The sequence below is a fragment of the Nyctereutes procyonoides genome, unplaced genomic scaffold, assembly GCF_905146905.1.
Source record: "Nyctereutes procyonoides isolate TBG_1078 unplaced genomic scaffold, NYPRO_anot_genome, whole genome shotgun sequence".
Lineage (NCBI taxonomy): Eukaryota > Metazoa > Chordata > Mammalia > Carnivora > Canidae > Nyctereutes > Nyctereutes procyonoides.
The window spans coordinates 49,134,197-49,256,092 of NW_026575140.1; the positions used below are offsets into that span (position 1 = coordinate 49,134,197).

Here is a 121,896-nt window from a genome sequence, read left to right on the forward strand (position 1 = left end):
GGTCCCACCCCCTTCCCCTCACTAGAGGGAACTAAGCACAAGGAACAGCTTAAGGGCTTTTATTTGGGGTTGTATTTAGGGTTTGGGGGAGGAGCATAAATAAGATGTGAGATACTACAGACTAGGAATAGATTCAGGATGGAGGAGAAGGCGGGTAATGACATGAGTCAAGGTCAGAAGAAGGCCAGGTTGAGAGAGGCAGGGGTCCCGGGCCCAGCGGGGGCCTGGCCTTTGTTGGAAGCAGGGACACCTGAGAACATCCTCCCCAGACACTGTCCTAGCGCCTCAGGTCTCTAAGTCCAGACTCCTGGGCCTGGATGCCACCTGACCCAGAGTGATCAGGCACTGTGGGTCCGAGGGGGCTGACCTGGCTTCCTGGCCTTCTGCCCAGGGGCTGCCCTTGGAAGTCACCAGGGGGGTTCGCATTGACGACTGCACTGTCTCACCACGGGATCCCTGACCTAGGTGTCAAACCTAATTTGCAAGGAGCACACTGAGCCGTTTGCTATCGAGATGGCCTCCCGATGGTCACCCCTTTCCTGGGTACACTCCACAGACGGAGCTGACTCCCACAGTCTAGATGCAAGATAAGTGTCTCCTACTCACCAGTGCCCCAGGGGCCAATGGGGAACTTTGGGGAGACCTTCACTGTGAATCAGGATAAGAACTGGCTGGGGTGGGGGTGTGGATGGGACTGGAGAGGATGGGGGGGTTCTGCAAAGGAAGCATGCACACGCACACATCTGTCCGGCTGATGAACTTTTATTGGTCTCTTCTATGTCCAGCAAAGGGGCGGGGACTTGGGGAAGTGAAGCCCAGGGCCCAGATGGGAGTGGGGGCATGCGCTGATCCACAGAGGAGCAAAGGGGGGGCCCAGGAACAATCCTCCTAGGGCCGGACAGAGGCAGGGGTGTAGCGCGGAGAGGCCAGGTGCATCTCAGTGACGGGTCATCTGTGAAGAGGACACAAGGGGGAGGAAGGCCCTGGTCCTGCGTGGCCCAGGGGCTCCCAGCAGCCTAGCCTCCCGGACAGCCTCCACCCCGCCTCTCACCTTGGCCAGGCTCGGGGGGTATCTGGCTTTGAGAGACTCGTCATTCAGCAGAGGCCTCACCAGGCAGGAGCGGCGGTGGGAGAAGGTCTCAAAGCTTTTCTTGCCGTGGTAGGATCCCATGCCGCTGTTGCCTGCAGGGAGGAGCCAGCTCAGCCCCGGGTGCCCGGAGACCCCCCAGCCCCTGCCTCAGCTCCCCAGGGGTGGCCAGTCCCTGGAGCATCCCCCAGGGAGTCCACCCTGGGGACATAGAGAGTGCTCAGGAGAGTTCAGTGTCAGCTATGCCACCCGATGGCCATGCGACCTCTGGCCTGTGTCCCCTCTCTCGGGGCCTCTGAGAAGCAGGCCTGGTGCACCAGGGGACCTTTCATGGCCGCTGAGGTCTTGAGGTCAAACACAGCTCCTGAATATGCTGACAGGAGCCAGACGCCCACACAGGAGAGGTTAGTGGGGGTCTGAGGCCCAGGGCTGCTCCAGCCGCTCCTGAACTCCCAAAGTAGGGGTGGGGAGGGGGGACATTTCTAGGGAGGCCGGCGGGCAGTGAGCTCAGCCCCAGACTCACCCACACCCCCGTAAGGCAGGGAGTGCACAGAAATGTGGACGATGACGTCATTGGCTGTCACCCCACCGCTGGATGTCTCTGCAATCATCTTCTTAATCATCTGCAATGGCACCCAGCCTCTGCCTCAGTCTCCTTCCCAGGACACCTCAGGCCCCTTCGCACCCTGTCTGGGTGCATCCCAGAGCCTCAAGGGCCAAGCTGGTAGAGGCAGAGCTGCACCACAGTCTGAACCCCAGTCAGGGTCTCCCATTCTCCCCACAAGTCAAGTACTTTGTGGGAAACAACTGGTTTTGGAGCTCAGGAGAAAGGGGCCAGAAAGGTTAAGTTACTTGCCCAAGATCACACAGCAGTGAGCACTGAAGCCTATGGCCCCCTGGATCTTGTTCACATAATGCTGTGTCAGGGACCCCAAGACCTGGGGAGAGCGGATCCTGGGCCCACCTTGTCGTTTAGAGAGAACACGTAGAGAGCCAGGGGCTTCTCGCGTTGGTTGATGAACTGGATGGCCTCCTCCAGGCTGCGCACGCACACGATGGGCATCACGGGCCCGAAGATCTCCTCCTGCATCACCTGGGACTGGGTATCCACGTCTATGAGGATGGTGGGGGCTGAGGCAGGAAACAGGCCAGAGTCAGCAGATGTCAAGGGCCCCGCCTGCCCGGCCAGTGCAGGCATCTAACTTTGTCCTTCAATCCCCGTACAGGTGAGGCCGTGGAGGCTCAGGTGGGGCTTGGATGAGCCCTCCACCTGCTGGGCTCCATCCTGCAGACTGTGGGGAGAACTATGTATAACCTATATGGGGCTGGGGGACACAGGGTCCACATCACAAGGGGGCAGGCACTGTGCCCTGCCTGCCACCTGAGCCCCTGCCAGAGCTCTTCACTCCCCGCCTAACTGGGGGCAAGGTGGGGATGCATCTGGTGACCTTCAAGCCTAGGCACTGGGGCCCCTCCAGCCGGCCACTTGCCGTTCTTGTGGTCTTGCTCCTCATACCCCTTGCTGATGCCGCAGGAATGGGGAGGAGATGAAGTTGTCCCCCCGGCCTTGTGGGCAGAAGGCTTCTAGGCCGGGGATGGGCTTTGCAGGAGTCACTCCCAGCCCCTGCCTGCCTGCAGCCCCAGAGCCCACCCCAGGCCCACTCTCCAAGGATCAGTGCCCACCTGCCACCAGTTTGCAGGGACCTCTGGCCACCCCCAGGGATGGGGTGGGGTGGGCAGTGCTCTTACCAAGGGTGAGCACACATACCTATGTATCGGGTGGCCGCGTCCCCAGTGCCTCCATAGGCGACCTTCTGGCCCTCCATCAGACCCATCACCCTCTGGAAGTGCCGGGAATTGATGATCCTTCCGTAGTCACGGGACTTCTTGGCATCCTCCCCATAGAACTCCTGTAGGGAAGAGGCAGGCTTCAGGTGAGGATGCGGACCCTCATCAGGGCCAGCAGCTGAGGGGTGTCCTTGGCCTGGGGGCACAGGGGCACCACCCAGCTGATGCACAGCGACACTGGGGGCTGCCGAGGTGCTGTGACATCTGGGCCACTCCAAACTTTCGTGGTAGATGGAGAGCTGTGAGACAGCAGTATTTGAAAGGAATATATCCACCGTTGTGTGGACATCGGGATAGGATCAAATATGTGTCATCACAGAGAGGACGGGGAGGGATCATACCAACAAGGTAGCAGTCATTGTCTTGAGGTGGTGGGTTTCTGGGTAGAGCTTTTGTTTTTCTTTTTTAAAGATTATTTATTTATTTATTCATGAAAGAGGCAGAGAACAGCAGAGGGAGAAGCAGGCTCCCTGTGGGGAGCCTGATGTGGGACTCCATCTAGGACCCTGGGATCATGACTTGAGCCAAAGGCAGATGCTCAACCACTGAACCACTCAGGCATGCCCCCCCCCTTTTTTTGCTTTATGCTTTATTGTTTTATAATCTTTTCCAAATTATCTACAGAGAGTACAGATTGTTTTTAGGATCAGGAAAAAAAAATCCAGTGTTCTCTAAAGACAAGGCCCACCTCACTGCCTCGCAGCCTCCCACTCAGCTCCAGGGGCCCACACTCACTTTCAGCGCCTTTTTGAGCTTCTCCACAATTTGGTTCTGGATGGAGGGGTCACAGAGGATGTAGTCAGGGGCCACACAGGTTTGGCCGCTGTTCATGAATTTCCCCCAGGCAATGCGTCTGTGAAAAGTTGCAGATTAGATTGCATTCTGCAAGGCACAGGAGGCTCCTGGAGACAAGCATCTTACTCTGCTAGCTCTGGATCAAGGCACCAGGAGCTGAGCTCTGGGGGGGGGGGAGCTCTGGGGGGAGCTCTCGGGTGGCAGAAGCCAAAGGCTGTGAGCTTCCCACCAGCGGAAGCATCCCACAGGCTTCTAGGCATGGCCAGGTGTCATTTCTGCTTGGGGTCCCCGCCGCCTGGAAGGCTGCACACATGGGATATGAAAGAATTCTGGCCAGACTAGAATTCTGGAAGAATCTTCCCCTGTGGGAGCCTTCCCAGCCTGCCCGGACCCAGAGCTGAAAGGCAGCAGGACGGCCGCTTCGGTGCAGACAGGTGCCGCACCCCTCACCTGCAGGCAATGTCCAGATCACAGTCTTTGTCCACGTAGCAGGGGTTCTTTCCCCCCAGCTCCAGCGTGACGGGTGTCAGGTGCTTGGCTGCAGCCATCATGATGACCTTCCCCACGGCGGTGTTCCCCGTGTACAGGATGTGGTCAAACCTCTCCTTGAGCAGCTCTGTGGTCTCAGGGATGCCCCCACTGATCACCGGGTACAGGTCCTTTCATGCAAGGAGGAGCCATGGCTCAGGAAAGACCACAAGCCCTCCTCACCCTGCCCAGCCAGCCACCATCAAAGAGACCCCTTCTCCTGACCCCGGGACTCATTCACCCCTATGGGAGAGGCTGGCTGCCCTCGCCCCACCCCAAGGTTTAGCCACTTGCTGCACAGATTCACTATTTCTCAACCCCCCAAAGACTTGGAGAGCACCTCACCCTGTCCAGGTACTGAGGGATGATGGTGGCCAGCAGGTTTGCCATGTTCTCACTCAGCTCCGAGGGCTTGATGACCACTGCATTCCCTGTGGGGCGCACAGAGTCAGGGCCCTGCCCTGTCAGTGACCAAGCCTGGAGCCCCATCCATTCTCTGTGTCCTTGAAGGAGTGGACAGAGGAGCCAAGGGCACATACCCACCCGCAGGAGCTGCCCCCCACCTCCCTGCAGCTGCCTCCAAGTGGGAGAAGAGGGACGAGAAGTCTCTGCCGTGGATTGGCGAGACCGGTGAGCTCAGATGTCTCTAAGCCGAGAGCAGCCCGGCCCGGCACACACTGCAAGTGGGGAGGCGCAGGCTGCAGGGGCATCTGAGCCCAACTGGCCCTTGGGCACCAGGGGGTCTGGCTACATAGTTTGGTCCCTACAGCCTCTGGTGGAAGAAAGATCCATCAGACCACGATCTGACTCCAGGCCCCATCTTCTCCCCATCTTCGCTGAGCTCTGCCCCGCCCCCCATATCTGGCCACACTCAGCAGGGCTGGGACCTTGATCCTCGGTGACTCCCTCCTGAAACGGAGCTCACATACCTGCAGCAATGGCACCCACCATGGGCTGGATGGTGACAGTGAAGGGGTAGTTCCAGGTGCCGATGATGAGGACCACACCCAGGGGCTCCGAGTGGATGTAACACTCGTCCTGCTGGGTCTGGGGAGTCTTCTCCACGGGCTCATCTGCAGCCCACTCAGGGAGTTTCTTGATCATGTACTCGATCTCCTCCAGGACATACACCACCTCCTCGTAGTAGGCGTTCCACTCATTCTGTGGTGGCAACAAGGCTCCGTGTGAGCTCGCTGCTGGGAGATCCAGGGCCAGCCGTGCAGCTGGAGCTCTGATCAGGGAGTCACCAGGGCCGGCTGTCCTGGCTCACTGTTCCCAAATTTGTGACCTTGAATGAGCTGCCTACCCTCTCCTAACCTCAGCTTCCCTTCCTGATCTAAATAATCGGGGCATGATCTGGACCTTGCAGGACTGCCGGGTGGGCATGTTGGCCACAGCCCAGCATGTTCAGCTGCCAGGATGATGGGAGAGTGTTCAATGGGGGCTCCCCGGGGCCTGAGTTAGAGAAGTCACGTGGTGGGGGTGCTGGCGGAGCTGAGGCTTTGCCGCTGGGGTGGTAGGTCTGTGAGGGTCCCTCTCTGACAGTGTTGGAGGACCAGGGAGGTTTGGAAAGGTCAAGTTCATGCTGCCTGAGGAGACCTCAGACCTGGGCAGTGATCTGTAGGTCATTCAAGGGGAGAACAGAGCAGAGGTGTGTCCAGGAATGCATACAGATTAAAATAAGATTTGAACCCAGGATGGAGCCCTAAGAAGGCCCCTTTGAGGAGGTACAGGAAAATGACTGCCAAAGAGAAGACAAAATCCAGGAGAACCTCAGCTGGAGAGGGAGGGCGTGGGCAGAGGGCTCAAGGGATCCTCCTGGAGTGGGTGGGGAGGAAGCCATTGTGCAGGGGTGAGGAGAAAGGAGGAGCAGGCCGTGGAATACACCACTCTTCCAGGAACTCTGGCTGTGAAGAGCACAACAGAACTTGTGAAGTTGTTGTTTGGATTTAGCCTGGAAACAGGAGGAGGATGAGCTCCAAAGCCCCTCTGCTCTTCTCCAGGGCAAAACCCAACAGGGGAAGCAAGGCTGGGGGATTTGAGGGCAGCAAAGTGAAGGATTTGAGAATTGGGAGGGGTCTGATTTTGCTCAGGGTAAAGGATGGATGGGGAGGGAGGGAGGATACCATGCAGAGCGGGGACCCCTTTGGGATGCCAAGCTGTGATGTTCTCTGGTGGGGCCAGAGGAGGGGGGGCGGGAATCAGGTGGCCTGCATGGGGCTGAGGCCTGGGGGAACGAGCAGATCAGAAGTCCAGGGTGTTGGGTCCGCGGCACATGGCTAAAACGGGTGGCCTTTTAGCCACCTGCATGGAGAAGGAAGTGAAGCCAGGAGGGCATGGCAGGCACATGGGGGAAAGGAGCTGCCGGGCCCTGCGCTGGGCTGCGGGGGAACGTGGGGCTCGGAATGGGTTGGGAGGAGTGGCCTGAGCGCCGCATCGCAGCGTCTGATGGCTTGAGCTCCACTTTTCCTCCTCTAGAAAGGGTCCTGCCACTGGCACAGTGCTTCGAGGACTAGCTGCGCTTCCATGCAAAGAGCCGGGCACTGAGCGCAGGCGCGCAGCGGATGTCCCACAGGCGAGCAGCGACCCTTCCTGTTGCCCCTCGCCTCCGGGGGGGGGAGCGGGGGGATGGGGACTGTGGGGGGCGCACCTTGTGTAGGTCCGCGGTCAGCGCGCCCGCCAGGTCCTTCTCGTGCTCCTTGATCATGCGCCGCAGCGCCTCCAGCTGCTGGATCCGGAACTGCAGCGGGCGAGTCTTGCCCGAGTTGAAGGCGGCCCTGGCCCGCTGCACGACCTCGCTGATTTTGCTCATGGTGCCTGGGGGGAGACAGCACCTTGGAGCAGGGGAGGACGACCTGGGCGCTGCAGGGGCAGCACCCTCACTGCTCCTCCACCGCGTTAATTTTATAGGAAGAGGAAGATGTCTCCAGGAGCACAGGGAAATAGCATTCTTTTGCCTTCTCGGTTCCCTAACCCAGATGCCTGGACCCTCAGACCCTCTGAATACCCCCTGAGCTGATGATAAACTCAACCTTCAGGAGCATAGAGAAATTACAGTGTTCCTAAACATTCGTAGCTAAGAAAGTTTATTGAGGTTGTATATAACACAGAAATACTGGAAACATCCTAAATGTCCTATCAGCAATCAAAATGAAGAATATAGCACTTATGCAGTGAATGATTGTGCAGGATTTAGGAGGGAGGTAGAGCTCCCTTGCTTTCTGTGCCAGATGTGTCCCAGGCACAAGGCATAAGCATGACACATAAGAAAGAAAAGAGGTTACAGAACAGCAGGAACACTAGGCATGCACCTGGAGGTGTGTGCATGTGCGTGTGTGTGTGCTCTCTTACACACTGCCAGAAAAGACCAGAAGGATAACCCCCAACATGGTGACAACGGGCAGGGGTGGAATTAGTAGTGATCTTTGCTTTCGTCTTCTGTGATGTTTGACTTCTTTTGCAACAGAGCTTGCATTTTTAAAAAATGTTTTGTAACTTTTTGAATAGGTAACACACGCTCATGATAGAAGTAAAAGAGACAAAAGGGGCACAGGGAAAAGTCTCCCTTCTCCCTTTTCCCTCAGGAATTCCTTACTGTCCCTCCCAGAGATATCCTACCACTTTCAGACACTGCAGAACTTCTAATATCAGAAAAAAAAACCAATAAGGCTATTTCTACCTTGCAAAAAATTGTATATACTGTATATACTATATGTATAGACATATATATACATAAATTTATGTATATATGATGTGTGTGTATATATATATATATATTTTTTTTGCAAAATGGAAATAGGTCTGTGCGCGCGCGTGTGTGTGTAATCCTTTTCAAATTCCAGCGAGTGGTTTCTGAGACCTTCCATTGCCTACCCTGTCCTCGGTGCTGACCCCCATCTCAGGCCTTCTGCACAGACAGGAGAGGCGCTACGCTGCTGGCATCCAGGGCACCCCAGCTGGCCACAACCCCAGCCATACAGCTCTACTGGAAGGTTCTGCTTCCCTCCCCAGATCTGGGTGGTCAACCCAGGGCCGCAGCCTCTGGCCAGTGGCCACCAAGGCTGGGCAGCTCAGGGTGGAAGAGTCTGGTGTGACCCCAGGTCCAGCACTCAGAACCATGTGGTATCTGGGAAGGAGCCCCGTCTATGGACGGCATTAATAATGGCATCGCCTCTCAGTTATCACAGACATTAATGGAGCTGGAAAGCATCTAACATTGCACCTGGCACCCCAAGGGGAGCGAGCCGATGAAATTCCTTTCCCGGGACTGGTCCGCCTTTCCACACCTCTGCATCCCACCCGCTTCACCTGTGCCGACTTTGCCCCCAGGTGTCCCCGTGGACAACTCCCCCTCCATCATTCCCTTGGATCCTCACAAAAACTCCATGGCAGTGCCCACGAAGAAGGAACTGTTAGGAGTCCATTTTACAGATGAGCAAGGTGAGGCCAAAAGATGCTCGATATTCCCACCTAGGAAAAAAAAAAAAAGAATGGGGTCGGGGGTATATGGAGGGATGGGGGGAGAGGATTACCTTTGACACAGTCTTTCTCAGCAGCTTGAACTTCTGGAATGAGCAGCCTAGAGGGGATACATTTAAGGACCCTTCTTCCCGCCCACTTGGCCTGGGAGTCCCTGCCCAGGAAGTTCGTGTAACAAGAACAAAACAGTGTTCAAATATGGGTTCTAGCTAACGGACCTCTACTTCCTCTGAGCCCCAGCTTTGGGGATTAGGCCTTGGGTTGTTTATTTTTTTTCTTATTCTGAAATGCAAGAATGCGTCTGTGAAGGCTTGGGTGGGGCTCCCAGCCAATCTTCAAAAGGAGCCTCTGTGTTTGGGCTGGGCAAGGGGGCCCTGATTGATTCAGCCTGGCGTGTAACTCTTCCAGATTTCCGAAGTTCAATCACCCGAGGCTGTTCTCCCAATTTCCCTGTTATGTAAGGTCAGCAGAGGGTGAGGTACGAGTCATGATGAGTGTGCACACAGGTCCCCAAAGTGCAGGACGGGTGCGGGCACACTCTCCGCCAGGCGCACAGGTGTCAGGGGCTCACCAAGGTGGACATGTCCAACCCGGGGAACTAGAGGCTGGGGGCTTTCTGTGTGTGGCTTTGCCCTCCTGTTGAATGGCAGAGACAGGCCAAGGACCAGCGATGACTGCCTGGAATCTTCCTCCATGTGGTCACCCAGGAAGCCAGAGATGCTTGGGAAGGAAGGAATCTGGAAGCCCCTCCTCTGCTCCTTACCAGATGTTTGCTGGACACCCCCTCTGTGCCACCCCATGGGGAAGGCAGCAGATGTCACTTCTCATATTTGTCCTGGGGCCGCAGACTCCTGGCCTCCTCCTACCCTACTGCTACCACTTTTCTCCACCTGCAGGCTCTTCTCCAGAGCATTCATTGCCCCAGACATGCTATTTGTCTCCTAATTTTGTTTGCAACCTGCTGCCCTCCAGCTAGAATTGGGTTTGCTCGCTGTCGTAATCCTCACACCTAGAACAGTGTCTGGCATGCAGTAGCTGCTCAATAAATATCTCCTGAATGATGGCATAAACAGAAAATTTCAAAACAATATGAAAACTGTGGCAGCTGGAACGTGCACAGGATGGCACAGGGATTCGGATGGGGTTGGGGGCACGGGAGAGAGACAGCGCCTGTGCCTAGTGAGGGGTATCCAAGCAAGGAGGGCTTAGAACAGCAAAAGCAAAGGCACAAAGGCAGTGAACAAGGTCATGCATCCGCTGCAGTTAATCAGCAGCTGTGGTGTGTACCCTGTTGCCAGCAGGAGGTGAGGGGATGGATGAGGCTCCAGGGGCCACGGGCTCATGGCGGCCCGGGGGCTCCGCAGGCTGTGGGTTTGGGTGGGCACGAGGGAGCTTATCATAGCTCATCCAAATCAGACCTTGTTTTTTTCCAGAATGCCTCTGGATAGGGCACAGTCCTGATGAGGTCCAGTTTGGAAGCTGCAGCTTGCAGGAATGCAGGCCAGGAATTACAAGACCTCCAAGCCAGACTGACCTTCCAGAATAGCAGGAAGATCTGGTGCCCAGGGTGCCTGCACAGAGTGGTGGGTAGAAGGTGAGGGGAGGGGGCTCTGAGATGGGAAGTGACCAGGTGGGAGCACCAGGCCTCTTGTGCCCGACCTGGAACCCTCCCCCTTGCTTCTCTGGTGCTGGCACCTAATTATCTTTGCAGATGACCCCTTGCCCTCTGCTCATAGACTCGGTGCAATCGCCAGCTGCAGCCTAACCAGGGGGATCGTGGGCCCCCACGCTTTCCCGGGAACTGGACATTGAGTGAAGGGCAGGCTGCAAGGCCTCTGATGCTGACTCATCATGACCACAGCTCCCTGGAGCCAGTTGCCCGACCCACCTGCCGAGGTCTGATCGTCAGCTCCACTGTTTAATGAGTTCAGTGGAAATGTTCACGGACTGCTGAACACTGCCTGCTGCTGTCCTTAGACAAACTATTTAGTCTTTCTGGGCCTCAGTTTCCCTATCTGAAAAACGAGGTGGAAAGAAATGGAGAGATGAGCCCCCTGGGTCCACCCGCCTTCCGTGAGACTCCTCTGCGGCTTTCATGGCTCTAAGCTGCCTTCATCCATCTCATTTCCTCTCTCATCTCTTAGCATGAAGTTGACCTCCCTGAGGAGAACCATGGAAGCAACTGGAAAAAGCAAGCACAGGCAACAATGACAAACAGTGCCCGGCACACAGAAAGTTTGGAGCAAATGCTGGGTGCTGTTGCTCTTGTTAGAAGTAGCAGCCTTCATCTGGTAACGGAGCAAGGAGCCTTGAAACTTGTTTAAATGATGGAAAAATCTTTAGAGTTTTGTTGGTAAAGAGATGCAGTTCTGGCATAAGCTTGAGTTATCACAGAGTTGCAGATGCATGGGTTTGATTTTAATCTTTTCCCTGCTACTCCATTCCAATGCCCAGATTGTCACATTCTCTCTCTGGATCCCCTGCCACCTGCCTGCTCTCCCGAGTCCCTGCCACGTCTCTGTGGTACCTTTAAGACCTGCATGGTCTGATTCCTGGCTGCTTTGTCAGCCTCATTTTGTACCACTTTCCAACATTTTCACTGGATTCCAGTCCACCGGCAGTCCTAAATGTGCCAGGCGATTTCCCACCTCAGGGCCTTTGCACATGCTAAGTCTTATTCCCTGGAACACTTCCTCTTCCTCTGTGCACCAGGGTAACTCTCACTCCTGTTTTGATTTCAGCTTCTCTGACCCACCCTCACCCCTAAATAACACCTTCCCTACTCCCAGGAACCTGCTACAACTTGCAATAATATACTTGTTTGTGTGATTCTTTGTGGATTATTTTTCTTTGCTCCTTATCCACCTTCCCCCAGTCGCTCTGCACCTAGACTCACATTTCCATAAAAGTAGTGAACTCAGCTTTTGTTCAACACCACATCCCTAGCGTGTGGCATATAAGAAGACCTCCGAGAATAATGGAGAGGCCAATGTACCAAACTATCCCAAATCAGCAGATGGGGCTGGGCAGGGTCCAAGCTAAGACAGAGAGAAATTGTCAATCACTTCACAAGATAATTTTCAGCAAATTCACCTAAAGCTAGCAAAACATTTTTGGATGAATGAAAAAATTGGCCTTAAAGTTACTTTGCGGGATGCCCGGTAGCTCAGTCAGTTAGCATCTGCCTTCAGCTCAGGTCATGATTCGGGGGTCCAGGATTCAGCCCCACATCTGCTCCCTGCTCAGCGGAGAGCTTGCTTCTCCATATGTCACCCCCCACCTGTTTGTGCCTTCTCTCGCTATCTCTCTCTCTCTCTCAAATAAATAAATAAAATCTTTATTAAAAAAAAAGTTACTTGGCTTAGTGGGAAGTGCATTTTAAAAAAGAGGTACTTTGCTTAAATTTTATGGAACACCATAGGTTAGAACAGCTTTTGGGAGGGAAAGACCACTTTCTTTTTAAGAGCAGATGGGCAGGGTGACTGGGTGGACTCAGTGGTTGACTGTCTACCTTCGGCTCAGGTCGTGATCCTGGGGTCCTGCAGTCGAGTCCCATATTGGGCTCCTCTCAGGGAGCCTGCTTCTCCCTCTGCCTGTGTCTCTGCTTCTCTGTGTGTCTCTCATGAATAAATAAGTACAATCTTAGAAAGAAAAAAAAAGAGCAGATGGGCAATAGTTAGGCAGTGACTATGTGGGGCTGTTATGTCTTCCTGGGAAGGAAGGAGAGCCGTGGGCGCTCAGGCCTGCGGAATTCTGCATGCACAGACCATGGAGGAAACAGTCCCGGCTTTGTTTCTGAGCTGGAGCAGCCTGGGAACTACAAGAAGGTCTTGCACGCGGCTGAGGTCACAGGCAGGTTGAGAACAGTGTCACCAGGGGTTCTGACACTTGGCTGTGCCGAGGCTGCACACTCGTGTACGGGAGGTGTACTCTGAGGGAGGTAGGAAAGCCACCTGGGTTGAGAACCTTGAAGAAAACTCTGTGACAAGATCCTGAGGTCCCCTCCGGAAACTTGAAACTGCAAGCTGTACCATGAACCCATGCATGGTGCCTCTTTATTTATTTATTTATTTATTTATTTATTTATTTATTTGCATGGTGCCTCTTGTGAAGGGACAGGCTGGGAGCCTGTGAGGGAACCTTCTGGAACACCTCAAGCTCCAGCTCAAATAGAGCTCTCTCTCTCTGTGAATGCAGGCCTGACAGGCGACCCTGAGAAGTGGAAATGTGGTTAAGCGCTTGTTTGGAGAAAGACCACATGACCAGAAGGGGCTCTGAGCACCTCAGAGGCCAGGGTGGGGAGAGCCCTCTCTGCCCAGGTTGGGACAGTAGAGCCCTAGAGCAGACAGGTGTCATGTCTGATCATCTGACCGTAGCCCCCGAGGTTGTTCACACGGGTAGAACCCACTGTTAGGCTGACTCACCTGGTGAACAGTGTCTCACCTGTGAACCCAATGCAGGGGGCTCTGGGGTCATCTCTTTGGGCTGAGGTACCATCTACCTTGCCCAAGAAGGTGGGGTCAGCTCTCATCCTGCTGACGCAAATAAATGCCACCTCCTAGGAACCTATCTGATGGCCCCAGGCTTCAACATCACCTTCTTAAAACATACAAGACTAAAGTCAGTGGCTCTCCCCACTGTAGCCCGGGACCGGAAGCCTCAGCATCACCTGGGAACCTGTTAGAAATGCAGATTCCCAGGCCCCTGCCCCCTGCCCCTTGCTACTCAAGCAGAAACTCTGGGGTGAGGCCCAGCAATTGGTGCTGTAACAAGTCATCCGGGTGACTCTGATGCCTCCAGGTAAAGCTTGAGAACCACTAATTTAAACAGTTATTAATTTCAGTCCAGTGGCAAGAGTTCCATCTGATCTGTGTGTTTATTTCTTTAAGAAATTGCAGTGAGAAAATCACGTTTTACTGTTTAGCATCTGCTATATGTTACGTATATTTGTACATATATGTATTTACACAATTATATTTTATAATTAAATAAAGCCAGGAAGATTCATGGCAATCACGTGAATGTAAGAGATACCATATTGGTACATGACACAGAATTCAGTTTATATTTTTCAAGTAGCCAGGAGCTAGGGTGACAGCCTAAAAACCTTATAAGAAACTGTTCTAAGAGGCAAATAAAATGTTTTAGTGGCAAACATGAAGCTATCAGATAATGGCCAGTGTCATGTTGTCATGGCCACCCTTTAATGTGTGTTTAGTGTATGCCATGAACTGAAAGCATGGTCCTTTAACCATAATTCTACAAAAAAAGATGTTATTAGGGCAGCCCGGGTGACTTAGCGGTTTGGCGCCGCCCAAAGGATGTGATCCTGGAGACCCAGGATCAAATCCCACATCGGGCTCCCAGCATAGAGCCTGCTTCTCCCTCTGCGTGTCTCTGTGCAACCCCCTCCCATCTCTAATATATAAATAAAAATCTTAAAAAAAAAAGATGTTATAACCTCCATTTTATAGGAGGGGAAACAGAGGCTCTTATGAGGCTCTCACAGCTCATAGGTGGAAGAACCAGGACTTGAACTTATGCTTGACAGGCACTGAATCATAGAGACATATAGATCTATGGAATAGAACCACGAGTCCAGAAATAAACCCTTATGTGTACGGTCAATTGCTTTTTAACAAGGATGCCAAGACAATTCAATGAGAAAAAGAGAGTCTTTTTGAGAAATGGTGCTGGGATGACTGGATATCCAAACGCAAAAGAATGAAATTGAACCCTTACCTCACACCATATGCAAAAATTAATTCTGAATGGATCATCAACTTAAAGGTAAGCTATTAATATAAAACTTCTACAAGAAAACATAGGAGCAAATCTTCATGTTCTTAGGTTAGGCTATGCATGATTTCTCAGATACAGCACCAAAAGCACAAATGACCAAAGGGGGAAAAAAGATAATTGGATTATATCAAAATTAAAGACTTCTGTGTTATAGGTTATACCATCAAGAAAGTAAAGAGAAAACTCACAGAATGGGAGAATATATTTGCAAATCATATACTGGTAAGGACTTCTATCAGAGTATATAAAGAACTAGTACAACTCAATAACAAAAAGATAAATGATCCAACTTAAAAATAGGCAAAGGGTTTGAACAAGCATTTCTCCAAAAAGCTTATAAAAATAACCAATAAACACATGAAAAGATGCTTGCATCATTAGTCATTAAGGACAGGCAAAGAAAAGTACAACGAAATGACATTTTATACCTACTAGGATGGCTTTTTTTTTTCTTTTTTCAAAGACACACAATAAGAAGCTGGTACAGCCATTGTGGAAAACAGTATGGAAGTTCCTCAAAAAGTTAAAAACAGAACTACACTACAATCCAGCAATTGCATTATCAGATACTTAACCAAAGAATACAAAAATACAAATTCTAAGGGATACATGCACTCTGTGTTTATAGCACATTATCAATGACAGCCAAATTATGGAAGCAGCACAAATGTCCATCAATGGATGAATGGATAAAGAAGAGGTGGCCTATAATATATATATACACGTACATATATACATATACACATATATAATGGAATATTACTCAGCCACCAAAAAGAAGGAAATCTTGCCATTTGCAACAACATGGATGGAGCTAGAGACTATAATGCTAAGCAAGGTAAGTCAGCCAGAGAAAGACAAATATCATGTGATTTCACTCATATATGGAATTTAAGAAATAAAACAAATGAACGGGGGGCAGGGAAAGAAAGAGGCAAACCATAATATATTCTTAACTATAGAGGATAAACTGAGGGCTGCCAGAGGGTAGGTGGGCAGAGGATGGGCTAAATCGGTGATGGGTATTAAGGAGGGCACTTGTCATGATGAGCACAGGGTGATGTATGGAAGTGTTGAGTTACCATATTGTACACCTGAAACTAATATTACACTGTATGTTAACTAATTGGAGTTTAATTAAAAACCTAAAAAACAACAGAGACAGACAATAACAAATGTTGATGAGGATGTGGAGAAATAGGAACCCTCCTGTATTGCTGGCAGCAATGTAAAATTGCAGAGCCTCTTGGAGAACAGTCTGGCAGTTTCTCAAACAGGTAAACATAGGGTTTCCAAAAGACCCGACAATTCTACTCCTAGGTATATACGCAGGAGAAATGAGAATGTACGTCCAAAGAAACACTTCTATGTGAATGCTTACAGCAGCATGTTTCATAATAGCCAAAAGATGGAAATGAATCAATTGTCCATCAACTGATGAATGGAGAAAAAAAATGTGGTCTAGCCATACGGTGGAATAATATTCAGCCATAAAAAACAATGAAGTTCTGATACACCTTATAACACAGATGCGTCTTACAAACATTATGCCAAGTGAAAGAAGCCAGTTACATGAGATTACATAGTATATGATTCCACTCATATGACACACCAGGAAAGACAACTTTATAGACAAAAAGTAGATTAGGAGCAGCCTAGGGCTGAGGAAGGGGATTGCGGGTTATGGGAGTGAGAATTTCTCTTAGGGGGACCAAAAATGTTCCTGATTAGATTGTGATGATGGGTGCACACACACACAAAAACCCTGAAAAACACTGAATCGTACACTTGAATGGGTGAATGATATGATGTAGTTGTGTCTCAATAAAGCTATTAAAACATTTCTATTACATTCAGTATCTTCACTCCATGAAAAAGGAAAGTGAATTGAATTCCTTGGGAATCTTCTTTATAGAAGGATTCACAATAACATATATAGGTAATGCATTCTGAAGGAGGTGGCACATAACCCTCATCTCTTTAAGTGTGGGATGTGTGTGGTGACTTCCTTCCAAAGAGGACAGTGTGGACAGTTCGGGAGAGTGGCTTTAGTTGGAGAACCCAACGAACACCACCTCAGCAGGCGGTCAAGGTCACTGTCACCAGTGAAGAGCTCTGGTGGCAGCATGTCCCCTGGATATGTCATAATGATAATGACTACTCCACCTTGGTGGTGTTCCCTAGGGAAACTCAGAACCCCAGTCTCACCATGAGGAAAACACAAGACAAACCCAAATGAAGGGACTTCTACAAAATACCTGACCGGTACTCCTCAACACTGTCAAGGTCATCAAAAGCAAGGAAAGTCTGAGCCAAGAAGGGTCTAAGGACACATGACAATGAGTATAAGATGGTCTTCTGGATGGGATCGTGGGACAGGAAAGGACAGTAGGTAAAGACTCAAGAGATCCAAATAAAGCACAGACTTCCATTAATAATAACACACCAACATTGGTTCATTACTTGTGACAAAAAAGTCATGCTAATGAGACATGTTAATAAAGGTGATCAGAGTGCAGGTTCTACAGGAACTCTCTCCAAATATCTTTGAGAGTTGTCTGTAAATAGAAAATTCACTAAAATAAAAAGTTTATTTGAAAAACTCATTGGGAGGTAGCATGCAGGGTGAAATGAGCTCTAGCTTTACAGCTCTCTAGCTGTGTGACCTAGGAAAGATATTTACCCTCTCTGGGCCTGATCTCCCCAACAGTTAAAATAATTGTGTCCAGATCTCCAACAGTTGTAGGATCCTAACTTGGTAACATACATGGAAGAACTATGGAAAGTGAAATTTCTTCCAGAATAACCCACCTGCAAGGGTAAGCTTCCGTTAGCTACAAAATCTACTCATGGTGGACATTTTATTCTCTAAATATTCTGTTTTCCTAACTTAATATACAGCAGACTCTTGAATAACACGGATTTGAACTGCTCAGGTCCACTTACACAGGCTTTTTCTTTTTTCTTTTGATACATTGCAGTACTGTGAGTGTTTTTCTTTCTTCCTTATTTTCTTTAAAAAAAAGATTTTATCTATTTATTTGAGATAGAGAGCACTGTGCAAGAGAGCACAAGAAAGGAGGATGGGCAGAGGGAGAGAGAGAAGCAGACTCCCCACCAAGCAGGGAGCCCCACGTGGGGCTTGATCCCAGGACCCGGGGGATCATGCCCTGAGCCAAAGGCAGACGCTTAACTGACTGGGCCACCCAGGTGCTCCTCCTTATGATTTTTCTTAATAACAATTTCTCTTCTCTAGCTTACTTTATTGTAAGAATACAGTATATAATACATGTATAAGATACGTGCTAGTTGACGGTTTACATTATCCGTAGGGCTTCAGGTCAGCAGCAGGCTGTTAGTCAAGTATTTGGAGAGTCAAGTTGTACAGGGATTTTCCACTGCAGAGGTGGAAAGTGGATGGTGCCCCCACTCCCCCACCCCTCCCGTTGTCCAAAAGGGTCAATGGTAGATCATTAGGTCTTTGCCTCTGGCCACCTTAGTACAGACCCTTCAGCCTCTGGGGGCTGGGTCTCTCTCTCCCTCCGCACCCATACACACAGCCTTCCCTCTCAATGCCTGCAGTGGCTCTCCCTGCAGTCAGCTCTCCACATTGCCTGGTGGATGCCCCCCCTCTAGCATCCATGGATGTCACCTCCCCACTGAGATGGGTCTGTAGCATCCCTCCAAGCTGGCAGGCAGGAAGGTAAACTCAGGATGAGGCACCAACAGTGGGGTTTGCTGACCTAGAGGGCTGACTGCCAGGATTTGGCTGGAGTGAGGATGATGAGGGGTGGAGTACACCAGGCTGAACTTGGCTTTCCGGCACCTGCACATAATTTTTGACCTAGGGGTCCTTCTTTCTGACTCCCCTCCAGTCCCTGTACTGGCCAAGGCGTGTTCCTGGTCAGCAAGTCTTAAATGCTCCATGGTGAGCCACGAGAGGACACTGGTTTTTATCAGTAGGCTACTGTTTGCAGAGCCTCTCCTTGGGGATGGATGAAATGAGAAGCGGCCCTGTCTGGGGACCCTCCCCAGCTGCAAAGCACCTCCCCGGAAAATGTGGAAAAGGATCCGGGGTCTCTTCATCTCTCTATCTGCTGCTCATCGCTGTGCCTTGGGTGGGAGAAGCTGCGGGTTTGCAGCCCAGGGAGTCAGTGGGAGCAGGAGGGGACCCCTGAGGGTGCTGAGAGGCCTCCTCCTCTCATCCTGCTTCCCTGCCATCAGGGCTCCCAGGGAGCCCCTAGGGAGCCAGGGCCAGGGTGGCGCAGCACGGCGGGCAGGGGGGCATGTTGCGGCTGGAGGGGGCCGCCAAGTGCAGGTAATTGAGCTGGACCTGCCTCCCCCCACCACACCCCCCATGATCAGAAGGGAGACACCTACGCGCTCAGGAGGGCTCGCCAGGACATGCTGGCTCCAAGCTCCTGCCTCTCTGCGTCTGGGAAACCACACCCAATAACCAACAAACAGACCGAGGGCACCCCATCACACAGGAAGTACAATATCCACTCAAAAAATGGCAAGCAAATCTTCTGTTTTATTTCTGCACAATAATGACACGACAAAATTCTACAAATGTGCATAAAGGAGATGAATATATATATTTTAGAGTAGTCTTTTTCTTTCACACTTCCTGGGCTTACCTCGCCCTCAAAATCAGCACCCCATAACATTGCGGGTATTTTTCTCAACACCGATATAATATACGATAAAATTAAATGTACATGACACAAGGGGAGTTGCCATTGTTTCAAAAACTAGGGTCTTCTCAAACACATGTTTCTGCCTCTCAGTGGTGTGTGGACACAATCCATCCAACGCACCTGGCCCAGCCTGAATCCATCCTTCCAGGCCCCTGTACACTCCTGTGGTGTTTAATATTCATATCGATCATGTTTAATATGCATTTGGCCATAATGCTCCCTGTTGATGGGAAACCACTTTGATTCCATTTTTTTTTAAAGATTTTATCTATTTATTCACGAGAGACACAGAGAGAGAGGCAGAGACACAGGCAGAGGGAGAAGCAGGCTCCCTGCAGGGAGCCCGATGGGGGACTTGATCCCAGGACCCCAGGATCACACCCTGAGCTGAAGGCAGATGCTCACCTACTGAGCCACCCGGTCCCCCAGCTTCCAGTTTTTGATCACTGCTGTTTTTTATTTCTTTGTAATAGATTCCCAGGAATATTTGCCTCTTCAATTGCAGAGGTGTTGCCAGATGGTTTTCTACAAAGGCAGCCCTGTTCCGGGTCAGCGAAACTGTCAGAGAGGGTTGTAGGTTCAGCCAGCTTGATGGGTGCAAAGTGCATTATCTGTGGATCTATATTTCCTGACCGCAGGTGAGCTGGGGCATTTTTTACACATGCACTGGCAATTTGTGTTCATGCCCTGGGACCTGACCTCCTTGGCTCATTTCTTCTGCCCTGCTTCATGCTTTCCCGGTCAATGTTTAAGAGCTCTGTGTGTTATAGCCATCTGAGTTACTAGTATTTTCCTCAATCTGTCATTTGCATGTGGGCTTTATTTAGAGGGACTTTTGTTAACCAAAAGTTTTTCTTTTTTTAAGATTTTATTTATTTATCCATGAGAGACATAGAGAGAGAGGCAGAGATACAGGCAGAGGGAGAAGCAGGCTCCCTATGGGGAGCCTGATGTGGGACTTGATCCCAGAACCCCGGGATCACAACCTGAGCCAAAGGCAGATGCTCACCCACTGAGCCACCCAGGTACCCCTGCTATTCAAAAATTTTTATATGGCCAACTAGAATGTTTCCATTTTAGTTTGGATGAGGAAGGTGTCCCTGCCCCCCATCCCCCAGTCCTAGCTTGTTCATCTAATTCTCTAGATGTTCTAGTAAGATTTTTATTATTGTTTAATCTGAGCCACCAAGAAATTATTCTACATAAGAAGATGGAAATCTATGTTTATTTTCTTTCAGATGGATAGCCTGTTGTGCCAACACCATTTAATAAAAACACCACCAACATGGAGCGCCTGGGTGGCCCAGTCAGTTAAACGTCTGACTCTTTTTTTTTTTAATTTTTATTTATTTATGATAGTCACAGAGAGAGAGAGAGAGAGAGAGAGAGAGAGAGAGAGAGGCAGAGACACAGGCAGAGGGAGAAGCAGGCTCCATGCACCAGGAGCCCGACGTGGGATTCGATCCCGGGTCTCCAGGATCGCGCCCTGGGCCAAAGGCAGGCGCCAAACCGCTGCGCCACCCAGGGATCCCTAAACGTCTGACTCTTGATTTCAGCTCAGGTTGTGATCTCAGGGTCCTGGGATCAGCTCTGAGTCAAGCTCTGCTCAACGGGGAGTCTGCTTGGGGATTCTCTCTTCCTCTCCCTCTGCCCCTCCCCCTGCTCACATTCTCTGTAGCGCTCTCTCTCAAATAATACGTGGATCTAAAAGACTTCCCAAAAAAGCAAACAAAAAACACCTGCCACCAACAATAACAACAGCACTTACTGATTTACCATGTGCATTTCCCTGTGTTAGCTCATTAATTCTCATGACCACCCAAGAAGTAGGAACTACTATTACCTCCATTTTATAGATGAGGAAACTAAAGCACAGAGAGGTTAAGCCATTGGCCTAAGGTCACACGGGTAGTAAATGACAGGTCCAGGTGTCACCAAGAGCATCTTCAGTGTCCCCCCATTCAGAGGTTCATGCACTTCTACTTCATCTCTGTCCTCCAGGTTTTCAAAACTGTTGCCACAGTGTCGAATACGGTTTCCTCCAAATTCTTTTGCTGTCTCCTGAATCTGTACTTATGTGTCCTTTCTCCCTGTTGCCCTTGTATATTCCGACCTCATTTGCACAAAGTACAAGTCATGGTGAGCTCGGATTTTTCTGTGCATTGGGGCTTGCAAAAACCAATTAATTCATGCTTATCTTCTCCAGTAGAAATATGAATGTGACTGCAGATTTGCTTTCTTAATTCATTAATTTCTGCTTTTATCTTAATCAATTCCAACTTCCTAATTTCTTTTGGTACTTAAACTTGGTAAAAAGGTACATTTTTGTCTTCTTATGTTAAGACTGAAGGCATTTAAGTTTTAATTTTCCACTGAATGTGGTTTTGCTGTGTCCCAGAAATTTGGGAATGGAGTATCCTAATTTCCTTTGCTTTCCAATGGTCTTTAATTCAATTTCCCTCTTTTTTAAAAAAGATTTATTTATTTATTCATGAGAGACACAGAGAAAGAGAGGCAGAGACACAGGCAGAGGGAGAAGCAGGCTTCTCACAGGGAGTCCAATGCAGGACTCGATCTCAGATCCTGGGATCATGCCCTGAGCTGAAGGCAGACACTCAACCACTGAGCCACCCAGGCGTCCCTCAATTTCCCTCTTATGTCCTTTTTACTCTAAATATTTTCTAGAAGTGTGCTTCCTAATATCAAAGTAGTTAATAATATAGTCATCATGTCTTTATTACTACCAATTTCATCCGATTATGATAAAAATATGGCCTTTTGGGGGGGCACCTGGGTGGCTCAGTTGGTTGAACATCTCTCTTGGTTTGGGCTCAGGTCATGATCTCATGGGTCTTGGGATCAAGACCTCCACGGCGCTCTGCACTCAGTAGGAAGTCTGCTTGGAGGTTTTCTCCCTGGGCCTCTTACCCCAGGTATTTGCATGCACATGCTCTCTCTCTCTGTGTCTCTTTCTCTCTCCTTAACACAAATAAGTAAATCTTTAAAAATATATGGCCTTTTCCTGTTTTTCTGCACTGGTTCAGGTTTTCTTTGTGGTCAAATAGATCCATTTTTGCAGCAGTTCAAGTGACCTATGAATAGGATGTATGTTTTCTGTTCATAGAGGTAAGAATCCTTACAATTAAATCAAATTTATTGAGTATTCCTGAATATTGTTCCTTTGTATTTATCGGGCCAAATGCTGAGAATTATAGGGATGCCTGGGTGGCTCAGAGGTTGAGCATCTGCCTTTGGCTCAGGGTGTGATCCCAGGGTCCTAGGATCAAGTCCCACATCGGGCTCCCTGCAGGGAGCCTGCTTTTCCTTCTGCCTGTGTCTCTGCCTCTGTCTCTGTGTCTCTCATGAATAAATAAATAAAATCTTTAAAAAAGAATGAAATCTCTCACTGTAAATGCATTGTTATCCAAGTCTCCTTACAATTCTGGTACTTTTGCTTTGTGTGTTTAATCACATTTTGCTTAGTTCGTATGGGTTACAACACTTTGTAATGTGCTGCTAAAGTGAGCATAGGTTTATGACACTTTGATCTTCCTTATACTTCTTGCTTTTCATATTCACACTTTTCACTTTATTTTATTTAGGTTTTCACTTTAACATTCACCTTATCTGATGTTAATATCACTGGTTATTAACCTTGCTTTTTTGTGTCTGCACACTTAATTCTTTCCAGCCCTTCTTTATTTGGATATTTTGCATGCATTTCTTGTGAGTAACATCTAGCTAGGGTTTGTTTTCTATACCATTCTGACTTCCTAAAATGACCGAAATACTCGATATTATTCTTTCCACTTCCTTCATGCTCACGATTTACAATGTTCTTTCCTCTCAGATGGTTACTATTCATTCCCATTCTCCTTGTTAATTTGCAAGCTCTTCTCCACCTTCCCATGGCACCGATGGCCCCCTGCCCTCTCCCTGCTCTCATAATCAGATGCATATTTTTCTACAATTATTTGAAAGCAAAATTCCAACTGTTTCCCCCTCTAAGCTGCTTTGTCCCTCTCCTGCCCCAAGACAGGCCCTCTGGATCCTTTCACTTCCTCTCTTCTCTCCGTGGACCCCCAGGCCTTGGTTGTGACATGTACGTTGGTCTTACTTTCTGCCTCCCCAGCATCTGTACCCTTCGGTTTTCCTCTCCCCTAGGAGACTTGTGTACTTTAGATTTTAGACCAGCGTTTGGACCAAGTGAGGTATGAATACAAAATGGCTTTTCAAGTTTGTTTTCAATTACTGCCTCCAACTGTGCTCCGTCAAATCTTCATTTCCCCCACCCCTTCCAACATTCCGAACAGCTCCTCTCACTTCCTGGTTAATTTCCTGTATCAAAAGCTCGGTGCAGACTAATTTAACACTTTGATCCCAGCGAATGTTCTTCCTCCTGGCTCAGGACTGGCCTGTGGCCCCAAGGAAGGGGTGGCGGTCTCACTCCCTCTGCCACTCCACGTCTCCTGAGTCCCTTTACCCCTGGTCGCTGGGGCTGGCAGGGGGCAACTGGACAAAGGGCAGGGTCTTTTTACTCAGCTGGGCTCCCGATGCCCTCTGTGGGCAGACGTCCACACTGGCCCGCACCTGCCTACGGCACAGGTCCCAGGAAAGAGAGAGACCGTTCCTGCCTCCTCATGGCTCCTGGACACACCCCCCAGCACCTCTCAAAGGGGTTCCCTAGTCTCGCCAGCATCTCCCCTGGTATCGGCAAGACAGTTCACCCAACAAGCAGTTAGCACAGAGGAAACCACACGTCTTCACATGTCCCCACCCTGAGGTGGCCTCCCTTTGCCCAGACACCTCTGTCTGCTCCTTTTTTTTTTAATTTTATTTATTTATTTGTGAGAGATACAGAGGGAGAGACAGAGACATAGGCAGAGGGAGAAGCAGGCTCCCTCCGGGGAGCCCGATGTGCAAACCCAGGAACCCAGGGTCACACCCTGAGCCAAAGGAAGATGCTCAACCACCGAGCCACCCAGGTGCCCCTCTGCTCCTTTTTTTCTATTTCAGCCAGCTCACATGTCACACAGGCTAGCTCAGCAAGTCTCCTGCAGGAGGATGCACCCCAAGGGACAATGAATCACCACCCTCCTTGTTGCAGACATCCTGAGCTCTATCGGTGATTCTCCTGGGGTCCCACTTGGTTGGATTGGAGAGGCAGGGAGTCCATCTTTTGAGGGGTGTCTGGTTGGAAAGAACACCTCCTTTTAGGCTCCCTGACTCTTACCAATGGTCCAATCTCTCGTTTTCTGTTGGCAAAGAGATAGTGGAGGAGATTGTGGAGGCAGCTCTACCCCTCCCCGGTGAGGGAGGCCCCCACGGGAACAGAGGACCAAAGCACAAAGGAAGTACAGAGCCCTGGGGATGGGATCTCCAGGGCATCCCCCAGGGGATCCCCAGCTTGGAGCTCACGCTGTGTCCAGCTGTGTCCACCCTTGGTGACACCGAGGAGGGGCCGACAGCTGCTCTCAGGACCATTGAGATGCATGGTGCCTGGCCCTGTTCCAACTATGTGCACAATGAACATACACTGGAATAGTATTAAGCCTGAAAAAGGAAGGAGATCTGACCCATGCGTGACACCCATGAGCCGTCAGCACATTCTTCTGGGTGAAATAAGCCGGTCACAGGACACATCCGATGGAGCTGAGTCAGGCTCCTTGATTAGCGGGGAGGTCGCTTCTTCCTCTCTCCGCCTCCTCTCTCTCAAATAGATAAATAAAATCTTAAAAAAAAAAAGAAAGAAAAAAGAAAAAAGTCCTCAAGAGGGCACCTGGGTGCCTCAGTCAATGATGCCTCCAACTCTTGGTTTTGGCTCATGATCTTGGGGTCGTGAGATAGATCCCAGGCCCCGCTCAGTGGGGAGTCTGCTTGGGATTCCCTCTTCCTCTCCTTCCCTCTCTGCCCCTCGCACTCTCATTCTCTCTCTCAAAATAACTAACTAAATAAAATCTTTAAAAACCCGTCCACATGGACCCAGGAATACAGCAACCCGTCAACACGTTTTACTAACTAACTTTCCTGGGTTCCAGGTGCTACAGCCATACTGGTTAAAAAGAGAGAGAGAGAGAAAGAGAGAGAGAGGTGGCCCCTGCTGTCTCAGAGCTCCCACCCAGCAGAAAAGGCACAGTGGCTGGGGTAACAAGCACAGAGGTTCATGGGGACTGAATGGACAACCAGAACCACATGGCCAGTGAGCCTAATTACAGAAACCCAAGATGGGAGGGATGCACTGAGGTTGGTTGATCCAGTCCCAGACTTGCGTGTGTAAGGCTGCACTTGCCGAAAGACCTGCCTGGAGAACGCTAAAGCCAAATCAGGACAGTGAAAACATCTAGGGGGCAGTGAGAGGACTAGATGGAGCACAGCAGGCTTTTGATGTATTTAATTTCTAAAGCTGGGTAGAGGGAATACAGATGTAGTTATTACACATTTTGGACAGTTGAAACATTTCATTTTTAAAATTAAGACTAGTTTTTAGAGCCATTTCAGGAACAGCAAAATTGAACAGAAAGTGCAGAGGTTGCCCAGATCTCCCCAAACCCTGACATATGTGGCCTCCCCAACTATCAACATCCCCCAGTGAAATGGAGTATTTGATAACAACAGTGACTCCACACTGTTGGAGTCATCATCACCACCCAAAGCCCATCATCATCACCCAAAGCCCACAGGTTATATTAGAGTTCACTCTTGATGGTGTCCATTCTACGGGTCTGGACGAATTACGACACTATTCCACTCACTATAGTCTCACGCAGGGTGTTTTCACGGCCTTAAAGAACACAAATGTAGATTTTCAGGTCTCTGGGGCACATCCAAACCCAACTGTCTGGAAATAGTCATCAAAGTGTTTGCTGAGTGAGAGTGTAGACATGGTCTACACCGTGGAGTGAAGCCAAGGAGGGGCAGCTTGAGGTCCTGGGAAAACAGAAAAGAATCACAGAAGCAGAGATAGAAAGCTTCTTGAGGTAGAGCAGGGTGAGAGGCCGTGGAGGCGGACAGGCACACCAGGGCCAGCCGGCAGTGCCGTGGACTTTGGTGCATGGTGGTCACTGGGAGAGCAGCCAACAGAGCCAGTCATCAGATGAACCAAAGGAGTGAGTGATGACCTACTTAGTACTCACTTCAGCATCACTTGTGATAAGCATAGAATTGGAGCAGCCTTGGACCAGACAAGATGGTACCAGCTACATTAAGTGATGGCGCGGCCATTTGATGAAAGGCTTCAGATCCTTAGAAGGGGGAGATGTTCATAATATACTCACACATAAGAGAAGCAAGTCTTAAAATTGTGTATTTTCTATCATCTCGTTTTGGTAAAAGATTTTGTGTAGACGGAGGAAAACTAACCTGGGCAGGACAAACTAGAATGTTACTCTCTGGGTTTATGGGAGACTTGTTCTCTTTTTGCTTATTTATATTTTAAGATGCTTCTGGTGGCTCAGCCGATTGTCTGACTCTTGATTTCCCCTCTGATCATGATCTCAGGGTCCTGAGTTTGAGGCCCACATGGGGCTCTCCTTAGCAAGGAGTCTGCGAGATTTTCTCTCTCTTGCCCTCACCCTCTGCCCCTCCTCTCCTCTCCTTCTCTTAAAAAAAAAAAAAAAAAAGAGGTTTCTGCATTGAAGACAAAACACTTATAAAGAGGAGGAAAGGGGTCTTCCACAGGGAAGTGAGTTCTTCTGGGTTCCCTCCATTCGTAACATTGAGAGAGAGAAGCTGCTGAGAGGGGCAGGGGTCTGTGCACCTCCTACAGGGCAGCAAGTATTTCCCAGGCCCCCACCACGTGCCAGTTCCCCACAAGCCCCCACTACGCACCAGTCCTCCACAAGCAGCAGGGCCTGGGTGCTTGGGTCAAGAATTCAGGGCAATTGGGAGAAGAGTATCTGGGGAGGGGAAACTAAAGGGCCCTGGGCAGCGCTGGGGGCTGGAGGAGCAACCCTGTCGGGCAGGAGAGGGCAGGCGCAGGCTGGGAGGAGTGGAGTGAGGTGGCAGGGAAGGGGCTCCAGACAGCGAGGGCATTTCAAGGGACAAAGTCAGGGGCAAGGCACTACTGACCAAGTCTGTTCAGGGAGCCCAGATGTATCAGTTTGGTGAGCTGGGCGGGACCGTGTGCAATGGGGAGCCACAGAATGTTGAGGAGGACACATGTTGGCAGGAGCTGTAGTACAAAGGACAACTCACAGCCAACCTCGAGAGAAAAAAGAGGACAGTACTTCTCCCAACTGGGAGGGGCCCAGTGGACCAGTGGGAGAGATCTGGGGACCAGCTTCAGGCCTGTGGCCAGGACCCTGGCACCCCTGTGGAGGGACTAGCTTCCCTTTGTTCCTCCCTCCTTCCCTCGCTCTCCATTACACCAGGCATTTGATCTCAGATCCTCTTACCATCAAAAGCAAGACACACACCACTTGAGCTGCTCTTGTAAAGATCCCATCACGAGCCACCCACTGTCCCTGCACCTGGTCAGCCCTGCCCACCCCTGCGCCCTCTGCATCCTCCCAAATCCATCCCCTGGACCTTCTGGAAAGCACAGTCCCACTCCACCCTCCCTGGCTGAACTGGAAATCCAATTTGCCCCTAAGGACTGGGACAAGGACAAGGAACGTGGTTCCTATGGCCCCCTCCCTCCTGAGTCCCTGACCTCAGGCTCCAGTAGAGGGCAGGGCTCCTCTGGACCCCCATGGTGGGTTCCAGACCAGGTCAGCACTTTTATCTCTCCCTCCCCTTCCTGATGTTTCCAAGACCCTGGGCCACTGACAGCACCACAGCCACCGCGTGGGGATCCACTCAGTGCCCCTCACTGTGGTCACTCACACTCAGCCCCAGGGCCTTTCTGTTCTTGGACTTCATTGCCTTCCTTCCGCTCCATCTTTGCCTCCCCCTATCACGCGACTACGTTGGACTTTTACATATTTATTGTTTTCACTGTGAAAACTAGGACAATAAGAAATGATATGCTTTATTCTGGCAACTGATGATGATTCCTGCCTGGGACTGGGAGGGTCCAGGTGGGAACTAAGGGGCCAATGCTGGCAAACAGGCCCCCTCGTCCCACTGGTGTGTGTGTGTGTGAGAGAGAGAGAGAGAAAGAGAGAGAGAGAGAGAGAGAGAGAGAGAGAGAGAGATGGGTGCACCTGACAAACTTTACCAGTTTTACCATTTCAAGTGTGTGCATCCTGAGGCATCAAGCCCGTCCATGCTGATGTGCAGCCGTCACCCCCATCCACCTCCAGAACTCTTCATCCTGAGAAACAAACCCACATTCACCACTAACTCCCCAGCCCCCAGCAACCAGGGCCTACCTTCTGTTTCTGCGAACTTGACAACTCAAGCCACCTCGTATGGGAGGAATAATACAGTACTTTTTCACCCAGCGTGATGTGAAGTGTTCATGGCTGACCCATGTCGTAGCCAGAATTTCCTTGCTTTCGAAGACTGAATAATATGCCCTTGAATGCACGTACCACATTCTGTCCATCCGTCCATCGATGGACACTTGCGGTGCTTCCATGTCACATGCGGTGCTCTCATGATTAAGGCTGCTGCAAACACAGGCCTGCAAGGATCTGCTCACATCTCTGCTTTCAGTTCCTTGGGGGGCTATACCCAGAATTGGAATTGCTGGGTCGTAGGGTAATTCTGTGGCTAGTTTGCTGAGCACCTGCCATGCTGGTTTGTGTTCCTACCAGCTGCGCATCGGGGCTATGGTTTCTCGAATTCCCACCGACACTCCCTCAAGCAGGTGACTCACTCACCACAGCGGGCCGGTGGGTGTCAGGGTGCGCTCCGGAAAACCCGCTTTCTTTCCCCACCGATGATGCCCACTATCCAGTTTCAGTTGAGGCAGAAAATACCAGGCCCCGGTGATTGTCAGAACCTCTTAGCTGTCTGTGGGTGACAGCCATGCCAGGCTGGGCACCCCACCTCACCCCGTGCCCCACACTGGTCCTCAACTACGGATCTCCCTGTGGGAAGGGGTCACTTCTCAGCTGCCCTGGTGACCTCTGGCCTTGCCAGGGTTGAGGAGTGAAGACAGGGAAGGGATCAGGGAAAGCTGAGGGAGGAGCCAAAAGCTTTCTCTTTCTTCCAAGCTAAGATGTTGGAGAGCTTCCCACACTCCATCCACCCCTGGCTTGCCGTGACACCGGAGACTCCATCTGTCCCCCTGCCCTTAGCCTCTGATGGAAAATCTCATTCTTTTCCATTTTATTTTATTTTTTTAAAAATATTTTATTTATTTATTCATGAGAGAGACAGAGAGGCAGAGACACAGGCAGAGGGAGAAGCAGGGTCCCCCCGGGGAGCTCAATGTGGGACTCAATCCTTCGACCCCGGGGTCATGCCCTGGGCTGAAGGCAGCCCCTCACTGAGCCACCCGGGTGGAAAACCTCTAGTTTTTGCCCCAGCGTCCCCTTCCGCGGACCGGACAGGCCCGGGCTCTTGCTGTCAGGCCCCCGGGCCTCCTCCACGACACCCCGGCTCATCCTTTAGCCCTACCGCGTGTTTGAGAGCTGCTGGCCAGATGGACTCTTGGCCGTTTGATTTTTCAGGGGTCAGACACCTCTCCAGAATGTTCCCTAAGCTTCGGAAGAGACGTGTGAAAGTTCTCCCACAGGCCCTGCTGGAGGGACTTGCGAGCCGCCCCCCGCCTTCGGGCAGTGCTCAAAGCCCTGTGTCGGCCTGGGCACCCCAAAACGCAGGGCCGGAGATAAAGCTCCTGCTGCATGCAGGGCCTTCTCCGGGGTGTGTGGTGCCAGGGGAGCCCGAGTGAGGCGGGGACGGAGGGGCAACGGCTCGAGGTGCTGCCGAGGGCGCGACCGCCGGCTGCGGGCTCCTGCAGGACCTCGGAGGACCGGCCTCCACGAAACGCGCGGGGGCAGCCCGGCCGGTCTCAGGGGAGCGGCACGCGGTCGGCCAGGGCCTGGGGCGGGCCACCCCGCCCACCCGGCTTGCTTAGGGCCCCCTCTGGTGGCCACTGCCGCGAACTACAACACGTTGTGCGCGCTTCCTGGGTCATCCAGCGGCCCCTGCCCCACCTCGCGCTGGTTCGGGACCCTCAGCCCCTCCGCAGAGCCCTTGACCGGGGGTTTGCGTATGTCCTCGCCTCTGGCCTCGGCGCCCTCCGCATGAAGCAGGCCCGCTTCCTGAGGCCTCTGGCCACCCGGCAAACAGGGTCTTGCATGTGATCTGGCTCCACCTGTCGGACAGAACCTGTCTGGATCCTAAAGCAGGAGCGAAGTGCCCCCCCCCCCCCCCCCCCCGCCCCGGGAGCCTCCTCTCCGACGCCAGCCTTGGTTGTGGTTGTCACCGGCTCAAACGCCCAGAGCAGCAGCGGATGCAGGCGTACAGCACCGCAAGGATGTCCTTCTGATACCGGTTCTGCGTGACCAGATTTCTGATTTTGTTCCCAGCTCTCCTGGCCTTCCCCCAAATTCTTTGCATGGTCTTTTTTTGTCCCCGCCCCCACTTCCAAATTCCTTTTTGCTTAAATCGGCCAGAGTCCTTTCGGCTTACGGTAGATGACAGCGATGGCCAGAGGAGTCCTCCCCACCCCTGTGTGCAGGTGGTTTCGCGATATGTCATTGCTATAATTCCATGAATCGGGTCTTGGCCGATGGGACATTAGCAGAGATGGCTCGGCAGGGGCTCGAGGAGGGCAGGTGCCCGGGGCCTGCGCTCTCGTGTCCTGGGACACAGACAGGGCTGGCCCGCCCCGCGGGTGATGACCGACAGGTGGCCAAATCATCCTTGCTGCCCCAGCTCACCATCAGGTGAACCTACACAAAAGAGCAGGCCACCTGAGCCACACAGAGCACCAGGCAGGCTGAGCCCAGACAGGGCATCTGTTTGTCTCCTCATTTCGGGCTGTCCTCGCCCAGCTGCCTCCGCTGCCCGGCTGCAATGGAGGAGCCGGAGAGGCAGAAGTCAGAGGGACAAGCAAGGGCCACTTCCGCCCCCTGGGACTTTCTGTCTCTCTTTTGGGGCCAACCCCAGGAGGCGGTTGAATCTTTGGGGGCAAGAGTTTCTGGGACCCCTGGGTGGCTCAGCGGTTGAGCATCTGCCTTTGGCTCAGGGCGTGACCCCAGGGTCCTGGGATCGAATCCTGCGTTGGGCTCCCTGTGGGGAACCTGCTTCTCCCTCTGCCTGTGTCTCTGCCTCTCTCTCTGTGTTGCTCATGAATAAATAAAAAAATCTTTTAAAAAAAAGTTTCCAAAAAAAAATTAAAAAATTAAAAAAAAGTTTCCTTGGAGGAAGGGGGATCGTCTAAGGACTCACCTCACTGCCCCCCTGAGGAAGGGAGCTGGGCTTCTGGAGAGCACCAGGGGACTTCTCTGAGTGCTGTCCTTGCAAGCTAGTGCACCTTCTCTAAGGTCCTCCTTGGCTCTCAACAGGGCCTTGACAGCGGCCCCTTGTGAGGCGTCACCTTGCCGTCTGCTCCCATCTACCAGGCCTCCCCTACCTTCCCCCATGCTCCACCCACCCCACCCCCGCCATGAGTACTTTGTCCTCTCTCACGGTGCAGTGAGGAACCCAGACCCATCCCAGGGTCCCATGGGCGCCCAGGAAGCCTCATCATTCCTGTGGCTGGGTGCCCTCTGTCGGCTGGGGACAGGATTCATTGGGGGGGGGCTCTCAGCCCTGGGCTGGGGAGGGAGGGCTGCCGGGGGGGACAGGTGGGTGAGGGGGCTCTGGCTGGGTCACAAGTGCCTTCTCCAAGGCCAGAGAAGGCCTGAGGTGGGACCCTCTGCTGTGGCTGACACAGCGTGGGCCACAGGGGTCCATAGACACATGACTTGAGAGGGAATTATTTGTTACAATTTACATACACACACTTATTTCATATTGTAAACACGTCCAAAACATAGCACTAAATTGTTTATGGAGGTCCAGCCCTGCAACAAGGCAGGGGGGGCTTGGTTTTGTGTAGTGGGCACATCCAGGCACCCTGCTGAGGTGCAGCGGAGGCCCATGGACAGGCTCCCTGGCATGTGTCCTGGAGGGGATGCTAACTTCAGCAGTTAGAACAACTCCAGGCAGCTGTTTCTAGGAACAGAGTATGCAGCCCAGCCTAAGAGAGCATAGTGTTGCCTATTTTTAGAATGAAAGGCAAAGCTACCACCATTTATTGAACACCTGCTAAGTGCCAGTCATTGTGCGAAGGGCATCTTTCCCACAGAAGCTGTTTTAGCAGGTACTACTTCGATTTTCTCCTGTGGATGAGGAAAAGAAATGGAGGCTCAGGAAGGTGAGGTGACTTGCCCAAGGCCACACAGCAAGAGTAAGCAGCCGAGAGCACCATTTGTCAAAGAACCAAGAAAAACAGTCACTCCCTCAAAATGTTCCAAAATGAAGAATAGTGAAAATTTTGCCTTCTGTATATTTACTAACAGTTTCATGAATTATTTTATTTTTTTAAAGATTTAAAAAAAAGATTTTATTTATTTATTCATGAGAGACACACAGAGAGAAGCAGAGACACAGGTAGAGGGAGAAGCAAGTTCCCTGTGGAAACCCAATGCGGGACTCGATCCCAGGACCCCTAGGATCACAACCTGAGCTGAAGGCAGATGCTCAACCACTGAGCTACCCAGGCATCCCTGTGAATTGTTTTAAAGCAGAAGTGTGACCTGAGTTTTGCTTCTGACCCACCGACACTATTTCTCATCCATGTTAACTGGGCCTAGCAGAGGCCATGGATGCACAAGGAAAACTTGACATTCGGTGGACACCACAGACATATCTCTGTCATTATCATTTGCATCCTGGATGCTGGCTTCTTCTGCTATTTTTTTTTAAGATTTTATTTATTTATTCATGAGAGACACAGAGTGAGAGAGGCAGAGACACAGGCAGAGGGAGAAGCAGGCTCCATGCAGGGAGCCTGATGCAGGACTTGATCCTGGAACTCCAGGATCATGCCCTGGGCCAAAGGGAGGCGCTAAACTGCTGAGCCACCCAGGCATCTCCACCTCTTCTGTTATGAATCGACATGCCAGCGGCCAGCAAACTACCACCTGCACACTAGGTGTACAAATTAAAAGTGCTTTTTACACTTTTAAATGGATAGAAAAGTAAAAAATAAAATAAGACTATTACGTGACACATGATGATGCCATGAAATTAAAATTTCAATGTCTGGATATAAAGTTTTATTGGATATTGGATATCCAATTTTGTTGGATATAAAGTTCACCTGTGTATTGTCTATGGATGCTTTTCGGTGTTAAAACAGCGAGGTGCTCAAAGCCTGAAATACTTACTATCTGGTTGTATACAGGAGGTTCATGAGCACCTAGTATCCTCGACCACTCTGGCCTGGCCCAGATTCTGGTGTTTTTGTGATCATGTGAAAGGAAGCTCTGGTCTCCACAATAAGCTGTTTATGCAAGAAGCATCCCGTTTCCCAAATAAGCGCCAGTTTTCATCTTCTGAACTGACCTGCTTTCTGCCAGCTGCCGGCTTGTTAGCGACTTAATGCTGACATGTGCCCGAGACCAGCTTGTCTAAACAATGTGAGTTCAGCACATTCTTGGGGGAAAGGCTCCACTCCCAGAAACAGATGTGCCAAAGAGAACACAGCGTGCAACGGACGGAGGGAAGAAACAGCTTCTGACGGGGCTCGGGGTCAGCAGGGAAGACAGAGCCCGCCGGGAGCCCTAACCTGCCGTTTACTCAGGGCTCGCCACGTGTCGGGAACTGGTGTGAGCACCCCGGGGACTACGCGCCCCGTCTACACAATAAGCCCGATGGGCCGGTTCTAGTGTGATGTCCATTTTACAGGCCAGGAAGGCAGGGCCCATGTCACAGTGCACACCCAGGGGAAGGAGGCGCGCAAACAGGTGTCCAGGGAGAGGACACCCATGGCTCTGGGATCCACTTTCCTCTTCTGAGCTGGGGGACTCACCATCTGGGGACACTTGGCCCGGGCCGGGTATTGTGCAGCTCCCAGCAGCTCTTGACTGGGGACAGGGGAGGCGGGTGCGGCGGGACTGAAGGGAATGTCCTTTTCCACTAGCCTTTCCTCCACCTTAACCTCCCTTCACCGGTTCTATTTCTTAGCTGGTTATGTGCCTTTTGTTTTCCTATACCTAGAAAACCTTGTTTCTAAAAACAACACAGGACTGTTTTCATAGTAAAGGGGATTAAGAAGAAAGAAAAAAAACCTCATGCTCAAAATATTCTGGGTTTCCCCTAGAAACCGTGCCCACTCTCCACCCTCAGTTTAAGGCACCCCATACTGGCTGGGCCGCCCGCGCTTCCTGCTCCTGGGGATCCCTGAAGGAGCCGTCACCTGGTCTATTTTCAGAGCATGCCATCCACTCATCTGTCATCTCTCCAGAGACCTGCTTAGCTGGACCCAAAAAATAGCCTCTGTGGGGGCCCTCAGAACCCCTGGTCCCAGGCTTCCTGTGGCTGCTTCCTGGCAGGCTTATGTGTGCTAGGCACGAAGTCTTTTTGTCGCCCGGACGGCCCACTCGGGAATGACCTGCAGACCAGGCCCTGCCCCACCCTGTCTTCCTCCCCAGCCTCTCCTCGCAGATGCAGACGGGAGCCTGGTGCTCCTGCAGACCCAGCCTGGGGGCACAGGAGCCTCATCCCGGAGATGGGGAGGGCAGGACAGGACAGGGGAGGAGGAGTAACTGGCTGGGGCCTCGATGGTTTGAGACAAAGACAACAAGCCGCACTCCTTCTGGGGGGCTGGGGGTGCCTGGCACCGTGTGACCGTGAGGCCGCGTGGCCACAGTGGGGGTAGACTCCAGGTTCCTGGGCCCGTTCCCAGCTGCTCAATCTCACAGCAACATGTGAAAACAAACAGGGAAACTGCAGAGTGGGTCAACCAAATGCTCCAGTTTATTAATATGCCACAGAAGCCCTCTCACTGGAGGTTAAGGGTGGTTTCTGAGACCTATGGCCCCGGGCCCCGGCTCCAGGTCCCGCACCGTCTGCAGAGAGCTGCCGACTTCACCTGCTTCCCGAAACCTGCGGCCCCCAGCTACGTAGAGGATGGGTCCAGATGACACGGAACTGCCTCTCTCCCTCTTCCTGGGCATCAGCAGAGGGTGTCATAAGGATGTGGGGGTGAGCAGGTTTGGGGAACTAGGCACATCTCACAGAAGGGAGAGCTCCCTGCACCCAGGCTCCCCCCAACCCGGAGGTCCAGACCCCTGCCAGTGGCAGCTCCAGCCACTACACAGCCGTGGGGCCTTTCTCTTGGTGGGGGTGCAGGGATTCTCCCCAAGTCTGTTTTTCCATCTGTAAAATGTGGTATGAGGATAAAATAAAGTAATAAATAGTAGATTGATACAGACACTTCATTAACACGACCAGACTGACCACAAGGGCAAATAAAGGATGTCTGAATGCAGGTGGCCGGGTAGGTCAGCCGGAGGAGCTGTGTCCTCTCACAAGTTGTCCAGCTAGAGCAAGCATGGCTCCAGGGAGCCCTAACTCCAGGCCTTTCCCCCAACAAACACAAAACAAACTGTTGTCCACCCATCCCCAGAACGAAACAGCAAGGAGCTGCGGACAACCAGCACCCTAACAGCTAGCGTTGCTGAGGGCTGCTCAATGTCATGCTTGCTAACTTGTTTCATCCTTGCTGTGACTCCCTAAGCTCTGTGCTCTCTCCCCCACTGACAGATCCAGAGGCGTCAGGACACGTGCCCAAGGACACACAGCTATCACAGCTATGTGTGGGGCAGCTGGAGGTCCAGACCAAAGGGACCGCCATACCTAAGGACGGAGAGAGCAGTTGTCAACCAACAAGGGCCCGGCCGGCCTCTCCTAGTGATGGAAGCCAGTGCTCATGGAGCAGGGCCATCCCAGGGCGGGAGGGCACTAGTGCAGGGCACTAGCAAGACAGGGTGCCTGGCAACCTCGCCCAGAAGCCTGCCCCCTGCCTCCCCTGAGTGCAGACATCAGAGGAGCCTCTATGCCAAGGGTGGGAGCAGGTGCAGGGCTCTAAGAAGCCCAGGTACTAAGTCAACTCTGCAGCCTCCTGGGCTCAGATCCACTCGCAGGAGGCACCCTGGCAGCTGCCAAAAGGGAACACACCCCACAACACAGAAGCTCTTTATGGCATGTGGAACATGGGGCTCAGAGGCCCTCTGTGAAAAAGGGGACCCCCACAGAGCCTGGCCTGCAGAGTGCAGACATGTGTGCTCTTGCTCTGCCTGGCCCCTGTGGGGTCAGTGTGCATGGGCTGCAGGGACAGCAAGCTCTTAGGCTCCGTCCCTGCCCCTCCCAGTCTGGTCCCTGAATTCACGCTGGCCCTTCGCCTGTTCAGCTTTGCCTCTTCCACACAAGCTGAGACTTTCGGGGCTGACCATCAGTCTCCTGGGGTGTGATGCTTTTCCAGGTGGATGGCTCCTGACGTGGCTCCCTCTGATCCAGGTGAGGGACAGACCACCTCGAAGCTCTCCCAAGGAAGTACTCTCACAAGGGCTTTGAGAAGGAAGGGGTGTGAGGAGGTCCCAAGGGCTTCCATGGCTGAAGATTCAAGGGTCCAGGCCCCAAAAGTAAATCGTCTCAGGGCTGTGTAGAGACAGGCATGGAGGCTCCTGAGACGCACCTCTCTGTGGAGGGATATCACGTTCTTTGGGCAGTGGCTCCTCGCTGTCCTGTACACCAGCAGGCAATCCTCCTATAGCAACACACCCTTGCTTTATTCCAGAAGGAATTTAAGACCACTTTAGAGACAACATGTGCAAAGTTCTCCTGCAATTGCTTCCATTGCCTCAAGGATTCCCTGGGTGTCTGAGTCAGTGGTCTCAGGTCCTCTGTTCCACTCAGCTTCTTGTCGGCCCATGGAGACTGAGAACAACCCAGCCCTGACAATAAGCTCCTCTCCAGGACTTCAGCACAGGCAAGCAGACTGCCACCACTGCTGGGTCCTCTGGCGGGGAGAAGGGAGTATGAACTGTGGGCACCATGAGGTCGGGGACCAGGTGCTGCGAGGACAAATCCTTACCATGGGAATAGCTGGGGAGCAGATCCACAGAGCACTCCTCTCCTTGCACCCCTGTACTCACTAACTTTCCACGTTATGGCTTGGATGCAGGCGGCACCCCATGAGTGTGTGGACTGGACCGCGTCTGTCTTGTGAAATCGATGATAGGAAATTAAAAACTACTCATGGAAATGTAAAGCGTTTATTATTGCTATAGTCAAGGCAAAATCTCTGAAAACAATTGGCCTTGATAATGGAAGTAGAATCAGAACCATTATTCATGAGTTTACAGTCTGTTCTCTGCTGTTCGGACATCACGGTTGTTCACACACAGCATCTACCACAAGACTGACCTTTATTTTATACAAGAGGACGAAGAATGAACTTGGAAGTCACAAAGCATGGCTTAACTACCTCCCTAGTTACCTGACTTCAGACCAATCACTTGCTCTCTGTGAACCTGTTTCACCCTGTGTTTAAAAAAAAAAAAACAAAAAAACAAAAACAGGTTGGGAGGCGGAGGGACCAGACTGAACCCAGCCCCCCTAGAGGAGATAACGTGGGTGAGAACTGTGAGAACACAAATGAAATTGTCCGGGACACCTGAAAAAGTGATACAAAACAGTATTCCTACTAACGGTGTTTATAACCCCTGCAGGGAGGGGCCAGAACCCTCATCATGTAGTCTACACAACTGGTAGCCTGCATGACAGTCACTGAGCATCTGAAATCTGGGGGCAGGACAAAGGATATTAATGACCAAGCCTCCAAACTCACTGAGGAAGGACCTGGCTTGAAGAGCCATGTAATATGGACCCAGCTTTACCCTAGAAACACTTTGTCAGTTTTATTTTACCTTAATATACATCTGTACACACAGGAATAAAAAGGCTAGTACACAACAATTCCGTGAGTTTTACCTAGTTTCGAGAGTAATGCATGCAGTTACAAATGAGAGGTAGAAACACTGTATTAAAGACCTAAAAATACAAACATCATATAAATAAATGTTCAAATTAACTGCTGGGATTTCATACAGATAAATAAGGTAAAAATTACATTACTTTTTCCAAGTAAAGGAAAAAACATGTTTTCGTCTTTATCAGTACACTAAAATTAGATTAATGCCAAAGAGCTTCTGTGCAATTTGTCGGGAGTTTGGATGATATTATCTAAAAGGATAAAAATAAAAGGGTTAAAACTGGAGAATGGTTTATTCAAGTATTCAAGCAGGTGAGTAAAAAAAAAAAAATCAAACGATACACAATGCAGGAGCCATTTCTGGAGAGGTGTTAACTGCCCGCATTCTCCATGACTAGCTATTTGGTGAACTGTCAGGATTAACATGAAAAATACACATTAGGCTGGGGAGAGCTGCCCATTTTCCTAAGAGAAGACAAACCTCATTTTTCACTAACTTCATGTCAAAACTCCACATCACCAACGAGCCTTTAGGTCACCAACTTTGTTTTGGCCATACGAAAATTCTTGAGGGTATCCTGATTGGTATTTCTTCTAATACTGCCCAAGTAAACCTAGCCTTTAGTAAACCTAGAGATCACAGGCATCAATGCACATTCTGCATGCACAATAAAAAATGCAACCAAAAGCAAACAACCAGCAACTCAAAAATACCACTGAGAAAATCTGTATGTGTAGATGGATAGGTTAAAAAAATGCAAAGGTTCACACGAACACAAGTTTTTACCATTTAAAAGTCCACTAGAGATTACATGTGAATTCTGGAAAGGGTGTGTGTATATAATATAATCAAGTAAAATATTTTAAACAAGTCCATTGTGCCTCAGTTAGTTGTAAATTGCAAAATCCAATACACAGTTGTTTTAATAAATTAGTGCAATATGAAAGATTTTGGAAGATTAACATGTGTCCATATTAGATCAAATAGAAGATTTCACAATTTCTTCCAAGAGCTTTCTTTTAGCTTGTTCTCATGCTAGATCTTCCTGAGCTGTTTAAGGATGCATGCTCAGATTCCGACAAAACTACCCCAAATAGCAAACTGCCTGGGTGAGATGTAGATTTTACTTTTATACCTCAGCAACTGTGTGGAATTTCACACACTGCTCTGGTAAACTGATTACAGAGCCACTCACTTTGTTTCATTTTTAATTATCCTTAAGAATAACTGCACTGGTGATACTGTTTCTAAGGTACATTTATTTACGGAGTTCAAACTGAGAGCCAAGTGGAATACTCTTGCTCCTTCTTCTACAGAGAAAAGGGAAGGGGTGACATCTCCAATAAGGCAGATTTCCTACAAGTATGTAGTTTTTGGATTGTTTTTCCTGTTTGAAGTCCTGCTTGTTCTTTGGTAGTCACCAGGTGAGGAACTAGGGTTTCCTGGGGGTGGGGAGACAGAACCCAAGATTCGATCCCAAACTTCTCTCCCCAGGCCCAGCAATGGTCCGCGGGACAAGCCTGCTGCGGCTCACAGCGTCGCGGTGCTACAGCAGAGTGCTGACAATCTTCTTTCAATACTAGTTTTATCTAGAAATAAAATAATTCAGAACAAAAATCATTTATATTGTCAAAACCAAGGAAAGAAGAACTAATGAAGAAAAATAAGCCCCACCATTAATTTTCCATTTGTATCCTTGTCTCTATACTTTCTTTGGCCCAAAGTTAACCATTCTGAATATTTTTTTCTTTTCTGCCTGATAATTGTTAGATGTAACTTCTAGCTCAGTGACGCCCAGTGGCAAAACTTAGATTTGCATGTACAATAAAGGATATTCAGGTTTAACAGCTCACTTGCTCACAGCTGTAATTAATTTTAGAATTGCCATTCCCTTGTGGCTCTTCGAAATGTGGTGCAATCACATATACTCCAGAGGGTCCACCACCTCCTCATCAAAAACCAGGGCTTCTTTTGACAAATGGTATCATCATCCTGGCAGTCTATCAATCTCCCCTCTGCTGTATATTCCAGATCTATCACAGAGTCTTCACAGATCACAGAGTCTTCATAAAATTCTTTAGTCACTAAGAAGCTCATGAGGCTTAAAATAGTTGCATTTATTACTTTTTAACAATAAAAACAAAGTGCTCTCCATACACAAACACACATCTGCCAACACAGTAATGCTGTGTAAAAATCAAAAGCCATCAGTACGTCACAAGCATCATTTCCAATCTTCAACTCTCTCATCATCTAGAAGAAGAAACAGACCACAAAAAGGGTGATTTGCCCAAAGCCAATATTCAAACCCAGACAGTATGATGCCAAACTCCAAGCTCTTCCTGCTGCACCTGCAGGAGTCAACTCAGTTGTCATCAGTAAACACACTGGTTTCTAAGTTAACTTACATTTATGTACATTTTCAATATCTGCAGGGTCCTGGAGAATCTTAGTGAGGCCTTCCAAAAGAAGGGCTGCCTTGTGATAACGATAAACAATATCTTCAGTCTGCTGAAACATCTCATCCAGGGCTGCAGACTGAACCTGAAGCCAAGTCGACAGAAACGTGAAGATTCTCAACTTCTCCAAGAAAATACAAATCCATTTGGGCAATGCAACTTTTAATGGAATCTATCTAAAATTAACACTTTTTAAAAAAGATTTTATTTATCTATTCATGAGAGATGCAGAGAGAGGCAGAGACACAGGCAGAGGGAGAAGCAGGCTCCATTCCATGCAGTGAGCCTGATGTGGGACTCGATCCCGGGTCTCCAGGACCACAATCTGGGCTGAAGGTGGCGCTAAACCGCTGAGCCACCCGGGCTGCCCGTAAAATTAATACATTTTGACAAAATGATATAATCTACTGAACTATAAAATTCAAAGGTGAGCAATATAAAACAGGACCTTCTTGATGAAAGAGTTATTCTACATTCAAACAAGTCTCGGACTCAGATTCAGGACTCATAAAATTTATACTTCTAAACTGGCTCTTCTATGACTACACTTAAAAAAATTATTTTAAACATACTTTCACTCTAGGGCAACCTGACATTTCATTCAAGTAGATTTTGTTATAATAAGATAATTAAATGGTGTTAAAAGTCATTTATTAGCTTCTTTTAACCAAATAATTTTCTGGTGTAGTCATTCATTCACTCAGATATATGTGCGGAGCACCTTACCGGGTGCCAGGCACCACACACTGAAGGAGTGCTCACAATCTAGAGGGACATACAGGCCTGAAAAACATGGCATTCTAATTCCAAGGGACACATGGTCTTATAGGAGGAAGCCCCAAAATGGTACAGAATATATGCTTGGGTGTGTCTAATCCAACATGGAAGGAAGAAAAGATTAGGGAAAGCCTCCAGGAAGTGATGTTTAGGTTGAGTCCTACAGAAGGAGCAGGGGTTAGCCAGGTGATGGGAAAGGTGGGGAGGGGCTTTCTGGAAAGCGGGCACAGTAGTAGTACTCACACATTGTATTTGAGTTTTCCCAACAGTGTTCTGAAATTAGGCCCCAAATAGAATTACTTAGAGCAAGTCAGTAAACCAAGACTTAATACCCAACCTAACTGCAATTTCAGTGCCTGGGGAATGTAACTTTCAACCATCAACAAGGCATTTCCTGGTCAATAGATCCCTTCCACCACCAATCCCCCTCCACCCCCAGGAGAGCAACTTTGCCTTAAACATGCATTCCTGGCTGGTAAATCCCTTTCTTCTTTTTTATACCCCTCTCTGCCTATAAAATCCTGTTTTGTTTAGCTCAGCAGAGCTCCCCTCTGCTTGCTAGATGGGATGCTGCCTGATTCATGAATCGTTTAACAAAGCCAATTAGATCTTCAATATTACTTGGTTGAATTTTGTTTTTTAACATTCTCCTTAATCATTAAATGCCAGGACTGTCAGTACCCCAGAATCCTAATGTACTTGTCAATATCTTCTGTTTCTTTCAAACAATATGTTAATGCCTCTTATGATAAAACAAATAAAATGGGTGCAGAAACTAAAAAGGAAGAAGAAATAACCAACTAGACATAGTGTTAATATCGACGAGCTTGCTATGTAGCCTGGACAAAAGGAGGAACTTATTCAAGTTGTACTGCTCTTATTATCAGAAGAGAAAGGAGCACCATAACTCCTTAGGAGAGGACATTTTTCCTGGCACAAACTTCTAAAAATAGTTTATCATATCAAGTCTTAATTCAGTATAGAGTGATAGAATGTACGTTATTTATAGCAACAGTTTAGAGCAAAATAATGTCTATTATTCTCATCAACAGTTTATATTCCAAAGTTATTTTCCTCTGACTTTTTTGATAATGGCTTTCATAATGAGGGCAAGGGTAATATAACAGTACAACTCAAAGTGGACAAATTTGGGGGGGGGTGAATTTGTAACATTAATGTGGCAAAAAATAAGACTGTTCAATAATTTTTCCCCCACTTAACCACTTCTTTAACAGTCCCTAATTTTATTTCTACTTCAAAGCAGTTTTCCCGCCATGAGACAGAAACAAATCATTTAATAGAATAACCACACAATTGGAAAAGTAAAGTTTACTTTGTACCTATACATAAGTCAGTAAGTAGAGTCTGGGCACATGAATTGGTTAACAGAGTAGTATTTTTTCTAATGTTTTATTATGCCAAAATTTCTGAAAGAGTAGAAAATGCAGATCCAGCCAAGGTTTTTAGATGCAAAGTATAAAAAGATGAGACTGTGTCTGACGTTAGCAATTTTTAAGAGGTAAAATAAAATGTCACCAAATGTGGTAGCCAATGTTAATGTCACTTCATGTGTTACTTGTGTTAATTACATCTAATTACTCTTTTCATAAGAGGTCATCACAATGTGTGGGACTTAGGAGTGGTTAAGGGCATAAAGTCTTTTGAAAAGAATAATGGCAAGGGGTGCCTGGGAAATGGTTGGTTAAGCCTCTTACTCTTGGTTACAGCTCAGGTCCTGATTTCAGGGTCATGAGATCCAGCCCTGAGTGGGGCTTTGTGCTAAGCACAGAGTCTGCTTGAGGCTCTCTCCCTCTCCCTCTGCCCCTCCTTCACTAGCTCTCTCAAATAAGTAAATCTTAAAAAAAATAAAATAAAAGGAAAATGTCAAGTGGGTATTCAACTCAAAAGATACTCTTACATAATATTCAACCTTAGAAAGGGTTACCATTTCTACAGCACAATTATAGATGAGTTTCTCTGCAGTCACACTGTTGATTTCATCAATAAATCTCTGTTTGTCAGAGAAGAAGCGATTCAGCTTTTCCGTAAGCTTCTTGCACATGGTGATGCAGAATTTATATCGTTCGTTCAGATTTTTGACAACTGAAAAGAAGTTGAGAACTAATTTTAATTTTCCTCCAAAAGTAAAAAAAGTCACAGTGACATGCACCTTTCCTGCTGATTTTCAAGGATCACTAAATGATCCTTGAAAAAAAAAAAGGACCAGAAATCAGATTCTTCCATGTGTTCCCTTCCAGTTAAGAAAAAGTTGAAAATAAAGTACCCTGATTGTTCTCTGTATCAATTAAATGGAAACAAAACAAAACAAACAACGAAAAAGCATCCTTGTCCCTTTAAGAATATTAAATAACAGAATTCCTCATCAAAAACTCTCTTAGTATAATGGGGAAAAGGGGAGGCCTAAGGACCTGTGTGTCCAGTACTGCCACACTCCAGCCATACCTTGTTTCACAGCCGTGGATGGGCTCAGCTTCCCGGACTTGATCTGGGCTTTGGCGAGATGCAGAGAGGCTGCTAACAGCTGTGCCGCTTTCATGTATAACACCAGCTGCTCCACCCGCCTGTACCAGGAAGGCAGCAGAATGTTACTGTGGGAGCCAACATGCCAGACATCTCTACATATCGTGTCACCATTAAAACAGCATTTCTAAAGAAATATCATTGTCCTCGACGTTTTTAATGCACAAATAACTTCTGAAGGAAAAAGGCTCAGGTATACTCAACAGGTATACTCAAAAATCAATACCATCTCTTCATCATCAAATGTCTTTAACAGCATAAGTTACAAGGAAAGGTCAGTGCTACAGTTTCAGAATCTTCAAGTCTTAGCTCACACAGTGAGATCTAGCATAGTGACATAACTTAGAGCTCCCTTGTAGCTTTTCATAAGGAAATATGATCCCTGGTACGTGACAAGGCCTCCATCTCAGACATGAATGTACAGAAAGCATGAAGAATCTGGATGTGAATGGCAAAGGGGGCACCTACCCCCAGTCTTTGCTTAGTTGGCTGATCTGGTCCACAACCACACTCTCCTGGATCTGGTATAAGGAGACAGCAGATGTGCACAGCTCCGGGTGTCCTCCCCGCACCGCTGTCAGATCCAGCACACATTCAGTGAACGTCAACATCACGTTCAGGTGGCGTAAGGTGTCTGTGTGTTCCCGCTGTGGCAAAGCCAATTTGTCTTAGAAATTTGCAGCTAAGAAACAGCACACACTTATTTCTGTATATAAACCATGGCTAATGCTACTGTGTTTCAATATACTTATGAATATCAGGATGAGCAAAACAGACCAAGAGTTTTAAGTTTCAGAAAACTAGTAAGAAAATAAACAGAGGTGAAACAAAATGTGGGTATGTGCATATGTATGGATGAGAGCAGCCACAAAATTGTTTCAAAGATATGAGGTCACTGTGCTTTCACCACACACACACACACAAACACACACACACACAAAACCCCTAAACAATGAAGTCAACATACATGAGACAAAACATGACAAAATAAATACCAGGATTATAAGGATATTCTGCACACTAAACCATACCTCTTGATAGTTTTGTTAACTCAACTGACTTATTAAAGCATTCAGAGATGTTTTAATTTCTGGTAGGCTTTCAGTTCACAGTGATTCCTAATACCAAAGCTCTAAATTTCTGTAAACTGTTCAATTAGTTAAAAACAGGAGTAGAGATAGACATAATAGCATGCATTAAAAATGGGTATTCTAAAATTAATGTTGTTTTGAGATGTTTTTAGCTCTAAATGTTTCCTGAAAGAAACATTAGTAAGACTAAGCTTCTCATTCTCCATTTATCATTTAAAAAGGATGTGAGCCATTTTCCTAGAGAAAGAAGATTAACTTTCCAATTAACTTTGGAAAGTCCCTCTGCTCTCTGACAGCATACTGGACTATATATTCCACTACAGCAGAAAAATGTATTTTGGAAAACATTTTGTGTCTAAAAGATGGACACTGAAAAAACTCTGACAACTGCTTTTCCAATTTTAGGACTGGATTACACATGTTCGAAATTACTACTAAATTTACTATAAAATCATTAATAAATTTTGCATGCAACATTTTATAACTTTTATGTGAAATACTTAATTCTCATTCACACAAAGGAGAAATGTTAGAGGTCCAGCATGGAGAGAGAACTTCTCTATTGGTCTGGAGAACTGACCATTTAAATTTGAAGTGCAAGCTATGTTAGCACTGTGACCAGGGGTGAGGACACAGTGCAAGCCACGGAATACTGCCCTAAAGCCAAGAATTTAATGGTCTTTGGAGTCATAAAATTAATTTCTCTTGTTCTAAACCGGTGTTCAGAATGCTTCTGATTATGATGTGTTTTTCCCCGTAGAACTGGCTCCATGGACAGAATGTGCTGGTCTACAGATGTGAGCACCTGCTTGGCAGGTTTATTTCTCAGCGTGACTAATCTGGCGTTATGCTGTATTACTTTTTTAAGCCTGGATGTCATTATCTTTATCTTAATGAAGAAAAGCAACCACTGAAAAAAAAAGTTATGGTTTTAGGACAAGGAATATGCTTTACAAGTCCTGAAAGTAGTAAAACAACTTCAGATGAAAAATCTGTGTGTGTCACTTCCTATCAAGCAAAGCTTGTTCTGGATGAGTTGTCACTGTCAACACTATTCTGAAATTTTGTCAGCAATGTTTTTCAAATAGGAAAGACAAGTTAAAAGAAAAAAAAAACTTGAGAACTTTTGAGAGTATTTTGTTCTTTCCTCATCCCTAGAACCCCCTTTGGTGGTCTCCACATTACAGGGACATGCCGCAGTGGTCTCTTCTCTACCTCCATCAGTGTTTCCTCTGGCAGTTCGGGGGCCTCAAAGGTGATGAGGCCCTCTAGGCTGGGGGGTGAAGCACCATGAGGCATGTATCTCAGGCCAGGAGCTGTCTCTGCTCCTGGAGGGGAAGACCCCAGGCACGGCCCCAGCGGCGGGGAGCCCACATACACGCGGCCACTTGCAGAGCATACGGAGCCTCCGGAGCTGCTGGAGCCGGCTGCAAGGAGACAAGACAGGCGGTGCGGGCCCGCGGTGAGCACAGGCTGGGGCTTCTGGGTCCGCCAGCCCCTCCCACTGGCCCCCCCTTGACCCCCCCCCACTAGCCGCCAACCCCGCCCACCAGCCCCGGCCCCGCCCACTAGCACCGCCAGCTCCCCCCACCCACTAGCCAAGGGACTGAGGACATGTTAAAGGTAAAGTCACTGACCCCTCACGGGAGCATATGAATAGGTTTTATTTTTCCAAGTTCACCTTTACTCCTTGTTGATACGTGTATTTCGGAGACATCATCATGGCTAGCTTTAAACAAGTTTATAGCATACACATTTCTCCCTGTTACTCCACAGTCCTCATCATCATAAAATGCAGCAGATGCATAGCCGTTCACTAAATTTATACATGTGATGATTGTCCGGAGGATTTATACTATTTCTGATTTTTATATCACAAATAACACTATAATGAAATCCAAAGTTTTCCCTTCTTTTGAATGATTCATTTGTGATAAGTACTCTGAAGTGATATTATAAACAGGAATGGGATTACCACAGATCAGATGTTACATTTTCAGAGCTCTTGGTAAGAACTGTCACACTACTTTCTACAGCAGCTCGGAGTAGGCACGCAGATCCCACCAAACCTCAGCAACGCTGAGCATTAAATCTTAGTGTTGGCTTCCTTAAAGGTATAAAATGACCCTTTCTGAAAACGATATTTTATTATTATTTAATACTTTTAATAATCTGAAGAACAAGATTATTGGCTCTACTTCCTCTCTCATTATCTATTTATAATCCTTTGCTTATAAATCTCCTGACATCTTGATTGGTAACTTAGGTAGCATCAGAGAATTTAAAGAACACAAGGTACAACATAGAAAATGATGCCAATGGCAGCTAATTTCAAGTCCAATCTAAATACTTTCTTAATTTGGGGTATTAATAACCTATCTATAGAGCATGGATGATAAAAGCAACCTACTGGCCTATATAAATGGAAGTAGGATTAAGTGCAAAGATTAGGACCCAAAATACAAAAACAGGTAAAACTGAGGTTTCTAAAAGAAAAGAGCAAAGATAAACAACCATCTACCGTTTTCAAAAAATTTACCACAGGTACTAAAATAAGCCTTAAAAAAAATATAAATAAATAAATAAATAAATAAATAAATAAATAAATAAATAAATAAAAATAAAAATAAAATAAGCCTTTAATAGAAGAAGCACCACCATACATGCCTAGCTGCTTTGCCATAGAGAACTCACATTTATATTACATTGCTCTAATAGTATGTATTATTATACATATATAGTACTTTTATAAAGTTTCTTTTCCCCCCACATATAAGGCCCCATTTATACCTTTTAACGCTATAAAGTAAAGGAAATGATGATCTCAATGTCATTGGTAAAGGAACTGAAGTCCACAGATGTTAAGGACTTGTCTAAGTCACATCATTAGGTCATTGACAGAACACTCCACTCCACAAACACCAGCCAAAATGATAATAAGACAATTCTTCACCTGAGGTTGTTCTTGTTCGAAGGACCATATGGGTACAAGTGGGGGCCGTGGCACTGTGTGGAGGAGATCCTACAGTGAACAGGACAGCCCTGGAACTTGCTGCTGTTCCTATAGGAGGTGCCAGTACACCACCACAAGCTCCTGCAGGGGCTACAGTGAAAATTTACAAAAATGTTACATTGCTTCCATAGTGTTTATATTTGAGGGTGGGATTATAGGGAGACCTTCACTTTTGTATTAGGGTTTCTGAGTTTTTGTTTTTTTTTATATTTGGTATTTTTTTACTATTAAAATCAGAAATTCGACACAGATCTCCATTAATAGTATTTCACAGTAATCTCTTCTTGGATGTGAACCTTCTTCACACCAAAGCTTTGTATTCACAGTTGCTTCCATATACTTCTAAAGGACATGAGCTGCAGTCACACCTGTTGAGGATCACTCGAAAAAGTAGAAACCAAGAACTTGTAATAAAAATGTGAGGGAAAGCCGAAGGGAGATCAGGAGTCTCCACAGTATAAGAGCTTTAAAAGAGAGAGAAAGTTGAGTCGAAGTACATATATGCCTTGAACTGCAGCCATACACCTGTCAGGAAGGAATGGAATGGGCTCAATATCAGAGGGGCCTGATGGGCTCAGCATGGCCTGAAGGGAACAGAAGGTGAAAAGCCTCTCTCCACCAAACTAAGCAGAATCAATAAAAGTTGTTCAAAGCTTTTTCACACTCAGGCATCTCAAAAACATTACATTTCTGAGGACACAGAATGGAGGCAGGAATTAACAACACAAACCACAAATTTAAAAGTAGATACAGGGCAGCCCTGGTGGCTCAGCGGTTTAGCGCCGCCTACAGCCCAGGGCGTGATCCTGGAGACCCGGGATCGAGTTCCAAGTCAGGCTCCCTGCATGGAGCCTGCTTCTCCCTCTGCCTGTGTCTCTGCCTCTCTCTCTCTCTCTCCTCTCTGTGTATTCTCATGAATAAATAAATAAAATCTTTTTTTAAAAAAAAGTAGATACACTGAACCAGATATAGAAAAAACTGCCATCAGTGTCCATGGAGCTCTGTCCAACAGAGCATAATAAATTTGAAGAATCTAATTTACAACAGAGAGTTCATAAAAATCTTCTAGGGAGCAAGGGAACATTAAGTGGAAATTAACTAAATAGTATATCTATTGTTACATAAAATGTACAAAATGACATATTCTCTCTATGCAGTATTGTTATGATTTTATTTTAGTAGGTACAGATGTATTTAAAGATGGTCATGAATATATTTTAAAAGCCAATGATGTGGGGGATCCCTGGGTGGCTCAGCGGTTTAGCGCCTGCCTTTGGCCCAGGGCATGATCCTGGAGTCCCGGGATTGAGTCCCACATCGGGCTCCCGGCGTGGAGCCTGCTTTTCCCTCCTCCTGTGTCTCTGCCTCTCTCTCTCTCTCCCTATCATGAATGAATGAATGAATGAATAAATAAATAAATAAATAAATAAATAAATAAATCTTTAAAAAAAAAAAAGCCAATGATGTGGAAGCAGCTGGGTAGCTCAGTGGCTGAGCATCTTCCTTTGGCTCAGGTTGTGATCCTGGGATCTAGGATCCAGTCCCATATCAGGCTCCCTGCAGGGAGCCTACTTCTCCCTCTGCCTCTCTCTCCAGCCTCTCATGAATCAATAAAAAAAAAAATCTTAAAAAGAAAAAAGCCAATGACAGTGTTTTAAGGTCTTAAGTTTTTCCTACTATCAATAGTTTTTATTTTGAGAAACAGAAACTTCCTGATTAGAAGGAGAAATCTGTAATTTCAAATGATGATAATAAAGTTCATGTTGAAAACGGAAGAGAAAAAGGGGATAAAAATGACCAAAGATGTATTTCATGCTTAGGTATTGTTAAAGGAGAAAAATCTAGTTTCACATATACAAACTTGGGCTTAAATTATAACATATATTCCTGCAGAACTTACAAGCCCTATAAATGTAAATTTAATTTTAAAGGAGGACAAGACATGATATGGTCTTTCAAACAAGCGATTTTCAAAAATTGTCCCAATTCCTAGGGACTGATTTCTGGTGAAAAGCATGGAGAACAAGACTTTCAGAATGGCAGTGTAAAGTGTAGGAGCAACACAACCTGCTTCTCAGTGAAACAACCATAACTGGTGAAAATTATTTAAGATTATGTATTCCTTTAAGGGGAGGGTAGAATACATGCTGAGGGAGGGAGAGTCTTAAGGAGACTTGGTGCTAAGTGCAGAGCCAACATGGGGTTTCATCTCACGACCCTGAAATCACAACCTGAGCCGAAACCAAGAGTCAGACACTTAGTCGACTATGCCACCCAGGTACCCTGATGAAAATTATTAAAAACAACAACAACAACAAAAAAAAACAACCACCTAGGGGCACCTGGGTGGCTCAGTCAGTTGAGCATCTGACTTGATTTTGGTTCAGGTCATATTCTCAGGTTCATAAGATTGAGCCCCACGTTGGGCTCTGTCCTGGGTGTGGAGCAAGCATATGCACACACTCTCTCTCTCTCTCCCTCTCTCTGTCGCTAAAGAAATAAAATCAAAACAAAAACAAAAAAACCCCACAATCATTTAAAGGCCTATAAAATGTGAGAGCATGCAGAAATGAAACATTTATTCAAGAATATCTACCACAACTCATTAAGAACTGTCTCCACCCAGCTCTTACTTCTAGGGTGAAACCAAGGCCAAGAGATGAAATACTAGAGTTCTTACTGTCTTCTCTCAGTTCACTTTGCCTGGCAGAGGTTTCATGCCAATAGAGACAAGCCAAGAAGACCAGAGGCTTCCACCTCATCCAGCACCCAGTCCAGAAGGCAGGGGAGTCACTCTAAAAGAAATGGGTCACTGTCCTCACACCTAGCTCTAGAGTAATGGTGCACAAGATTTTCCAAGGGGGTGGAGAAGGCAGAGACAAAATACTGAAATTTTCCCCAAGGAAATGGACTTTATTTGAGATAGATCATGAGAAAGTTCAGGCCTAAGAGCACTGTCAAAAACAATGAAGATTTTGGTGATACACAAGTAAGAGGAGGCTGGTAGCTCCATGAGCGCAACAAACTAACAGACCATCTAGAAGCTTAACAGAGAGAACTAGGGAAAGAAACAGCTAAGAAGAGCCCTCCTACAGTCAGAACAAGGCTGAAAGAAGATTGGCTCCAAAGACTACTTTTGCAAAAGGTCCAAAATGTAATCAGATAAGGCCGTGGAACAATTTCTGTCTCCACAATTTATTGTTAAAAACAATAGAGCACTCAGTGGATAAGTACCAGAGGTCACCAGCTGGGTGTGATGCCAACAGAGGCAGACAGCCTGAGAGACCAAAGACATAGAGAGTCCTGTGAAAGCCACTGTCATCCCAGGGCAACTGTACACAGGTCAACACTGTGCCCTCTGAAGACTGAGGCCAGAGACTTCACACTACAAGGCAGACAGTTTTCACTGAAATAGTCCAGCCAAGACTAAACAAATAAACAAGCTCAAACCAACAAGTTAAAGGGTAAGAGTCCCTGAAGGAATCAGAATCCAGAACTGCTACAAAAAAATTATATAAAATATTTTAAAATTTATATAAAATATAAAATATCTAGTTTTAAACTTGGTATGTGCAAATAAACAGTGAAGAGTGACCACATATGGCAAGAAAAATAAACAGAAACTACTCCTGAGAGTCCAAATTAGCAGACAGACTTCAAAGCAGCTGTTTTAAACATCTTCAAGTAAATAAAGGAAACCACAATTTAAAAAGTAAAGGAAGACCTTATACCTGTCAGAATACCTAAAATCAAAAAGACAAGAATAACAAGTGTTAGCGAGGATGTGGAGAAAAAGGAATCCTTGTGCATGGCTGGTGATAGTGTAAATTGGCACAACCACTGTGGAAAACAGTATCAAGATTCCTCAAAAATTTAAAAATATAAATGCCATATGATCCAATTAAGTACACTAGTGGGTATTTGCCCAAAGAAAATGGAAACACTAATTCAAAAAGATATATGTACCCCTCTATTTAATGCATTATTTATGATAGCAAAGATATGGAAGCAACCTAAGTGTCCATCAACAGATGAATAAAGAAGATGTGGTGTGTGTCTTACTAATACAGTGGAATATTAGTCATATAAAAGGATGAGATCTTGCCATTTGTGACAACATAGATGGATCCAGAGTGTATTATGCCCAAGTGAAATAAGTCAGACTGAAAAAGACAAATACCATATGATTTCAGTCATATGTGGAACCTGAAAAACAAAACAAATGAATAAACAAACAAGCAGAATCAAACCTATAAATACAGAGAACAAACTGATGGTTGCCAGAGGGGAGGGGTGGAGGGAAAGGCAAAATGGGTGAAGAGGAGTAGGATATATACAGGCTTGCAGTTATGTAATGAGTAAATCATGGGAATAAAAGGTACAGCATAAGGAATTACTGATATTGTAATAGTGATGTATGGGGCAGCTACACTTGTGGTGAGCACAGCATAACACTGAATCACTACATTGTATATCTAAAACTAATGTAACATTGTATGTCAACTACATTCAAATAAAAAAATTTAAGTATGATAATAATGTCTCATCAAATAGAGAATATCAATAAAAAGAAATTATAAAAAAGAACCAAATACCAATCTGTGAGCTAAAAAGAACTGTAACTGAAATTAAAAATTCACTACAGAGGTTGAAGAGCAGATGTGAATTAGAAGAAAGAATCCACGAACTTCAAGATAAATCAATTGAGATTGTGCAATCTGAAGTACAAAGAGAAAGACAGCCTCAAAGAACTAGGAGACACCACTAAGTATACCTATGCATAATGTGTATTATATACATGATGGGGGTACCAGGAAGAGAGGAGAGGCAGAAAAAAGCAGGGAAAAAAATCCAAATAAATAATGGCTGTGACCTGCTTTGACTGACTTCTTGTGGATGGTGATTTTACAGTGCAGAATACCCGGGGCAGCTGGGTGGCTCAGTGGTTGAGTGTCTGCCTTTGGCTCAGGTCATGATCCTGGGATCCCGGGATCAAGTCCTGCATCAGTCTCCCTGCAGGGAGCCTGCTTCTCCCTCTACCTATGACTCTGCCTCTGTGTCTCTAATGAATAAATAAATAAAATCTTAAAAAAGAAGAAAGAAAGAAAAAGAAGAACAAAGGTGGAGGACTCATATTTCCTTGGTTACTATGAAGGTATAGTAATCAAGGTAGTATGGTGCCAGCATAATAGACATAGACTACTATGAAACAGAATTAGGAGTCCATAAATAAACATGTTTATAGTCAATAGATTTATAAGACTGACAAAACAATTCGATGGAAGAAAGAATAATCTTTTCAATAAACAGTGCCAAGACCACTGAATATCCACACACAAAAGAATAAAGCTGGACCTCTACATCACATCATCCATAAGAAGTCAGTCAAAGCAGATCACAGATCTAAAAGTAAGAACTAAGGTATAAAACCCTCAGAAGAAAATATATAGAGTTAGGCCAAGGATCAGATGTTATTTGTTTTTTAAGATTGTATTTATTTATTCATGAGAGACACAGAGAGAGAGGCAGAGACATAGGCAGAGGGAGAAGCAGGCTCCAGGCAGGGAGCCCGATGTGGGACTTGATCCGGGGACTCCAGGATCACGTCCTGAGCCAAAGGCAGAAGCTTAACTGCTGAGCCATCCGGGTGTCTCAAGATCAGATGTTATTTAAAAAGGGGTATCTAGGGAAACTCAAAAACAATGGACAAAAGTTTAGTCTGACACTTACTGCTATAGTAAACACTAAGCAAAGCCAAACTCCTAGCCAGGAAAACAAAAAGCCTCATTCTATTTAACTCAATTCCTTTTATATAATATATCGTGTCAGGCTTTATTAAAAAAAAAAATTAAAAGACAAATTGAAAGGTAAATACAGTTTGATGAGACAGAGCAACCATCAGAACCAGACCCACGTATAGCACAGATTGGAATTGTCAAACTAGAAATTTAAAATAAGTATGATTAATATGCTGAGGGTCTAATGGAAAAAGTAAACAACATGTAAGAATGGGTGGATAACATAAGAAAAGAGATGGAAACTCTACAAAAGAACCAAATGGAAATGTTCTAAATCAAAATCACTGAAACAGAAATGAATAATGCATTTGTTGAGCTCACTAGAAATGGACATAGCTGAGGAGAGAATCAGTTAACCTGAAAATGTGTCAGTATGAATTTCCAAAACTGGAAAGCAAATACAAATAAGAATGAAAAACCGAATATTCAAGAACTGTAGAACACTACAAAATGTAACATACACTTAATGGGACTATCAGAGGGGAAGAAAGAGAGAAAGGAAGAGAAGAAACATATGAAGTAGTAATGACCGAGAATTTTCCAAAATTAATGACAGAACTAAACCACAGATCCAGGAAACTCAGAAAACACCACGCCAGAGGAACACCAAAAAAATTATACCTACACATATCATATTCAAACTGCAGAGAATCAAACACAAAGAAAAAATCTTGAAAGAAGCCAAAGAAAAAACACCTCACCTATAGAGGAAGAAGGGTAACAATTACATTGGACGTCTCTTCAGAAACCATGCAAACAAGAAAGAGTGGAGTATTCTCTTTGGATTAGAAATCATGTTCAATCAGATATTTGATGGTCCAGATATTCCTTCTTTGGACACTAATGGGAGAGTCAATAATTTAAGTGTATATAATAATCATGGGGGGAGTTTGTTAAAAATACAGATTCCTAGAATCCATTCCTAGAAAATCCGGTTAAACAAGTCTAGGTCATGGCCTACAACCAACCCTTTGGGTTTTTTTTTTTTTTTTTTGACAAGTAGTCCAAGTAATCTAGATGTGGGTCTGTGGATATAAGAGTCCCTGAAACAACTATGAAATGCCAAGGGATCTCAGTGACCTATGGTTGTTTTTGTTTTTATAGGTTCTACTCACTGTATTAAGAAATGCTCAAGAGTACGTGTGTTTTTAGCTAACTTTGGGCAGTTTTAGCCTACCAATAAAAACCAATCTTGGGTCAGAATTTCTTCTAACTCATAACTGGTGATCATCAAGATACCTCAACAAGCACCCCCTGTCTTGATGTGCTGAGAAAGAAGATAAAGTGGCAGGGGGTGGGTGAAATCTGGGTAAGAGTCTGAACAGTCAACAGAAGCAGATAGGTAAAATAATTACTTTCTCCTGCCCTCCAACCCAGCCAAAGATGCCCATGTCTTAGCGCCTGGAACCTGTGAATAGGCTACATTACATGGCAAAGGATAAAGTTGCAGATGGAACCAAAATTGGTTATCACCTGACCTTAAAACAAAGAGATTATCCTAGATTACTCAATGGGTCCAATGTAATTACAAGGGTCCTTTAAATGTGTAGAATAGGAATGCAGAAAGTTGGAATCTAGATTGGCCATTGTCAGCTTTCAAGATGGAAGAGGACCCCCAAGCCAAGGAATGAGGGCAGTCTCTAGATGCTGGAAAAGGCAAGGAAATGCATTCTCCCCTAGAGCCTCCAGAAGGAGTGCAGTCTTGTCAACATACTGATCTTAGCCCAGTGAGACCCACTAGAGGCCTCTGACCTGCATGATAGTAAGTGTCTATTGTTTTAAACCACCATATTTGTGCTATGGCAACAATAATAGCAAATTAATGCACATACTAACAAATTACCTGCCTAGAAAAAAGCATATTTTTCTTACCTATATCCATTGGTCGTTCTGTATTTAAACTGTCTGTGCTGCCCTGATGTCCACCTAAAGGTATCTTCACTTGTTGATCTGATAATTTCCCAGTACTGACAGATCTAGAATGAAAAATAATGTTAATAATGGAAATGTATACTTTAAAAGCCCAGACATTTAGACAATAAGGGGGATTTCAGCCGAACCACAAAAGGGTTAATGGAAGTCAGAATAAGGAGATAAAAAATAGATACTAGACAATTCAAGGCAAAGATGAACTTCAATAAACCAAACAAAAAGCAGACATAGAACATTCAGGAAATTTAGTTACAGCTCTGTATTCACAGTTACAGTAAGCACCGGTGGTTTTCAAAGTTTCTAAATGTATACAGTTCATATCATTAACCCATGGCATAACCCAGCTACTAAACTCATTTGGTTTGGTTTGTCTTTATAATAGAAATATATATACTATTACAGTTTTCTCATTGAAGGCTGGAAGAGGGGACACCTGGGTGGCTCAGTGGTTGAACATTTGCCTTCAGCTCAGGGTGTGATCCCAGGGTCCTGGGATGGAGTCCCATTTTAGTCTCCCCACAGGGAGCCTGCTTCTTCCTCTGCCTGTCTCTGCCTCTCTCTCTCTCTCATGAATACATAAAATCTTAAAAAAAAAAAAAAAAAAAGAAAAAAGAAAAAAGAAAGCTGGAAGGAAATGGTATCTTTTACCTGCCAAACACTGCTTTGTTCTGCTGCTCAGACTTCTGCCTCTCACTTCCTTGAACTAAGAGACAATGAGAGCATTCCCGTGGGTCATTCCCATCTTTAGACTGCCCTTCAGTAGGTCCATGACGAGTAACCAAGGCTAGCAGGTTGGAAGACGCTTGAGTTTTAGGTATTTTGAAAGGAGCTGTGGTCTAAGGAAACATACGTAAGCTGATTACTATGATGTATGCAGCACTCAGAATTGTCAGGCTGAGCGACACAGCAGTCAGAATATAAGTCAGACCTGGATTCACATATGGACTCTTCCTCTGTGACCTTGGACAGTTCATTCACACTCTCTAGCCTCAATTTCCTTTACTTGGGAATAAGTGGGATAATGTATATATAGCATTTAGCAAGTAAAGTACTTAGACTGTGCTTGACACATAGCAAGTTCTCATTATGTTGTAGCCGTTCTCATCATGAACCTTTCCCATAAGTACAGTAGTCCCTATATCCATGGTTTCACTTTCTGTGGCCACGCTCAATCTGGAAGCAGGTGATCCTCCCTCTCATGTATCATCAGGAGGTCATTGGTAGCCTAACACTCAGTCACATGCCTACACCACTCACATCATTTCATCTCATCATGCAGCGAGGTTGCCGCCTCAATCCCCACAACAGGAAAGGTGGCTACAGCACAAGAAGGTATTTTGAGAGAGACAACATTCACATAACTCTTGTGGCATACTGTTACAACTGTTCTATTTTATTATTAGTTACTGTTAATTAATCTCTTACTGTGCCTAACTTCTAAATTAAACTTTATCATACTATCTGTAGTTCCAGATTCCACCCACTGAGGGGCTTGGAACATATCCCCTGGGGACAAGGGGGACTACTGTACTGACTAGTTTACGACCTGCTGTTGAGAGTCCAGCTAAGCTACTCCACAGTACTGCTGACTGCATCCATTTTGTGTGGCCATGTGGCTGCAGGGACCTTAAACTGACACTAGCCCCTCAGGCAAGCACACGCCCTGGAGAGCAGCCTGCAGCGTGAATAGATGTTAAATTCTGGATATGACTCCCCCTGGTGGTCTAAAGTCTCCCTCTGTGTGTCGCACACATAAAACTCCTATGGAGTGTACCAGAATCCCATTCTGTGGTTTGAATGGATCTATCCAGCTTTAGATCAGGAACCCCAAAGCACTCCATCCCCAGACCCTAATAAAGGTATATGCCGCAGGTCCTTTCTCTGTCTGCTCGTGCCTTGACATCCCTGTGTGGCCTCTCCAGGCCTCTCAAGGCATGCCAGATACTTCTGTCTGGACATGTGAGTAGTGGACTTCTCTATTTCAGTTTCTCTTGTGGTCTGCTGCTGAACCTGAGCTCACCATCTGGCACCCTGTGTTCCATTTAATAAATGGTAATTTAACAAAGTCATAACACCAACAAAAGAGTTTAATAAAACACACCTTAGTAGGAGAGCCAATGATGGTCGGTAAAGGAGTTTTAAAGAACCAGTCAGAACTCCGAGGAGAGGACCCCATGTGCTTGGTGGGAGAGGTTCCAAGGCTGCCAGGCCGACTGGGCTGGGGGGAGTAGCTGTACCCAGTCCCAGCATGGGATGGGCACACAGGGTCCGAGTGCTGCTTTCTGAGTTTCTGCTTGTTCTGGTAGATGTCGGTGAGGGTAGGGGCGCTCTGCAGTCTAGCGCCCAACAGGAGAGGCTGTGGTGACTGAGCCTGTGGCACTGGAGAACCTACCAAGGATGTGCATGCATGTTAACTCAGCATGCAGGGAAGACACTTGAGAAGACAATTCTTAAAATGAGAATTCTAAGGAATGTCATGTTCTTCAGGAAATATTTTAAAAACTATGTATCTGACAAGAGACTGTTGTGGGGCATCTTTTACAAAACAGCGACAAGCACACTGTCATTGGTATTCTCAGGAGACAGAAGGTAATGGTGATGGGTGTGTTGGCTGCTTTTGTCAGCAGCCAGCAGATAACTCAGATTAATGGATGGTCTGATTAGCACAAAAGGGAACTCTATCATAAATGGCCAGAGTTAATAAAAACTACTAAAACCTATGCTAGACAAAATGATTTCTATTTTTTATGTATGTACTTGGGGATATTAATGTATTACTCTCTTTTCTCATATAAGCAGCTAAAAGAAACTTTTCCAGAATAACCTTTTATCTAAATACATAATACATTTTTCTGGGATTTTATTTTACTTGTCTAAAAAGGTTATAAGCATATATGGATAATTTATTCATTTTTATCAGTTTCATTAATGAAATTCATTTTAATCTAAAGTGTCCATATTCTCTACAAAGAAAACACCTGTTCACAGATACTGTTGCTTCTTAAGGGGACACCATATATATTTTTTTTTTATAAATTAATTTTTATTGGTGTTCAATTTACCAACATACAGAATAACACCCAGTGCTCATCCCGTCAAGTGTCCCCCTCCGTGCCCGTCACCCATTCACCCCCACCCCCCGCCCTCCTCCCCTTCCACCACCCCTAGTTCATTTCCCAGAGTTAGAAGTCTTTATGTTCTGTGAAGGGGACACCATATTAAAAGCCCTAGAAATAGGCTCTTGATCTGGTGAACAGCTGGCAACAGCAAGAGAATTCCCTCACACAAACCTTGTTATTGCCATCTTCAGGTCTACTAAGTAAGGCTGGAGCTCCAGTTACAAATTCTTTGGAGCTTCTTGCATGACAAATTACCACTAATAATGATAAGGACCTATAACAATAATCTTCCCAAAAATGAAATTGGAGCTTTTGCTACTAACCACTCCTAGCTTAATCTCATCCTAAATCTGGTATTTAATATTTCAGAACTGGGTTCTGCCATGTGTGTATACGTATATATGCATATAAATATGCACAGACAAATAAAATTAGTAGCAAAATGTTATAAATCTGGAGAAAGTTATTGAAGATTTTTAGGGAAACATGAAATATGAAAAACTAAGAGTGCTTTTCTCAGTGATACAGGATTCCTTTAATTGGCCAACTCCTCAAATGCACATATAATAAAATTTGACTTATAACAGTGTGATTTGCACGGATCTTTTCAGGAGTATATATATTTTACATTAAAGCAAATAAACTTGGGAATCCTGGGTGGCTCAGTGGTTGAGTGTCTGCCTTCGGCTCAGGTCGTGATCCTGGGGTTCTGGGATCGAGTCTCGCATCAGGGTCCCCGCATGGCGCCTGCTTCTCCCTCTGCCTGTGTCTCTGCCTCTCTCTGTGTGTTTCTCATGAATAAATAAATAAAATCTAAAAAACTAAAATTAAAAAATAAAAAGAATAAAGTAAATAAACTTCTATATTTCTTGTTTATCTCATGCTAACTGGTTGCTCTTACCAAGAATAGTATTAATTAAAGGAATGAAATTTCCCTTTCTAGATTGATTTTCATTATCTATGAATTTTTAGCTCAATTACTTAATTCCCAAGACTTATTTTCATAAAAGAATCAGATACCCAAAAGGAGATATTTGATTGACTATACGATATGCTAAAACAGACCAAGATTCTAAAAAGTAGGACAACAGAATATTTTGTATCAGTTCTATTCCTTTGAGAAGAGTAGAAAAACATAACCCAAACCTACTTATAACAGGATTAAAATTATTAATATACCAAATATATCTCCTACCTGATGAGTTTCTACTCCTGGATTCATGACCCTGAGGATGCCCACAGCAGCACTGACTAAACTGCTCAGGAATGGTCCCAACTATGAGTGGGAAACAGGGAAAGGAAGGAGAGGTGATTCAAAACTGGGAAGAATGCAAACAGGGAGCACATGTACAAACCCCATAGCACATTGTAGTTTACAAAATTTGATGAGCAAAGGTTTATTGCAGCTGGCACTTACTGAGGACTGATGTACTGGGGGTTGGACACACTACAATCAAAAGAACCATATAATCTGCCCTGAAAAAGGATCACCAGGAAAGAAAGCCACGTAAACAAACTGAGGCCTGTAACAGGTATGCCACTTAAGAGAGAAGTACAAAGAGCTGGTTGTGTTTGAGGCTTATGGAACTTCAGGGACACAGGTGATGGACAGCCCAGCCGCTGTCTTGCTGCATCCATCATGTTCCTGATGCTCCTGCCAAGGCCTGCTCCCCAAGGCTGCTCCCAGCCAATGGCTGCATGTGGGCAGAACCACTAGTTCAAGCAGGTCAGAGGATATGGACAATTGAGTGCTCCGGGACACTCCTTGGGCCTCACCAAAACATTCTTAGAATTCTACTCTAGTCAAGGCTCCAGTGCCCACTCCTCCTACGTTCCTCTCCCCCTTACAGGGGTCAGAGCTGCAAGTGGTCTGAAGGGGCTCCCTCAGACTCCTCCCTCTCACCTTACCCCCCATGTTCATCACAGGGGCCTCCCCAGTGACTCTGGCATGTCTCTGCAGCTACCTCTGAGAGCCCAAACCAACAAGAGGAAGAGCTGGGAGAGCCCGGGAATTTTAAGCAGACAGGAGACATAGGTCTGTAAAAACAAGAGGCCACCAAGTGGTTAAGTAGGCAGGCAAAGGTTAGATCCCAAGGGGGCACCTTTTCTTCCAGTGCAAGGATTAAGGCCTGGACCCTATCTCTGGAGACCCTGAGGTGCCATGGGAGCTGCTAGAGGTTGAGGGACGACCAGGATTTTGCTCCCAGAAGATTTTTCCAGCTAAAACACAGCTTCAAAGCCACTGCAACAGGTGAGGTGGTGATACACATTTTTAAAAACATTATCATGGTTTTTGGTTTTTTGGCTTCTTGAATGAGGGCTCCTGGGCATACTTCAATTCTTCTCACTCTGCCTCTCCTGAAGTTTCTTCACATTCCCCTACTCTTACTCAGCAGTTCTGCCTGAGGGCGGAGGGCTCTTCTTTTAGAAGTAAAACATACATAAAAATGTGTGTGTGTGTGTGTGTGTGTGTGTGTGTGTGTGTGTGTATACTCACACACATGGGGAGGGCAAGTTTGAGGTCCACTGCCCTGGGCTTTCTCTGCACTCCTGCTCTATGCCCCCACACCAGTGCTATCTCTCACAGATTCTGCAATCTCAGCTGCTTTGGCCTCTCTTGCATGTATTCTGAAGTTGGAGCATTTCCTTTGTCTCTCAGTTTCACTAAAGATGTGGTCTAAGGTTCGTTTTTCTGTTTGGTTGGGTTTTTGTTGTTGCTGCTATTGCACTGCTTGTTCTGGCATTCCCCTTATGCTGTGCAGACTTTCCAGGAGAGAAAGAAAAGCCTAGACTGCATGTCACCATCCTCCTCCCAGAGCTGGAAGGCCCCTGATGGGCAGAAGCCAGAGCCGTTGTACACTACTGTCTTTGAATCCTCATAAATCTGAGCGGTAAAAAGGGTGAGTGTTTAACATACTTTAATCTAAGGTTTCTGATTTTGTGCGTTCAGGGCCCAAACCCAATGGAGATACTTTTTATCCATAGGATCCATTTATATTATTATATTTCCAATAGAGGTCCCAACAAATGTGTATAGAGATGCTCAGGTGGGGGTCGGGAGTAAGGCAGAGATTTGGAGGGGTAGGATATGGCTCCCCATCAGCTGAGACTCACTGCTGTGAGCCAACGTTCCTAAAGAGAGTGTAGTGTCATGTCAGATTTGTCATAATGAAAAAAAAGTTGAAAACAGCTTTACTCCTTACCCAAGGGGGAGGGTGAGTAAGGCCTGGAAGACCCAGTGGAGAGTCTTCGTCCAACTGTCTGTACTGTGTCTGCTGGTGCTGGGGAGCAAGATCCCAGCCGGAGGAAGCCCATAGGACTGGTGTTAGACCTTCGTACCACTGTAGATCTGAAAAGAAAAATAAAATTATTGGCATATTCTGGGACTCTCGTCCTTTTTTTCTAAAACTTCCTAACGACATGCCATGGAGTAGAATTTTTAAAAATATATAATACAGTCACATGGAACAAATATAAAATGTATAAAATTATATGGCGTGAAGTCTCCCTCCCATCTCCCATCCTTGTATTGTCTGTCTCTTTTTTTTGTCTGCCTAATTCTTGACACTCCCTCAATTCTATTCCAAAGGTTACCACTATTTCTAGTTTCTAATATATCCTTCCAGAATTCCTTAATTCATATACAAGCAAACAAGCTGAAAATATCTTATTTTCATCTTATTTTAACAAAGGTAATATATACTATACCAACTATTTTCAAATTTTTTTAAATTTTAGGTTCCCTTTATACTCTTAAAATCACTGAATATCCCACAGATTTTTGTTGTTTATTTTTAAGGAGAGAGATGGTGGTAGAGGGGCAGAGAGAGAGAAAGAAAGAGAATCTTAAGCAGGTTCCATGCCCAGCACAGAGCCCAACATAGGGCTTGAGATCATGACCTGAGCTGAAATAAAGAGCTGGACACTTAACCAACTGAGCCCCCCAGGCACCCTATCCCAGAGTTTTTATTTATGAAATTTATATCTATTGGTATTTACTGTATGAGAAGTTAAAACTGAAAAAATTGGTAATTAATAATTCATTAAAATAATAATCTTATTACACATAATGTAAGATTATGAAGATTAATTATATCTTCCAAACAAAATAAATTCATGAGAAGTATGACACGGTTTTATATTTTTGTAAATCTCTCTAATGTGTGACTCAATAGATGACATATACTCAGAATTGTTTCTGCATTCAATCTTTTGTATAGCACAATATATGGGGGAATGCACATGAGGAAAATCCAGCCTTACACAGATATGTAACCAGAAAAAGAAGGAATATTTTGGTAGCCTTTTCAGATATTTGTGATACTCGTCTTTGATATTACATCAAGACTCAGAAATTTCTTTCTTCTTCTTTTTTTTTTAAGATTTCATTTATTTATTCATGAGAGACACAGAGAGAGGGGCAGAGAGGCAGAGACACAGGCAGAGGGAGAAGCAAGGCTCCATGCAGGGAGCCCAATGTGGGAATCGATCCCAAGACTCCAGGATCAGGCCCTGGGCCAAAGGCAGGTGCTAAACCACTGAGCCACCCAGGGATCCCAAGACTCAGAAATTTCTAAAAGAATAGTTGCAATGTGGAATCTGAAACCATGCCAATGAAATTTTGTACTCTATTACATTAGGCTCTAATCTTTTGCAAATCTTGTATTTGGACTGGATCTTTTACCTATGCAGGATTTTTAAACATTTGGTATTTTGAAAAATGTTGGTTGCATGAGTTATGCAGATATTCCAAAATGACCACATCACATGATATCAAAAAGTCTCATCCATACCAAGATATCACCACAAATCTTAACAGAAATGACCATGAAGACCTAACAGAATATCAGTGAGGGTGATAGAACATGAGAGACACCTAACTCTGGGAAACGAACGAAGGGAAGTGGAAAGAGAGGTGGGCGGGGGGGGGGGATGGGGTGACTGGGTGACAGGCACTGAGGGGGGCACTTGATGGGATGAGCATGGGGTGTTCTGCTATATGTTGGCAAATAGAACTCCAATAAAAAAAATACAAAAAAAAAAAAAAGACCTAACAAAAGCTGTCAAGATCTCAGTGGTGAATACAGGTTTTTAAAAATTTTAATTTTTGCTCTAGAGCTCAAATTTTATGTCACTTGTTTACTAGGCAGACTTAGTTCATTTTCAACGAAATGGCTGCCGATGCCCACAACCTATGCTCAGTTGTTCTTTCATGAAAAAATGGTGTTTCGGGCAGCCGGGGTGGCTCAGCAGTTTAGCGCCACCTTAAGCCCAGGGTGTGATCCTGGAGACCAGGGATCGAGTCCCACGTCAGGCTCCCTGCATGGAGCCTGCTTCTCCCTCTGCTTGTGTCTCTGCTTCTCTCTTTTTCTCTGTTTCTCTCATGAATAAATAAATAAAATCTTTTTAAAAAAAAATGGTGTTCCATGAAAAAAGGAGCTAGTTCAACTTGCAACTAGAACAAACATACAAGTGCTTCTCCTTAAGAGAACTACTCCAATGTTTGCCAAAAGGGCTCTATGCCCACAAGCCACTTAAGGTTGTGATTTTTCAAAGAGAAATAGTAACTTTTACCGGTTTGTTAAACATATTCCTTGGTACCACTAATGTGTGGTGGTAAAAGATATGAAAAATCACCAGGCAGTTGGGTGCCACTACCTTGATGCATTTTAAGGCACCAGCAGTTTGCACATCGCTGCTTTTGCACCATTAGTGCATGTGTCAACATAGTGAGAAAAAAAGCAAACAGTGTCCCAATATCATTATGAAAACACTTTTGACCTCATGGAGCTTTTGAAAGGGAGCCACACACAAACGACACTTTGAACGCCACTGCTAATTCTGCTATCAATCTGCTTTTTTCATTTTATAATATACCTTGGGAAATTTTCTACTTCAGTGCATACAGAGCTTCCTTCCTCTTTATGGAAGGCGTTCCACTGTCATAGATGGATGTTCATAATTTAGTCACTTACTCATGGGCACTTGGCTTATTTCTCATCCTCTGCTATTATAGCAATTAACAACCTGTATATATGGAACACATACACAGGCAAGGACTGTGTATCTACAGAACAAGTTACCAGAAGTTAAAGTGCTGGATTCAAAAGATATATGCATTAATAATTTTCACAGATATTATCATAATGTCCTTTATAGAACCTCTCATGAGTTTTCATCTCATCCTATGAGATACTGTGAATCTTTTTCCATTCATTGAACTATGAATTTGGTGGGACCTTTTAATCTAAAATCTTGTATTCTCCAAGAAATCTTTTTCTTGATTATTTCCTGGATATTTTCTTCTTCAACATTTTGTTCTCAACTTCTTCAACTTGTTCTCTCTGGAATGCCTACATTAACTAACACTTGAATAATTTTTATTCATAGTTTCTGTCTTCCCTATTTGATTCATCTATTTCACATATGGCCTCAACTTTGTCTTCCAACATTTATTTTTATTTCAGTTACATTTTGCAATGTCCAAGAGGTCTTTTTGATTTTGATTGTTTTCAAAAGCATTTTGTTCTGATTATGGATGCAGTCTCTAATCTACTTCTAAGGGGAAAATCTACACATTTTTAAAATAAGTTTTCTTTTCTTTGTCCAGATTGTACTTTTCTGTTTTCAGCCTTATGCCTCACTTGCATCCCTGCCCTCCCTGAACTCTGTGGGACCTGGGTCTCAGGAGCACTGTGGAGCACTCTGACACCCGTCCTCCTACAGGAGGCACCCCTCTTTCATCTTCCTTCAGTTTTCCAGAAGTGTGCTGAAACCTTTCACCTGCTGAGCAGGTATTCTTTATTTTCCTTGTCTTTGTGGACTTAGACCTTTTTGTTCTTACTACATTAGTGGGGTTTCAGGATGTGGAGGAAATAAATAATATGTAAATGATCTGCTATAACTGGTGAGATTTCATTTTCTTTAACAAGTTCTTCCTTAATTCTTAAGAATTATCATATATACATATCACACTATTATTATCCAGCTAAGCTTAAATAGCTTAGTTCAATAGATGCATTACAAAAGTTTTTATTATTCAGTTTTGTACCTGTTCATTATATACACATGTAAGAGATTATGTCAATTATGTCAGCCATGGACACAATAGATCTTTCAATAACAACAACAAAATTTTTAAAAGGGAAAAGAAAAAATACTCACCTTGGAGAACCATGTAGATTTGTGCCAGAGCTGGCAGTAGATGTAAGGTTCTGCTCTATGCGCTGATAATTCCGTATCTGAGTAGGAACTGGAATTGGTGCTGTTTCACTGTGAGGTGACACAGTAGGCTGGCACTGCCTGCAACCATAATTTATTGAAAAAGGAAAGACATCCAAGTAAGACTGTTTTTCTTTCATTTGACACCTTGGTGATATTTAGAGAAAATTTTAGAAGAAGCCAAATGATCACTTCCACGTGAATAAAAAACAATCATCTCAAAAATAAGGCCAAAAAATCACATTAGTCATTTAAAGAACTCTTCAGGCATTCATAGGCATGTTGAAGACAAAGAATTATAACAAGATCTGGAAAAACATTCCTCTACAACAATAGGAAAAGTCTGTAGGTTGGCAAAACTCAGTTTCATCTGCTCACATTCTGCTATTCATTATTATGTGAGGGAAAAAATATTTCTAGGAAAATATGCTGGGTAAAAGAACAGGAAGTTCAAGAGCAAAGATGACTGGAATGTTTACAAAAGCATGAATGCAGAAAGCATTCCCAAAGAACTCTGACTTTTAAAAAGACTGAAAATAACACTGTACAATTCTCAAAGCACATTACTGATCTAAAGTCCACATGCTAAAGTGTTAGTATTGGGTTTCTGTAATAGCCTCTTTCCTTGCTTTTCATAAATTTAAAAATATGTCCTTTCAATTCAATTTACAAACTAACAGAAAACATCAGGGACAATACTGGACCTTAAAAAAAAGATGATTTATTTCATTCTCTGCCCTTCCTTTTTTTTTTTTTTTTTAAGATTTTATTTATTTATTCATGAGAGACACAGGCCGAGAGAGAAGCAGGCTCCATGCAGGAAGCCCGACTCGGGACTCGATCCCAAGACTCCAGGGATCACGCCCTGGGCCGAAGGCAGGCGCTAAACCGCTGAGCCACTCGGGGATCCCCCTGCCCTTCTATCATACTAAAAAAGCCACACTAGTCTAACACTTTTTCTCAAATTACAACATTACAAATATAAAGAGATTGTAGGTCTACTTATCTAACAAACAGTATGATTATCTTCTATAGTGTCACTTTAGAGCTTTTTGAACCATTAGAGTATTTAATATTTAAATAAAAAGAAAATCTCATCCATAATAAAGCTCTTAGTTGCTTTCCTCCATACCCATTCACCCAGTCTTTCTTACTAGCAGAACTCAAATTTTATGGAAGGTGGTGATTTGCTCAGTGAAATTATGACACATCCCAGACTCCTTTGCAGCCATGGGTGTAGTCATATACCTTTCTTGGTTAATGAGATGTAAATGGAAATCTATCTATTCTCCCTCTTTCCTCCTACCCAGAACATGGGTATGCTTGCTGGAGCTTCAGCAGCTACTTTTAACCCATGAAGAACAGGCCAAAAGAATTGGAGACAACTTCCTTGAGCCACAGAAATGAAGGCAACAACTATTTATTTTGACTTCTCATCTTGCAAGAAAACTAAACCTTTAGTGTTAACCACACTATAGTCAGTAGTGTTGTTTCTAGCTTTTAGTCTATAAGCTCTATTTTTCATTTAGGTAATTGCCATTAAGTTTCATGTATTTATTTATCCATCCATCTATCCATCCATCCATCCTTCTATATTGAAGTATAGTCGACACATGATGTTATTAGTGTCAAGTGTAACAATAAGTATCTTTTAAATGCAATGATTTGTGATTTTAATATATATATACCTGATTATGAAGTTGACTCATAACCTGAAGATTAAAATAAAACAAAAAACTTCTACTACTGGAAACTAAACAGCTTTATGAGAATTCACTATCTCTGATGCCTGTAACCCAGCGCACACAAAGGCCTTAGAAGCTAAATTCCTTGATAAGAGAACAACCAGCACAGCCATCAAAGATCAGAATGTGAATGAAGAGACATCACTTTTCTACTGTCTCAATTCAGTGAGTAAGTAAATTGTTGGTGAAGTACATCTGCAAATTTTTTTTTACATGTACATTGTCAACTTCTAATATTTTTCCTGTACTTGTTAATCACCAAAGGGAAATTAGAACATAATAAAACTACTCTAAGAAGTAAACTCAGCAGCTTCATACATAATTCAAAACACCTCTCTCGGAGAATCTCAAGCAATCCTCTCTCAGCAGGTGAGAAGATGAATAGCCATGGCAGGTGTTATTTTTTTTTTTTTTTTTTTTTCATGGCAGGTGTTCTATAAATGTGGTCTCCGTCTCTGGACAGAACCTTCAAGCAGACTTGTTCATATACAAAGTCTTCCCTGGAAAAATTCCCAGAGCTCCTGCTAGTAAAGACCACTACGGCCACTTTTCTGTCTAGCTTTATATTAATAACACAATTCAACCGTTACTTGACTCCCTAAGCCCAAGGAGAGGAGAGGGAAGGTCATTGTATGCCCTGAGTCTCCAGCACATCCTTTCCATCTCCAGTAGGTGCAGCAGTTCAGAAGATTCTCTATGTGGAAAGTTGTCTTTGACCTGAGTGGAATACCAGAAAGACTGAGCAGTCTGTCCACAATACAACAGACTTTTATTTTACTGAAATGAATCATTTTTGTCTGGAGGTCAGAAAATTTCCTACAAAGAGATAAATATTTCAAAATAATTTCAATAAGGGCAGCCCCAGTGGCGCAGCGGTTTAGCACCGCCTGGAGCCCAGGGCGTGATCTTGGAGACCCTGGATTGAGTCCCACGTCAGGCTCTCTGTATGATGCCTGCCTCTCCCTCTGCCTGTGTCTCTGCCTCTCTCTCTCTGTCTCTATGAATAAATAAAATATTTAAATAATAATAATAATAATTTCAATAAAAGTGAGGTTCTAAGGAAAGAACGGGGTATACTACCACTAACATTACAAAGACTGGCATATAAGATGATAGTTATTGGGACATGGAGATACAAAATTTTAATGGCTCTGCAAAGAAGGTCTTGTACCTGCATTGAACCATTTTAATTTTGCATACAGCATATTTTAATGTATTTTTAATAATTTGTCTCCACATGCACTTAACATCTTGTGGTAGACTATATTATTCTTCTCAAAATACTACCTCTCTCTGAACCCCTTTCTACACTCCCTCCCACAACCCCTGGAAGTAGACTGAAAGAGCAGCTCCCATTTGGGACACGCTGTTCTCAAAGTAGAGGGAAACAGACTGATGACAGAAGACAACCTTTCAGAGTTGTTATGTAGTTCTGCTATCACTATTTCCCCCTCTCTTTTAAGACCAGCATGCCCCAATTTTTATATAGAATCTAAGAGACAGGGACGCCTGGGTGGCTCAGCGGTTGAGCGTTTGCCTTCAGCTCAGGGCATGATCCCGGAGTTCCGGGATGGAGTCCCACATCCAGCTTCCTGCATGGAGCCTGCTTCTCCCTCTGCCTATGTCTCTGCCTCTCTCTATCTCTCTCTGTGTCTCTCATGAATAAATAAACAAAATCTTTAAAAAATAATAATAATCTAAGAGACAAAAGCACCAAAAGAACCTATAAATCTATGTTACTATTAGGAACTCATAAGCAATCTGTGACATCAATAACATAGGAGAGGTATACTCTCTATAGGAGCAGAGTTTTTGTATGCAATTGAAGTTATCAGTTTAAAAGGAATTGTTGTAACTTTTAAGATATTTTAAGTAGTCCCAAAGTAACCATAAAGAATATATCTATAGAAAAAAAAAGAATATAGAATATACACAATAGGAAATGAGAATCAAAGCATGTCACTACAGCAAGATCAACAAAACACAAAGAAGGGTAATAAGAGAAAACCGACAAAAAAGCCACAGACATATGTAAAACTAACAAAGTAGCAATAACAAATCCTCCCCTATTAGGCTGAAAGTACAAGGATGGAAAAAGATATCCCAGGGGCGCCCTGGTGGTGCAGTCAGCTGAGCATTTAACTCTTGGTTTCAGCTCAGGTTATGATCCCAGGGTCGTGGATCTCATGTGAGATGGAGCACCATGTCAGGCTCTGTGCCCAGCAGGGAGCCTGCTTAAGATTCTCTCTCCTTCTTCTTCCCGGCCCCAAGCTTTCTCTAAAATAAATAAATCTTTAAAAAAAAAAAACAGATATTCCAGACAAATAGTAACCAAAAGAGAGAAGTGGCAATATTAGTATCAGACAAAAGAGACTTTCAGTCAATCATTGTTATAAAAGACAAAAAAGGACACAATTAAAGGATCAATTAACCAACAAAATGTAACAATTATAAATATCTATGCACTAAACATCAGTGCTCCCAAATACATGAAGCAGATATTGACAGAATTGAAGGGAGACATAAACAATTCCACAATAACGGCTGAACAATGCAATACTCCACTTTCAATAATGGACAGAAGAGCCAGATGAACAAGCAATAAAGAAACAGGGCTTGAAAAACATTCTAGACCAAATGGATCTAGTAGACATATACAGAATATTCCTCCCATCACCAACAGAACAACACATGTTTTTCTTAAGTGCACATGAAATATTCTCCAGGACAGACCATATATTAGGCTACAAAACAAATATTAAGAAATTTTAAAAGACTGAAATCATACAAAGCATCTTTTCCAATCAAAATGGATAGAAACTAGACATCAACAGAAGGAAAACTAGAAAATCCACAAATACATAGAAACTAAACAACATACTCTTAAACAATAGGTCAAAAAAAAATCACAAAATAAATTTAAAAATATTGAGAAAAAAATGTGAACACAATATACCAAAATTTATGGAAATAGGGAAAGTAGTGCTAAGATAGACTTTTATGGCTGTAAATGCTCACATAAAAAAAAAAATCCTCAAATCAAAAACTTAACTTTACCCCTCAAATTAGAAAAAGTACAAACTAGGCGCGCCTGGGTGGCTCAGTCAGTTGGGCATCCAACTCTTGCTTTTGGCTCAGATTGTAATCTCATGGATTGTGAGATCAAGCCCTGTGTTGAGCTCTGCACTTAGCAGGGAAGTCTGCTTAAAGTTCTCTCCCTCTATCCCTCCCCCAACTCATACTCGTGCTCTCTCTCTCCAAATAAATAAATTAGTGCAGATAAACAAAATTGAGAAAATAGAAAAAAAATCAAACTAAGAGTTGGCATTTAAAAAAAAATCAACAAAACTGACAAGTAGATTAACTAAAAAAAAAAAAGAGAAGACTCAAAATCAGAAATAAAAGAACATGACAACTAATGTCACAGAAATAAAAAGGATTGTAAGAGAATACTATGAACAAATTGGGTAACCTAGAAGAAATGGATACATTTCTATAAACACATAGCCTATCAAGACTGGATGATGAAGAGAAAAATCTAAACAGATCCATAACTAGTAAGGAAATGGGATCAGTATTCAAAAACCTCCTAACAATAACAAAAATCCAAGACCAGATGGTTTCACGGGTGAATTCTACCAAACATTTAAAGAATTAACATCAACACTTCTCAAACTGTTCCAACATACTAGACGAGGAAACACTCCTGAACGTCTTCAATGAGTTCAGCATTACCCTAATATCAAAGCCACACACAGATACAAAAAAAAAAAAAAAAAAAAAAAAAAAAAAAAAAAACCAGAACAATTTCCCTGATGAAATTTGATGTAAAATACCATGACCAAATGTGATTTATAATATACCCTGCATTAATGGAATGAAGGACAAAAATCACATGGCCATCTCAATTCATGCAGAAAAAGCATTTGATAAAATCCCAACATCCTTTAATGATAAAAAAAAGCATTTTAAAAACTAGGAATAGAAAAAAATTACCTCGATATAATAAACGCCATATATAAAAACCCATAACATCATACTCGCTGGTTAAAGACTGAAAGCCTTTCCTCTATAATCAGGAACAAGACAAGGATGCCTGCCCTCACCACTTCTATTCAACATAGAATTCCTAGCCAGAGCAATTAGGTAAGAAAAAGAAATAAAAGGCATTCAAATTGGAATGGGAAAAGTAAAATTTTTTCTGTTCATGGATAACATGATCTTAAATGTAGAAAATCCAAATGAGTTCACACACAAAAAGCCGTTAGAACTAATACATTCAGGAACGCCTGGGTGGCTCAGCAGTTGAGCATCTGCCTTCAGCTCAGGGTGTGATCCCAGGTCCAGGGATCGAGCCCTGCATCGGGCTTCCTGTAAGGAGCCTGCTTTTCCCTCTATGTCTCTGATGAATAAATAAAATCTTTAAAAAAAAATAATACATTCAGCAAAGTTGCAGAATATGAAACCAACACACAGATATAGCATTTCCATATACTAACAATGAACAATGCAAAAAGGAAATTGAGAAAACAATGCCATTTACAATAATATCAAAAAGATAAAATACAAATAAGTCTAACCAAGGAGGTAAAAGATTTATGTTGAAAAGTACAAAACACTGCTGGAAATAACTTAAAAAGATACCCCGTCTTTATCAACTAGAAGATTTAGTACTGTTAAGATGTCAATACCACCTAAAGTGATCTATACAGATCAGTGTCATCTCTACCAAAATCTCTATGGCATTTTTTGCAGACAGAAAAAAACCTATCCCCAGAAACTCATATGTAATCTGCAAGGACCCTGAATAGTCACAACAATTTTGGAAAAGAATAGTCAAAACAATTTTGGACAAGAAAAACAAAATAGTAGGTTTCATACTTCCTGACTTCAAATCTACAGTAATCAAAACAATGTGCTTAGCATAACGACAGACATAGAGACCAACAGAATGGAATAGACAGCTCAGAAACATACCCTTGCATATATGGACAAATGATCTTCGACAAGGATGTCAACACTGCTTGATGGGAAAAGACAGTCTCTTTAGCAAATGGTGCTGTGAAAACTAGACATCCACATGCAAAGAATGCAGCTGGACCCTTACCTTATATAATATACAAAAATGAACTCAACATGGATTAAAGAGCTAAATATAAGACCCAAAACCATATTAACTCCTAGAAGAAAACATAGGAAAAAAGTTTCATGACATTGGATTAGGCAATGATTTCCTGAACAGACAACAGAGCAAAAAATAGACAAATAAGACTACATCAAATTCTAAAACTTCTATGCTCAAAAGACACATCAACAGAGTGGAAAGACAATCTTTGAAATGGGAGAAAATATCTGTAAATCATGTATCTGATAAAGGGTTAATATCCAAAATATATAACGAACTATAACTCAACAACAAATGATATACAAATGGCCAATAAGTATATGAAAAGACACTCAAAACCACTAATCAGAGAATTGCAAATCAAAACCACAATGAGATATCACCTCACACCCATTAAGATGGTTATTATCAGAAACAAACAAACCAGAAATAACAAGCGTTGCTAAAGATCTAGAGAAACTGGAACCCTCCCATACTGTTGGTAGGAATGTAAAATGGTACAACCACTATGGAAAATAGTACGGCAGCTCCTCAGAAAATTAAAAGTAGAAATACCACATGATTCAGCAACCCCAATATTGGGTATATACCCAAAAGAATTGAAATCATAGTCTCAAATATCTGCACATTCATATTTATAACAGAATTATGCACAAGAGCCAAGAAGTAGAAAAAATCCAATTGTCCATCAACAGATGAATGGATAAACAAAACACAGTATGTGTATATATATATAATATATATAATATATATATAACATATATATATTATATATATATTATATAGAATGGGATATGGTTCAGCCTTAAAAAGGAAATTCTGACAAATGCTACAACGTGAATGAACTTTGAACTATGCCAGTCACAAGAAGACATATATTGTATATTCTACTTATATGAGGTATAAGTCAAATCCATAGTGAAAGTAGAACAGTGGTTACCAGTGCCTAGAGGTGGGAGAAATGGGGTGTGCTAATAATTACATAATGAGTACTGAGTTTTCATTTTGCAAGATGAAAAAGTTCTGGAGATGGGTTGCACAAAATTGTGAATATACTTAATGCTACTGAACTGTAAACTTAGAAAGGGTGAAGACAACAGATTTCATGTGCTTTTTACTACAATTTAAACTTTTAAAAAAGAAATGACCAATTGTGAAACAGAATAAACTTTAGAATCAAAAACATGGTCAAAGTTCCATAACTTTACTCACAAAAAACAAAATATGAAAAATCTTTTAATATACTTATAAACATACCCTCCACACACCAAAAACTCATTTGAAGCACGTCTGCCAGCAGTCCCCATTGGCATATCATCTAAAGGAGAAAGAGAAAAATACCATCAGTTCTGCTCTTCCACCTGCTTAAAAAATGTAAATTGTTCCAACATTATTAGGAAAACTCTGAGGACAACACAGATTTACCAACTGCCAATGTTGCAATTTCCTCCATGAGTAAAAGCAGGTTAAAAACCATGAGTATAAACTCTGAAAACACTGCACTCAGCTGAATTCACAGGCTACAACCCTTTGGCGCCCACTCCTATAAACAAACATCTGGTCTTTTCAAGGTAAAGGGTTCTATTTATTTCAATGTTATGTATTTCTTCACCATTCAACATGCACAGTAAAAATTGTGCTAACATTTTTATCATGTTCCTTTTGACAACATCACTCACCAACGTTTTGAGTGTTTTGCCCCTAAGTCCAATTTGCCCATAAACTCTGGTTTTTATTGAACAATTTTTTTCAGAGAATGGTATATTTTAGGAACACACATGTCACATTCTAGCACAAATGACTATAAACTAAGTCTAGTTCATCCCAATGTTGGAGCACCCCCATCCTGCATAACACTTTCCTGTCTTGTCTGGGTTGTTGAACAAGACGTTATGGAAACTGGGGCCTCTCAAACACAGTAGCACATGCCATAGGCCATCTTCATCTACTCCTGTATCATCTATATATAGGAACAGAGCTGAGCTCAGAATGCAGGGGCACCTCATTCTTGTTACTGATATTTCCACTATATCACATTGTCTGTGTGATTTTAAATGGCTGTAAAGGCATAATTAATGTGTTGATATAAAATAGCAGTGTTGACCAAATAATATAAACTAAAAAAATAAATAAAAGTATAGGTTATACTGCTAAACTATACTCAAGGGGGGGGGGGCCCTCCAAACACAAATATCTCTCTAAATGGCCCTTAGTAAGAATTGAGGAATGCATTTATTTTAACACATCTCAAGTCCCTACTCTCATGAAGCTTCCATTCTAGTAATGAAAGAAGGTAACAGCAGCAGGCATGATGAGAAATATAAAGGAAAATAGGGGTGCCTCAGTTGCTTAGTCGGTTAAGCATTCAACTCTTGATTTCAGCTCAGGTCATGATCTTGGGGTTATGGGGTCAAGCCCTGCATCAGGCTCCATGCTCTCTCGCTCTCTAAAAACAAACAAAATATTTTAAAATGTAAATAAAGGAAAATAAATCAGAGTAAGAGAATGAAGAGAAGTCAGGAAGGAAGGTATCTATTTTAAAGAGAGTATCTCCTGACATGGTAACAGAGGGAACAAGGTAGATGGGGCAGGGATTGGGGCTACACTTCACTAAGTGTACTTCATTTTGTAGCTTTGAGTTTGAAGCCATACATAATTATGAAACAAAATCAAATCAAAAAGAAAAAAGTATCCCTAGGAATCAAAAGCAAAATGAAGCAAAATATTTATCATGTTTTGTCATACATAACTATGTATCAACTTGTCAATGTTATCAGCAGAAGGGTCACTTTCAAGTGACTTTAAAGCTCAGTAAATTGATTGGATATTCCTAACGGGGATTACCCTAAGGACAAAAAGACCCACAAAAAGATTTTTTTTAACGTAGGCTCCACCCCCAATGTGGAGCTTGAACTATTGACCCTGAGATCAAGAGTAACACACTCTATGACTGAGTCAACCAGGCAGCCCCCATAAAAAGATTTTAAATGGTTTTAGTTAATTATATGGTTATTTTTATATGATACCATATTAGGGAAGGAGAGAAAAGAGAAGAGCCTAAATTTACAAGGAAGAAAAGAATAGACAAATTAACAGCCACAAAATTTAGAAGTTACAAAGTTGATTGAAGCATTATTTAACCTAGGAAACCCAAGAAGACAGAATCCTTAGCCAACAGAAGTTTCCCCAATGTGGTATAAGGGAGTCTTCTCCAGAAGATGTGAGCAGCCCTCGAAAACAGAAGCCAAATATAAAATAAATCACCAGTGTAGACTCACTGTCCTTAAGACCCACTACACAGGAGGCTTTCAAACATCGTTCTAATTTTCCATTCTTAATTATGAGTAGACAACAATTACCAAACATCCAAGGAAGGAATTTATAATCTGAAAACCAGACTCCAAAACAACCTCGGAGAGATAAAAAAGAAATATTTTCCAGAGAAAAGTTTAAAAATATATGTATGTAATTAATGTCCTCAGAGATAAATACTGCACTCTAAAATAAGAATAATACTTCTAAAAATTAAAAATATGAGAACATAAAATGAAACTCAATAAAAGAAAACATCAAGGAAATTTCCCTAAACTTAGAGCAATAAAACAAAACAAATATAAACTCAGACAAAAGAGAAAAAGAAAATCAGAGGCATGTATTCAGGTTTGTCTTATTACTACTTTTAAATAGTATTAAAGATCTTACGTGGGGACTTCGGGGTCCCGGTTTCGCATGTAAGCAGCTTGGAAGTTGCCATTCTAACCTAACGACAAGCTGAACAGACTGAAAAATCACCAATTTTTCTTGGATCTAAAAGACAGAGGTGGACAAAGGCAAGCTGATGCCCCAGGATAAGAGAGACAGACAGGCAAAAACAGGGAGTTGTGGTTCATCTGTGAAGAGACTCACTAGCAGAAGGATGGAGGAAACCACAGCCATGGCAGAAAAAACATGAACTGTGGTTGGCAATTTGCTGGAGGATTACTATGGACAACTCTCAGAGTTAAAGATTCCAGCAGGATCTGCGCAGAGGTAGGCTCATAATATGGTCAGATTGATCTTGGGGAATTCAGATGCTCATAGTTAACTGTGGAGAAAAATCCCCTCTTGCTTCTGGTCTAACAAGGCTTGCCCTCAGGGGAAACCACTTAATCAGAGCTTTCTCTGCTGGAATTAAGCTCCCACCTAACTGAGCTCGGGGCAGGGAGACCCCAGAGCCATCCTGTCTCACCTAAGGCAGGAGAAAGAAACTGGGAAACACTGGTGAGTCCATAGACCAGAGACTGAGATGAGACCTCATCACAGTACTATAGAACACTACTTCCCTCCCCCTACACCCCACCACCACAGCACCAACAAGTCTACTTACAGCAGTTCCTTTACCCATGATAGTCATCATGTCTGACTATCAAGAAAAAGTCACAGGGCATACCAACAGGCAAAAAACCTAGTTTGAAGAGACAAGGCGAGCATCAGAACCAGACATGCAGGAATGTTAGAGTTATCAGCCTGAAAATTTAAAACAACTATGATTAATATGCTAAGGGCCCCAGTGGAAGAGGTAGACAGCATGTTAGAACAAATGAGCAAAGTAAGAAGAGAGATGGAAATCCTAGCAATGAACCACAAAGGAATGCTAGAGCATAAAAACCACTGTGAAGGAAATGAAGAATGTCTTTGATAGGCTCATTAGTAGACTGGACACAGCTGAGGAAAGAAGCTCTGAACTAGAAAACATAACCACAGAATCCTCAAAAACTGCAAAGCAAAGAGAAAAAAAAACAAAGATTTCTTTTTTAAAAGACAACAGAAGATCCAAGGTCTGTGGGACAACTACACAAGGTGTAACGTGTGTAATGGGATTACCAGAAAGAGAAGAAAAAATAAAAGGAACAGAGGGAAGTATTGGAAACGACTGAGATTTTCCCTAAATGAAACCAGACACCAAGTCACAGATTCATGAAGCTCAGAGAACTCTAAGCAGGATAAGTGCTCAAAACAATTACACCTAGGCAGATCATTTTCAAATTACAGAAAAATAATACAGGAATACTATGAACAACTCTATGACCACAAATTTGATAGCCTAGATGAATGGACCAATTCTGTGAAAGACCTAATCTGCCAAAACTCACTCAGGAAGAAACAGGTATTTTGCGTATATGTCTAATCAATAATTAATAGCCTTCTAAAATAGAAAGCACCAGGCCCAGATTAGTTCTCTGGTGAATTCTACCAAACATTTAAGGAGGGATTATACCAAATCTCTATTTTCTATCTCTTTCAGAGTATAGAAGCAGAGAGAATATTTCTTAACTCATTCTCTGAGGCCATCATTACCCTCATACCAACACCAGAAAAAGACATACAAGTCTACAGACCAATATTTCTCATGAACACAGATGCAAAAATCTCCAACAAAATATTAGCAAACTGAATCCAGCAACGAATAAAAAGATTTATAAACCATGACCAGGGGATCCCTGAGTGGCTCAGAGGTTTAGCGCCTGCCTTCGGCCCAGGGCATGATCCTGGAGTCCTGGGATCGGGGTCCCACATTGGGTTCCCTACATGGAGCCTGCTTCTCCCTCTGCCTGTGTCTCTGCCTCTTTCTCTCTCTCTGTGTCTCTCATGAATAAATAAATAAAATCTTTAATAAAAAAAAAAAAAACCATGACCAAATGGGATTTATCTCACATATACAAGGTTGGCACAACATTCTAAAACAATGTAATCTATCACATTAATACACTAAAAAGGAAAATCACAGAAAAAGCATTTGACAAAATCCAAAAGTAATGGACAAAATCCATTTTTCATTTATGATAAAAACTCACAGTAAACTAGGAATGGTTTGATAAAGAATATCTACAAAAAGCTACTGCTAACATCATACTAAATGGTGAGAAACTTCAAGCTTTCCCACTAAAATTAGGTAAAAATATAAGGATGTCCTCTCTCATTTCTTTTTTTTTCTTCCACTAATTTTTTTTATTGACTGTGGTTATTACAATTTCATATATCTGTGAAGGATGTTCTCTTTCACCACTCCTTTTCAACTTTGCACAGAAGTCCTTATTAATGCATTAATGCATTAAGAAAAGGAAATGAAAGGTATACAGCATGGGAAGGTAAACAAAAAATTATTGTTCACAGATGATGCAATTATGTAAAAAAATCTGAAAGAATTGACAAAAAACCTCCTGGAACTATTAAGTGATGAAAGCAAGATTTCAGGATACAAGGTTAATATTTAAAAAGTAAATTGCTTTTCTGTATCTCAATAATAAACAATTAAAATTTGAAATTAAAAACACCATTTATATGTAGCACCCCCAAAATGAAATATTTAGGTATAAATCTAGCAAAATTCATATATGATCTACATGAGGAAAACTACAAAACTCTGATGAATGAAATCAAAGAAGAACCAAATAAGTGGAGAGACACTCTATGTCTGGATAGGAAGACTCAATATTGTCAACATTTCAGTTCTTCTCAACTTAATCTAAAGATTCACTACAATCCCAATGACAATTCCAGGAAGTTAATTTTATGAATAGCGACAAACTAATTCTAAAGCTTAAATGGAGAGGCAAAGGACCCATAAAAGCCAACAGAATATTGATGGAGAAGGACAAAAGACTGACGCTATTCAACTTCAAGACAATATAAAACTACAGTAATCAAGACAGTGTTGTATTGGCAAAAGAACAAATAGATCAGTGGAACAGAACAGGGAGATCAGAAAGAAACCCCCACAAATATAGTCAACCTATCTTTGATAGGAGTAAAGATAATATAATGGAGCAGAGGCTATCTTCCACAAATGATGCTGAAAGAAAAAAAAAAATGATGCTGGAACAACTAGACATCGACAGACCAAGAAAAAAAATCACTGAGATACAGTCCTTTCGAAAAGATTAACTTAAAATGGGGCACAGGCCTAAATGTAAAAGAAAAATACTGCAAGTACTGTAGAAGATAACACAGGAGAAAACCTGGAGGTTCTTGGGTATCATGATACCAACACCAAAAACACAATCCATAAAAGAAATAAATTAATTTAAATGATTTAATCATTAAATTTAATAATTAACTTATTAAAATTAAAAACAACTGCTCTGTGAAAGACAGTATCAAGAGAATGGAATATAAGCCATAGACGGAACAAAGATATTTGCAAAAGACACATCTGATAAAGGACTGTTATCTGAAATATACAAAGAATCCTTAAAGCTCAACAATAAGATAACATACAACCCAATTAAAAACTGGGATGTCAAAGATCTTAACAGACACCTCACCAAAGAAGACATATGGATGGTGAATAATCACATGAAAAGATGTTGATCACATGTCATCAGAGAAATGCAAATTAAAACGAGATACCATTGCACATCTATTAGAACAGCCCACCCTGGAGCACTGACATCACCAAGTGCTGATGATATAGAGCAACAGGAACTCCCATCCATTGCTGGTGGGAATGCAAAACGGTACAGCCACTTCATAAGAGTTTGGTGTCTTCTTATAAAACTAAACATGCTGTTACCATACCAGCCAGCAGTCATGCATGCTCCTTGGTGATTATCCAAAGGAGATGCACACATACGTCCACACAGACCTGTATAAACATGTTTATAGTAGCTTTATTCTTAATTGTCAAAAATTGGAAAAAATAAAAATGTCCTTCAATAGGTAAATGGATAAACTGTGGTACAAACTATAGAGACGGCAAAAAGATCAGTGGTTTCCAAGGGGTAGGTGGGGAGCACAGAGAATTTTTAGGGCAGTGAAAATGCTCTGTACATTATAATGATAGCTATATGTCATTATACCGTTCTCCAAACCCACAGAACGTACAGTAAGAATGAATTCTAAGTAGACTTTGGACAATGGATGATTGTGATGTGTCAATGTAGGTTTATCCTCAGTAACAAATGTACTATTCTGGTGAATGATGTTGAGAATGGGGGGGGCAGGAGTTGGGTGGGAAACCTGTACCTTCCTCTCAATTTTGTTATAAACCTTAAACTGCTCCAAAAAAAAAAAAAAATCTTGAGGGATCCCTGGGTGGCTCAGCGGTTTGGCGCCTACCTTCAGCCCAGGGCGTGGTCCTGGAGTCCTGGGATCGAGTCCCACATAGGGTTCCCTGCATGGAGCCTGCTTCTCCCTCTGCCTGTGTCTCTGCTTCTGTGTGTGTGTGTGTCTCATGAATAAATAAAATCTAAAAAAAAAAGAAATATTTGGGGTGCCTGGGTGGCTCAGTCAGTTGAGAGTTCAACTCTTGATTTCAGCTCAGATTATGATCACGGTGTCATGAGATCGAGCCCCATGTTAGGCTCAGAGCTCAGCAGGAAGTCTGCTTGGGATTCTCTCTCCCTCTCCTTCTGCCCCTCCCCTCACTTGCTCTTACTCTCTCTAAATAAATAAAATCTTTAAAAAATAAATATATAAATGAAACCTTTAAAAAATACATGCACGGGGATCCCTGGGTGGCGCAGTGGTTTAGCGCCTGCCTTTGGCCCAGGGCGCGATCCTGGAGACCCGGGATCGAATCCCACGTCGGGCTCCCGGTGCATGGAGCCTGCTTCTCCCTCTGCCTGTGTCTCTGCCTCTCTCTCTCTCTCTGTGACTATCATAAATAAATAAAAATTAAAAAAAAATACATGCATGATGTATTCTACAATAACAAATTTTGAATAACTAAAAAGAAGGGCCACCTACAACAAATGCTGTAAAAATATCAAAAGATGAAGACTGAGAAATGACTTGAGATTTGGCAGCACAAAGACCTCAACAGAAGCAGTTTTGAAAAAAATAAATTTCAAATACAGTATTTTCACAAGGACAAAAACCCAAGGTAACTAGAATAAGACAAAAGATGTGAATGTCCTTTATACAGGAAAATACAAAATCTATCAAAACACTTTAAGGAAATCTAAATAAATGGAGAAACACATACTCTTCTTTCTTTTTAAGATTTTATTTAAATTCAAGTTAGTTAACATATGGTGTATTAGTTTCAGAGATAGAGTTCAGTGATCTAACAGCTGCATAGAACACCCAGGGCTCATGACACTACATGCCCTCCTTAATGCCCATCACCCAGTTACCCTATCCCCTACCTCCCTCCCCTCCAGGGACCCTCAGTTTGTTCTCTATAGTCAAGAGTCTCCTATGGTTTACCTCCCTCTCCATTTTTATCTTACTTTATTTTTCCTTCCTTTCCCCATTCATCTGTTTTGTAAGAAACACATATTCTTGATTTGACAATTTTATATTGTAAAGATCATTAACTACACTATACAGGTCTTATAAAATCAACACAATTCCCATCAAAATCCCCAAATGGTTTTTGTAGGATTTGTCAAGCTGAAATTAAACTACATGGGAGTAAAAGGGGGCAAGAGTAGCCAGGGTAATTTCAAAGAATACTAGAATGCTCTCTACCATCACCAATTCCCACCATCTCACACATACACATACACACACACAAACACACACGCACACATGCACTTAAAAATGATTATAATGTAGAGACATAGACCAATGAAAAAGAAAACCTTAAAACAAACCAATTCTACCTATCAGTAGAGAAAGGACAGAATATTCAATACTAAGATCTCTACCTTATTCCATTTACAAAAGTGAATTCCAGATAAAATTAAATACAATAAAAAAATCTTTAGAAGGTACCATGATTGCATTGGGGCAGCGTGGCAGAGACTGTTAGCTGCCTACAACTTGTCTGTACCAGTATTTTATAGATTTGAAGTTGACAATTTCTAGAGTATCCATGTGGAAGAAACTCTGACATAAGGACATCTGTTACAATATATTTTGAATAGTGAAAAGATAGAAATTTTCTAGGTAACCCTCAGCAGAGAAATGGATAAACTTGTGGGTTAGTTGCACTATAAAATTTAGATGTTAAAACAAACTACATACACATTTAAATATGTATCTAGATACATAGCAAAAACATGAAAAAAAAAACCAACAACCAAGCTATAGAAACGTTCCTTATACCATTTACTTAGAACTGTAAAAACACAAGAATACTGTATGTTATTTATAGATAAAGACATATGTGGAAGCATAAAAAAAAAATCTACAGAAAGAATTTACCTCTGCCAAGAGTAGAATGAGGAAAAGGGCTTTAGCTGTACCTAGAACATTTTATATCTTTAAGAAAAGACATCTATAACAATATGGCAAAACGTTGACATAAATAAAATTAGCATGGTGGTGATCTGAGTATCTGCTGTATTACTTCCTGTTCGTAATATTGCATAATTTTTAAAGTTCTAATTCCTTTTAAAAAATAGAATGAGGGATCCCTGGGTGGCGCAGCGGTTTAGCGCCTGCCTTTGGCCCAGGGCGTGATCCTGGAGACCCAGGATCGAATCCCACGTCGGGCTCCCTGCATGGAGCCTGCTTCTCCCTCTGCCTGTGTCTCTGCCTCTCTCTCTCTCTCTCTATCATAAATAAATAAAAATTTAAAAAAAATAGAATGAAACCACCCTATACTGGATTTTTAAAGGTAATTCCCAGTGGTCAGAGCACTGATCGTGAACTGCCACCTACTCCTGCAGCTCCATCTGTGCCTTTCTGTCCCTAGCCAATACATCCCAAAGTGCACTTGCTCTAGGGATGATGGCCTTCACAACACTAGCACCGTGCCTAACAGCAGCAGCTATAAAATCAGTATTTGACAAACAACTACATAGACCCCTTGATATGAACTTCTCTAACCATCTGCACTTGCACATGGTCAACTTGATACCATTCAACTATCAAAGTAACCAAATTTCTAGTTTTTCTGATCCTGTTCCTTCACCACCAAACCACAGTTCCTTCTTTCTCAAGGGTTCTAACTTGTTTTCTGCAGATTTTCTGGTGCCCTTCACTATTCCTTAGAGCCCTGCCCATATTTAGTCAACTTGGATTCTGCTTCCTTTATAAAAGTTCTTCCTATATATTTATGAAAACTCATTCATGACCTCACACCAGTATCTTCTGAAGGGCATCCAGACTGCCCTTGACTCTAAGGTTGTTTTTGCAAAAGAGATCTTCCTTTAATTCCTTTCCTTAAATTTAATTTCTCCCATTCTGCTGACTTTTCTATTTCTTTCTGTTTGCACACAAACAGAATTTGAGATAAGTTTCCTGCAAACCTTTCATCTACCTTCAGAATCCAAAGTGACTGTTTTGTGGAAGATGACTGAGTAGATCTTAGAAAAGCAGGTATATCATTCTGGGGATTCAAACAACTAAGTAAAGTGCCCAGTTGAAAAGGTGCCCTCCCCAAGAGAGCATGATATAAAGGTTAAAAATAAATGCTAGTCTAGTAAATTAAGAAATATAATGTGTACAAGTAGAAAAGATTCTCACATGAGTGGTCTGACGAGATGTTGTGTGGAACCAAAACAAAGTCATCCGTGTCACAAGAAGAGTTCTTGCTACTAGTACTGGCAGAATCTTTGGACACTTGTAGGTAGTTGGGAGGACCCAATGGTGGGGAGGATAAGTTTTCTTCCTGAATATGCTGCATATCTGGAAGGGACTAAAATTAACAACATAAAATTAAAACTGGCCTAATAATAAAATGCATGTCAGAATAGCCATTAGACTAAGGAATACTGTCTTCATAAGAGTGGGCATAAAGTTCAATTCCATCTTAAAATAAAAAAAAAAATCTCTTCAGAAAATCTTTCCCTTAGAGAAGCACAGTTTCAAGTGTCTTTGTATAAAGACTTCTCAAATGGTTTTCAAAAGTGATACTTAAAAATACAGCATACCACACATCATGTACATGTCTGCCTCTCCTGAAATTTCTGAGGTGTGTTTTTATCATCTCATCACTCCCGGTGTCGGCTCCTGGCCTAGCAGGGCAGGTACTCAGTAACTATTCATTTGAACAATGTCCAGGGACTTTGGACTAATGACATCCTGTACATGTTTTAGAAGTTTTAAACCTCCAAAGAAGAACATATTGTAAACAGGAAAGCAAGACACCATGTTATGTAAAAAAGTGAATAAACCAATATGGATAACTGCATTCAAACCTAGAGAATCATGTACGCTCGCAGAAAGAAAGATCTGGAGAACCTTATAGGCTGTAGGTATGTTCCTTTCGTTCCTCTTTGTTAGGGGGAGGAGTGGGTTTGCAGGACATAGGACAGGAAGGAAAGAAAAGCATATAAAATGTATAAACAAATAATTAGATGTAAGCAGCATTTACCTAGTTCAAGGACTCAAGTGACACCTCTAATTAAACGTCTTGATTACATAATGGTTTTCTCAAACAATAAAGTTCCTAACTCATTGTGTTAAGTCCCCTATGATCCTGTTTAACCTCTGTTTCTATTTAAGAAAAGGAAAAATACTACACAATGCCCTTTAAACTTAAACCCATGTCTTAAACACCCAATTCACTGCTAGTGCTCCTCCAAATGTCACAGTGCAATGAAATCTGTGTCAGATCTCCTATTGTGTGTGACACACACATGATATACAATCTCATCACATTTTCAGGAGACCTTTTGTGTCAAGGTAATAAAGGGAAGGGGCAATGAAAGACTACTATGACTGATCATCTAACATGGACTAGACACTATTGAGAGCTTTCCACGTCTTACCTAACCCCAGTCCTGTTCTGAAACCCATTTCATATATGTATAAATAAACAAAGCTCCGAAGTTTAGGGAATTCGCCCAAGATCATGCAACTAAATAGCAGTCGAGATGTGATTCCCAGCATCTAACTCCACGATTTCTTTCCACTGGTTTGGGTGGGCACTTTCTCAAGCTCTTCACTGCATTTGTAAAGTTGGTGCCCCCACAGCATCTGAGTGGAAGGGATCTTCTCCCCCTGGTCTCTCCACTGTGCCCTAAGCCTATTCCCCTCTATGTCCTCAGAGACCCGGACCAGCTCCCCTCTGCCCCTGATGCTCTCATCCTCTCCCTCTCCGCTGGCTTTCTCCCCCTCCGTGCATATACACCTTCCAGATTCTCACACCTCAAATCCCTGCAGTCCTCTCAATTGCCATCTGCTCTCACTTCTCTACTTTTTAACAATGTCTCTTGAAATGATGAGTCCTCACAGACACAAGCTCCTCACCTCCTATGTATCGCTCCACCCACCATAATCCATTTTCTGCCTTCATCTGTCCAACGAAATGGTCTTTATTGGGCTTACCGTTAATTAACTCCCACTGCCAAGTCATGTGGACACATGCTCTATTTCTTAAGTTACCTGCACTGCCGACTGTTCTTGACACTCTACCCCTTCACTCAGTGCCCCTGCTTCTCCTCCCACTTCTTAGTCTCTTTTTTGGGCACCTGCTTCTCACTTGTCCCTTAAAGGAGAGGAAGTGGAGTTCCCCAAGGTGCCACTCTGGGCCCTCTGCTACTCACATTTTTATACTCACCCCAGTGACCACTCCAACCCTCCTGCCTTCAAGTACCACCTCACCTCTGCAGCCTAGATCTCTCCAGTGAGCAAGGGACTAACTCACCACCTTTCTACTGCAAAGCACTCCTCCCCACACTCTCTTACTGAGCGACTTCATCATTATCCATCCATTCGGTCTCCAGTTCAAGCAATTCCAAACCCTACAAACTCCACCATTCTCTTACCTGGCCCCCACCTTCCCCTTAGCTCAGACCCTCATTCTCAGAAAAACAAAAAAAAATAATGTGTGAGAGTCTGCAGTGTTCTCTTTCTTCTAATAGACCACTCTACTCTCTGCTAGTCTACCAGTAGTACTAGTCTACTTCCACCCTGTTTTTAGAAGAATCTAGCGGGTTACAATACACCTTCACCTAAAACCACTCAGATGGTTCACCACAGCCAAATCCTGTCATGATACAGCAGCTCCCTGCCTCTCTGACTTTACCTCCCCCTCCCCACACCACCAATGCTCTCTATACTCACCAGACTGGACTGCTCGGAGAAGCCTCGTCCACAGAACTTCCAGCAATGATGGAGAAGTTCTACATCTAAGCTGTCCAGTGTGATATAGATCTACTAGCTATAGATGGCTATTCAACACTTGAAATGTGGCTAACATGAACAGGAAAAAATTTTTAATTTCACTTAATTGTAGGAAATTTAAGTGGGCATGGGGGTTACAGAGTCCTTTGAGTGGGTCATGTTTCCATGACTTCATGAATAGGGATTCCTCTGTCTACAATACCATTCTTTTACTAATTCACTTTGCTTAGTCTTTCTTCAAAATGCAGCTCAATGCCCTCCCCTGAGCAGCCTTTCTGAGCTCTTGACCTGATTTCATGCTCTCATTCACATTCCCACAGGCAATAAAAAGGCATACACATATGCTTCTAACAATGATTGATTTCTATCTCTTCTCCACACAGCTAAATTAAAACCTCCCTAATGTAAGCTCATTCATTACTATCATTACTATCAACCAGAACCTTACACAAAGTAGGTATTTAATAAAATATTATGAAACCAATAATTATTCAAGAAATATTATCTAAATAGCATTTAAACTATAGCTGGTATCATAATTGAAAGACAGATTTGGATTTTTTTCCTTCCAAAGATTTCTCTGGGATAAAGCAGCAGCTGGATATTTGTGTGAGAATATAAGAAAGAGAATGTTACATGTGCATGCCTGTGTGTATCAACCTTCCATATGAGAGTCTACTCCAGCTGTAGGAAGGAAGGGGACATATGTACAAAATCACCTTACTTTTGTTAGATTAAAATAAAAGCAAGGCCTACTAAACCATCTCAGTACCTGGAAATTATACAGAAACATTCTTGATTTCCTTTTATTCCCCAGCTTTCCTTTTTCCTTTTTTATTTTTACTTCAAGCATTAGGGTGCTGTTTTTTTTTAGCTTTTTTTTTTAAGTAGGCTCCACGCCCAGTGTGGAGCCCAATATAGAGCTTGAACTCACAACCCTGAGATCAAGACCTGAGTTGAGATCAAGAGTTGGATGCCTAAGGGACTGAGCCACCCAGGCAAGGCACCCAAGCATTAGCTCTTAATAAAGGCCTTCTAAAAACAGTTTTCCCACCAAAGTTTTTAGCATCTAAATACACCTCTTCTCTGCCTCCAGCATGTCCTCACTCCTGTTAGCACTCCCATCTCTTCCCCAGCAGCCCAAACCTAGCTCAGTATGCTCTCTCTTCCAATGCTACCCCACCCAACAAAAAAAAAACCAACTTGCTCACTTCAGTCAAAGCAATTTCCAATTCAGTGTCCCTCCTACTGGACCCTCTCTTTCTCAGTCATTCTACAAACAGGCTCCTTTATTCTGGCTTTCCCACAACTCTCCCACAATTAGATTCTGCCCTGTGGCTCCTTTCTCAAGCATAAACTCTGCTTTTCATCTCATGTATCATGCTATATCAAATATAGACTTCATAATAATAGTTACAGTTCATCGCATACTCACTATGGCTGCTCTTTTCAACCAAAGGTTCATGAAGCCTGTGTTACCAATGAGGGAGCCACAGCTCAGCTCTGGAACTGACTTACCCAAAGTTAAAAGCGAGCAAGCAGCAGGGCCAGTGCTGAAGCCAGCTGTGCCTGGCTCCAAATAAAGCCAACTGTCTTTCCATGTCATTACACTCCTCTACATGTCCCCCTAGCCACTCCAAATCCAGTGTTTTCTTATATTCTAGACTGAAACAGGAAATACACAACATTTTTTTTTCCTCTTAGGGAGAAGAATTCATGGGGATCTAACGTTAAGTCTTACTAGCCTGTCTGCTTTTCCTACTTGGTTTAAGCCTGTAGGGTTGTGCAAAAAGGTGTTTTGCCAGTTTTAGGACTCGTCTGCTTATGAGAGGCTGGTTCAGCATCTGCTTCAGCTATGGGCTGCTAGGTTTTCCTTGAAAATAATAATAATAGCAGTTGCCACTTACTAAGTATTGTAAGTACCAGACATGGTAGTAAAGTGCTTTTGCTCATTTATCCTTAAGAAACCCCATGAAACAGGTCAATCACACTCACTTTGCATATGAGAAACAAGCTCAGGGATTAAGTCATTTGTCCTGGTCAATGTGGCAAGAGAGGGATGTAGAAGCTCCCAAGCCGCATGCTCTTAAATCTCTGAGGTGAAACCCGCTAATTATACAAACACTTCCTTTTATGACTGCCCCACCCTCCACCAGCAGAATTCAAGAAATCCACGTCTACCAGGCTAATCTGGAAAATATTCACAATAGTGGACACAAGAGCCCTTGGACCTTCAGCTTATGGGTAAGACTCAAGGTCACAACCCACACTGCAACAGAGATTTGGGAGAAGGGTCAGAAGAGGGCAAAGTAAAACCCTGGGAGAGTGGAACAGGAAGAAGTAGTGACTGGAAGTGACCAGAAATTGTCAGGATCTAGAAGAAGCACTGAGGTTGGATGGAAGAGAGCCATGGAGAAAATGGCCTGGAAACTCCAAGGGAGGGAAGAGGCTGGTGTAGAACAACTCCTAAAGGACTGATAACCACCATTATGGGAACTGAGGTCAGAGGAATGGGCTCAGAGGTCACTCCCCACCACTGGTAATTCTATGTACTGAACAGATATCCAAACTGATGTCATGACAGTTGGAGAAAATAAATAATTTATTACTATCTACTTGTAATGGGTATGTTTTGCAATTATCATCCTTTCCAACCCCCTAGGGCATGAAAAGGTGAGAGCACCATACTCACTGTTCAGAGGAAAACGGACCAGAGAAGTGACATTTCTTGCTGAAGCTTATACAGCTAAGTGAGGGCAGAGGTCCAAATCTAGGTCCATCTGACCCAACAATGATGCTCTCTCCCAAACCTCAGCAGCACTAGTAAACACTGTCCATAAAAAGTATATCCACAATGTTTTTGCAGGCTCCATTATGAACAGAGGTAATAGCCCTAACTCTGAAATTATTTTTAATAAAAGCAAAACTTACTGGTGGAGATGCAAAACGACAAGATGGAGAGCTACCACAGGAGCTTCCAGAGACAGAGCCAGCGTACACGGGCACTGGGACTGGGCAGGCTGGGGGATGAAACACATGAAGAGAGATACTACCCTGTAGTGCAATTATACAGACTGTCTCACAGAAAACCTGGCAGAACTACGACATCTTTGTGCCGACCAAAAATTCATTCTCCTACTTATTACAGCTCCCAAGGATAAAACTAAAACTGCTGTAATTACTAAAACTGTTTCAATTTGGATTTGGGAAAAAAAAAAAAAACTGTAATTAAATAAGTATGGTTACGGGTATTGACGAAAAAACTCAATGAAATCTTAAGAGGCACAATCGAAAATTAGGGATCCCTGGGTGGCGCAGCGGTTTAGCGCCTGCCTTTGGCCCAGGGCGCGATCCTGGAGACCCGGGATCGAATCCCATGTCGGGCTCCCGGTGCATGGAGCCTGCTTCTCCCTCTGCCTGTGTCTCTGCCTCTCGCTCTCTCTCTCTCTCTCTCTCTCTGTGACTATCATAAATAAATAAAAATTTAAAAAAAAGGCCTACTTTGCATTTAAAAAAAAACAAAAATTAATTTTGTAACACAAAATATTAATTTTTCTTAAGTCTACATTCACTCTGCAAGTAAAAACACACAAAAAAATTAGGTACTCACATTTTTTCACTGGAACTTGCTCAAGAAAAGGATGGCTAAAAAATGCTTCTGTAATGAAAAAAGAGAATGCAACTCTTAGACTGATGCTGACTAGCAGACAAGTTAATCTTGTTGATATCTTTGAGATCATAAATAATTGTTAACTTCTTTATGTAGCCTCCATCTCCTTCCACTGCAAAAGCCTATTATTTTTATAAATCTATAAAAATGATCAGATTCTAAGTCATTATTAACAAAAAATTGGATATAATACTTGTAAATTTTGCAACAAGTGCATTCCCAACACAGCAGGCCCCGAGCAACCAAAGCAGCTATGTGCTCTGACATATGCTGCCCTCACATAGACAATCCCATGGAGGGCTGTAAGCAGGCCCTTGCTAAGCACATACATCAAGCAAGGCTGTTGTTAACTGTTCTAAGAAGCAATCTAGGCAATGGATTTATACAATATATCCGATCCTTCTATCCCAGAGAGATATTCCAACAGCTGGTTTCACATTTTTTTTTTTAAAAAGCTGTTTAGTCTGATTTAGTATTTTGGCTATCCACCAAGGAGAAAACCTACACAATAAGCCTGCTAATTAGATAAAGATAAATAAGCAGGTGAGTACATGGCTGTTCCTTATTTTACTTTCTTTACTTTCCTATGTGTATAAAGTATTTCATTATTTCTTTACAAACCCACAAAGATAATCTCATCTGTCATGAAGTCCCAGACCTATATGCTAGTAAATCTCACAGAGCAAGCAAGAAGGCAGCGCCACACCAGTGTGGGGGGTTTAAATGAGCTAATACAAGATGAAGATAAGCTTAACTCAGGTCCGTCTAACGAACGTATCTTCCTCTGAAGGGTCCTGTGAGTCTCACTGAAATAAATCACCAAAAGTCACTCAGAGTATATTATCATTTACATAACCTGCTAAGGAATAGAAGTGTGGAGGGTTTTTTGTTTTTGTTTTTGTTTTTTTAAGTGTGGAAGGTTTTGAAGAAAAACATGAGTTTTCTATCCAAGATCATTTTTAGAACAAAAATTAATATACATATACATAAATTCTAGTTTGACATATGAGATTTTTTATGCTGATTTTTATGGACATAATAGGGATAAAATAGAAAAGATATTTTTAAAAAACTTGAATGCAAATGCTCTGAAACCACATTCCAAACCAATTGCTATGGTATGGAAAGTATACATTAATATAATCTGTCATTTTAAAGCTATTATTGATGACTAAGTTGTTTCAGTATTGACTGATACCTCTCATGGTTATAGAGTAACTCTCTAAATTTAATCTCTCACTCCGAAAGAGAAAAATATTTACCAAGTGCATGTGCTGAAATTTAGTTCCAACTTTACAGAATTTTAAGAAAGTACATATCCAGACTATTTCACCTTGTCCCCTATATGGAAACTTCTAGAGCTGTTGTCAACTGAGGGCATTTGCTAGAACAAAGAACTGCATGCTTTACATACCAGCTTATTTAGTACTCACAAACTTAATGCACGGCATTATCTTTCCTTTTATGGACAAGGAAAAAGCACATAAAGGCCATGTATCTTCTCTAATGTCAAAGAGCTAGCAAGTTGAAGGACTAGAATTCAAACTCTGGTCTATTTTATCTAGAAGCCTATGTGGATTTCCGTAATACACATGAACGGACCAAAACTCTGAACTAAGTTTTTGCAAATCTCTATTACTATTACAACTAATTACTATCAGAAAAATCACTTTTTTTTCTAAAAATGCAAGATCAAGGTTAACTTAATAAGCATTTTCATTGAACATTGCTTACAGCTTTTCTGGTCTGACATTTAAATTTAAGTCATGGTGCTTTAACATATGGTTGGTAAGAATAAGATTGATAAGAACAATCTTTTACATGACATTGATAAGAACAAGTTAACAAACTGTCCTCCAAAGAGGAGCTGAGACCCAAACAATTTCAGGGAAAAACATTTCAAAGCCTTCAAGAACTGGATAATCCCTACAGTATTAAGCATTCCAAATTCTCTCATTACACAAGAAGTGGAAAAATATTATTTGAAAAATAGACTGTTAACTTAAAATACTTAGAAATGTTTAGCTCTAAATGATTAAATTATAAAAGGAGAAGGGGGCAGCCCGGGTGGCTCAGCGGTTTAGCGTCTGCCTTCGGCTCGAGGTGTGATCCTGGAGTCCTGGGATAGAGTCACGCATTGGGCTCCCTGCATGGAGCCTGCTTCTCCCTCTGCCTGTGTCTCTGCCTCTCTCTCTGTGTCTCTCATGAATAAATAAATAAAATCTTTTAAAAAAAAAAAAAGGAGAAAGGCTCAAAATCAATGATACGGCTTCTGCCTTTAGAATCTAAAAATCTAAAATCACAGCCTCTGTGGAGCAGCCAGAGCCTGTTCTCCTGCAGCCCTACAGCGCTGGTGAGAACCAAGCTTCACAAGGGTTGCCACACGCAGAGCTGCGCCTCCTTGTCTCTCAAAGCCCCATCTTCAAGGCTGGAGTGTTTCTCCTCCTTTCCTTCCTTCCAGTTCTTCTCCCAAATATATCCCCAGCCTAGATTTCTCCTCTGAACCCCAAGTGCCCTTTTGACATATGCACCCCTATGCTGAATGTGTGTGTTCTGTCTACCAGGTCCAACCTGAGCTCCTGACTCTCCCAGAACCTGCTCTGCTACACAGCCTTTCCCGTGTCCGTAGCCAACAATTTCATTGCTTCACGTGCTCAGGCCAGAAACGCTGGAGGCATCTTTGAGTTCTCTCTCATATCCAATTCATCTGTACCTCCCGCTGCCTCTACCTCCAAACAGACCCAGGATTCAGTGGACTCCTGGCCACTTCCGCAGCTACAATTCCAGCCTAAGCCCCTTCATCTGTTCCCTGACTGCCCCCGCCCCAGCCTCTGTCCTCCCCCTACCTCACCACCTCTCTCCACAGTCTGTTCGCAACGGGCAACCAGAATGATCCTTTTTTTAAAACATCGGTCAGATCCTATTATTCCTCTGCTCAATTTCTCCCCATCACACTTTGAGCAAAAGCCCACGTCTTCAACTGGCCTTCTAACTGTTTCTCCAGTGTACATGGCACACTCCCAGCTCTGGGCATCTGTACTGGCTGTTCACTCCGCCAGGAAAGCTCTTCCCCCAGACATGCACACCGCCCACTCTCTCACTATCCTGTTGTCCATCAATCAAGTCTTTATTCAAAGGCCACTTCCTCAGAAAAGGCTTCATGGAACTTAAACTTTCAATCTCTCCCCCATTCACATTTCCCATCCCTCTTCTTCCCTATGGCACTTATCACCTTCTATGTGGTGCATAATTATAGTTTATCATTTGTTTGTCTCTCCTTCCACAAGAATATGTGTTACATGAAGACAGGGATTTTCTTTATCATTTATTACTCTATTCCCTATACCTAGAACACAGCAAGCACTCAGTATTTACAAAATAAGGGAAACAAAAAAGATAAAGAAAAAGAAAGAAATTGACTTTAATTTTCTTCTGAAAACTCTATAGTATCTTTTCAAATACAATCTTTTTGGGATACACAAAAATCAAATTAGAAAGCGTACAAAATTTGAAAATATTACTTACCAAAGTCCATTCTATCTTTCTGGTTTCTCTGAAGCAAACCCAAAAGGAGATTAGCCAAATAAGGTGATGTTTCTCTGGGAATACTGGGAGAAAGGGGAAAAAAAAAAAAAAAGACTCTAAGTGGTGAGTTTAGACATATTAACTACATGACTTTTGCCTTCGTTATGGTAAATGAAAACGTATATGCAACTTCACAAATACATTTTATACCAAGAAGATCATGGTAAAGCCTCATTCCTTATAGGAGAAAAACAAAAACAAAACCCAAAACCTAAGCAATTGCCTTTGACAAAGAATATCCATCCGGGAAGATTCCTGCATTGCACTTATTATCTGTTTGAATATCTGCAGGAATAAAGCACTTCACAAGCACAGTCTTGAGTTTTAACTAATATCTGCTAGAGTTCCTTATTAGAAAAAGAGCCACCTCTAGTTCTGCCTACAAAAGGGCACAGCTTAAACAAATACAAGTGAGAAATAATACAGCTTCCTAAAATCCATTAAGGATAAACCAATAGAAAAATAAGTAATAGGAATATGCAATTCACAGAATAAAAACTACAAAAGAACATTAAACAAATGGAAGACTGCAACTTTACTAGTAAAGAGAATAGTGCAAATTAAATTAATAGCTAATTGGTCCTCTTCTGTTTGTGAGACACCCAGTCTGATAACATCCCATGTTGGTAAAAACGTGGGGAAACAAGCACTCTCTTCTACTGTTGCATGGCCAATTTGGAGGGCATACCTTTTGGTCTAACAATTTCATTTCTAGGAGTCCATCCTAAAGAAATACACAGAAGTGAACGTACACACACACACACACACACACACACACACACACACACACGCTTTTCACTAAACACCGTTTGGAGAAATAAAAAAATGAAAACAAGGATCTGACTAAACAAAATATGATACATCTAACCACAGAACTCTATGAGCCATTTAAAAGGATAAAGTAGTTCTCCATATCCTGTTGCCCAACGATGTCTAAGATACACTGTAGAGTAAAAAATGTTGCAGAACAATTTCCAAAGTTGATGTAATTTGTATTGAAATATGTGTGTATAAATACATAAATATAAACACGTGTGTATAAATATCGACATAAGCATTCAAACTCCCATGGAAGAGATATGGAAAGATAACAAAACAAGCTTGTATTACCCTAGAGAGCAAGGAAGGCCCAGGGAGGAACTGACCTCCTCACTCACACACATCTGTTTCTGTTTGCATCTCCCTCCCCTCAAAGAGCACATAAAACTTCTGTAGTTTTTCCTTTTAAATATACTTTACATTTTAAACAAGAAAAATAAAATGGTACAGCACTATCCAGGAACCGATGATACACCAGTAATTCTCTGATTTGTTGCTATAATGAACATTTTCACGTTACCATCAGCTGAAAAAAGATTCAAGAACGGAAACCAGTAAAACCCAGAGCTCAACGAATGTTGTGTTCACAGACAGTAAAACACAGCAAAACGGAACACGTACCTAGGCATTAAGCTTCTGTTTTTTTCATAAAACATCCTTAGGTCTTGAGGACTATTGGCCTGTTTAAAAAAAAAAAAAAAGTTTTATTTCCTAAACAGGGGCAAACAGTTCAAATCATGTGATCCATGCTCATCTTATTGCTAGACAGCAGACATTCTGAACCTGAAAGCCGTGGATGGCGGAAGGAGCCACAGATGGACACTAGAACTCAAAAACCTCTGGACCTGCGTGCAAATTCTGCGTATCTAGGCTTCGTGTATCTTTGCTGAGGTCAGCCTCTCAGAGGAGCCTGAAACTTAGGAAGAGTTAAGAACCACTACTCTGGAGGTTATCCAGCCTACCCAACCCATACATTTTTATTGTGTAAAATTAGGGTATATTTTACCTTATTAGGACCCCCAATGATGCAAGCCAAGAATGGAGCTGTGGCTACCTTCCAGTCCCTCCCTGGCAACTGGCAACAAGCAGCACCCTCCCAGTAAGGGCTGCTGGATTACCAAAGCCACTCCACCACTGCCCCTCCCCAAACAAGCTAGACTGAGAAACTGAGTGTCTAGACTGGCTAGGGCACTGATTTTATATTATTTTCTTGGACAGATATGTTTACTTTGCTCCAGTTTTCAGGTTCAAAAAACCTCTTGGTAACTGGGCAATATGAACTCAGGAGGAATCATCCTGATTAGTTCTAGAGGGACTCTTTCTGACAGGATGTGAGGACGGTGGAGAAGAGGGAAGAGTCACTCAGAATAATTTCCATAAAAACTGAACTATCATGGGATCCCTGGGTGGCGCAGCGGTTTGGCGCCTGCCTTTGGCCCAGGGCGCGATCCTGGAGACCCGGGATCGAATCCCACGTCGGGCTCCCGGTGCATGGAGCCTGCTTCTCCCTCTGCCTGTGTCTCTGCCCCTCTCTCTCTCTGTGTGACTATCATAAATAAAATAAAATAAAATAAAAAAACTGAACTATCACCTCCTTCTTACCCAGCAGTGGCAGGAATAGAAAGCTGGAGATGGTTTCCAGTTTTTCTTCCCAGCCCAGGCCTAGCCCTCACATGGAGTCCAGGGCCCCCAAACCAAGCTAAGCGAGAGGTGATTATCACTGTCACACCATTTCCCACCAGGTTGTCAGTCCTGACCCTGGCTAGTTTTCACTAGCCCAGAAAACACAGAACAGGCTTTATGCCCAGGCCAACTACAAAGAGAAGGCAAGTGAAAAAATAAAAATAAAAAAGCAAAAGCAAAAGATGTTCTGGCTCGCTATAGCAGCTTCTGCCTGTGACAAAATCAAAACAAGTCACAAGGGAACCAAAAACGCTTCTTTCAATGTATCCCTTGTTTTATAAGTCAAAGGCAACTGTGAAACGAGAAGATCCCAAAACTGAGCACATAAGTAAAAAGTCAGGCTACCTGAAAAGGTGGTTTTCCAACTAGGCATTGATATACCACTGTTCCTATGCTCCACAGGTCTGCCTTAGCATCATAATGTTGAGACATAATAACCTCAGGAGCCTGGGGATAAAAACATTGCAGACACATGCATGATGTTATTTACATAATCAATACCAATAAATTATCTGGTAAAGGTCACACATGCTCCTAACAAAACTACTAAAACAAGATCACACTGTGACATTTCCTTAATCAGATGATTCTGCAGTGAACTTAAACCACATTTTTACCCTGGGATTTACTGGTAAATCTCAAAAACAACATTGCCTGAAAAGAAGCAATTTATAGAAACAAATATTTCTATATATTATATGGACAGTAATACAGTAAGAGTACTAAGGCTATAACAAAGAAAGATACACACCAAATACAGGGCAGAGGTTACTCCGGGGTAGAAGAGTGGGAAATGGGAAGAGGGAAAAATTTAAAGGACTTGGGCTATTGCTGAAATATTTTATTTCTTTCTAGAAAAAGAAAAAAAGATCAAGGCAAACATGGCCAAATGTTATCTTCATTAAATATGGACAATAGGTACATAAGTGTTTGCTGTATTACTCCCTTTCTTTCCTGTCATTTGAAAGCTTTTAAAATAAAATACAAACTATGATGAAAATACAATAAGAACTGTCTTAAAAGCAAAGGCATTTGTTTTCTCTGCTGCTTTGTTACAGCTCTTTTCCCATCTCTCACTAGATGTTGCTTTTAAAAAATACCAATAATCCAGACAAACATTAAACAGAAATGTCAAACATGCTCAAAGCCCCTGAAACTTTATTTTCCAGGAATCCCATTTTTAGTAGTCATCCCTGGTAAGCTTCTCACTGATTTGGATCAGAGAAAATCCTTATTGAACATAAGCCCACTTTAAACTTAGAATTGAGACAGGTATATAGATTTACTTTGCAGAATTCTAAAGCTCCATAATTAAGCTATTTCCAGGCTTGAGGCTTCACATTGGTTTGGAAGTTTCACAGCCTTGTCCTTTCAGACATGGTAACATCCATATGGAAGGATGAAGGGGAGAACTAAGGTTTTTCAGGTTTACCTGTATGTAACACTACTTGAAAAACCTTCTATGATCCAGGAATCTTGCCAAGAGAAATAACATGCAAGAGATGAACATGTTTACCCTAGAGATGAAGAAAGGTCCCCAAAAGGGTTTGTTTTTTTGTAAGTTTTCCCTAATACTACATATCAACTATAGCATGACCACACTTCATCAATTTGTGTTTTCATTTAATGTATTCGCAATTTTCTACTATTAATAACTTTTTTTTTTCTTTTTAAACTTAAGCTAAACAGACTCCATGCTGGGTGTGGAGCCTACTTGAAAAAAAAAAAAAAAGGGACACCTGAGTGGCTCAGTGGTTGAGCATCTACCTTTGGCTCAAGTTGTGATCCCAGGGTCCTGGGATCGAGTCCCACATCAGGCTCCCCTTGAGGAGCCTGCTTCTCCCTCTACCTATGTCTCTGCCTCTCTCTGTGTGTCTCTCATGACTAAATAATCTTTTTTTTTTTTTTTTTAAAGTAACTAATGGGGGATCCCTGGGTGGCGCAGCGGTTTGGCGCCTGCCTTTGGCCCAGGGCGCGATCCTGGAGACCCGGGATCGAATCCCACGTCGGGCTCCCGGTGCATGGAGCCTGCTTCTCCCTCTGCCTGTGTCTCTGCCTCTCTCTCTCTCTCTGTGACTATCATAAATAAATAAATAAAAAGCCTTTAAAAAAATTTAAAAAAAAAAAAAATAAAGTAACTAATGGGTGACTAACTTTTTACAGTTCACTATATTAAAGCAAAAGATGACTTACAACATTATCAATAGTATAATCAGTGTTGGTAATATAAATAACAATCTAGACTATCCATAAAATCACATCTTACTTGAAAACAGCATCATACTTAAATTCCAATGCTAATGGCACTGTACTGTACACACGTAAGGACAAAAAAAACTCACTCACCATGTACATTGGGGACCCACAGAGCGTTGCAGCCATCATGTTACTATGTAGATAACGAGCAAACCCAAAATCCGCTATTTCACAAAATAAAAAGGAGAAAAACAAAGTATACTTTACTCACACTTAACACAGAATGTATCTTCAAGACACAAGAGGGCACAAAGGAATTATGAAAAATTTGCAGCTTATTGAATAAGTCTGTCTGCCAAAGAAAAAAAGTTTCTACCTCAATTTCGACAAGCTAAGACCTAGTAGTGATCACCACCTGTACAAGCCACTGCTCTGCCAGTTTTATAACTAAGGAGCAATCACTAAGCTTTGGGAGAGAAAACGCTCATTGTAATAAAGGATTCATTAATACATCTCTCACTAAATATCAATACCAGGTATAGAATTTGAATCGTTTTCTTCCTTCTCCAGATCTGGATGTAACATGCGTAAAATCAGAAATTTCTTCAAATACTGGTAAAAGAAAAATTGGATTTTTTTTTTAACAATGAAAAGAAAAACTTAAAAAAAATACCCTGTATTACAAACTGCTTCAAATAATTGTGAAAAGAAAGGCTGATCTAAATGGTCTCTTAGATCCCTTGGGTTAAAATCCCATGAGCTGTAAAGAACTGGGGTTACTCAACTGTTGCCACTATGGCTATACTAACTGCTTCCCTCTGATGAGAAACAGAATAGGGTTTGCTGCTGGGAGTCATGTTTGGAGTCCTAACGCAGGCCCCTTGGGCCTAAGATTTAGCACATGCTGCTAGTAATGTAAAGGGTTCCCATATCTAAATGTACCTCACAGAACTCAGTAAAAATTCCAAGAGTACATCAACAAAATCCATCAGTTTAATAAAGCTGAGCAAAAGTTATCTAAACAACAATCTCAAAATTGTCCTTTGCATAAAATACTACATGGCTATTTACCTATTTTGATGCGAATACCACTGACGTTGGACTTTCTGCGATTGGCATATGACAGCAAGATATTCTGTGGTTTGAGATCCCTGTGGATTATTCCTTTGCTGTGCAGAATTCGCATGGCAGCTGCGATCTGATGCAGAAACACTCTAATCGTGTCTTCACTAAGAGTTCCTTTAGCTGGTAGAAGAGGAATCGCACAAATATTTAAGCACACACAAAATCAAATACCATCTGCATCTTCCATCGACAGAATTAAGAATACAGAGGGAATAAAGAACTGGGATTCAAATTTTTTTTGTTTTACTCTAACAATTTAAGTCTATGAAAAGGTATCAGACACCTCAAACATTTCACTTGATTTGTATTTGCATCTCCTGTCTTCACCAGGGTTTTTCCCTTTCCTGTTTTTACTGGTGAAGCTGTCCACGTTACTCTGAGCACAACAGGTACTCAGCAAATGTGAGGCCCATCGAGAAGCCTAAAAAAATTACTTCTCTTTCTTACTAGCCAAATATCTGGGATAAATATCCATATTTAGTTCTAGCCATTAAATGAGCACAAATTAAAAAAAGGTGAAATCTCTGAATGGGAGACTGGGACTTTACCAGCACGGTGTCTGTCAGAGATCTGTATTCCCACATCGCTCTCTCCTCACTTCCCTGCAGCAACTCTCCCACCCCACCACAGTATCTCCTGTAAGTAGACACCTTTAAGAAGGAACATTTCAACTTGTTTTCACTTCTACAGAGAGACATTGTGAACATTATTGGAGGGTGGTCATTATTCAGTGAACGCTACAGCATGTCTGTGCGTATGCCGGAGCACATCATGGTTAACAGCTTAATCTGGAGTCAGGCTGCCTTTCTTCAAATCCCAGCTCCTCCACCTCCTTACTGGGTGACCCTGGAAAAAGAATGCTCTGTGCATGCTTCCTCATCTATGAGAAGCTGTAAACAGACTCACTACATGGGGTTCTTATGACAATCAAACAAAATAGCACCTTTAATAATGAAGACTTTAGAAAAAGCCTGGCACAGAATAAGCACTCAAATATAGTCAGTACACAAATATAAACTTTTTATTACAGTGGATCTAAAAGTCACAAGTGTGATTCCTTGAATCTACATTAGGGATTTAATATCCATGACACTATCTACTAAAACTTTTGTGAACATAGCTCTGCCCATACCACTCTAGAATATGTTCTATATAAACTTTCCATATGTAATTAAGAAGTCAAAGATACTATGCTTGGAATAAATCATATTGTCACTTAAAATCAGTGTAGATACATTACAATGACATTTTATGTCTTTAACACCTTCAAATAAGATAAATCCCCATGGTTTAAAAAAACTATCAAATACTTTTTCTGGGGAGGGCTGTTCTTAGCCTATCTTCCTTTTTTATTCTTTGGGGCTTTTTTCTTGATGCTTACTAAAAACAAACAAAAAAATCTAAATACACTAAAACATCAAAAGTGGTATCTTCCATATGTCATCCTTTGGAAATAAACACAGCTAAAAATATGGAGTGTATGCTTCCAGACTTGGTGGGTCAAACCAATGAGTAGATCTTTATTTTTGTAATGTTTTACTTAATAAGTTACTTTGCAAAAATTAAAATGGACAGCTTTCTTTTCCATTTCATTCATTCACATTTTAATTCTAGGGCTCCCTTTAAATGACTGCAGCTGCTTCACACTTGAATTTTTGCCCCATGACATTCAACTGAATATACTCAAAATTTATATGCTTCAGAGTCCAAGCAGCTGTTGGGGGTGGCGGGGGGGGCAGGGTGGGGGAAATGAATGATCTAGTTTAAGCTGCTTCTGAACACAAACTATAGTAAATATTCACATAGTTCTATGAACATGGAATGCACACTTCTCATCACAATCTCATAAACTGAATTTCCCATGTTACAAACTTCGTATTTTAAAGGCATAGCCAACATCAAAACTCTTCCCCAATAAATGAATTCTTGAGCAAGGTAAGCCCAGAGGGAGTAGGCTCAGCCAGAGGTGCCACACTGAAAGTATTCTGCTAGAATTCACGTTAAAGTACGACTTGATAATTAATTTAAAATTTGTTAAAACTTGCAACCAGAAGAATCTGTTTTCTATCTTTTGAAAATGTGAATGGCATTTTACTTATCAAAGCAAATAAAAGGACTACATGATCATGTTGTGATATAACGGCATTAGATCATCTAGACCAGTGCTCTCCAAAAGAAACATAATGTGACCCACATACGTAATTTTAAGTTTTCTAGTAGCCACATTTTAAAAAGTAAAAAAAAAAAGGTTTAAATACTATATATTTAATCTAATACACCCAAAATATGATTTCAACCTGTAATCAGTATGACACTTAATGAAATATAATCATTCTCTTCTTTGAAATGTTCAAGATCAAACATGTTCATGTTTACAGCACACCTTCAGACCAGCTCACATTTCAAGATGTCTGTAACCCCATGAGGTTGGTGGCTACCATACTGGACTGTTTAACTCTTGAAAATTACTTGAGGTCCAGATTTCTTTTATAGGTCTTTACGAGTGTTTTCAAACTTCAAGGGATTCCTTTAAACACTGTGGCAAAGAGGGACCAGAGCTCTCCCTGGTTAAATGACTTAACCAAAAACACAGCAATTAAGTGAAGAGTGGCACTGTTGGTAAACCAGCCTGCTTGTCTGACTCCCAATATTCAAGCTCATGAACTCCTCCCTCTGGGGTCTCCTGTTGTAAAACTCCTGCTCTGAAATATCAAATACAAAGTTCAGCATCATGCAGGACACTGCCCTCAGAGCTGACTTCAGTCTGCTACACCAGTAACAGTGCCTCTGTCAGAGAGTAGGACTTGTGTTAATGAGGGAAGCTGATATTCTAATGAGGGCACTCAATCTGACCCCAGGGGAAAGGTGCTTTTATCCGGATCACTGAGAACCTCACAGAACTCAAGTCACTGAGAAGGTACAAACAGGGTGTTTTCTAGCTTGAACTTCTTTCCACCAGCAGTGAATGAAAACACTGCTATCTACTAGTAAATGACATTTTGAGAAAATCTTTTTACCAAATTAAGTTAAAAAAGAGAATCTTGGTTAGGAAAAACAAAAACTACACATGAAAGAAACTACCAAATTCAAGCTAACAGTTTTCTCTAAGGGGGGAGGACAGAAATGGGACCAGGGCAGGGTTTACATATAGCTTCGACTGGTTGTAATTTCTTTAAATGGGGGGCGGGCAGTACCAGTTTCCTCCCATCCTCCCTCCCTCCTTCCCAACAATCAACTGGACAAACCCATCTCCCCAGTGCCTCCCCTAAGGTATGCTGGCTTCAAGAGGGCTGGGGGTAGTGGAAGTGGTCCTCCAAGGCCTTTGATGGAGGGTGGGGCTCAGCAGGCAGCACCTCCATGTGAGGAAAGTGGAGAGGAGGCCGGAAGCATCCCCCGCCCCCTCAGGGCAGGAGCTCCAGGGTGGCAGACTGGGTGGCAGGGTGGGGGGTGTAGGCATTCAAGGAGTGTCTGGTCCCCAGTGCCAAGGAGTAGCTCCAGAGCCACTGCACCCACTGCAGCACCAGGCAGACACAAGCCTCGGGCAAGAACCCCCAGGGTTCTTCATATTGATCTCTCTCTTTTTTTTTTTTTTTTATGATAGTCACACACACAGAGAGAGAGAGAGAGGCAGAGACATAGGCAGAGGGAGAAGCAGGCTCCATGCACCGGGAGCCCGACGTGGGATTCGATCCTGGATCTCCAGGATCGCGCCCTGGGCCAAAGGCAGGCGCCAAACCACTGCGCCACCCAGGGATCCCTTCATATTGATCTCTATTCAGCTTTTCAAAGTCAGCAATGTTTTATATTTTAAAGATTCTTAAAAGCTCACTTTGATCACACTTCGATTACTAGGTGAAACTGAACATTTAAAAAAAAAAAAAAGAAAGAAACTGAACATTTTTAATATGTTCTTGTAAATTGTCCATACCCTTTGTAAGTGTACCTACTGATGTCTTAGGGTCACCATCAACTGCCGCGATTTAGAGGTTGAGATTTTTTTGCATATTTCCTTTGCATTTTAAGGGATGAACAAGTAGATGCTGGCTTCATCTAACACCATTTTAAAAAATACTTGTGGGAGACACAATTTAATCTGAATGCCTTATATCCATCCTATAGATACACATTTTGAATACAGAATTTCAAGCACCATCTAGTACTAAAATTTTACCTCTGCCACAAAATAATTTCAATGTTACTTTTAATTAATCCTTTGTAATTTTTTAATTTATAAGAAGAGTCACATTAATAAACACATTCTTAGATATATTTTTACATTATGATTTTTTTATTTTGAAAAGGACTAATGGTTCACTGCTGGTAATGCAGGAGAGTCTTTTGAAGAAGGGAACTATTTGGGTTTTTTTTTCTCCCTTGGGGAGAGGACCCATCTCTCAAACCCTGCCAGAGAGAGGCACACACAAAGTAAGCACTTATACACAGTTTTAGGAATAAAACCACAAAAAACAACAGTTGGGCAGCAAAGTCATCACACTTAAACAAATACACAAATATTTATTGAATGTTTCTATGCAAGTGCAGAAAACAGAGTCAGCATTATTTCAGAAGTAACTTTCAGGATTAAACAAACTACCGTAACTATCTCTATTGAACATTGACAGACAAAAATTACCTTGCAAATAATCTGCCAGGTCTCCACCATTGCAGTACTGACACATAAAAGAAAAAAATAATTAAAATAAGAAAACTGATTCAAGATTAATTCAATCTATGATCAGTTAATTTTAATTAAAAATAGTTCCTACATAATGTAAATCTAGTCTGAAAAACATCAGAATTATGGTAGCAAATTTAATTATATATTCCTTATAAAGTAGAATCTAAATCACTAAATGAACTTTATTTTTTTTTTAAATTTTATTTTTATTTTATGATAGTCACAGACAGAGAGAGGCAGAGACACAGGCAGAGGGAGAAGCAGGCTCCATGCACCGGGAGCCCGATATGGGATTCGATCCCGGGTCTCCAGGATCGCGCCCTGGGCCAAAGGCAGGCGCCAAACCGCTGCGCCACCCAGGGATCCCTAAATGAACTTTATTAATTCAAAATTTCCCATAATAATCTGTCAACTTTAAAGTATATATTAATCAAAAGGAATCTGAAATAAATTAGGCAGCATGTACCTACCTCCATCACCAAAAAGACAGAGTTGGGTAATTCCTGAAATGTAAACAGTAAATATAGAGAAAGAATGAATCATAAATTCAAAAAATAATGACAATTAATAAAAATACTACACTTGTTCATTATTAAACAAGTAAAATAAAATCACAAAACCTATTAGTGAGATTTAAAATCCCTAACACAATAACTTAAGCATCTCAACTTCAAAGCCAAGCCAAGTTTTGATGACACTAATATGGTCATTACATTCAATTCTGTTCATGGAAAAAACTAAAGAAAGATTCATTGTTTGGTCATAGCTATGGTAAATTTGTGGGGGAAAGAAGGGTAGGATTCTCTGGTCCTCAAAGAAGCACTTCCGCTTTGAAAAGTTTAAGTTTTGAGCACTGACTTGATAATCCTAAAACTCTAAATGTACAATCTGATTTCTGGAATACATGACCCAGGATGGTTAGTTTTTCTAATTATTGTGTTTATTTGGAGGCAATCACATTATCTGGGACTTGCTGGCAAAGACATTTATTTCTTCACATATCTTGGTAAGAGACTGATTTTTAAGGAACTGATTTCAGAAATTTTACTAAGTCTTTCAAAGTCCTATACCTCCAGATCTGTTGATCAAAGAGTAATTCAAAGACTAGCTTCTTAATTCTTCAATAGCAATGCTTACAATGTTAATTCAATTTTAAATTTTTTTTTATTTTTTTTTTATTTTATGATAGTCACACAGAGAGAGAGACAGAGGCAGAGACAGAGGCAGAGGGAGAAGCAGGCTCCATGCACCGGGAGCCCGACATGGGATTCGATCCGGGGTCTCCAGAATCGCGCCCTGGGCCAAAGGCAGGCGCCAAACCGCTGCGCCACCCAGGGATCCCTGTTAATTCAATTTTAAATTGTACTTCCTATAGCCTAACTTGAGGCAGTGTTCAAGTGTGATTCAAGATACAGCCCTTCCCAAAAGCACTTGGCTTCATTAATATCCTAAATTCAAGAATGAGGAGTTCTATCAGAAGATAAAAGCAGAGGCAAGGCAGTATCCCTCAGAGTGTGGTGCAAGAACCAGTGCTAACCATGAATTATCTGGGACTAGCCCACAAAGAGAGAATTACAGAAATTAAAAGTAAGAAATTTTAAAAGGTTTCAAGCAATTTAACAAAATAAGTTTCTGTCTGCTAAATCTAATAATAAAAACTTTGGAGGTTTGTAGGTCCTTTTTTTACTTCATTTTTACAACAATTCCTTTTTATTGGATTTTATAAAGTATCAGTTCACACACAAATTAGACATAAAAACTGGTGTCTCAGGGATCCCTGGGTGGCGCAGCGGATTGGCGCCTGCCTTTGGCCCAGGGCGCGATCCTGGAGACCCGGGATCGAATCCCACATCGGGCTCCCGGTGCATGGAGCCTGCTTCTCCCTCTGCCTATGTCTCTGCCTCTCTCCCTCTCTCTGTGACTATCATAAATAAATAAAAAAAATAAAATAAAAATTAAAAAAAAAAACTGGTGTCTCAGCACTTCTGGTCTAGAGCACTTCTGTGCAACGAGGAACACTGCTTCCCAGCCTTCTGGCTAAGATCAAGTGTGCAACAAGGAACAATACAAGGGGCAGCCACAAAGTGGTTCCACAGTGTTCACCAAGAGTCTGGATGCCACAAGTCAGGACCTGAATTATGTTGTGCAACTTAATTTCACTTAATTCTCCAGAGGACTAGACAAAAAATTAAAACACATGGTGCCCAATTCTTTGAGCCCCACACCTCCGCCCCCACAGGGAGGCATATGGGAGTTCAGAAGAATGGCAGTGCCTTCTGCTCTCTGCTGGGAACCAGGAACCACAGTCCTGCCCAAGCAGGATCACATATGGCATGGACAGCCAAGTTGGAAGCCTCAGACAGCTGGTTTCCCTAAACAGCAGCACACCCATGAGCAGGAAGGAAGTGGAGAACCCGTCAGTTCCTAGCAGGCTAGAAGAGCAAGTCTATAAGAAATACTTATTTCCTAGTGAAGGGGAGTATAGGAGAAGGGAGAAGAGATGTGTGGGAGATGTCAGAAAGGGAGACAGAACATAAAGACTTCTAACTCTGGGAAGTGAACTGGGGGTGGTGGAGGGGGAGGAGGGCGGGGGTGGGGGTGAATGGGTGACGGGCACGGAGGGGGACACTTGACGGGATGGGCACTGGGTGTTATTCTGTATGTTGGTAAATTGAACACCAATAAAAATTAATTTATTAAAAATAAATAAATAAATAAATTAAACATTTAAATATTAAAAAAAATACTTATTTCCTTTAATCATAAACAAAAACAAAAACATACCTCTAATAGCTAAATCATCTCTTTGGTGAATCAAAAAAAAAAAAAAAGTCTTAGATTTAGCCATCTAACCTGATCAAACCCAGACCAAAATGCCCTAAAAATACTGAGATATCATTAAACCAGTAACTTTTTTTTTAAGATTTTATTTATTTATTCATAGAGAGACACAGAGAGAGAGAGAGACAGAGGCAGAGGGAGAAGCAGGCTCCATGCAGGGAGCCCGATGTGGGACTCGATCCCAGGACCCCAGGATCACACCCCGGGCTGAAGGTGGCGCTAAACTGCTATGCCACTGGGGCTGCCCAAACCAGTAACTTTCAACACAGTTTTCTTCTCCCCAGGTAGGAAGCCCAAAAATATCATCTCAAATCAGTATTGCTTAATCAAATAATAGTACCATATCCTAAGTACTGAAGAGAAAAGACAACTAAGAATTCCTTAGGGAAAGCTGAACTGTTCACTAGACATGAAGACATTGAAAGAAATATTTTAACATCCTTGATTTCTCATGCAAATCTTCTTTTGCCACCTCCCCCCCTTAAAGCAGTACAAGTCCCCACTGGTTCAATCATTTTCTCTTGAACACCCTCCTCCTGAAAGGCTCCATTACAAAACAGTGTGCCTCTCTTAAGTGAAGCACTTAAGTAATCTGGAGCATGAGTAGCTCCAAGAGCCAGGAAAGAGTCAGCAAAAAGAAAAAAGAAGAAAACCAATCATGTCATTTATAGACTGAAATTCCTATGGCACTGGGGTGCCAGGAAAGAGCTTGAAGAGATACTTACTCATAGGGTCAGATAGGATGAGGGATGAGGCCAATGGGCCTGTGAGCCAGACCACCAAAGGTTTCCCAAAGTGGAACACACACCTGACTGCTTTTTCTATAATTAGGAAATCCTCATCCTCAACTCCTCCCCAGGAACTTCCATCCACAAAATTAAACACAATGAATTTCAATTGATCATTTCTCTACTCAAACTCAGTAAGATAGAAAATACCGGGCAGCTCAGGTGGCTCAGCAGTTTAGCGCCGCCTTCAGCCCAGGGCGTGATCCTGGTGACCTGGGATTGAGTTCCACGTCGGGCTCCCTGCATGGACCCTGCTTCTCCCTCTGCCTGTGTCTCTGCCCCTCTCTGTGCGTCTCTCAAGAATAAATAAATAAAATCTTAAAAAAAAAAAAAAAAAGATAGAAAATCCCTAAGAAGGGTGCATGGGTGGCTCAGTCAGTTGGGCATCTCCCTTTAACCCAGGTCATGATCCCTGGAGTTCAAGGATCGAGTCCGCATCAGGCTCTCTGCTCAGTGGGAGTCTGCTTCTCCCTCTGCCCCCTCACCTTTGCTTGTACGTTCTCTCTCTCTCAAATAAGTAAATAAAATATTTAAAAAAGAAAGTCCCTAAGAAAAAAGGGGGTAAAAAGGTATTATTATGAAGAACTCTAGGCCAGTATATGAAAATTTAGATGAAATAAAAATTTTAAAAACAATTTGTTCAAGTAAAAACACAATCCTCAGAATTATTCTCCTTGGGTAACATGGTACTAGACAGCCTCATAGCATCCTATGTGTAAGCAGGCTTGGGTTATCATCTCTCTTTACCAAGGGGGTGCTGTGTTTTGTTTTTTTTTTTAAGACTTTATTTATTCATGAGAGACACAGAGAGAGAGAGAGAGGCAGAGACACAGACTCCATGCAAGCAGGACTCCAGGATCATGCCGAGCCAAAGGCAGACACTCAACAGCTAAGCCACCTAGGCATCCCATGGGGGTGGTGTTTATAAATAAAAAGTAAAGTCTTTTGAAGGACACACAACAGGTGTTTTTTTTTCTGGGGAAAAAAAAAAGGAGGTATCAGAAGAGGACATCTCTTCTTTAATATACTGCTAGACTATTTAAATTGTTTTTCCACTGATGGCCTATTACTTTTGTAATCTGAAAAAACAATAAAGTGAATTTAAAAATCAGATAGCATGACCAGGTATTCTTTCCAGCAGAATTCAGATGCTTAGGATCAGAAGGGGAGAAACATAAAGTAACAAAACAATTCAGTAAAGAGCAAGAGAAAGATTCAAGAAAAATTTAGGGCTCTCCCAAAACCCATCCCTCACCATTTCTTTTTTTTTTTATTTTTTATTTTATTTTTTATTGGAGTTCAATTTGCCAACATATAGCATAACACCCAGTGCTCATCCCATCAAGTGCCCCCGCCCAGTGCCCGCCACCCAGTCAGCCCCACTCCCCACCCACCTCCCTTTCCACCACCCCTTGTTAGTTTCCCAGAGTTAGGAGTCTCTCATGTTCTGTCTCCCTTTCTGATATTTCCCACTCATCTTTTCTCCTTTCCCCTTTATTCCCTTTCAGTATTTTTTATATTCCCAAATGAATGAGACCATATAATGTTTGTCCTTCTCCGATTCACTTATTTCACTCAGCATAATACCCCCCAATTCCATCCACGTCGAAGCAAATGGTGGGTATTTGTCGTTTCTAACGGCTGAGTAATATTCCATTGTATACATAAACTACATCTTCTTTATCCATTCATCTTTCAATGGACACCGAGGCTCCTTCCACAGTTTGGCTACTGTGGACATTGCTGCTATAAACATCGGGGTGCAGGTGTCCCAGCGTTTCACTGCATCTGTATCTTTGGGGTAAATCCCCAGCAGTGCAACTGCTGGGTCGTAGGGCAGATCTATTCTTAACTCTTTGAGGAACCTCCACAGTTTTCCAGAGTGGCTGCACCAGTTCACATTCTCACCAACAGTGCAAGAGGGTTCCCCTTTTTCCACATCCTCTCGAACATTTGTTGTTTCCTGCCTTGTTAATTTTCCCCATTCTCACTGGTGCCTCACCGTTTCTCCGCTACTTTCCCTGACTCATTCTCCACCCTTTGGGTGACTCCCAGGGGTTTTCTCATAAAAGAAGAAAATCCTTTTAATCTCCTAAAGGATCGGAGATCAAGGGGTCTTTTGTTAATGAGGTGGCTTTTGGAAAAACCCCCAGGTTGTCTAAAGATAGGGGCTGAAAAAAAGAAATAATAAATAGATAGATAGATAGATAGATAGATAGATAGATAGATAGATAGGGGCTGGTTTGCCAGGGTTGCCTACACTTGGATTAGAGGGTTGGAAATTTCAGTCCCACCCCACCTCCAGGGAGGGAAGAGGAACTAGAGACTGAGTTAAAATACCAATGGCCAATGACTTAATCAAGTGTACCTAGGTAATACAGCCTCTATAAAACCCCAAAAGGATGGGGCTCCGAGGGATGTGGAGAGAGTGGTGGCCTTTCCACATGCCTTACCTTACGCATCTCTTCCATCTGGCTGTTTCTATATTCTTTTATACCCTTTTATAATAAACCAATAATCTTTCTGTGAGTTCTGTGAGCCACTCTAGCAATTAATCAAATCCAAGGAAGTTGCTGGTACTTCTGATCTATAGCTTGGACAGAGACACAGGTGACAACCTGGACTTGTGATCGGTGTCTAATATTGGGTGTGGTGGGGGGTACAGTCTTGTAGAGCAAAGCCCTTAACCTGTAGGATCTGATGCTAACTCCAAGTAGATAATGTTAGACCTGAGTTGATGGCTTGGTTGGAAAAAAACACCTGATCTGTCAAACCTGAAAGAGGACGTTAACTACCTCCATTCTGACCTCAGTCTGTACTTTCTAATTGATTAAATTCTTCCTTCAGGCTTGTCTCTTAACTCAGACAAAAGACCTGGAGGGCAAAGTAGCAATAGGGACTTTCCCCATACTAGCAAGACCCCTTGTGATGGACACCCAGACAATGATCGACCTGACCTCTACTGCCCACCTGCATGTACCCACTAATCTTTGCTCCACATTTTCCTCATATGAACCTAGAAGTATTTTCAGCACCTTGGAGACCGTCTTTGAGACTTTGTTCACTGTGTTCCCTTGGTGTTGGCCTTACTAAAATCAATCCCTTCCTTGTTTCACCACCACTCATTTCTGTCTTTGGATTTTGTCAGTGGTGAGTGGTCAAACCTGGTCCATTTGGGACCCCTGGAGCCAGCTGCTCTTACACCCTTGGGCCCCAGTCACAAACTTAAGAAGCGAGAACAAAATACCTAACTAATCGGGATCCCTGGGTGGCGCAGTGGTTTGGCGCCTGCCTTTGGCCCAGGGCGCGATCCTGGAGACCCGGGATCGAATCCCATGTCGGGCTCCCGGTGCATGGAGCCTGCTTCTCCCTCTGCCTGTGTCTCTCTGCCTCTCTCTCTCTCACTGTGTGCCTATCATAAATAAATAAAAATTAAAAAAAAAAAAAAGAAAAAAAAAAATACCTAACTAATCTAAACCTGATTTGCCCATAATTTTTCAAACTGCCTAAGTCCTAACTGTTTGCAACGGTCCCACAGGAGATACCACCCACTTCTGCAGTTATAGTAAAAAACAGGTAAAAGTTTGGGATATCCTTCTGAAAAATAAGATGAGATGAGTCCCTACAGCAGATCTTTGTACATAAATTCCAGAGACCAAAAATATTTAAGTATGGAAAACCGAAACCATAAATGCTAGAAGGAGGGCCATTTTTATAATCTCACGGTGGAGAAATCCTTACATGATATAAAACCTAGAGGCCACTAAGAAAGAGATGGACACATTTTACTACGCAAGAACTTCCATATACCAAAGAGATGCTGAAGATGCCCTCCTCCCCACCCCACCAAAAAGACAAACAGACAAACAAGGAAAAACATTCCAATACATACAACAAAGAGCTATTAACTCAGATTTCCTCTTCTTCCCCTCACACAGCTATTATCAGCCCTCCTCCTAAATGTCTCGCCAAACTGTCCAGGCCACTCCATTTCCAATGGAGCCACCACTCTGTCACTCAGACACTTCCTACATGCTGGCTCCATACCTACCCTTGCCCACTCTCCAGAGTAGCCAGTGTTTTACGCACGTTAATAAACTTCTGTCCCAACTGATTTACAATGGAGAACATTCTTTTTTCTAACCATAATGGTTGAGTCTAATACTCAGATATATGTACTTCCTTGTTCCCACCTGGGATGAGAATTCATAAACAGAAGACTGCCCAATGATTGTAGAAAGCAAGCAAGCAAAAGTGAATAGTGCCCCACAAAAAAAGAAAATTGGGGTTATTTTTCCCCTCATTTGTAAAGTGTTTACTGCAAAACCTTAGAATGCAAAACATTGAAAGAAGCACCTTGATCTCACCACCTGAGATTGACATGGTGGTTCATGCTTTCACAAACCTATTTATACATCCACCCACAAGCAAATGGAGCATATATTTGCATTTCTGTACATTTTAACATAATCCATTACCACCTTTTTGCTTATCTCCAAGCTCTCCAAACAGTCAATGTTTCCAGCCCATATGTCTTTCCATAACTTTCTCCTGCTCATACAGTCATTGCTTAGTAAAAGGTGTGCATTTTTTAAAGGTGTATATTTTTAACTGCAACAGATATTTCTCTTCTTTCAAATATTTTTTAACTGCTCTCTCTCTCTCTCTCTCTCTCTCTCTCTCTATATATATATATATATATATATATATATGACACTGTTCTAGGCACTGAGGATACAGCTGCAAGCAAGCACGGTTAACTGCCCTATTCTCATTAAGCTTCAGTTTGAAGAGGTCAGAGTCAGGGAGAGACACCAAACAAAAGAACTGAGTACAGACAATATGTTAGAGGGTGATAAGTGCTATGAAAAATAAGTAGGGAAGGGAGACAGTGCTGAGTATTGGATTGTAATTTTACTGAGGGTGGCTAAAAGAAAGCTGAAATGTATTTGTTGAAAACACAACATTTGAGTAAAGACGTAAAGAAGGTTGGGAATATATCTATATATACTACAGAGATAAAGGCCCTGAGAATGGACCCATACACAATCCATACCAGAGGCCCATGTGGATGGAGCAAAAACAGCAGGCACAGAGAGGGAGCCAGGGTCAGAGATAATAGGGTCATGCTGGGCAAAAAAGAACTCTGGCTTTTACTCTGATAAAAAAGTATCAGAAAAAAAAAAAAAAAGGAGCCGCTGCAGAGTCCAATTCTGAGCAGAGAGGACTAATATGCCCTGATTTACATCACCAGGATTATTCTGATTACAGTGTTATAGAATATTCTTTCAGGGTGTGGAAGCAAAATATTGTCAGATAACATACCAAAGAGGATCTAACAACTCCCATTTCTACTGGGGTCCATGAGAAGATCCTCCCCACTTACACTTCCTTCCCAATTCCAACAGTAAGAACTGGGCACTTTTTAATTTTGCCAAAGGAATGCATGAGAAGGGACATCTCACTGTTAACTTTAATTTTCATTTCCCTGACTACTTGTTCATGAGTATCATTTCATACCTTAGCCATTTTTATTCCTCTTATGAGAATCAATGATCAATATCCTTTGCTTTACTGTCTCTCTAGGTTATCTTTTCTTTACTACTTTTTGAGAGGATTTACATGTTTGAGATATAAATGTTACCTGCCTCCTATGTACTGTGTTGTAAATTCTTTTTTTTAATCTGATCATGGTATAATGCATTCATTAACATGCACAGATTTAAGTGTACATTTCAAGGTGTTGTGACAAATGCATATACTCATGTGACTACCCTTCCTTCAGAGGCACCCTCTGCTGTACTTCCCCTGACTTCTACACCCTAGCTTGGTTCTGCCTCTTCTTGGATCTCACAAAAACAGAATCATACAGTAGCTGTATATGGCTGGCTGCTTTTTCTCAACACTGTAGAGGCCACTTTTAGGCAACAGGCTTGAGCAATGGAAACTTGAGCAAGGCACAAGGGCTCAAAGTGACCACGGAGCTGAATGCAAACAGGCTCCTTCAGCAACCCACCTCCAAACGGCCACAGACCCTAACTGACCAACGAGCTTACTTACAACCGGTACAGTTACCAAAAAAGGGAATATTCTATAGGGCCCCACACCTCTTCACTCTGCCCTATAACTAACTAGAGCTTCCACCACCGCCTCCTGGAAAGACCGCCTCTCCTTTGTTGCTGCCCTGCCTGCTGCTCCCTTGTGGTATATTCAATAAACTTCTATCTCCTTTTTTCTGCCTTGAGCGAATTCTTTCAGGGCCCATACCACTGGCCCCAACCCAATTAAGATGTTTAAACATGAACATAACATTTAAAATTCATATGCTGTGGTGGCATGCATCAAGTTTGTTCCTTTTTATGGCTGTCAATTTGTTCAGGGTATCATTTACCACAAAGCAAGTTTTAAAAAATATTATATGTCCCTACACCTACAGCTTCTGGTTTCTTCTCTTGATTTAAAATATGTTTCCAACACCTGGATTATATATAGTCATCTAAATACTATCCTAAGATTCTTATTGTTTATGTTATACATTTAAGCCTTTAATTCATTTGGAAATTATTGTCAAAAATGATGAGAATAGGTATCCAACTTTACTTTTTCTCTGATATCTTAGTTTTACCAGCACCACTTTATTAAATGAATCATCTTTTTCTCACAATACTAACAACTACCTAGTGGTGGATATTTACCCAGACGATTGACAAATAGGCAGGTAAAGTACTCCTAACCACCAGTACTTAGCTCATGCCCAGAAAGCTCTAAGATAGATATCTTCTGGAAAACAGACATATCACTCTCCTGCTCTTAAAACTCTTCAATAGCTTAGCTGCCCTCAGAATAAAGACTACATGAGGGCCCTGCCAACATCAGTGCCTGCAGCACCTACCACTACCCACCTCTCTCCCACGTTGCCACCCCCTGCACTCCCAGCCCCCGCCTGGGCCTCTCCCAGCTCCTTAAGCTTTCATCCCTCCTCTCTGTTCTTCACAGGCTTCCTCTGCTTGGAGTGCTTACCTGTTTTCTTCCCACCTACTCCAGCCTGGATGACTCCCACTCTTCCACCAAGTCAGCTTAAACATAACTTCTTCACCAAGTCTTCCCCAGCCCACAAAGGGGGTAGCCTTACTCTCCTAAGCCCCTTATGATTTCCTCTCAAAGGTCTTCAGTTATCCTCTTCTCCCTCATTGCTCTGTGCACACTTAGAATCAGTAGCTATTTGCTTCCTGTCCTCTTTCCCAGTATGCTGGAACCTCCACAAGGACAAGGACCATTTCTATTTTGTTCACCACTATACTCCTGTATACTCTTGTTAACTGGCTCAAGAAATACTAATTACAAAAAAATCAGTAAGAACAAACACAACAGAAGCATTACAGAATGGCAACAGGAAAGTCACAGAAGAAATACAGATACACTGACGTTTTAAGAAAAAACAAAAAAACAAAAAAAAACAGGTCATCAGATCAAAATAAATTGGTACAATCTTCTGCAAGACTATATGCTAATATCTTTGACCAAACTATCCCATGACAGGAATTTATTCAAATGGAACACTCATATACATAAGCAAAGATATGTACACAGCTTTCTCTGCAGCACTGTTTCTAAGAGGGAAAAATAAGAAACAACTGAAATGGCCACAATTGGGTTTTAAGTAAATTGTCATTTAGCCCTATGGTACTATGTTGATATGAAAAGGTATCCAAAATACACACTAAGTCTAATAAAAACAAGTTCCATTTATGTAAAAATACTATTATTAAGGCCCTCACAATGAAAAGCTTAAAAATCGAAGTATAAATGATTATAACTGCATACATACATATATATATACACACATATACAACTCTAAAAGAAATATAACAATGGTTATCTCTAAAAATTGCCATTTCTTTTCTATTTTATTCATATTTACAGTGATGATTTTAACTATGGGGATATATTACTTTTTTTTATTTTTTTATTTTTTTTATTTTTTTTTGATATATTACTTTTTTAATTAGGGAAAGCATGTTACTTTTTAAGTGTCATCTAAATGTAAACCCAAATTTTTACAATGTCAAAAGTTCTCAATTTATAAAAAGTGTGTCCAACTTTAGACGGATCTCCAAAACTGATGGCCAGGAAAAATGATGTTCATTTCAAGTTGATAAAACTACTGCACAGTCTTTACAAACATACTGAAAACAAAATAAAGGAAAAAATATATAAAATATTAGGTCCAGACTCTGTTTATTCATTAGCCAAATACTCGAGTGTATTTATTTGGCTGATATTTCTTAAATTTATGTATTTCCAGTAGTATACAATGCACAAAATAGAAGTATTTTAATGCAGTCATCTTGAAATTCCTGAAAGTTTGATAATCAAGGTTTTGAGTACATATTCCTCCTATCTCTTTCTATAACCAAAGTTAGTACTTAAAAACATTTTACTAATAGAATGAAATCTAAATATACTCTCTATTTTCTGAAAGCAAAATCTACTCTTCCATTGATAGAGTTTTCTGTGCTTCTCAAAAAAATGGGAAATTAAGAGTTAATATTATTTAACAATTTTTGTACCAGGCACTGACTTGTACTACTTGCTGCCCTCTGTCTCCAGAGACCAAGACCAACTACACAAACAGCTCTGAGGAGAATCAACATTTCAAATAGGGATTGTGAGATAAGTTTACTTTTGACTTTAAAGTTTTTTCCCCTCTCTTTCTATGCTGAATATCTTGAAGGAATGAGTTACACCTATATAAATAGGTAGTAAAATACACCCCACAGCACTCACATAGTCTACACATGAAATTTAGATTGCAATTTTTGGGGGGAGTAACCACACTCTATAATCAAAAATGTTAAAACTGTGTGTGCTATTTGCCCTAGTAATTCCAATGCTAGAAATTGAACCTAAAAAATCCAAACTATGCTCAGAACTTATGCATTATCTTCATTGCACTTTCCTATAATGGGGGGGGGGGGAGAAACATCTTGTAACATGGGTTTAGTTAAGTATTTCATGGTATGGTAGGACTATGTGAAAAATCACTGTAACAAAAAAGCAGCACACGAAGAACAGTCCATTTTGTCTCACCTCACTAAAATTAAGGACACTGAAAGCAAGGACTTTGTTTTACTCACTGCTTTACTCCTAGCCCTTAGAGCAATGCCTAGGTAGCCATTCAAAACCTTACAAAACAAATGAACTTCAGTCAAGTGTGTACGGAAAAGGTTTTAGCTAGAAAAGGTTTTAGCTAGAAACACAACAGCAGACTCACCGAAACGTCCATTTACTTTACTGGAATTCAATTGTCCAGACTCAGAAAAACACAAAAAAGGAAATAACATAAATCATCACCCTAGTCTGGTTCGGCATGAGAATCTAAGGAGAAGCTTAGTTGGCTGCCCCCTCTGTGGATCTCAGATCACCTTGGCTTTCACACAGTGGATATCATGCTAGACAAGAGTAGAGTAGTTCTAGAATTTAAAACAGTTTGGCCCCTAAATAATAAGCCAACTACTTACTTTGGTGGTCTGCCCCCCCCAAAATAGTAATTTTCTCCAAAATTGGACTTTTTAAAAGAATTTCCAAGGGAAATGTTGCCTTAGAACAGAACTTCAGAACCTTGCCTTCCCACCTCCAAATAAAATGCAACTCTACTGTATGCCATGGTGGTAATCACATATATATCAGGGTGATGAATATGCATCCTTTCTTCGTTTTTATTTCTTTTCTAATACCTCTACAATTAGCAAATATTACTATTGCAGTAAGAAAAAAGCTCCATCTAATTTTTTAAATTAGTCCACAATAGTCCTTTCTACATTTATTACAGAAATGCTAGGAGGAAAGAAAGAGAAAAAGAAAGAAAGAAAGAAAGAAAGAAAGAAAGAAAGAAAGAAAGAAAGAAAGAAAGAAAGAAAGAAAGAAAGAAAGAAAGAAAAAGAGAAAGAAAGAAAGAAAGAAAGAAAAGCTAGATCTGGTATCAATATTTCTCTACTTGACTTAAAACACTACTCCCATAGTATAACTGTAGCAGCACATATTACAGCACATTATTTTCTCCTATCCTTTTATGCTACTTTAATTTCTTAATTAATAAACATGTAACTCAAGCTATATACCTTTCTAAGAAGAATAAGTCAATTTCCTATTTCTATTACAATTCACTTATATTTGTATGAAATAGCAGTTTTTTACTGACACGCAAATCAAATAATAATAATAATAATAATAATGTACCTGAACATCATAGAGTGCTACAATATTTTCATGTTGAAGTTCCTGTTAAGGAAATTGAGAATTTAAAATATTTGTAATTCCTCTAATAAATACATTTCAATGTGCAAATAAGAATTAAGTATACACACACATCCACATACCTATATACTTTTTCTATATACTACACTTCTATTACTGGATTAGAACAGTTCAGTCTACAAAAAAAAAAAAAAAAAAAAAAAGAGGAAATGCGCCTGATCAAACTTTACTTGGGCCCTGAATGTCTTCTCACCACCATCATTTTTTAGATTAACAAGGTGAGTGCTCTCACTGACAAAATAAGTGTCACAGTTAGTATGCCCAGAGACGCTCTGGGAGTCTTTCAAATTCAATAAACAATTCTAACAGCAATAAACGCATAAAATTCTAAAGTGCTTTTAGAGAGCACATTATTTGCCTGCGAGAAAATGAAGCATAATTCTTAGCTCAAAGAGCTATAATTCTTACTGAAGAGCTCTCCACAGAGCAGTAGTTTCAGTGAAAGCTGGTGTTAGGTGAGAGCTCTATGTTCATATCAGCTTGGGGAGCACTGAGTTAACTACACCTAAATCAGTTCCTTCATTGTGCAATTTTTCAGATTTTCTTTACTGAGCAAAGTGCTTTGTGACTCTCCAAGAAGTATGCGGTAAACAGGATTTTCCACATATATTTGACTAGGAGACCATTTTTTTCCTCAAAGCACCTCACTTGAATAACACTGCTCATGAGTGATCCAAAAAGACCACTCCCAAGGTAAGTAATTTTTTTCGATTTACAAGGAAAAAAAAAAAAATCCCATCTGCCCCCAGTGCCCCTCAAACACTTAAGTGTAACCTGAAAGGGACCAGCAGAAGAGCTAAATAATGGATCAGCAGGGCCTGCCTCTTCTCAAACAGTAACACAATAACCAGGGAAAAGAAATGAGAAGCTAAAATCAATCTTCACAGAATCTCTCTCAGTGCTGGCCACCAGCCACAAACATCTATTCTTAAAAATAGCTTCTGGGTACTCAAATGTCTCAAAAAACTGGGCATGCAAAAATGAGAGCAACAGGTGAAAATTCTCAAACTTGGCTCCAACGACCAAAATTACAAAAGATGTCATCATGTATTAATTTAAAATAAGTTTTAACCTAGTATGACACATCACATAAAGAAACATACCTTTAAGATTTTAATTTCCTTCCCAAGCAGTATTTGTGATTTTGACAAGTTCTTTTTATTAATACTTTTAATAGCTACTTCCCAATCAGTTTTCTGAAAAGGAAAATAGAGTGTTACTCCAGGATATTCTTTTATGGAAACATAATCTATAAGCACAAAGGTGTTTTTAGCAAATTCATAAATACTGGGGGTGGGAGGTGGGGGATGGAAAAGAATCTGAATCTCCAACAATAGGAAAATGATTTCACAAACCACAAGCTAATGTCCTACAAGACAGCCACTAAAAACAGTAAATATGAAGACCATAGTAACTAGCAATAAAGTGAAACAAAGGACAAAGTTTGCAACCACTTCAAAGTTACGGAGGAATGTGGATAATACACTGGAAGGTGGCATTTGATAGCTTGGCAGGATTGAGCCCTGGTTCAATTATTTTTTGTTGAGTTCTAAGTTCTTCTCCTAATAAACGAAAATCGTTTTCATTACTCTGATAAGCAAGCCAAACCAGCCCCTTGCCAACAACCAGGACTACCAAAGGCTTCTGATTATTCCCACTCCCTGGGTGCTCTTCCAAATTCTTTCGATTCTAGGGAGCTCGTGGGACCCTGTGTGCGGAGCTGCAAGAGCTTAAGACATTCCTGAACCCGCATTCGTGTTTACTTGGACTGGAAAACCAAGCGTCCACCCGTGTCTACCACCCGCCCACCCAGCTCCAGGAAGGGGGGAAGGCAGGGGGTGCCAGGCTCGTCCGGGGCGCGGAGGAACCAGTGCTGGGAAATGCGACACCCCGGAGTTTGAGAAAGTCTCGGGCTCACGGGAAACCAGCCCGTTTTCCGCTGGGTCTGCAACTGTCGACCTCAGACGGGAGGGCGAGCCTGGGCCGCCCAGGGCGTGCCCCGGCCCCGGCCCCGGCCCCGGCCCCGGCCCCGGCCCCGGCCCGGCCAGGGCACCGCGCGGCCCTGGAGCACTCGGATCCTGGGCACATGCGGGTGGGAAGGCAGGGCCGGGCGGGCCGCGGGGCCGCGCCCCTGGGAGCACCCCGGTTACCAGGCGCTGTGCAAGGAGGAAATCAGAGGCCGAGCGGCGCGTCGGTAGGTGGAGCGCTGCCTAGCGGCTTCGGCCTCCAAACAGTCCTCGCCCGACCAAAACAAACCCGCGACGCTGACAGCGCGCACAATGGCAGGCCTCGGCGCGGGGGGCCTCGGCGCCCGCGGCGCCGCCGAGCCTCAGGGCACCCGGCCCCCGCCGCGGCCCGCAGACCCCGGCCTCGCCCCGGCCGGCGGGGCTCACCTGGCGGTGCCGCCCCCGGAAGACCACGGCGAAGGCCCCGTGTCCCACGAGGTCCCTCTTGCTGTACTCGAAGTCGCCCACCACCTCCATGGCCGCGCCCCCGGGGCATGCAGCGGGGCGGGCGGGCGGGCGGCGCGGCGAGGCGGGCCGGGATCAGCACCGCGGGCCCGCCGGTCCGGAGCGCGCCCGCGGGCCGCCGGACTGGGGCAGCCGCGGCCCCCGCGCCGGGCGGGCGCTCATGCCGAGAGAGGCCGGGACGGAAACGGGGGGGGGGGCGGCCGCGCGGGGCCGGGGGTCAGCGAGGCCCGGCCCGGCCCCGGCCGCTCCTCATGGCCCGGCCCGCAGGCTCCCTTTGGCGAAGCGGCCTCAGCGCTGCCCGGCCAGGGGCGCCGCGGCCGTCACTGGGCGCCCCCGGAGCCGCACACGCGCCCGGGAGAGGTGCGGGGTCCGGTCCTCCCCATGCCCGGCTCGTCCGGCCGCGTCGGCGCCCTCCGCCCGGGGTGCTGCTGCGCTGGCGGCCGCCGCCCTAGGACCAGCACCAGCACCAGCACCAGCACCGTCCCTGCGCGCCTCCCAGCCTCCCGGCGGCGCCCAACGCAAAGCGCGCGCGCCGGCCGCTCCCGAGCCGACTGCTGGCCCTCCGCGACGTCAGCACGTCTTGTAGTCCGCAGCGCACGCCGAGGCCCGCTCCCTCCGCCAGGAAAATGAGTGCGCGCGCGCTCCCGGAGGCGCGGCCCCGCAGTCGGAGCGCGTCCCCAGTGCCTCGCCCAGGCGGGGACGTGGGATGCGAACCGCGGGCGCCGCCGCTCGTTGGTTACCCGCCGCAGCCTTCGCGCTGGGCCTGGGAGAGCAGATTCGA

At 43.2% G+C, this 121,896-nt stretch overlaps 2 protein-coding genes and 1 long non-coding RNA gene across 5 annotated transcripts; all 3 read right to left on the reverse strand.

Annotated features, from left to right (window-relative positions):
• Window positions 1-900: 900 nt before the first annotated feature.
• On the reverse strand, window positions 901-8,666 carry ALDH3A1 (aldehyde dehydrogenase 3 family member A1). The gene is made up of 11 exons (XM_055305046.1): window positions 8,635-8,666; window positions 6,909-7,075; window positions 5,188-5,419; window positions 4,604-4,689; window positions 4,181-4,389; window positions 3,671-3,788; window positions 2,856-2,997; window positions 2,052-2,218; window positions 1,611-1,710; window positions 1,052-1,182; window positions 901-952 (listed from the first exon to the last, which is right to left on the reverse strand). Exons 2-11 carry the CDS (start codon window positions 7,068-7,070, stop codon window positions 938-940), a joined length of 1,362 nt encoding a protein of 453 aa, XP_055161021.1. The 5' UTR covers window positions 7,071-7,075; window positions 8,635-8,666; the 3' UTR covers window positions 901-937.
• A 16,176-nt stretch (window positions 8,667-24,842) lies between these two features.
• LOC129496572 (uncharacterized) lies at window positions 24,843-31,649 on the reverse strand. 2 transcript variants are annotated; one of them, XR_008661818.1, is made up of 4 exons: window positions 31,525-31,649; window positions 28,406-28,492; window positions 25,992-26,166; window positions 24,843-24,970 (listed from the first exon to the last, which is right to left on the reverse strand). It is a non-coding gene; the product is annotated as an uncharacterized LOC129496572 (long non-coding RNA). The 2 variants fall into 2 exon arrangements; XR_008661817.1 differs by lacking the exon at window positions 24,843-24,970 and having other exon boundaries at window positions 25,638-26,166.
• A 5,737-nt stretch (window positions 31,650-37,386) lies between these two features.
• Window positions 37,387-121,199, reverse strand: ULK2 (unc-51 like autophagy activating kinase 2). 2 transcript variants are annotated; one of them, XM_055305432.1, is made up of 27 exons: window positions 121,038-121,198; window positions 119,748-119,840; window positions 118,567-118,608; window positions 105,169-105,201; window positions 104,654-104,690; window positions 99,967-100,140; window positions 99,046-99,119; window positions 97,045-97,146; window positions 95,638-95,696; window positions 94,138-94,220; window positions 90,553-90,600; window positions 89,874-89,962; window positions 84,339-84,510; window positions 74,199-74,259; window positions 66,015-66,152; window positions 62,054-62,199; window positions 60,046-60,126; window positions 57,833-58,119; window positions 56,380-56,567; window positions 55,672-55,775; window positions 47,942-48,091; window positions 46,204-46,415; window positions 44,366-44,544; window positions 43,820-43,938; window positions 43,302-43,459; window positions 40,529-40,664; window positions 37,387-39,709 (listed from the first exon to the last, which is right to left on the reverse strand). In XM_055305432.1, exons 1-27 carry the CDS (start codon window positions 121,125-121,127, stop codon window positions 39,651-39,653), a joined length of 3,114 nt encoding a protein of 1,037 aa, XP_055161407.1. In that variant the 5' UTR covers window positions 121,128-121,198; the 3' UTR covers window positions 37,387-39,650. The 2 variants fall into 2 exon arrangements, with proteins under 2 accessions (XP_055161407.1, XP_055161408.1); XM_055305433.1 differs by lacking the exon at window positions 47,942-48,091 and having other exon boundaries at window positions 121,038-121,199.
• Between the last annotated feature and the right edge of the window lie 697 nt (window positions 121,200-121,896).

Coding starts and splice junctions, on each gene's coding strand:
- ALDH3A1 (XM_055305046.1), bottom strand. CDS start 7,070: ATGAGCAAAATCAGCGAGGTCGTGCAGCGGGCCAGGGCCGCCTTCAAC. Junction 5,420..6,908: donor TGACCGCGGACCTACACAAG/GTGCGCCCCCCA, acceptor TTGCCACCACAG/AATGAGTGGAACGCCTACTA. Junction 1,711..2,051: donor TGTTCTCTCTAAACGACAAG/GTGGGCCCAGGA, acceptor GTGCCATTGCAG/ATGATTAAGAAGATGATTGC.
- ULK2 (XM_055305432.1), bottom strand. CDS start 121,127: ATGGAGGTGGTGGGCGACTTCGAGTACAGCAAGAGGGACCTCGTGGGA. Junction 99,120..99,966: donor TGGTATTCGCATCAAAATAG/GTAAATAGCCAT, acceptor TTTGTGAAATAG/CGGATTTTGGGTTTGCTCGT. Junction 84,511..89,873: donor GTCGTTTTGCATCTCCACCA/GTAAGTTTTGCT, acceptor TGTTAATTTTAG/TCCCTTCCAGATATGCAGCA.